This window comes from Anarhichas minor, unplaced genomic scaffold, assembly GCF_050575085.1.
Source record: "Anarhichas minor isolate MPS153535 unplaced genomic scaffold, ASM5057508v1 ptg000020l, whole genome shotgun sequence".
Taxonomy (NCBI): Eukaryota; Metazoa; Chordata; class Actinopteri; order Perciformes; family Anarhichadidae; genus Anarhichas; species Anarhichas minor.
The window spans coordinates 3,067,501-3,200,000 of NW_027466466.1; the positions used below are offsets into that span (position 1 = coordinate 3,067,501).

The window sequence follows — 132,500 nt, forward strand, 5'->3', positions numbered from 1 at the left end:
TCAACAAAAGTGAATGTTTGCCCTCTAGTGAGCTCTAGTGTTGCGGTTGCCCCCAAAGTGCCATTGTTTTTTAAATTTAAATCGTGTAATAATTCAATGTTCTGAAGCACTTATTGCATGGGTGGAATATGGTCTCAAAAGAGAATAACATGCAAGAGTCCTTAGAGAATAGGGTTTGTGCAAAATTAATATGCAAATATTTTTTACGTGGCTATATGTATTTAAAATAACCAGCGTGTTGCGACAGACAGGGGTCTTCATCAGGGCTATGTAATGTTTTATTTTAAAACGTTTTACTTTCCTTAATTCAGCTCCCTGCATGGGCGCCAAGCCTCTAAAATACACATCGAGAGTTCAAATCTTGTGTCTTTAGTCCATGTTGATGTGTCCTTGGGCAAAACTGTTCTGGCGGTGTATGAATGGGTATGAATGATTAGATAGTCCTGATGGGCAGGTGGCACCTTGCACCGCCATCACTGTATGAATGGGTGTGAATGGGTGTATGAACATGTAGTGTTAAGTGCTTTGAGTGGTCGGCAGACAAGAAAAGTGCTATACAAGTATAAGTCCATTTACCATTTACCAATTATGAGTATTTTTTAATAAGGAACAGCATACTTTTGTCTTATAATTGAAAAGCATAGAAATAGAATGGGAGTATAAGGGACATTCTGATTCAGGTCAACGTAACAGGATGGTCAGAGTGGCGGCCATTTTTACGTGTACCGTTGCCAGTTGTAATTGCGTTACGTTGTAGCAGTCTAACTTTCGTATGAACTAAAGAGACTTACCGCAAGTTGCACTGAGGTGTGGTTTTGCAATAATGACTCAGACGAGTAGTGCGGTAGTAACGTACATGAGTACATGAGTAAAATTTAAAAAACCTAATGCTTAATTCATACACTCTTGTCACAGCGTAGGAAAGCACAATGCTATCGTCAGATGAGTGACAACTTTATTCAGCTCATTTTCTCTAACCGGTGTGGCATTAAAGCATGGTGGAATTAGCAAGCTAGCTAGCTAGCTAGCTAGACAGTTTACTAGCAGACAGCTGGCTAGTTAGATAGCTTGTTAGCTTTAATGCTACACTGGTTAGAGAAAAATGCTGTAAACAGCGAGCTGGTGGCCGGCAGCAGCGCTGGATCTAACGGCCCCTCCATCTCAGTGCCTGCTGCTACCTAGCTAACTAGCCAGCCATCCGTCACCGGAAGCTTCATCGGCTCTCTTTCTGACAAGCTGCACAACACTTTACGGCCCCACTGACATCATAACAACTAACAACAATGACCCATTTCTTTTGTACTAGTCTAAAGACCACGGGAAAAAAATGTCAAGTCCTATTCTATTTCTATATTGAAACACGTGGGTGTGCAAGGCCTTAAAAGGGAGATGCCAATCAAGCACAGCCTGTACAGGTCCACCTTGCAGAGGTCTAATCAACACTGTGTGGGTCTTTGATTCAAGGACAACCACAGAAGTTGGCATGCAAACTTTGAAAAATCCATCCTTTTAATTTTCCATAATCTGTTTATGAATTTGATATGCAGCAGTTTTATTTAAAGGCAATACTGGACTCAGCTGATTCTCACATGGTGTTTTCCAGACCGGAATTACTGATGGAAACTGAACTTGTTTAATGTAGTCTGGCTCTGCAAGCCTATTACAGAACAAGGAAGGGGCACAACCCCTCTTTTATCTATCTATTCTCCTCACTTCACACTTAGAAACAACATTCCTTCCGTCCACTTGGTGACCTGCACACATGCGTGCATAGAGTTCAGTTGTTGAGGGATTGCAACGAGGGCATGTGAGCATACAGAGACAACACATTGTGGGGGACAAGTGACGCCATGCGGTGTCATGACTGGTTAGCCACGGGCCACTGCAGCTCCAAGCGCATCAGTATGGCAACATTATAGAGACATGAACATGCCAAATCAGAACTTTGGAAGGGTACATTTGGAAGTTAGAGACAAAGACATAGAGGGAGACACACAAAGGGGTTATATACATTTGAAAATTAAAAAGTGATATCACAAAGATTTTTTTTTTATCTTTGTGTACCAAATTGCATCACAATAATTGTCAACCTCATGGTGCTGCTAGTGGGCATAACAAGTCATGAGGTTTCATTTTCTACAGTCAATGGATATCTTTTTATATTAAAAAAAGGATCCCATAAGGTACAATAATGATCCTTCCCTTCACAGGCATGTATTCACTGCAGGTAAAGACTAAACTTACTGGCCCATCATTGGTCACTCCTGCGTCACTTGGTCGGTCAAATTGGAGTTTCCCCATTGAACGTTGCTTTGGCCCGGAAGGCAACTCAAAGCCTCCACTGTGCATCCCGACCAGGTCTGGAAGCTGAAGCAGGAACTTTGTCTTCCGTTGTTTTCTGTACAGATCATGTTAACTACGGTTAGTAAAGTCATGTAGCTCCAGGTATCCAGCAAAAGACATCACAATGAAAAAAAAAATGCTCATGGCGTCAGGCGCTTTTCTGCTCTTAGTTGACGTTTTTACAAATGGTGGCGTTTGGGGCGCTCCTGCAAAAAGAGGGGGAAAACGCGAAGCACTCAGCAACGCATAAGCAGTGCCCTAAACGCTTGACTGTCATTGAAAACAATTACCAAAAGCTGCACCAGGCTGCTGAAAAGCACTCTGTCTGCTCAGGGCCTAAGAGCAAGATATTTCCGGTGGTGACCAAAACGGAGCTAAAATGAGAGCGAATACTGGACATGATTCCAAATAACTTGTAATGCTGCCCCATGTCTGCACATGTGTCAATGGTCACCGTTTGCTAACAGGTTTGCTATATAAGCTTTTATGAAGGGATAGTCAATATTGTGTTCACAGCTTGTTGCACTGCCTCCATCAGGCAAAAAAAGATGAATCTAATATTTTTCATGTATACGGTCTTCTACAGTAGACAGATGCAGTGAAATACTGCACTGGGCCTCTCAGGGAATCATTCGTTCTGAAAAACCTCCTCATTGTCTCTTATCTGGTAGCATGCGGAGATATTTTGGATTTATCCCTGTAACCTTATCTATCGTCATATTTTTTTCCTCATATGGGTTGGAATGTATCATTCAAATCTATCATTTTGAGTTCAAACCAAAAAAACAACAGGCTTATATATATATGACTCAAAAGTAGATTTCAATGTAAAAGTTTCGAATGTAAAAATGATGTATAGCAGGGTCAATCGGAGGCTAGGATAGCAAAATTGCTTTGGTGGGATGCAATATGTTGAAAATTGACTTACACAACTAAATAAACTTCTTCTTTTTGGGATCCTGTCAGCTCCATAGGTGATGAATGTGCCGTTTACTTCAACAGGATGCACATAGCATAAAACAAAAGCTCTTAGTCACTAGCACAGTAGCATAGCACTGTACATTTAGCAGTCGCCATCTTTACTCTCATACTGTCTATACTCAAGAGTCTCAAGGAGTACCTCCTTTACAACAGTGACACCTGGTGGTAGAAAGCAGCAGACATAAAGATGATAAAACAGTCTTACTCTTAAAATAATATCATGGCCCTTCTTTTGGAATTTGTAACCAAGCAACATGGATGTAATTAAGAGACAGCTTTGAGTTTATTTGGCCTTGGCAACAAGCTTTTTGTTTTAAAAAAATGGCAATGTACATCACACAAGTGTGTCTGATAATTATTAGACAGCGTGGACTTACCATGTTCAGCAATCTGTCAATAATGAAGGCAGTGAACTTTCATGTCCCTCGTTGATCATAATGACTAATGGGGAGACAGAGAGGGTGGAAAGGTAACAAACAGCAAGCAAAGCGATCCATGTTGTATCCATGGTAGTGACGTTGTCCGTCTGTCTCTCTACCCTAAAGTCCACCACGACCCCTGCTCCCTCCTCTTCCTACATTTCTCCCCATACACCTTTTCTCTGCACCAATACTATGCATGCATGCATGTACGTTATGTGTGTTTTACTTGCGTCACGGTGAGAGTTGTTGTGGGACCAGAAGGTCTGCAGTTATGAGATGAGAAAATGTTAAAGATGACACATTACGTCTCAGAGGTTTTTATTCAATGCAGTACAACTTTTGCGGATATGAACACAAATGAAGTCAGACTCTTTCTAGTCTCCTTCAAAAAACTTTGCAAAAAACATTAAAATGGCTCTCCACTTATTTTATTTTACTATTATTATTATATTGTTATAAGCATTCCATGAAAATCTTTGTTGTTTAATTTGACCAAATGTGTATGTTGATTTTCCATACTGCAGTCAGGGTACTAGTGAGAGGCAGATTCAAATAGAAGCAGCAGAGGTTATGTTTTCCGGACTTTCAGTCCCTAGGATAGGACAACCTCCAAAATATTGAATCTTACATTTCCCATGATGCAACTCAAAAGCATCTTTTCATTAGACCCTCCAACACGTATTTCCACAGGCTGAGCACTTCTCTTCATGACGAGTGAAATGACTTCTCATATAAAGCCTACTGTAGTATTAGGTGGTTTAACAAGACAAGGAGTGTACCATTGTGGACATCACCCTATTAGTTCCCACATTTGTATTCTAAATGATGCGACACACGCCCTCATGAATAAGCATGGTGTGTCATTTTTATTTAATAATCTGGGATTTTAGAATTGTAGAACAAATTTGTATTAATCAACCTTGTATATTGCATGCCAGTCAAGTCACGTCCTTATTTTTGTATATTAGGGCTTGCTCTAATCAGTGTCTTGGTTGACGCTTGAATGTAAAATATCTTTCCCTTGTGGGATCTTAGTCGCCTTGGAACCAGATGAATCTCCTAGCTCTTTTGGGATTTGGTCTGGCAATGTCAGGCTAAGCCTATCATGCTCCCCAAGAGGGATTTGCTGCTTCTCTTAGAAATAACAGGAAGCCAGCAGCTCTACCCAGCCCGCTGTGTTTGGTGGGTTTCTTCCCTTAAAAGAGTACTCCATCCATTTTAGCATTGCACTCTGACTCACAGTGACACTTTAGAAAAAGTGTTTAAACCGCAGCAAAAGCAGAGATATGGTCCTTTTCATTGCACACGTTCTTCTTCCTTGTCAAAACCTGGTGCCTACATTACCCACAATACCACTGGGCCTCCAACAATTCGCAGCCTCAAGTGTAGATAAGGAGCAGACTACAAAGGTCTAGTAAGTTAACAACTGGCGCTGACTGGCTTTATACAACTTTTTTCACTTATGCAGTTGCCAACACCTTTAAACTTTGACATGTAAAATCAGTGGAGTTCCCCTTTAACGTTACATATTACATTTAGACATATACATACACACACACACACACACACACACACACTATATGAGCTTCTGCTCAATATTAATAAAAATAGGGGCACTCAGCCAATTTTAAATTTAAATAAAATAACGATGCAGGTCATTTCCTAATTTCAGTAGCCAAACATGCAGAATAGGCGTGTTTGAGGTGCCAGTGAGATTTCTGGCTGACTTGATCTTGACATGCTGTCGACTCATCCTGTTTAGAAAGGTGGAAGAGCATCTTTTGTGCCAAAAGTCGATAAAAACAGCCGCGGTGAGGGAGTACATGAGTTTAGAAATAATACATAAAAAGAAACAATGAGAACAACCACAAAAAATAAAACAATATTACATTTAGACATTAATAATAACAAAATGTTGCAGCACGATTCAGAGTTTCTACTTGATGCCTGCCACCATGTGGATCCACCAGTTGGCCTGCACCGTCCAGCCCAGCTGCTCACACAGAGAGATTTGCTGGAGGAAATGCTCCTTGGCCTCTGCCTCACCCTGTTCCTCCTGGAGCGCCTCCCGCAGGTAGTGCATGTCCTCTGCAGCACTCAGCTCAGGGATGCCCGTCAGCAGCATGAGGGAGAAAAGGGTGACCAGCAGACGGGAGTGCGAGCGCAGGGAGAGGTATGCCTGGGTGCAAGTGTCCTAATGTGAGTAGGTGAGAAAGACAAGAGAAGGAATGGAGGACAAGAAGAAAAGATAAGGAAATAAGGACAAAAGATAATAGGATACAGAACACAATATCTGACAAATATCTACTGTACATTTACACATAGGCACATAAATAGGCTTGAGGCTGCAAGTCAAAGATAAGGTGTGAAACCTCGGACGCATTGACAGAAATACTAATGCATTTTGAATGTTTTGCAGTTTGTTTTAGTCTTTTAGGATTTGCTGAAAATATGACAAATATAGAACAACCGCAGCCTTATCATGATATGAAAGTATCAGTATAATTACACACAAACAAACACAACCACACCCACACACATGCACACAAGCAGGGCTTCTCACCCTGAAGCGCTGAAAGTAGAGGCTGTTGCGCCCTTTGCCCCTGCCCATGACATGTAGGAAGTCAGGCGTGAGGACGAATGGTACACGCTCCCTGCTCACGCCAAGGAAGTACTTCCTGTTGCCCAGGATGTGACCGAAGTCGATGTGAAACAGGTTCCCTGAGAGGCGCGGGAAATACAAAAAGCATTTAAATCAGCCTGTCAATCAACTCAGTGTGTTGTTAATTTCTTCCTCTTTTCCACCATTCAGTCACTCTCTCAGTGAGATTTACACTTGCACAAATGTACTTGTAGTCTGCTCCTTAACTACACTTGAGGCTGCAAACTGTTGGTGGCCCAGTTGCATTGTGGGTAATGTAGGCACCAGGTTTTGACAAGGAAGAAGAATGTGTGTAATGAAAAGGCAATTTGTTTACATTTGCACAAATGCAGACAGGTTTAACAGCGTGTGGGAATGTGAACCAAACATGTGGCGCATACCTTGGTCCGTGATCATGATGTTGTCATTGTGTCGATCTCCTATGCCCAACACATACGTGGCCACACAGTAACCAGCACAGGAGTGCACAAATCTCTCCACGGCCTTGTAGTGCTGTAGTCAAATGAGATCACAGCAGTGCAGTAACACAATTGGTAACGTGGCAGATCTAAAACTGACGCTATATAATTAATATATTTGAAATAAAAGGAACAAAAGTCAACTGGTCTACACTCTTAATTTAGGCACGCTGTAAAAAGGTTCCATTGGAAGGTAAAAGTGAAAGTGTGTTAAAGACAAGACATCTAGTGACAAGATGTGTCCACTGAAAGAAAAAGTAACTGTGTGTGAGCACAGACAAAAATAGAAATGACTATTTTTCAGTGTTTTAAAGTGGGCAGCTGCACAGACCGATGACATTTAGCCAGACCATCTTGACTGGAGCGGGCTTTTTTCATTTGGGTCCACATCTTGTCGAAAACCCTGCCTTTGAACTACGTGCAAATTACTTACTATTTCCTGGAGTGGACATTTGGACTTGAGCCACTCAAAGAGAGCATCGTTCTTGAAGGCTGCTGACGTTCCTCCCTGGCTCCAGTGGATGGCAGCGATGGTCGCTGCATTCCTCACAATCTCAATCATACCTGTGGAGGAGAAACCTGATTTCACTTTTTGTTGTTGTTGTTGTTTTGTTCATATCACTTTCCAAAGGACTTCCTGTTTGTATCCTGGGTGCTGGAAAATATACGTTTAAAGGACAGTGTTGAAAAGTGTTTTACAGCGCTTGTACATTATTTTTTCTGGCCCACTTAGTTCCTCTTCATCTCTTAATTATGTTCCAACATCCAACTAACAAAAGAAGCTCCACCGATCAGGGGAGGAGTGGGAAAACAAACCCGCAAAAATCCACCTGGAGACACACCACACATCACACTAAACCAGAATAGAGCTGGAGAAATGAGTCAGCATTTTTGCCCTTTGCACACTCATTTCAAAATCATGGGTTTTTTGAATGGGTTTTTGGCAAGACCTCTGAAATAAGGTCTTTGGTTAAGAGATGTTAACGTTTTTTTGTTCTCCGACATAAAATACGTCTTAGAAAAGGCGCTTGCTAACAAGTGTGTAAATGAGACACTAGTCCGCTTTTAGCTTAGCAGTGGTGACATAACCGCAACATCCTGGGTTCGATTCCAGCCTTAGGACTTTCAGAATAACATTTATTGTAGACCTTCATGTTGGTAAATAAAACGGTAATGCTTTATTTACGGGTCTATCATTTCTCAGAGGTTGCCCAAAGAAAACTATGTAATATAGTAAAAAGAAGATGGAAAATGGAGACAACACTCCAAGTTATTATAAGTAGGGTTTAATTAAGTAAGCGCTTCATAAATACATTTTACTTACTTACTTAATTAGGTCGAATGACTTAATAAGCATTTGCTGATTTGCAGAACAAACTTTCAGACAGCATAGTTAAACAGCTAGCTGAATAAATCGATAATAAAAGTGAAAATGACCTATGTTGTGTCCTGTGGAGATGCAGCCGTACGGAACGAGGTTAAGGTCCAGAGCTTTTTCCTGCCAGATAGAGTCCATCAGCACCAGCGTCTGAGCAGGAAGATGCACATAGTCAGGTGTCACTTTATCCAAAAGGTAGGAATATATTCACCGACATAAAACACCAACATTCTTTATTTTTCAGCGAGATGAATAATTAAATATCAAATTTATTCTCTTTGACCTGAATGACCAGCATGTCCTGTCTGAGGTCGTCCCCCTCTTTGAAGATTATTCCCACGGGTGTAGCAGAGGTGGGTGACGGCATGGGGGAGAACTCCAGCCACAGTGGCTTCTTCCTGGAGGCCATCACCTTGCTTTTGTCCAGCTGGACGAGAGGGATACAGAGAGAACCGATTTGTTGATGGTGAGCTTGACAGTTAATAGGGAATGGGTTTTATTGAAGGTCCGATGTGGACCTTCGATGTAAAGCCTTACAACTGTTAAAGTTTGATTATTTTTCATAGATATATTTAAAAGTGTCGTCCTTCTAACATCCGTCCATCCATCTGAGCACATGAGCCTGCACACAAACTCTGCATCATTCACTGCCAGACTGGGAATATTTTAGTCATAATTAGATTGGGTAGTTTGATATCACTAGGTGTCAAATGTTTATTGACATCTATGTATGATTGTAATGTAGTAACAATCATTACAGTGGAAACGTTTAACCGAGCGTTCAGTTCACATTCCGACTACTGTAGGTCAGAGTAGCTGGATTGGACTGGAGAACATGAAAAATATATTTGAACTTAAAGAGGAATAAATGGATGGAAAAGGAGAGACAGGGCACGGACAGAGAGAGGAGAGAAAGAGAGGAGGGAAATAGACAAAAAAGTGAAAAGTGTTCTTGTACATTAGCAGCTTAGCAACTAAAAGGCCTGATTGTGAATACCTGTATGTAATCACTGTGTGTGTGGGCTGTTGGGGCATTACCACTCACACAAGACTAAACATGGCCGACAAAGACCATCAAAAAACACGAGTAACATTTTGTATTCCAACACCAACACACTCAATTTGCACAGACACGAGCAGCATTAGCGAGGCTTACCAGGATCCTTCCAGCTCTGATCCGGGGGTCATAGGGCACCACGAATTCATTCGGTAGATTACTGTTTCTAAGAAGCTCTTGAAGCTTGAGGGGAGCTTAAAGCAAAAGAAACACAAAGACACACTTATACAAATTGGTAAGGGGGATTGGGGGATCGGATTTCAGCAACTGAACATTGAGGGAGCTACACACAATCAACCAATCACTGATGACTGGAAGAGTAGCTGTTTGTCATCATGTCCTGCTGCCACAAACACTCACTCACTAGAGCACGTTATACAACATGCAATCTGATATAGACATTTAGAATGTGCTCAAATCAGCAGGACAGCACAAGTAGCCGCTGCTCCTCACTAAAGACATCACCTCCGCCATTTACATGGCAACATTGTACCATGTAACTGCCAGAGCTGCAGCACAAGCCTACAGTGCTGATGGAAAATGGTTTCATTTTGTTTGTTTTGTTTTGGATGGATGTTTGGAAGAGGAAGGAGGAGAACACAACATCAAAAAATGAGACGCATGTAGAAATTTCAAATTAATCAATTAGAGAAATCGAGGAATTAAGTCAGTCCGTCCCAGTCAACTTCTTGGACTGTATGCAGGCAATCGGCTCCAAGTTGCTGTTATAGAGACTCCCATACAATCTTGACAAAAAACGAAATTAAACTCACTAAACTGTCTGCCCTTCAGCCAGTGAAGAGTAGTGAGTGAGGAGGAAGGAGGAAGTCAATGGCAGTGTGTAAAACAGACAATAAAAAGTGTTTGGAATACGTTTGCGTCAACATAACCACAAGATTGTTGAGGTTGTTGAGCATGCAGCCATAACTGGGCATCCAAAATATGACGCAGTTTGCTGCAACAGAATATGAGATAAGCATGTGAGATTAGAAACATGTTCTAACACATGGTCTAACCTGCCTAAAATTCATGTTTAATTTCTACCTTAAGGTACTAAAAAACACTCTTCGCGCTTCAACGAGGAGACAAAGAACCACAAAAGCAAACTCAATGAACGGGATCATCAAAGCAGAACAGGGACTGTGTTTGAAGACCCGCGAGTGAGTTGTGCCCAGTTTGAACATTTGAAACATACCTATCTCATTTCTCTTTCTCTGTCAAGCCAGGTACGCGGAGCCAATAGAAGAGTACCTTTAATTACTGCCTGTAGAAAGTTTAAATTTGACTGATTTTGACTTTAGTATATTTATGGTATATTAATCCATTGGAATGTCTTTCTTGGATGTGTCTCACCTGTAGGAGGAAGGTCGGACTTGTCGGGGTACAGTTTTTTAATCGCTAATGCAACCCCCTGCAGGGCCTCCACAGCCTGGACCTGCTGGGTGAAGCTGTCGAGCATGGCCTGACCACAGCCCAGCAGGTAGGCCTCCAGAATCACAGCCATGCGCTGGTGGAAGTACAGACACCCTGCCACCTCACTGCGGACATACCAGAAGAAGAAGTGGCCGATTCTCTTGCTCTGCGGTGAAGGAGGAGACAGTGGAGGTGAGGTGAGTGAAGGATACAGACACAGATGTAGCTGCAGTGTGACAGGGCTGAAAAGATTCACAGTTTAAATGTGCTTCTATCTGTCACAGAGATGTCCATGGTGTCCATCAGGACATATCGATGCATCCAGTGTTGATCTGTTGTATGTGACTAAAGTAGGAGTGCAGGAAGTGGCGCACACTCAATACAACTTTTTCCCTATTTGCCAGCTTGTAATAAAAAATAAGCGTGGTACTGTGGAGTGTTTTAAACCATGGTTTGACAAACCCTTGGAAAGAAAAGTGTTTAAGTCCAAATCACTCTTTATATTCTGTGTGTGTGTGTGTGAGTGAGTCTTCCTGTCCTACACACCTACACGCCTGCCATCAACCAACTCGCCACCTCTCCCTGCTCTGCAGACACTTGTTGAAAAATCCACTCATCATCTCCTCAGCCCTGGCTTTCCTCCCAGTCCTAGCTAGATTATTGTCTCAGCTACCGTGGTAATTAATGCTTCAGGCCTCAGCAGTTTTTGTGTTTTCCTTGTGTTGCTATGGACACAACATTAACTGCTCTTGTCTCCTGTGCCTCAAGACCATCTGCTCGTCTGCAAGCCTCCACTGTGCACCTTTACCACCTTTAATGTAGGGGGGGGGGGGGAGCGAGAGAAAAATAAAAATGGCGGCCGTGGTCTCGAATGTGATTACGCTGCGCAAAAATACAAAAATGGCGGCGAGGTAATTAATGGAGCAATGAGGCACAAGATAGAGGCCATACTTACACGCCATGTGCGTCTGAGATAAGCATAACAGCACAGCCTATATGTGTGTATGAGTATGTGTATGTGTGTGTATGGTGTGTATGGTTAGTTTAAACAATAAGGAGAAGAAAAACACAAGTTATCCTCTTCTCCTATCCAAAACAGTCTATTGTTCAACCAGTTAATGTAGAACTATTCTTAGAGTTTTCTTAACAGCAACAACGTTGTTCAGCGCCCCCTTTCATAAAAATCGAACCGCGTGGGATGGGTTAGAGCTGAGGCTAGCGCTGATGTTTATAGTCTCAGTGACGTCATGGCCGAATAACAGGGATCCCCTGTGGTGCATATGACCCTCATCCAATGAGATGCCAGTGATGTGGTTTAAAGCAAATCTCACACATAGATGAGATTTTGACACCTGGTGGGGGATGGCGTAGTTTAACCCAAATCAGGCTGTTTCAACCACATGGTGAAGTCGCGACATCTGTCTGTCGGTCGATCGAGAGCTGTTCCTCCGATCTACTTCACAGTGGGTGTGCTGCTCATTGACTTTAGTTCACCTCTGCAGCTGGATGTTGGATATGCTAACGTTACAGCCACACTTTTCTTCACGTACGGCCACGCACTCTGAACCGGCACTGCACTAGTATGATTACGGATGTTCTTTAAATGGGGGGGGGGAAATGGCAACAAAAAAGACAAAAAGGATGTACTACTAACATTCTTCTATATTAATCTAAATAAAATATGACATGTTGTGTGTTGCTCCAAATATTCGGATGCTGCATGACTCACCCGCAGAGCTCTTTGGATGAGGTACCGAGCGAGGAAACTGTCATGGTAAGGTTCCACTTTGAGGGTCTGAATGAGTAAACAGGATAGAGAAAGAATAATGTCACCAATCTGTAGTCAAGTATGATACGGGCCTCTTCATAATAACAGTACTTGAGTTTACTGGCTAATGCTAAAAGGTTTCACGTCCTCTTGGATGTATCCAAACTGAAAAAAAACCATAATGGGAGAAGATTGTTTTTTTAATGATGATTCACAAGCAATGTGTTTACTTAATTCTTTTATTTTTATTCCAGTCTTAAATGAGAGCATCAAACAGGTGACACATCAACACCTGCACAATACAATGCAGTGCAACACAACCTCCTCCTTCGTCCCATTCTCTGACTGTGGATCAGTGTGCACAAGCATCCATAAAGTGCAGAGCACACATATGGCATCTTAATATTTTGCTAACTTAGCTAACTTAGCAATAATTAGCTAGCTAAAAGCAGTTGTCTATTTAGCCGTTAATGGACGCTAGCTAGAAAAGAGAAACCTGCTTTTGCCTACCTCTGTCCGAAATTAACAACGCATTGTTTTGACTAAGAATTTCATTTGTAAACTGTATGTGTGCTGTGCAGAAACTCAACACGTCTAGCGACCGTAACTAAGGCTGGAGCTTAGAAAGCGGTCAATTATCCAAATCCAGTTGGGGCCCCTGGGGGTCTGGAGCTATTTGTTTAGTTTTGGAATAATATGTTTGGATATAAATCTATATTAATCATGCGTGGTGTTTTTGCATTGAATTACATAATATTGCTACTGGCTTCCAATAGAAAAGTATGTTCAAATATTTTGTTATTGTCACAGTTCCTCCACACACACACACACACACGTTTTTCAGATCAACAACACACACTTTTGCCGTATCTCTACAAACACATACCTGCACCAGCTGAAGCAAATACATCAATACATCGTCATTGGACAGGCTCTCCAATCTCTGGACTGCTAGTTTCCTGACCGTCCTGTCAGCAAAGTCCATGCTTAGCAGCTCCAGGGCCACCGTCACATCCAACTCTCCAGGATCCCAGTTTCCCAGCAGCCAGTGGACATCCTCGACCACTCTGCGGTTCATCCAATCAACATTGCGCAGATATTGGGGTAGATTCGAGGCGTAGCGGATGCTCTCCTCCCGGAACCTTTTGAGGCAAGCCCTGTTGGTGTTGGTGACTGAAGATGGGGATCTGAGAACTCCAGTGTCTGTCGATGAGTCCTGGCAATGTTTCACATGCAGAGAGGAAGAACCTGTGCTGGGTAAGGTGGAAGGGGGTGAGGGGGTGGTGGATTTGGTCGGGGGGAGGCTGGAGGAACGACTGCCGGAGCTTTCAGAGTTGCTGAAGCTATTTGGCAGAACCACAGGGAAGCTATAGCGGTCTAGAAGGAAGCTGATAGCCATGGAGTCTGCTATGTCTGGGTTAGTGGCAGAGGACAGCTTGTCTGCCTGGTAGGTGACGGCCCCTTCCTCCACATCAGGGTAGGACCACATGTGCATGGTGTAGGGGCCCTGGCTGAGCACGGACCTAGAGGAACAAACGAGTGGACAATTTGAAAATTCATTTGAAATAAACAAACCCTTCAATTAGAGTTTTGCGGAACAAGTGTAGCGGCTGGAGGTCAGAGACGCACTCAGCCACCCAAAATAGGATTCAGTTTGCTGCAGCAGAATGTAAGATTAGCGGTGGACAGACACAGAGGAGCACACTCACTCACAGACGCGTGGACCCAAGCGCAAGCAATTACATGACTCTCCTGGCGGAGATGATTATTTCTGCATCATTGCCATCACAGTGATTATAGGGATGTTCCTAAAATATCACCTCTCTGCTTTATTATTATTATTATCAATATCAATATTAATGTAAATAAAACTCTTACGAACGCCTGCTGTTTCTTCTGAATTTCTGCCTGTATGTCTTGTTAAACATATAAAATCATGTCTTACATTTTAGAAGCATAATTTCCATAAAATCTGTCGTAAGAAAATACAGTAGGACATACAACCAAATCGCTTTTTAATCAGCTACAGTGCAGAGACATTTCATGTTAGCGTGTTGTCCCTTTCTGACATTTAACACTGGAAGTTGTAATTAACATTAAAAACCTTACCTGTGGTCAATGAGGAGAAGATTGACAAAGTAGAGCACCTTTCCCTTCCCTTTCTGCAGGTCCTGTGCTTTATTGACTGAAGACGACTTTGAGTCTTTGGTTACTGAAGGTTTTGGGTCTTTGGTTACTGGGGGGATGTCACCACCACTAGCATTAATAGTGAAAGCCAGCTTGGCTCCACGTGGCAGATCCCTGAGGAGAACATCAAAGTCCAGCCACTCATTCCACAGCACTTCATCTGCGAAGGCCTTGGGAAGGGAGGACACCGAGGAGAGAACCTTGTTACCGTAGAGTATGGAGGCTTTTACGTAAACAGACTGAGGGCATTTGCTCGGAAGGTTTGGGATGTCGAAGCCAAGCAATTTCACTCGGAGCCTCCTGTTGCAGTCCCACAAGGATATCATGAAGATGTCGTCCAAATCCTTCCCTTCGAGGCGGAGATCGTCGTGGGAGCTGAACTGGCCACTGGAACCGTCAACAAGAGGCCAGTCCACGAACTTGACAGCCTCGTCGGCGAGCTCCGACACGGGGACCACAGAAAGGTGGAGGTCTTGGTTGGTTTTCAAGCACTGTCGAACCCAGAGGAAATCGCTGAGGGGGTGGTCTCCTGATAAAAACTCCTCCCTCCCGGAGACTTTCAACACCAAACTGTCCGAAGTGTCATAATCAAGCCTCTGGTCTGCCGCCACTCTTCTAAAAAATGTGAGAAGAACACTTGGTGTTGCACTAAAGTCCACCTGTATGCTGAAGCTGATCTTGCTCATGTAATGGAAGGTGACAGGGAGCTTTCTGTTCAGCTGGTCCTGAAGGTCATTCGGAATGGGAGCACACGTTACCCAAGGCTCTGTGGCATACAACTCATCATCCCGATCCCAGAGCTCTTGTCTTCTCGGAGATGCCAGTTTCCTGCGGGTGAACGTGAGCTCGCCGAGTCTGTCAGACGCTTCTCTCTCCAGGTCGTGTCCGATCAGGTTCGCCAAACACCGCTGTTGTTTCTTCTTCTCCTCCGAATCGACTGCCATCAGCGGTTTTACCACTATGTGCGCCGACAGACGGCCGGTGTCGTCACATGACCATGGGATGTCCAACGTCCTGATGACCTGACAGTCATCGTAGGCCTCGTACCAGTCATCCCCCCTGGCATATAGCAGAGTGTATCTCTCCGGGTCCAATACTGCAAATGGGTCTGGGTGGCAATTTTGTTCCTGTGCCTGAAGGCATAGAGACAAAGATTTTGGAAAATTGTTGATGGTTGCAGCTTGATTATATATTTTTAAACCAAAAGTCTGCAGCCACACCAGCAGCTCTGTGAGGTAATGTCATGAACTGTAGACAGCATACAGCGCAGTGGTGGTTTAAGCTAAACGATATTGTCAGCATGCTAACATGCTTATAATAACAATGCTGACATGTTGATGTGTAGTGTTAAAAGTAGTGCTGGGCAAGTTAACGCGTTATTATCGCGTTAACGCATTCATTAATTAACGCCGACAATTATTTTATCGCACGTTAACGCAGTTTCTTTTATTTATTATTAAGCGGACATTTTTAACACAAGAACCATGAACAGCTGTGTTTGTGTGGCGTCACTTCCTGCTGCTGCTGCCGACCCCCCAGGGTGATGACACGCCCGGACCAGAACCCCCTTCACTTCGTCACTATCAGTCCCTCCTGTCTCACACACACACACACGCGATCGTCTCGTTACAGGATCAAACGTGACAATATCAAAATACATATTGTCGTGTTTTTAAATAAACATATAAGCACGTGAGAACAAACTGCTCTTAACTGCAACTTTTTATTAGCATAACTTCCTCATGCAGGTTACTGCCATGGTACAGACCCCCTCCAGGTTCCCTTGCTTCACCTACATTCCCCTGGGTCCTAAGTTCCTCCATGTACAGCTTCTTATCACCCTCTATGTACCAACGTACATTTATAACAAATACCACACATATTTCAGTAATTAGCGTTGCATATGTGTCTGACCAAAATACCAAAAAAAGCAAAAATTATTCATTTAAATGACTTTTTTAGAGTTTTTAAAGTGTTTTGTTTGTAATATGTATAATAAGCATCATTTAGTTATCGCTACTGAGAATTTAACAAACATAAAAAAGAAGAAAACAACATGACGTAGATAGGTTTGCAGTTTTTAAGGTGTATATTTCAAATTGCATCTCTTACACACATGAAGATAAAGTTGTGAACACCGGCTGAATATCTATGATCAGAATCATTATAACTGTGTTATAACTGCTACTGTGTAAAGGGAATACTGCTGTTAAAAATAACCTTTTTTGTTAAAAGTGTTTGCAAACCAAATGTTATTGCACTTTTGTTCATATAGCAGTACTTTTAAAATAAAAGTGCGCAATACACTACTTTTGAATTCATTATTGAACTTTGCGCATAACAAAAAAAATCATGCGATTAATCGCAATTAAAAATTGTAATCATTGCCCATCACTAAAAGTTAATAATAGATACATACTTTAGCTTAATTAATGTTTTGTATGCAGGACTTTTACCTGTAGTGGGGTATTTTCAAAGTGTAGTATTACTACTTAAAGTAAGTAAAGGATCTGAATACTTCTTCCACCACTGCCTTTTGAGACATTTTAGGACTTTTCCTGCTCTCCATTCCCAACACTCAGTCACCACCAGTAGCACCACCTGATCAAAAGGTCAACATGTGTAAAACACTCAGAAAGATCTTCTTTTTTTTTAACAATAGACCATCTGATAGGGTTTTACCTACCTCCATGCAGATGCGTAGCCGCAGCTGGTGGACACTGCACTGGGCAGGAAGGATAACCGACACTGACCCGCACGCCATATTGACATCGTAATCATCATCGCCAGACGCCTGCGGTGGACCGAGCCCGTGCTTGAACTCACAGATGAATTTCAGGTTGTTCTCAGAGCCGCCCTGAGTTGGCATCCCAAATAAAGAGTCCACAGCATGTGGACTGACAGACGGGTTCAGGAGCAGTGAGAGATCCATCGATACTTAGGAGAGAAAATCACAAACTTAAATACCTTTTTTTAAGAACTCTGAATTTGACTGATTATCGGATCCATCTCTGCAGTGTGATTAACGGGTTGTTGATAGAGCGTTGCAGATGCAGCACGCTAACAAAGGAAATACAGGTGCTGCTTTCTTAAGATCCTCAGGTGGAGTCCGTGTGAATCTGTAACCTGTTTGACTGTGTGAGACTGTGTTCCCTTTTTTTTTTGGTGCCTTCCTCATTCTTTTACACCACAGTTCTCAAACACGTAGAGATGAATACCAACAAAACACTTACGGACATTGTATCGGTTGACTTCCTTGTTCCCTTTTTGCACTTAGATAACAAATTGTAGTTACCTTTTCTCACATTTTCACTGTTAACAGGCCTGGGTACTTTTTTTAAGGTGCTCCACTTTAAAACAAATGCAATAAACAATGAAAAATGTTTCTCTTGGTCAACATTTGTTATGTACTCAGAAATGCAATCGAACAGGTCAAAAGGGACATGTCTTGCAGGAATGCACCAAACCTGTTTGGGTGGTTTAACTTGCTATCCTGAGAAGGCCCTTCAGAATGGATAATGGATGCACTTTCAATTCACAGTTGGAATATTATTAGGTCTTTAGACACAGTTGCCACCATGTATCAGAGGGGATTTTCAAGCGGTGCTTATGACAACCAGTCACTTTAATGTTTCCTGCTGTGAGGTCTCTGCACTTAAAGTACACTATTAACAATAATCAGTACAGCACTTTCCTGTGACAGGGATTGAAAAATAACTTGCAGATAACAAAGAGGCATGTTAAGCAATAATCTATACCAAAGGGCAAAAACAGCAGATTAAAACTGACAAACAAAAGCTATTCAAACATACAGAGTTGAATTAGATTGAGTGGTTTACCCAGGATTTACAACCCGCCTCTGTTAGTACAACCAGAAAACCAATAAATGGATTCTGTATAAAAGAATAAAAGGCTGCCGAAATCTCAATGGTGCAATAGTGTTTCCATTTTAAATGAAAAAGATCATTGTTTCCAGCATAATTCATTACTACTGGTGGCCTCTGGCCAATGGATCCCAGGCACAAGTGAAAAGGAAGGGATACAGCGGGCTCCTTGCCTTATCCATACTCGGAGTAGTTGTGCAAACAAAAGAATTTGTCTACATCATGGTCAGCCCTCTTTCCAACGTCACCCCATTACCCTCTTTAAGTGGTTTATGGCACAGGCATCCCTGTCTCCTGAAAATTACAATTTTATACTATTAATATATTTAACAAGTCAGTTGTTGCCAGAATTTTGGGAACGTTGGGAATGTTTTTCCCCCAGGGAATGAAGTGCTACATTCTTGTACTGCGCAGAAGTCGTAGGGAGGTGGTCAAAGTGGATGTAGGCATACAAAGCATGGGAGTCCCATCTGTGGTTGGGTTTAGGTAACAAACGCACTTTGGTTAAGGTTTGGGAAAAGATCATGGTATTGGTTAAATGTTGATAAAGTAAAAACATTGTGTCTTGGGGGTCAAGTATTGATGACTTTTGACATTTTTAACCAAGAACATGACTCTCTCCTAATATTAACCAAATAGAGTGCTGCAGGGATGACGGTTTTTTTGTCGGCCGACCCCAGAAGTTAGCGTCGCACTGGCTCCTTCGATAAAAAGCCGATGGGATTTTTCCATTTAATTTTTCACAAAGGAACACCACTTTTATGATTGTTGAACACAATGGAAGTAAAAAGCTGACATAAGGCTATAAACAAAGAACACCGCGGTCACATGGGTGAGAATATGGGCGGACTAGAAGTGCAATAATGCTGACTCATTCCTGTAGCATTCTATGCTGTAAGTGCTCAAACGTAGCCATAAGGAAGTTGAATCATGCTTTAGTTCTATGAGTGGATACTGTGGAGAAAACAAGTGAAGTCATTAAACACTGGCGGGAATCATTCAGGATCATTTGCAATAGGCCAATACTACATTCACAATAATCTTTTCCTTTTTGTACAAGTGTAATCAAAGGGAAGTGTTGCTGGAGGGTTTGTGCCGTATCATATATCATAAAGAAGTATAACTTAGAAGAGGAAGTACTGCAGTTCTCCTTTGAATTCTTCAGCTGCAATATCATCCAAAGACAGGCACAGGACATTCAATCCTGTGTTTCTATACACCTGAACTCTAGTGTAATGGTATATCGAGATAGCCGAGCATGAACTGGGTTGTGTTTGAATCATTGAGGCGTTGTACCGTGGAATATACAGTAAGTGTATTCAAAAAGACAACAATGCCGGCTTAAATCAAGTGCTGCCTGTAACTCACATAGCTTATTTGTGAGATGTATGCTGGCTGACCAGGATTTAAATGTTTAAATTGCCTGTTCAGACACTAAGGCAACCCTTTTCATCACAGTATATGTTGTGAGACTGGCATTTTCAGAATTAACGGCAGCATTGACTGTGGGGAAAAAAAGGTTTTGAGGAGACACAAAGATTACCATCACAAAGAAATGAATGAACACCCTAGGAAGCATCATCTGTATTCCCACCTACTTTGTATTGCCATTCTTCTTTCTCTCTCCACCTGTTAAGAAACAAAAACAAAGAAAACTTGGCTTCTACATGAATGTTGTCTTCAACCGATCCCCTGCAATTATGTAATTGATTATGTCAAAATATCTTTGGGAGGACTGTGGAGGTTGATTAATCGAAACGAGATATCACATGTTAATAAGGGAGCATTAGTGGTGCTAGTAAAGAGATAATATACAGTATTTAGCCTACAGATATATTCAACTTTATTTCAAACACATGGATCCATATAAAACAACAACAACAATGAATAAATACTGTACGAGGACACCAAGACACAGGTATTATCATTGCAGTTCAAAAGTCAACAGTGGTTAAAAGACATAGAGACGTTTGTTATACCTTGTTTCACTTTGTTTCGGCTGCAGTTAAGGCCATTTTGATTACATTTTTCGATTCAATCAATAGACATTTAAATGTGTACATGAAATTCCTCAACACAGCATGAACGGTGGGAACATTTGCAATATTGGCTTTCAAATGAGAAATGTGGATGTGGTTTCTTATTAAGTCTCTAAAACAGGGGTCACTTATAGGCGGCCCGCGGTCCTAGTCCGGACCCGGACGCTGTTGTATCCGGACCCTGGGCCTAAAACCGACAGATAATTGAAAATTATTACATTTTGACGGAGCGCTTATATTTTAGCGCTTTACCTATAAATGCTGCTGTCGCAAAAATAAAAAATGAATAGATTACCTAATCTAATCTTAACCGCCTTTATGGCACTGGTTCAGTGGTCCAGGAAACACACCGACCAATTACATGCGTTGTAAATCACATCACATGATGCTGGTCAGCCAATCAAATATGTGTTTTTCGATAAGCTTCCCGACTCCAGTGAGATTCACACACAGGGGAGACATGAGACAGACCAAGTAGTCGGAGAATAATACAGAGAAGTTATTTCACATGGTGTTCTCCAAGAAGAGAAATGTGTTCAATGAGACCAGAGAGACCAGAGTCTTTAATCAAGAATGGACAGAGTCTTGAATGTTAATTCTGCCCACAGACCTTTTAAAACCATGTATGTCTCATATTTTCAGAGACTGTGACGATTATTAAAAGCAGCAAAGTGAAGCACCACTACGAGACAAAAGTATCCACTCACATCTGAAATGAAGGGACAGAAACATAAACCTTAGAGCCCAATATGATCAGAATCCTAACACATGAATTCACTGTCCAACAATGACGTTAACAGAGAGGAATAGAGCTGAAAGAAGTGGTTTAAATAACCACAGATATAACGTAAATCCCTGCACATAAATTTATCTTATTAGAAGATGAGAAGAATATAATATCGTGGATTTGTTAGTTGACAATTACTTCACCCTGAATAAACTGAATTTGAAGCAGCAAGGCAAAGACAATTCAGTTAAAGTCCCTTTTCTTAAATGAAGTACTTTATTTTAAGATAAACATTTTCAAAAGCTTTCTGTTATAATTTATTCTTTAATCCTTATTTTACTTGAAACGAGAGAAGAACATGTATTTATTATTAGATTATGTCATTCATCCAGTTACATTTGAAATCTGACAATAAATATTGTTGAGATATTATTCAATTGAACTTTCTTTATTTGATTTGACAGTTGTTGACTACATACATTTATTGATACAACTGTTGGGCTACTTCAATATGTATGGCACTAAATCATAAACATTACTGATGATTGATGTTAGACCTTTGCTTGAGGAAATTATCTCTAACTGGACCTGTTGAATTTTAATTGACTACCCCTGATATAAAATAACGATATACTTTATGATTTGCACAAAGTTGAGGATGAAAGAATCCTCTACTGTAAATCCGGTGAAATATGTTCTAAATGTGAACGTTTAATCCTCAAATAGTCGGTGAAACAACTTTCACTTTTGAACCACTTTTAAACATCTTTTCATCGGTGACTAAATTAGTTTATTTAACGTCTTTTCAACGGGAAAATGCTCGCTGGGTAGTGTCTGAGTCACAATGGGTTCGTTCCAGCCTGCTTGCATCAATATAAACATCATAATGGTCACTGAGCTCAGTCTACCCCACCTGAGCTCAGTTGTGAGGCACAATGTATCCAAGTCTCATCTCCGCCTCCAAGCGCGCATCCACGCCCCTCCTCGCCATCCTCCACCGGAACAGGCTGTGCATCGCCCGCCTCATCTCCGCGTTTCTCAGCCCGTAGACCACCGGGTTGATGAGCGGTGGCACTAAAAGCATTACCAACAACGACATGTGGAGCACGACCGCCGTGTCCGAGGGGATAGGTTCCGGCAGCGCCACCATGGCCGCGGTGCCCTCCACCTCCCACAGCGCGTCCGAGGCGACTTTGAGCAGCAGCGGTAGCAGCTGCAGGAGAAGCATCCCGCAGTAGAACAACACGGTCCTGCGCGCTTTGGTGTTGACAGTGTTGAACGGCATCCTCGCGTTGCGAGCGTCCTGGTACATCCTCAGGTAGGAGAACGCGTAGACCAGCAGGCAGACCAGCAGCGTGATGGAGCCCACACATTTGCGAAAGACGGCAGAGGCACGGGGGAAGCCCATGTGTTGCTCCACTATGTCCGGCTCGCACAGTAGCCTACGGGTGACCTGCTCATTATTTTGCCCTCTCATGTGCAACAACATCACGTTGATGGTGCCGATGGAGATGGAGTAGATCCAGATGAGGGCCAAGGCCAGCCGCCGGCGCATTTGAGTGAGGATGACCAAGTAGTGGATGGCGTGACACACGTACACGTAGCGCTCCAGTGCCATGCTCGTGATGGTGAGAAGGCTGGAGAAGATGCTGATGGTCCCCACAAAGTACTGGACGTTACACCAGGCGCTGAACGCCATCGTCCGGCGTTGGACGAGTGAGTGGATGACCGCAGGGCCGAAAGTGACGGTCTGCAAGAGGTCGCTCAGAATCAGGTTCTTAAAGAAAGCAACGCGCGGCTCCCAGGAGAGGTCCTCTGACCGCCCGAGTCCAAACAGGGTGAGTCCGTTAACCAGAAACGAGAAGAGAGTCAGCAACACGAAAATCCACACCAGCGCCGGAACTGCCTGGCCATGGGGCAGTATGGATAGAAAGAGGCAGCCGGCTGGGTCCAGCCGCTCGGTTACGCGCGGCTCGGTTAGGTTCTCCTCGCTGAACCAGTCGCACTGTCCAGTGAGGTTGTGCGCCCCCACGGCTGTCAACATAGGTGCTGTTTGCATTTTGAGCTGAGTGACATGTGTTGTTCAAATCATCCTCTTCCTCGACCCCTTTATATACAGTAATCTCTACGTACAGAAAGTCCACACTTCTCCGTTACCTGTATGTGCATCATCTAAATTGCCATAGGTGTTTAATAGAGTGCGCTGCAGATGTGGAACCATGGAGCGTCTCAACGCGCTCTTACGCACCTGTATGATTGCTGATGAATCACATTCTCCATGTGATGGATTAGTTCATTAGATACCAAGAGGAACGTGTTCTGTGTCCATGCAAGAAAGAGCACATTTAAAAAAAAAAATCATTATATTTCTCAAACAATATTACACATTTCCTGTCAGAGTGATATCCGACCAATCCAAAGACGAGAATTGTAACCACTGACATTTAAGTGCGGCAGTTTGAGTTGCACGTGCAGGACCTTTAAACACGGGCGCACATTTGTGCTTGCGGATTTTGCCATTGATTTGCCTTCATAGTTATGTCGTTAATGAACACTGGAAACTGGAAACTGGCTTTTTTGGTATTAAATCTAATAATTTAACGGGCAGTGACAAATCCCAATTGCACCAGGACACCTATTGAGTATGTCGATTTTTTAAATGTATATAACAGTAAAAACAGTATACTAAGACAGTTATTCTGGAATTTGGGACATACTCGTACAGTATGGTTGTCGTGCTTAAACTTTCCATTTCATATAGACCCAACATGTATTTGTACATCTTTAATCTGACGAGGACAAAACACAGAGGCCAACTGAAAATGAAAAATACAATTGAAGATATAAAAACACATCAAAGACAGACACATGACTATGATCTTAATTAGAATAGACATCTATTTGGATCTTGGCTCAACATCATTCGGTGGCTTTATTTCAGCTACTTTAACAAATGTGGCAAATCAAAACACAGTCACTGAAATTATGTTGAAACACCTTCAGAATATGTTTTTAAAAATCCCTTTCAAACTACATTCTGCAGCTGCTCCACGATCCTGCTCCCTCAGAAATATAAATCTCCAACATTATAGGAGTTATATTCCATCGGTTACAGTTGACATCTACTGCATGCACAAAGGCACAGCGTTACAAATTATAATAAAATGAGGAAGGAGGACATATTTATTATTTTTCCGAGTGTGAAAAGCTGTTCAAAGAAATGAGTAACATATTATTATCTAACCTTGATTTGGATTCTGACATACAGTAAACCTTCAATACAGACTGAATGATGAGGAAATAAAACAGTGTCTCTGGCTCTGTAGAGTGGCAGCTTTTCTTAAAGAAAACCTGCCAGCAGGTTAGGTTCACAGAGTCAGTTACCATGGCAATTGACCCAGAGTTTAAGTTACAGCTCCTTCTGTTTCCCTCAACTCAGGGTTATCTAACTCAGAGCTGTCACTGAACCTGCTTTGTGAAACAGGGCCCTGGGGTACTTCTCAAGTCTCTTAATTGCATCCCCGTTTCCCTCACTTGGGTCCTTTCCTTGCGTCTTAGTCCCTCCCAGGGATGCATGGAGGAAACCATGCGAGGAGCGAGGAAACGACGAGAAGTACCCCCGGAGTGTTTTTTTTCTTCTGACTCATGAAAACATCATCTTCTGAGTAAGTGAAGGGTCAGACTGACCCCCGGTGTTGAAGACTAGTAAATGCAGTGCAGAGGTTAGCGCTTCTTCTCTGCCCCCAAGACAGCAGGAATTAGGCCTGATCCACACTGCTGCATAGTCATGTTTTAAACAATACCACAACAAGTCTAAAAACAAAACCCAATTTAAACCTTTGTGCCTGTCCCACAGATGACATAAAGAGGCTAAGCAGCTACAAGTATACCTCTGGAACACCATCAACAGTGTTGCTGACTTTCAACGAAACACAGAACCTGAATGTAGCCCCTTCCATCCTACACAGCTTTCACATCTATAGCGAGCCTCTTGGCCTTCTCGTTTCTGGCTTGGTATGGGGGGGCTCTCACAGACCAACAAGGCCAAACTGCGGAGGGCGATCCCCCAATAGGGCTCCAACCTTTGTGGGGAGCAGTGCTCAACCCTCCAGCCAGCAACCCGGTCTCACTCCGAACTCGGCTGGTCAATGCCCCTCGCGGTCTGATACCGATAAGGTTGTCGCGATTTTCCAAATCCACATTTGGATGTGACTTTTGATTTTAAGGTCACGATTCAATTAGATTTTTGATTCCTTTAAAACGGGATGCTACATGGTACCATGATGGATATCTTTTGGTTGGGATGTACCACACTAAGTCCATATGGTCAAATTACAATAATTTCATTTAATGAGTAATAACAACAACAAAAAGAAGATCCCCTGGCGGTCTGTAAGGTACTTTACAACAACAGATGAGTTTCTCAGAGTTCACGAGGTACGTCTGAGTGCACCAAGAAGTCCCTGTCATAGTGTCCACACAGCACAATCGCCTCACTCTCTCTAACCCAATACACAGTCGAACTGGAAACACACACTTGTGTGTCACTGCACAACTTTGCACCTAATGCACAGCCGATCTATCACAAGTCAGTCGTTAAGGGTGTGAAAAGACCCCCCACTGCTTTTCAGGTTGTACTGGGTACAACCACATGGTATTTAAAGAGGACACACCACAAAAATATTTTTCTGTATCCATATTTGCAAATAAATGTTTTGCAATTTGAATAATGAATACTGCTGGAGATTGTACGCTTTTAAAAGACACCCAGAACCACCCTCTTCAACATTTAACATGGTTTGACTTAGAATGACGTGGTTGTTGGCATAGAGGAGCTGGAAGGGTGAGTGTGAGTGACGGGACAGAAGAAGGGCAGTGAGAGGCACGAGAAGCGAAGGAGGGATCAGGATGAAGGGATAGAGGGCCGGAGGGGGAGGAGCGATGGCATACCCCCAGCCTTATATAGGGTGTGTTTGTCTGCATGGTTCAGCTGCTCCCCCGGAGAATGTCCAGGAATAGAAGGAGGTATAGAGGAGAAGAAGGTGGAAAGAGGAGGAGAACAAAGAAAGAGAACAAAGAATAAAAGGAGGACAAGAGATTTCCCTCTCTGCAAACCAAAGTCACCTCACACTTCAAAACATTTTTCTCTAACCTAACCAGAGAAAAGCCTTGAGCCGGGCAGAGCATCAGCTGGTGCTGTCAGTCAATGAAGGCGGTGACATAAGTTGGACGGCATGGAAGCTGAACTTACACTGTGACCCTAAGGGGGAAGGCAGGGGTGATGACAGAGAGGGGTGAGAGGAGGCTAAGATGGAAAGAGGAGATGGTGAGGATTAAAACGTGGAGAATAGTGGAAGGGTGTTTAAAAAAAAGGAGTGTTGTGTAGAGGGGCGGGAATAAAAGGTGTGGAGTGTGATGGATATAATAGGACAAGGGAGAAAAGAGGAGGGGAGGGGAAAGGAAGTGAACAGGAGAGCATGAGTGCTGGTAGAATCTAAATGCTGAGAGCCCACTGCTGCTTTCATTTGTAATATCTTAATGACTGGTTAACTGGTTTGGGTTTTTCTGTTATAGCAGACTGAAATGTTAGAGACCAGATTAGTCATGCCAGCTCAAATAATTGCTCCACAGTATTTGTTATAAATAAAATAAATAATGCATTTAATGCCTTATACAACACAACACTACTTTGCCCCATGTTACGCACATATTCTGCATGACGGCTATACCACAGCTGCTCTTGTTTCCATGCCAATGAGACAGTTCGCCGAGCATAAATAGATTTCCAGTGAAAGAATTGAGAAACTGCAGAGCCTTACTGCTTAAAATTCCACTGTCGACCAAGAACAGCAGAGACTCTCGGATTGACACGTCTGTCAGCTGACCTGGTTGTCTGAAGTGGAAAAGGAATCCTTGCGAGTGTACATTTGATATTAGAGTGCATCTAACACACGAATAAAACTCCTCATTCTTGGTTCTATTTATAGTGTTCGTTTTGTAACCCACGCAAGGGATGTCTGTTAGTTCCCCACCTTGGTTCTAAGTAAAGTATCTCACCCACTACTCCATGGATTGAAATTTGGCTCAGACATTCACGCTCCTCTCAAGAAGAATAGTAATAACCTATAAGTAATCCTTCAGCTCTCCATCCTGACGCAGCCACTGCGCCACCGTGCCGGCAAACCAAAGTTTGACTTATTTTAATTTACATCCTCAACTGAAATAACATAACAAACATACTTAATTTAAGCCAATTTACCCAAACTAAGTCTTATATGTATTTATTTAAAAAATAGAACAATAATAATTATTATTATTATAAAATATAATTTATAACAATATATGACATCGGACTCTTATTTGCCATAACCATCTTTCAGTCAAACAACATTCATCACAGCAGCTGCTCTGCTACTGAAATTAAGCTAAAAGTTAGTTGCGTGCGTCTAGCTAGCTAGCTAATGCTAACTCACCTGACAAGATAGACACACACACACACACACACACACACACACACACACACACAATGCATGTTGAATGTTGTTCAACTGAACTGACAAACAATGCTTTTAATGGAAAACAGAAATATTGAATCTAATGGAATGATTGATGTTATTTATTCATTATTTTTAACATTTGTCGAAGTATCGTCAATGGGTTTTTAAATACTTCTTGGAAAAGGCCCCCCCCCCCCCCGGCCATAATGCTGTTTCGGGGGCTGTCGCATGAAAAGGTTTGGGAACCCCTGGTCTAGAGGGTTTTGTTTGTTTACTTGTTGACGGGGAGATAAACCAATAGGTAAAATAGGGTACAGTTGTGTGGGATCATAAGTACATTTGACCGCCTCTTAAGTTACAGATGTCATAAGTGCAAGGGCAAGTCCGCAGCAGTGAAGACAGGGAGACGGGCAGATAGATGTGTTAACGGACACTGTGAAAGGGGCAGAGAATCTATGCATGCTGGTAGGTGGTAATGTGTGTGTGTGTGTGTGTGTGCGTGTTAGTGCTAGTGTTGTGTGTGAGCGTGCACTCCTGATCCAGCATGTGAAATCAAGTGTCCGTCTGCACAGAGATGCTCAGTTGATCCTCTGCCAAAATAGCCTCCAGCCTCCAGCTGCCTGCACTGTGATTTCTTTTCTTTTTTTAAAAATAAATCTCACTAAGCTTGTCTGTTATCTAAATATGGGGGATTGGGGAGAGTGCCACACAAGGGGATGTCCGTCAAGAGATTGTACGAGGGCACAAACTAAAGTCGGATTTGATTGGCTGTCTCTTGTCTGAGGAGGGGGGCCCCTTGCCCAATCCTGATCATTTTCAGAAAAAGTGTAGCGGGATGAGAGGGTACTTATGGGGGGAGTAAAGCCGCCTGAACTGTGTTGCAGGAAAACCTTCCCCGACGTCTGCCGTTTCTTACTGTTGTCTGTTGTTCAGCACAGCCAGCTGCCATGGTAAGAAACCGAAAACTGAGAAGGAGGTAAACAAGACGGAAATTTAATTTTGAGGATTTGCTTTTGTTGTCAACCGATGAGGATAAAAACCAGATGGCAGAAGATGGATATTCTTCAAACCACACGGTCACCCAGCAAGTCCTCATGTGCAGCACAGCTGGGTTATCAGATGGATTTCTTTACAAGTGCTGTTTCTTCTTTTACGTCCTCTTCGCTGTTTGTTTAAAGACTGATGTGATTTTGTTTGATATTTAGATCTGAGTTACTAAAGATAGGAAGCGAGCAGCTGAGTAAAGTGAGAAGACCTGCTGCCTTCTCTGAGTGTCCTAATTTAGGACATTCACCTTGAGAAAATCCCTCTCTAATCCTCTCCCAAATAGTTTTACAGTGAACTAATGGGTGGGCTTGTGTGGCCTTCTATATATTGCGGTTATTGATGAGGTTCTGTCAAGCAAACTGGGAGAGAGGGGAAATAATTGACTGTCCTCCTGGACTACCGTGGACCAGGATACAGCATTTACTGGGGAATACAACTCAATTTAAGTCAGCAACATATTCTCCTACAACAGATCATATGATTTCTCACAAAAGGTTATGTTCGTTTTCTGTTTTCTTATGAAATGTCCAGCAACATGAGCGATCAGTGCACCTGCACAATTCCCTGCAGTGTAGAACCTGTTTAGGCAAGAAAAGTACTTGGTTAGGTTTAGGAAGAGATTGTGGTTAAAATGACTTCGGAAGTGGCGGTTACTAAAGTATTGAAGTTATGTGACAAATAAGTCTACGCTGACTTTTCCGGACTCGGACAGCGGTCTCATGGGTGAAAGTACGGTGTTTTTCGACCCTCCCATCCACCCTGACCTCCTCCCTATGCAGATGTTGTTGCTTATTACACTACGTGCACTTCCTGGGTCCTCAGCGATACACCTGCCATGACATAGTTGCGTCGAAACATCGGTGAAATACACTCTGTTTCAGGGAAAAACACCAGAGTCAGACTTTATCCTTAGGCAAACTAAAAGAGCCCTGAACAGCTATAGACTTATTATGATGTTTAGAAATAAATTACATTGAATCATGTTACTATTCTAACTCATTGTGTCCCCAAATAACTAATCCAAATGCCCAGAAAGCACTTGTATAGCCTGCTACTTACTGTGTACTTCTACTTCAGAGGAAAACATTGTACTTTCACACGACAGAGAAATATCACTATGTTACGTCTCAGATTCAAATTTAATTTATAAGTATAAGTATTGCAATGCTTTGATCAACTCCACACAATGCTCCTCTTAGAAAATTGCAATGTAAAGTTGTGATGTCATCAGGCATCATGTCTGGATGTGAGAGCAAGATGGTAGGAGTGGGAGAACAACTACCAGTGGGAATGTTGTTGGATCTGACGGCAGCAGCAGAGAAAAACAATACAGTTTCAGTGAAAAACCTCAACAGTCTGCAACGTCTCCCCAATCAAACAAAAGCCCTAAATGTGTGAAGGGAGTGGCGTTCCCCTTTAAGAACCATCATTCAACAAGTGCAGACAGCTGGCAGAGGATTAAACATGAGTTCTTACCTGACATGAGGCTATTTCCAGTCCTTGGCTGTCACTTTGTCTATGACAGCACCTGAAGCAGCAGAATCCAAATGTGGGTGATTGTGTGAGTGGCTGAGTCCTGATGAAGACGCTGTTATCCTCTTTGACTCTGCCACAATCATGTTTTATTAATGACATGTCATTATGCAGCTGCTGGTGAATACAACTAATAACGTCTCCCTTTCTAATCACCTCTCCTGTTAACCTCCCACCTTTTTCCATTCGTCTCTCTGAAGCCCACTGACGCCCAAAGTGATGCCCGCTCCTTCCTGACCGAGGAGATGATTGCAGGTCAGTCCTTCATTATTTATTAATTACTTCAATTAATTGGTGTATTACACTTGATGTCTTCCCCTATACTAAAGCTGGTTCCAAGAGGAGCGGCAGATCAATGAATAAGCAGCTATAAAAAAGGGGTTTATGGAAGTTTTTCTTGGTAATTCCATCGATTGATTTTTACAACCTGCCTACCTAAGTTTTGCCAGTTTAGAGTTTTACGAATTTTTATCTATTTCCTTCTCTCGTCCAGAGTTCAAGGCCGCCTTCGACATGTTCGACACCGACGGTGGCGGTGACATCAGCACCAAGGAGTTGGGCCAGGTGATGAGGATGCTGGGACAGAACCCGTCGAGGGAGGAGTTGGATGCCATCATTGAGGAGGTGGATGAGGACGGTGAGGTCATTGTGTGATCAACAAATAGAAAAGGCATCTCATAGACATTCACGGATGATTGAAGGGCAGCTCGCTTGAATATTCCCTATTTCTTAAGGGGGGTTATGTGATTTTTCCAATCCAGAAGAGGCATAATTACTTAGCCATGAGAAAAAGCTGTGTTTTGTAAGACTCTTGCACGTTAAAGAGTTACTGTACTTTCATAATGTTGGGTGACTTTTAAGAGAGAACGGTAAGAATCAAAGCAGCAGAGGCTGAGATATCCTGACTTTTAATCCCCAGAATGAGTCAAAAACATTGGATATCACCATTCCCACAATGCATTTCAACAGCATTCTGATTAGGTTCTACCTGCCTGTTAAATGCCCTCGTTTTTCAACTTGACGGCCGGCAGTTTTTGACGCTGATCTTTTGTCAAATGTCAGAAGTCTCAATCTTTAACCCTAACCCGGAGATACAAAAGACAGCAGCGGTTGTCATAGGCAGAGTACGATTCCTTGTGAAGTAAATGGACATTTCTGTGTAATATTGGTGTCCTTTAAGCAAGGCTTATCAGAGGCAGAATAGGAGATATAGTAAAAGTAAATAAAACATCTCAAGAGAAGACAGGGAAATGGCTAGAAATACGTGATGTTGTACATCTTAAACGTCTTGTGATAAGTTTGATAAATTGATGCTATAGTATGCCATGACTTTTTTTAATGACGTTTTCAACACACTTTTTTCGACATATTCAATTCAATTCAATTCAATTCAATTCAATTTATTTTTGTATAGTCCAAAATCACAAATTACAAATTTTCCTCAGAGGGCTTTACAATCAGTACACATACGACATCCTCTGTCCCGGGACCCTCGCATCTAAACAGGAAAAACTCCCCCAAAAAAAACCCTTTAACGGGGAGAAAAGAGGGAGAGACCTGTGGGAGAGCAACAGAGGAGGGATCCCTCTCCCAGGATGGACAGAAGTGCAATAGATGTCATGTGTACAGAATGAACAACATTACAGAGTTACAACACATTCAATGCATATGACAGAACCACGGCAGGAGGCCAGACCAGGGTCCAGGTATCACCAGGATCCACGGAAACCTGCGAGGTGAGAAAGCACAGAGACTCCGGTGAAGAAGCAAAGTCAGTAATAATGATAACATGACATACTATACTATGACCGTTTATCACTTTTTTCGACATACTATACTACGACTTTTTTATGACTGTTTTGGACATACTGTACTATGTCTTATTTATTACTTTGATTGACATGCTAAACTATGACTTTTTTTTTATTGGTGAGAGCCAGAGAGAGTGAGTGAATGAGAGCAAACAAAGACTGTCCTAATGTAGGAAGTTAGAGTAAATCCCAACATTTTACAGTTAGTTAATTATTTTACAGCAGTTTGGTGTGAGTATCTTACCACAGCATCCTACATCGGACGCACCGGAAGCCTGAAGTGAGCTCTGAGGCAGACCGGCACGCAGACTTCCTGCCCCCAGGTAGCATTGAAGACTGGTCGACCATCTTTGCACAACGCTGACGGCAGCCTGTGGCTTGCCCCACACGCATGCAGGACTTAAGAGCGCGACTGAGTCTTCCCCACAGTTCGAACGCTCACCGTCAGCTTGGCTCCGAGAAGCCAGGGCAACTACCAGGGAGCCCCTCAGGAAGCCTGACCACAGTCATATATAGATGATGGCATGTGGAGTAGGACTGAGCTCAGTGGAAGAAACCTTGAGCACCGGATGTGATGATGAATGGGGAGGAGGGTCACATCGATTCTGAAATGACAACTGACTGCAGAGGAGACAACAGGTCTTTAAAGTTTGACGGGAAATATATGATTGACTGAGGGAGGCCGTGGCGAAATCGCCCACTGTCAGCTGATAGAGTAGGAGCCAGAGAGCGAGAGCCAGAGAGACGTGTGAGTGAATGAGAGCATAACAACACTGTCCTAATGTAGGAGGTTAGAGTAAATCCCAACATTTTACATCGTTAATTATTTTACAACTGTATGAGTATAAATACTATATTTCAAAATATCACTCCTATGAGCAAAGCTCTCTAAGTTTTACTGTACTTTACTCTCAGTAAATAATCAATGTTAACAACTTGATATTAAAGGAGGGATTTGGTAATCCTAAAATCACTATGGTGGCACCAAACATCCTGAGCCAAATTAGTAGCGTCAAAGTGGTAGCAGTCAAAGTCTATTCTAAATCCAAAGTTACAGGTCAGATATGCTACTGGTTTACACGACATGAGTTTGGTTTCTTACCTGCTCCCAGGTAGCATTGAAGACTGGTCAACCATCTTTACACAATGCTGACGGCAGCCTGCGGCTTGCCCCACATGCCGACTCCTGTCACCATGCAGGACTCAAGAGCGCGACTGTGTCAGTTCCACAGTTCAAACACTCACCGTCAGCATTGGCTCAGAGAAGCCAGGGGTACTACCTGGGTGTTGAGTTGTTGAAGATACTGAGGTTACTGAGGTTGGCACAAGCCATCTGGCTTTATACATAAGATGACAAGTCAACATTCTAACTTGTCATGGAACACACATGTTCCATCCAGCATTCTATTCTGTTCTGGGCATAGAATTCTATGAGAATTCTATGTCTCCTGTTTAATGTTTATGAATTCACTACTTGCTAGTCCAGCGTTCACTATGTTTTCCATGGCACAGTTTACACAAAACTCCACACATTATGACCCATTAGCAGTCATGAAATAACACTGCATATTACAAAAGAACATTTTGTCTATTGCTTTGCAGATTGCAGATATTTTAAATCATACATGCAACAAGTCACATCAAAAGTTTAAGCTGTTGCAAGTAACTCCACAATTGATCCTTTTAACATTGTTAAGCTGTCTATGTTTGCAAATTCATATTCAAACGCTAATATATTGCATCCCGTGTACTGTGTGGTAACTATAGCCACACCCAAATAAATCTCACCTGCACCTGAGTTTGGGAATGAGTCAGTTGATGGATTTAAGACCTTAAAACTGTTTTGAACTGAATTATTTGGTGGATAATAGTTATTAAGACAAATAATAAGTCTTTCTATTCATTATTCTTTGTTTGGGTGGCACGTTCACTGCTCTGATTGAAAGAAAAGATTACCCAATTTGCATTTTACTACTATGAATACGATGTACTATACTATAACGTTTTTATGACTTTTTTATGACATGCTATACTATGACTTTATTATATAGACTTGTTTATGACTTAGAGCAGCGGTTCCCAAACTTGTTAGGCCGCGCACCCCCTTCTACATCCCGACCGGGTTCACACACCCCCAATCCCCCACACCTTAAAAAAAAAAAAAGCAACAGAGCCTATTTATAGCCGCATACAAATCGGACCAATGAGAGAACAGTTTGCTCGCACGTGGCGTTTGTTTACAAGATAAAAAAGACAAAAAATCTTCCTGCACCGTGCCTTGGAAAAGGTAACGGACGTACACCAGAAGATTGGCCAGATTGGCCACATATGTGGCTCGTCAGTGTTGTTGGACACCGGGATCATGTCCAACTTTTTTGCTTTTCTCTCTCCAATCATACATTCCACCATCTCTTTGGCGATTGTGTGAGGTAGCCCCTTTCTTGCTATTCTGTAACTGACCAGATATGAAGCCCGCAGTGCGTGTTTTGTAGACCCAACACATGAATGAGACTGCAGTTCTTTTTGGCTGTTTTGTAACTCCTCCAATTTCGATATAAACAATGTAAGGGTCTTTTAACTTGCACTGGCATGCTTGGTGTTCAGGTGGCAACGTAAATAAGAGGGCTTCAGACAGCTGTTAGCCAGAACCTCACTACACACCACGCACTGTGGCTTTGGACAATTTGCATTGCCAATCCAAGTGAAGCCCAGACCCAGATACTTTTCATCATATTTCCTCTTTTTTTCCCCAGTCTGATGCTCACTCTCCTTTCCTCTTTTTTTCACCTTGACTCCGCGATGGGCCTATGTGCTCCCCATTTGTCTGTGCTATCCCTTCCTCCTTTTCGGTCTCCTCCGTCTCATCTTTCTCGGACTCCTGCTCGATTTCTTCTCCCGGTCTCTCCCCAACTCACCTCTCCGTTTCTCTCGCCTCCAATTCCTCTCTCTCTCTCTCTCTCAATTCAATTCAATTCAAATTTTGCTTTATTGGCATGAAAGTTTAAAAAACAGTATTGCCAAAGCATCAAAAAAATTTAACATACAATAACATCAATACACAACAATGTCAATATAACAATAATATTAATACAACATCTCAAAAGTGGTCTGAGACAGAGCCCCCATTGCTCCCACGTTACCTGTAGGCCACCGCAGCTCTCCGACATCGAAGCAAAGGGAGGAGCGAAGTGAGAGAGAGAGATCCATGGATAGATAGATCTCTCTCTCTTTCCGTTTCTCTCCCAATTCAACCCAAACTCAGATCTGCTCCATTGGCATGAACGCCCAGGAACGGCATCGCCAAAGCGTCAACTACTGTCCCTCAGGTTGTGGCATGTTAGTACATACTGGGCAGCAAGGTACGCCCTATCTCCTTCTCCTAGGAGGACTTTTAATTTTGAGATATCACTAGATTTTTTAAAATCTGAAATCACAGAGTCAAATTTGTTTAGGTAGATGTTCCTAATTTTATGGAATGTTTTGCATTTTAGGAGGAAGTGCCTCTCCCTCTCAACCTCACCGGTCCCACAGTGACCACATGTTCTATTCTCTCTTGGTTGCCATGACTTTTTGTGTCGTCCTGTTTCAATCTCCAGTTTGTGGTCACTGAGCCTGTACTTGGTGAGGTTCTGTCTCTGTTTTATATCTCTGACAGTAGAGAGATACCCTGCCAATTCATAGTCTCTCTCTAGGGCCAGATAACATTCTAGTCTGCTTTGGCCCCCAGTTTCCTCTCTCCAGTGCTCCAGTGCTTCTTTACATCTCGCCATGATGTGTTTTACTCTGGTTGGTGTTTGGAGAGCAGTGTTGTTGAGAGACTGGTCCCCGTGTGTCTGAGAGGAGGCAGTTAGTCTCAGCACCAGCTGACATAGGGGACTCTTCTCTGGGCTCAGCTCTTGGCTTTGGAGGGCTTTGGAGTGGAGGGTGTCTGGGGGGCTGGATTTAAGGTGACTGAAGAATGTGAGTGCTCTCTTTTGAATGTTAATGATCAGTGGGTATCGGCCTAGTTCTGCTCTACATGCATTTGTTGGTGTGTTTCTGTGTACGTGTAAAATGTGTCTGCAGAATTCTGCGTGTAGAGACTGTTGGATGTTTGTCCCAGCGGGTATAACTGTGATGACTGAGTGGACCCCATACTTCACTACCATACAGCACAATGGGCTGGATGACACTGTTAAAGATTTTAAGCCAGATTTTAATTGGGATTTGAGAATTATAAAATTTTCTCTTAATTGCGTGTAGAGCTCTTCGAGCTTTTTCTTTTAGTGCATTTACTGCCATGTTGAAACTCCCTGATGCAGTTATGGTTATACCAAGGTAGGTATAACTCATACTATGTTCAATCATGTTGGTGTTTATGGTAAACTGGTATTTGTTCTCCTGACATCTGGGGCGTTTTTGGAAAATCATGACATTGGTTTTCTTCATGTTTACTGCCAGGGCCCAGTTATGACAGAACTTTTCCACTATGTCCAGCTGTTGCTGTAGTCCTTGTTCAGTAGGGGACAGTAGAACCAGGTCATCGGCATAAAGCAGACACTTCACCTCTCTATCTAGGAGGGGGAGCCCAGGAGCAGCACATTGATCCAACTCAACAGCAAGTTCATTTATATATATATATTAAATAAGGTCGGACTTAAGTTGCAACCCTGACGAACACCTCTTTTCTGGGTGAAGGATTCAGTTTGTTTGTCTCCAATTTTAACAGCACATCTATTTTCCAAATACATTGATTTAACCAGATCATACACTTTGCCCCCTATTCCACACTGTAGAAGTCTGTAGTAGAGCCCTTCATGCCAAATAGAATCGAAGGCTTTCTTGAAATCAATAAACCAAGCAAATATTTTACCATTTTTTGTTTGGTGGACATGTTTGTTAATTAAAGTATGAAGGGTATATACATGGTCGGTGGTCCGGTGTTTTGGGAGGAAGCCAATTTGATTTTTACTCAAGATGGAGTGTTCGTCAAGGAAATGTAGTATTCTTTTATTGAGAATACTACAGAATAATTTACCGAGACAGCTGCTGACACAGATGCCGCAGTAGTTACTATGGTCTGACTTGTCACCACTCTTATGAATGGGTGAAATGAGCCCTTTGCTCCAGGAGTCAGGAAAACATCCTGACTGTAATATGATGTAATCTCTCTCTCTCTCTCTGTCCCTCTCCTCTTTTATGACTGATAGCTTCAGATGTCCCACCTGACAGTTTCCCCGATTTCAGCCAGTTTAGCATATTTGCATGAATGTTGCTGAATGAATGAAGTTAGCTGTTAGCTGACGTTAGCTGCACAAGCTAGGCTAGCTAGTGTGTACGTGGCGGCAGGAGCTGAAGTGCATTTATTTATTAAATTGTAAGTTTTTAATTTTTAATTTAAATCTTTCAAAGGGAATTTTTATAATTCATGTTTTTATTTTGTGAAAAATCCCTCTTAAATTTTTTTAAATTATATTTTATATTAATTATTACACCATTAGACCACCATTACATTTTTCCTCTCGCGCACCCCCTAGAGGCAGCTCGGGGGTGCGCGCACCACACTTTGGGAATCCCTGCGTATAGAGGATGCTACAACGAGTGGAGATGGTGCTCAGGTTGCACTGCACATGTAGCTTCCTTCCCTTTAAGTCCCCCCTCCCCCCTCTCTCCTCAGGCAGCGGTACCATCGACTTCGAGGAGTTCTTGGTCATGATGGTGCAACAGCTCAAGGAGGACCAGGCTGGAAAGAGTGAAGAAGAGCTTTCAGAATGCTTCCGTATTTTTGACAAGTATGACTCGTAATACTGATGCAAAGACAAATACAAACTACCACGTGTTACCGCATTCAAGACGTTCATCTTGTGCTGTGGCTGAATTGAAAAGCCCATCAATTAGAATATTTGAGAAATAGGCAACATTTTAATGGCCTGCAGAACCTTTTTTGAACACTTTGAAAAAAGTGCATCAAAAAACTTTATTTATAAATCTTATGCGATACTATTGACAAAGCATCGGATAACTTCCCTTCCAAAATAGCTACATTGTGAAAATATTTTGGGCACCTTTAAGCATTATCTTTTAGCACTGTATATATACTCACCATTGTTGGATAATTGTTATAATTACATATGTATATATATATATATATATATTCACTGTGTTTGATCTCTAACTCCTGAGGGATATATCTGTCTCTTTAGCTGCTAAATGCTCCACTATTTATTTCAAGTGGCTGACTTTGTCTGTCTGCTGTTTGGTTCTGAGCAGGGAGTGTACAGTGGGATTTTTAAGAGCTTTTTCACTGAGAACAGCTGACCTGCTGTAGCCAAAGACAACACTATGAGAACAGAGAGTGAACCACAACAGTAAAGCTGAGGGCCGGACAGCTAAACATTGAGCTGAAACTACTGTATAAAAAGCTCCGTAAAAGACAAATACACAGCTATAATTTGAAGGAGTACATTGATTGTAAGGGGACTGACATTCCCAAAGTGGCCACAAACACAACTCAAAATGAATCTATGCTCCGTATGTGCTGGATGTGTAAATAAGCAACTGTCTGCTACCATGTTCAACATGGCAACATGTCCAAAATGACACTGTATGTGAGCCAGGACTGATTCCTCAGTATTATAACAGATTGGACGAGAGCCTGATCAATACAGCATCTGGACCAATACATCGGGTATCGATATTATCTCATCACAGATATGTTGTATCAGCGTACACGTTGGCTGATTACATGAACATTGCAGCACAGAAAGAGGCCCTTTAGAAATTGTGCCACCGTTACAGATTTTGTCCGGCACTGACATTCTTCAACTGCAAAATATCCCACTTAGTATATTGGTCAAAGTTCTTTAACAACCAAATTTAAGGGATCCTTGTGCTATGCATTTATTTAAAAAAAGTTATATCCAGCAAAACTATTGACTTAGTTAAGCCACAGGCCACAGTTAAGGCTGCGGAATGATAGAAGTATTGATGAAAACTGGCCTGAACTTTAAAAATAAACTAAACCTGTTTTTAATGAATACGTCCAGTGTGTGTGTGTGTGTGTGTGTGTGTGTTTGCGTGGTGATGTAGGAGAGCAGCAGGTAGGCGGGAGATTCGTTTTTCCACGTTTTCATTTGATGTTGCTTCTTATCCTCAGGAACGGAGATGGTTTCGTCGACCGGGAGGAGTTTGGAGAAATCCTCCATCTCACTGGAGAGCCAGTGGTAGAAGAGGATATTGACGAGATGTTCGGTGAAGGCGACACAAACAAAGACGGAAAGATTGATTTTGATGGTAAGATTAAGCTTTGTATCGAGCCAGAAGCGTTTCTTCTTCTCCTGTGGACTGCGCAGCGTCTTCCATAATGTCTGCAGTATCATCAGAGGGAGAGACTAGACTTCCACATCCGCTCACAACATTTTCAGTTATACTGTCACAGTATACAGTGACACTTATTCGCTCTCTTTTTCAGAGTTAGATGAGAAGGTAAATACAGCTCTCAAATGTTTCCGTCTTTATGTTACTCTCAGATAACCAGCTGCTTCATAATCAGTCCGATTTAGGAGTGGTATCAAGCTCTCTCTCTCTGTTTGAAGCACATAACCTTGGAAAAGTTACAAAGTAACATACAACATCAACTTAACAGTCAGAAGAAAAAGACAATGTATATACATATAAAAGTGTATCTCTGCGTTGATGTCAATCTCATCTTTACATCTCACTCTTGGTAAGAAAGCAAATACGCATATTTCCCAGAATGCAGAAGTAGGCCTATTCCTTTATATAAGTCCCTGTAAATGAAATACTTTTTGGTTGAATCACTATTTATTATAAATGCCTCATATCAGAGGAATGTTTAGAGACTGTAACCATCAAATCTCACTTTTCACACCTATTTAGAGGAACCTAAACCTTGATGTATCACAATTATCTGTGCTGTTACAAAGCACAATGATTGTGTTTACTTCCCCTTTCATTAATGTAAATCTTAATCTAAATAGCAGCTTACTCACAATATATGGACTACAGTCACACGTTGACTTGTTCCTTGTGTGTGTGTGTGTGTGTGTGAATGTGTGTATATATATATATATATATATAGAGAGAGAGAGAGAGAGAGAGAGAGAGAGAGAGAGAGAGAGAGAGAGAGAGAGTGGGAGAGATATATGAGCCATTTCAACATGTGAATGAAAATGAAATGATGAATAGAGCATATAGAGATATTAGTCCTTACTTTAAAACTATCCCGTTGAAACAAGCAGACATGAGGAGGGACAGGAACATATAATTGCTCATCACATACAGCGTTTATGCATCACAATCACATGTTCTCCATGATTTCACTTCAACCCAAGAGTTCACACAGAGGTTTCGTCCACACCCAAACACACACTTTGCAGCCCACACAGTGTTCAGTGGTTTCGATCATGTGATGGATCGGTGGGTGGGGGTTGGCTTGATTGACCATTGACCTCCCTTTTGTCCCCCCAGAGTTTCTGAAGATGATGGAGAACGTCCAGTAGCGAGGGCCAGCTCTACATTCCTTGGTCACCCTTTCTCAGAGAGAATACAAAGCACGCTGTCTGATGAGGAATCTGCTCAGAGCAAACTTTACACGCAACATTGTGCAATTATGATATGATGTTGTTCCTGAGACGCCCCCCCCCCCATCCCCTTCCCACTTGAAACCCAGGAGCTCGGTGACGAATCCTATAAATATCCGTCCGTTCAAACCTTTTAAGACGAAGGCTAGCAGCCTCCGTTGAGCCAGCTGTCCCCTTTTGCAGCTGCCGCTTCTCCAGAAATGCTACACCACTTAGCTTAGACCCCCCCCCCCCCCTCCTCCTCCTCCTCCTCCTTCAAACTAAATACCTGCTCCAGCCTGTTCTGTGCTTTCTAAATAAATCCACCTTTCTCCTTGTTCATCTCTGCAAGTTATTCTGCCGTGCATGTTTTCATGCTTGTGTTAATCTCGTCTGTCTGGCCTTAGGACTCTCTGACACACAACCACACAGAAAGGTGATCATACACACCAACACACAAGCACATGCAATTTCTACACCACCAACAATCTACCTTTCCACACACACATTCTTGGTCTTATCTCTCTATTCCAGTCCTGAACTTCAAACTAGCCTCCACGCTGCTCTCTGAGCTGCCTATATTTGCATAAACAGTGCTGTGTACCATCTCCCTGTCATATCTGAGGACATTTTCAATTATGTAGTTTAAATTGATCCCTCCCAACTCGTTTTCTGTCATAACTATCTGCCATCGATCTTCTCGTAGTGGTCTCCCAGCACAGAAATCAATGCCGCCAGTGGCTCATCCCCCAGCGCGAGAGGTGAGGCCGAGCAGCCGGCCAGCATTGGAGGCTCGAGACGGTCGCGGAACCAATTCTTCCTTTGGAACATGCAGGTCTCCCTCTGGGTATATAGCCTGCAGGGCCCCACCACTTCTCAAAAAGCCAGCATCCCTCCCCTTCCTTCATGGCTGCTCCCCTCCTCAGCATCCTATCCACCTCTGCCGTGTCTCGCCTCGGGCCCCTCCCTCCAGGAAGCGCCCACCGTATAAGGAGAATCGGGTTGAGTTCATCTGGCAGTGTGGCACCGGGATGAGCGGGTGTCTCTCAGCCTAAAAATCATCCTGCTATTCACGGCGAAAGGGGGTGGAGGCTGAGAGAGAGAGATGGGGTCCCGGTTTTGGGTTTCACACCCAGATTGAAACTCCATCATCACAAAACCCATAGCATACTTTAAAATCTTAGGCTCCCCCACCACTGTCTTACATTTACAAGGCCTAAGATCTTTAGTAGTATTATTTCTTTTTAAATGCTATTTTAGGAGATATAGAGGCCATATAGGGAGGAACCTAGTGAATTCATTGGATTTGTGTGAATGTATTCTGCTTTTCTGTGTGGCTTCTGTCACAAAATGTCACTCTTCTTCCTCACATCCCACCTCCTGATCACCTCAATCTTAACAAAACCAGAAGACAGGCAGTGAAATATTCTCTTCGCAGTCTCCCCCAAAAGCTACATTTTTTCCTGTAGATTCTTGCACCTTGACCCGGATCACACACACACACACAAAAACTCAGAATTTACCTCTTTTACTTTCTCAACCCCGCAACTCAAAGAAACGAGGTGCTTTTCCTCTCCAAAGTGTGATTGGCTTGCCGTGGCCTCAGAACCCTAAAAGTTCAGGATACTAAATCTGGAGGCCTGTGAGAGAAAGGGGGCGGGACCTGGCCATCCCGTTTAAAGTGTGTCTGAATCTTCACTTGACGTTTAGTCTCTCTGTTGGGGTGCACACGGATTGACCACTCCTTTTGGGCTTTTTATTTCCTTGGATATCTGGGGAGGGAAAAGCTAATCCACAAACATGGTAAGACCAAGAAATTGTGCAAACAATGACCCGTTGAACTTTTTCAAAGTTGGTCTCTTAACCAGCAAACAACTATTTATTTGCTAAGCAAATAATGATGATAGCAAGAGGATTTATCAATAAAGATATATGGAAGTCTTAAAAAAACAAGTTGTTGAGAAGCATGTTTCCTTCTTTTGATAAGGACTAGATCTGAATATGTTGGCTTCCCCTTCAAATTGCTTCACTTTTCTTTTTTTACATTTTTTGAGTTTATATATCCATACTTAGTTTTAGTATATTTAAATATAATTCATAATTAATCAATGAGTAATCTGTTGCAAATATTACTGCTGGTGGCAGAAAGTGGAGACGGGGAGCTGGGTGGGTGTCAGCTGGGAAGGTGCGGATTGTGCTTCGGCGACAGATTCCCCAGGATTAGATGTCTGCGGGCCATATACAGCGAGCTTAATGTGTTGAGCCTGAAATAGCTCGAAACGCGCACCACGAAATCCTGCAACACACGGCCCGTGAAAGCATGTCGTCATCACCAACACTAATCATACAGTAAATGATAACTCGATGTAATATTCCTGTCATCTGTAACTCTACTGTTCCTTTGAGCTTTGGTGATGTTATAAACGAGTACAATGCTGTTAGTAATATTCCCTTAAAAAAGGAGTATGGCACGGGCTATGGGCCTCGCGGCTATATTGGCCCAATTAGTGTGGTTTTAACTGGAATCATCAATGAAGCCCGTGTAGTGAGTGAATGATCTGTTTTCTTCCAGACTGACGCTCAACAAGAGGCCCGCTCCTACCTGAGCGAGGAAATGCTGGCTGGTGAGTACAGGCTACAGTAACGCGTTACTTTAGCAATCTCGTTACCGGGGCCGGTAACCAGTAATGTATTAATCAAATGACAGGAGGCCTATGGTTGTTTTCAGTGGTCTCACCTTGACGGTCTTACATCTCCTCTTCCTCCAGAGTTCAAGGCCGCCTTCGACATGTTTGACACCGACGGTGGCGGTGATATCAGCACCAAGGAGTTGGGCCAGGTGATGAGGATGTTGGGCCAGAACCCGACGAGAGAGGAGTTGGATGAGATCATCGAGGAGGTCGATGAGGATGGTGAGCGACGGATAACGCGGCGTGACGGCGACGCAGCGTGCCACGTTGTGCGCAATCACTTTTTATATGTATTCCACATCTGTGATTAGGCGTTGGTTAAGCGCACAGAGAGAATATTGCCCCCCCCCCCCCCCCCCCCCCCCCCATCAGCAGACAATTCTTGGTTTTGCATTCAATAATACAAATCATTATATTATAACGACCGGGAATAATTTATCTCCATGTGTTTCCTTTTACTGTTCATGCGTAAAACTGTGCGCAGAGACTATAGCGCACATGCGCAAAGACAATATTGACACCTATCAGCAGGCAATTCGTTTTGGTTTTGTTTTCAATTATACAAATCATTATATTATAATCATTAAATATCGGGAATAACTTATCTATGTGTTTCCTTTTACTGTAGTTCGTGCGTAAAACTGTGCGCAAAGAATATAGCGAACATGTCGTGTCCCACAAAGGAGCGCACGGCCGTTGGGCCTTTGTTAATTGGTCACATGGCTCCTTTGTACCCCCTCAGGTAGCGGTACCATCGACTTCGAGGAGTTCTTGGTCATGATGGTGAGGCTGCTAAAGGAGGACCAGGCTGGCAAGAGCGAGGAAGAGTTGGCGGAGTGCTTCCGTGTGTTCGACAAGTACGTCACGCCGTCACTGTGTACAGAGCGTTGTTTCACTCTGTAATGCTGTACTCATTGTTCTGATATCGGTATTTTTGTATATTTGCTCATGTTTGCAATCCTGTACATTTGTGCGCAGGAACGGCGACGGTTACATCGACAGAGAGGAGTTCGCCCAGATCATCCGCAGCACCGGCGAGCCCGTCTCAGAGGACGAGATTGATGAGCTGATGAAGGATGGAGACAAGAACTCAGACGGCATGCTGGACTTTGACGGTAGGTGCATGATGATGATGATGATGATGATGATGATGGACGTTGGTGAAACGTTTCCAGTTATGTATTATCCTATTTAGGACTTAGGAAGAGTTTGTGGAACTCTAAAGAATGTACAGTCATTTAAGATTTCATTAAAAAATGTAGCAGCCAGAGTCCTATATTTCTTTGTTGTATAGTGTGTAGCCTATCTGGTACTAGTATGGTGAGGTTTTAGGTTATTTAGGCTTTAATGTTGTAAATGATAAAAATAGATATCTAAACCTCCCTCTGTAAAAGCATTTTACTCTAATATATCAACAAAATGAAACAAGAATGTCAAAGCTGGCTTTATACGATATTTCGATTTCTGTTGTGGAAATGAATGAAAATCAGCAAAAATTTGTAACGATAACTTGCAGTTTGTAACCTGAACTTCCCGTCTCAATAACACCGTCCCATCTCTCTTCTCTTTCCCAGAATTCCTCAAGATGATGGAGAATGTGCAGTAAAACCAGAAAGACTCGTGGACATTCCTCCTCCTCCTCCCTGTGAACCCCCATTCTGAATGCATCCGACTCCCCACTGACTCACTCAAACTCTCACACACACACACTCCCTCCTGTCCACTGCCTCTCTCAATCCTCAACAGACAGCTTGGGCACCCGGCAGGGGTCACTGGGGGGGTGCTACACTCACTTGCTCTCTTGTGAATGCAGACAGCCTGTGGCTGAGCTGACACCGTACCCCGTCATCAGCAAGCCCCCCCCCCCCCCTCCTGGTAAAGATCGGATCTAGATGTAGATCTCAATAAAACGGCAGCCTGTTATCTACTGCTTAGACCAATTCAGTCAACCACTACTGTACAGAGAAGTAACTTGCTTGAACAGAATAAATTAATTAACACATGCTCACTTGTAGTTGGTCTGTCATATTTATGGTCTGTGTAAAAAAAAATGTTTTGAGGAATATCAATAAAATCTGTTTGTTTCTTCTTTTTTCCATTTAGTTTGAAAAGATTACTTCTTCTTTTTTAAATACAAAGATACAAACTTGTTTTTCAGGCCTGGAATTGCTGTCCACCCCCCAGACTGTGGTTAAGTAATGTCATCATGCAATTCAATACGTGATAAAGCATGCAATATTCTCAGCATGAACAATTTTCATATGTGCAACACATTTACTAATAATTGCTATTTTCAGTAGCGAATGATGGGCCGATTATTTTCTAGATCAATCAATTAATTGTGTTATCTATTAAATGTCAGAAAACAGTCAAATCTTTTCAAAGGGGACGTCTTTAACTGTCAAACTAACACTCCGTATTACGTTAGCAATCATAGAAGAACAGAAGAAAAGCTAACATTGGCATTAAATAAAGCTGGAACCAGAGAATGTAGCTATTCTGTCTCTCATAACACTGTTGAGGTAAGACACTCCTGTGGCTGCACACTGTCTGGAGCTCATGGGATATTTTAAAAGCTATGGTTTGACCATGGAACTCTGAGAATGTAAATATCACTGTCTAGATCAGGGGTAACGTTAACCTACTCTGGTACTAAAATGAACATTAAAGACTGGGCATGTTAAACCAATATGTGAGTTTCTTTATTGAGACAGTCCCAGACACCATAACCCCCAGGCATCTGTGCAACACTTTGACATTGTTCGTCACCGCCATAGGATGATTCAAATAATAAACATCACACAAAAAACTGCCTTTGGACAACAAGTCGTGTCTAATCAAACCCCTCAACAACACAGGTCAGGTCAGTTTAGGAGTGAAAAAGGAAATAAGCCACCAAATTAGTTGTAAAAAAAAAAATGGGGTTATGAGCCATAATTTGCTTCGTCGAAAGCTTTCCGGGCTCTCTTCAGCTCCTCGTTCATGGTCAGCAGGTCCTTGACTCTGGCGAACTTCCTGGGGTCCTTGCGGATTAGGAAAACGATGTCCTCCACCTGGACGCGGCCCTGGCGTCCGATAGACATGGCTTTGTGGGTCATCTCCGTGACGAACTCGATCACCAGGTCCTCCAGGATATCAACAGACTCCGTGTACGGGTTCTGGTCGTCCCCGAAGCCGTACATCATGCACCGGAGCTCCTTGGAGAAGAGCCTCTTTCTCTTCCCGTGGCCGCCGACATCCATTCCGCTGGATCCGTCATCCAACTCCTCGTCGTATCCAGTCTCGTCCTCCTCCTCCGCCATTCTGCTGAAATAAATAAAAACACACGGGTGGGTTGATTTTACTAGCAGTAGCTAACATGACATTAAACGTGTGTGACAGTGTTAAGTTAGACGGACTACTTCATTTGGAGTCAAATGTGTTACCTCGTATCTCAGCGCAGGAACACAACAGGCTGTGGTCTTTGTTGACTTCCGCCTGTTTCCTCGACTGCGGAAGTAATTGGAAGAGAACAATAGTTTGCTGTAGAAGACACTGCCCCCTTACGGTTAATTCCCTTTAACTCTGTTATCCGCCGAGTCATTTCTGCATAACGTTACTCAGCCATATTAAGCAACACGACTGACGGTAGGTGTATCTAACAGCACATTCTCTCTTCCGCTTTTTCTCCGCTGCTTGCACGCGCTATAATGTTTGGAGGCACAGAAATGCCAAACTCAGTTTAAAAAGGTGACAATTTAACATAATGCGTGTGTGTCGCTCACCGTCTAGCACATTGTAAATCCACTAACTAGTCTGCGTGTGTGTACACTTGATTGAACCACATCTTCACAGATTGTTGGCGCTTGGGTGCGGATTGTTTTAGTGTAAAACTCCATAAATACCGTAGGAAGCGGGCAATTGCAACTAAAACGGAAAAGTCCAAATATATTAAATGATACTACTTCTGTGCGGGCTCAGTTGGATGCCGACTTAAAGAATGGTTCACACTGATTCGAGCAAGGTCGTAGCTTAAAATACACGTGACTTGTAGATGAGAAATAAACAAGGCCACGACGAGTGGGGAGTTTGATCAATGGAGTTCAGTGTGTGGGCGTCACCAAAACTGACACGTAACGGAACGCACTGTCACCAGTTGCAGAGCGCGAGCGTATACTTTCAACGTCAATAACTAATTACGTATTTATTCATTTTAGAGTAAGCCAGCGTTAATTAACGTTTCGTCAACAATGCAATATTGTTTTACACAACAGGCTAGCTAATGCTAACTAATGGTGGTAAACAGCTGACGTTAGTTCGTAAACAATTGGACCTGTCAAACTTAGCGAAGCAACCATCTGGTGAGTGACACTGATACCTTTGCTGCTGGCCTCTGAGCTCATTACCTACTGCTGTCTAATTAATACTATACATTAAGTCACTCATGTTTCAAACTAATTTGTTGGCTAACGGTGGTTAACATCGTGCTTTTAACGGCTATAACTTTACTGATGGTGGTTGTCAAACCGGAGCTAACATGTTGCAATTCAGCTGACATTGCAGCTGGCTGGTCTGTAACTCAGCTATTCTGCTGAGTAGGTTAATTACTATACACCAATGAAACCAAACCCTAACCTCGTTTCTCTCTCTCTCCACTTCCTCCTCTCTTCTCCTCCACACTGTGTCCCTCCCACTCTTAAAGCAGTCTGCTATGGGTGTTAGGAAGGGGTGCAGATGCAGTTCGGAGATGACCTCTCTAAGGTAGCGGTCTTTTCTGGACCGCTGATCCCGGCTGGCAGCCCTGGATGGCGTGCCCTGTCCAGTTCATCTGCCGGGGGCTTCGCACTGTTGGATTAGTTCTTTTTTACTATGTCTTCTCTATAGGCATCACCTTCTATAACAAATGGCTGATGACGGTAAGTGAACGGGTTCTTAAAGCACTTATGATTTTCCCAGCAGTAAGACTGTTCCTCTGCACAGGCCAGGCATGGATTTCCATGGGATGATTAATGCAAACATGATACATATAGTGTTTGTGTCTGGGGGGGGGACGTATTAACTCGGTCATCTCCCAGTGTCTCAGGGTGTCTCAGGGTGCAGGACCTTGAGAGAGAACCCTGACACACTGAGACCATCTACCTCCGCCAGGCCATCCTAGGTGACCCTGTCCGTTTGTCTCTTTTTAGGGCTTCCACTATCCCCTCTTCATGACCTTAGTTCACCTCACCATCAACTTCTGCCTGTCGGCCCTGACGCGACAGGCCATGATGTGCTGGACAGGGAAACCCCGCATCATTATGAGCTGGAAGGACTACCTCCGTAAGGTGGCTCCCACAGGTGAGATCGCACGGGAGAGTTTCACCCAACTGAAGAAAACACAAAGTCTTCAGAGAACAAACATGAGAAAAGGGAACAGATAGTCAGCTCGTATCGCCTTCACTCACTGACCAAGCTTTCAGTGAAGAGTACCTTGACTGAAGTCCACTTTGATAGAAACATTATATCACAGCTGAGGGGATAGTTGAAGAGTCCAGACACTTTGGACTGGATGACCCATTTTCTGTTTTGCCTTTAATCTGCAAATAGCCCATCATGTTCTCCAGTTTAAAGCCTAAATTAGTAGGTTTCACTGTTATTCAGTTAAATGTGTCATTTTGAACTATTACAAAGCATCTCTTTTCATCTTTGATCACTATCTTGTTATTCACAATCCATAGTTGCAACATAGTGATACAAGAACATAATTTATTACAAGGTCTGTTGTCTGCTAAAAGTCCTAAATTCTGTCCCCAGCCTTGGCAACAGCATTGGATATTGGACTTTCCAACTGGAGCTTCCTCTTCATCACCATTAGCTTGTAAGTTAGTCGCTCAGCCTTTATTTTAATAGAAGTTCACTTCAATATGAACTGACAAACTTAAGGTTATCAGTATTGTATTTACCCAGTTATTGGATTGTTCCATTCTTTTGTGTGGCTCTCATTTTGTATCATTCCAGGTACACCATGACCAAGTCTTCAGCAGTGCTCTTTATCCTATTTTTCTCTCTGGTTTTTAAACTAGAGGAGCCGGTGAGTGACCTAAAACTTCAGCTACATTGTGTCCAAATAATGTGTTGACAAGACAAAGCCCAAACTAAACCAATCTTTCTAGTGACGTGAAATAGTTCCGTCATTGCACTCACATTTAACTGAGCACAGCTCGCTCATTACCTAAAAGTGTATCAGGTCATTTAATCTCTATAATCCGTGAGCAAACTTACATGAGAGGGTTTCAAGTAGTGGTATTAAGCTCATTCAGCAATGATGACCTGAACCGTAACAGCTTGTCGCCGCACACCCTGACATAGGAAACAAAAAGGGCCACAAGAAATTATAAATATATCCTGTTGCTGCCCTGATTATAATGATTACAGTACCACAGAGAAAATAGGACCGTTAGGATAATTTTCTGCTGTGTGGACCTAATGGTTCTACGAGGAACCTCGTGATTTTCTTTTGTCTGTGATATCTGTGTCATTCTTATTCTAAAATATAGTTGGATAACTAAAATAAGCGCAAGTTGTTTGTTCGGTGAGGAGAGAATTGGGGCTCCTTCATCGCTAGTAGCGCACTTTTTGAACGTAAAATGTTTTATTTTAGACTTTTATGAGAAGACGCAACACACAGCTCAAATACAGGTTCCTTCTGCCGTCTGTAATGTGAGTAATGTTTAAAGGGACGCATTCATTTAACATAAAAGGGTCATTAGCAGGACTTGCAAACTTGTTTGGGATGTCTGGCTAATTGGTTAATAGAAGCTAAACTGATCACATTATTAGTGGGAAATTCAGTAACAGAAGAGAGCTAAGGAACGCCAACATGGCAGCCAAAGGACGTGTTGCATCACTGAAAAGCCTGCTCAAAATCTTTTATACAAATATAAAACGTAATGCATGTACTATAATAAAAGGTCTACATGATAGTCACAAATATGGTCACATTTAATATATCTTTAACTTTGTTATTTCTATCCATCTGTGTCTTTTCAACCTTTTTATCTTCTTTTTTTTTTTTTTACATTTCTCCTGTTACTTTCTATTCCCTGTGCTTTTTCCTGGACTTCACATCATTTTGTCATCGTCCATTCTTTTCTCCTGCCGTGTCTCACCGTCTCTCTCTCTCTCTCTCTCTGTTCCGTCCCTTTTGACCAGAACCCATTCCTGATCCTAGTGGTCCTGCTGATCTCCAGTGGTCTGTTTATGTTTACATTTGAGTCGACCCAGTTCAACCTCGAGGGCTTCACCTTGGTGCTGCTGGCGTCCTTCATAGGCGGGATCCGCTGGACCCTCACGCAGGTCCTCATGCAGAAAGCAGAGCTGGGTCAGTGTTCAGCCGCTGCCTTATTGAAAATGATGAATATATGTGGAGCAGTCCTGTTATGGTTGCTTTGCTTGTGGACATTTTAGCCACACAAACAGCTAACTTCAAATACGACAATCAATTCATAATAAAGTGAAAAAATTAACAAACCACTTCCTTTTGAAACATTTGAAAGTGGCAATTCTGATTAAAACTGAAAAAAATCATGACTGTGTACAGTATGACGACATTTTAGCTGTTGAGTAAACACTTTAATCCCACCACTACTCTATTTCCAGTCACTTTGAGATATGCATGGCTCACCTTGAATGAATGAATGAATGAATGAATTGATGGCTTCCTGGGAAACCTTTGAAAGATGCTCCACAGTATCCAAATCAAAAATGATGAATAGGTTGCTAAATATCGCCCCGATTGAAACAGCGTATTCAACACACAGCAAAGAGAAGACATCAATGTTTTGCCGTGACTTCTTCAAAAGTTTATAACCACATGTTCCTCCTCTTCCATCTTCTTTTTCATGCTGTGCTCCCCACCAGGCCTTCAGAACCCAATAGACACTTTGTACCACCTGCAACCTCTCATGTTCATCGGCCTCTTTCCCCTCTTCCTGTATAACGAAGGTGAGTTTAGTCTTAATCTGTGGCTGGTGGTCTCTCATCTCTTGTCACTGCAGTAAGCTAAAACTCATGATCGAGATCACTCAAGATGTCGTAGACCCCCCTGTACGGACTAGTGGTCATTTTATCCTCATAATAACGGTCTGTCCCAATACCCACACCTACATTATATGCAAATAGTCAAGTGCCTTCCTGTGTGATGTGCTGCCAGTAATAGTCAACAGCTCCCAAGTGTTTATCAGGGCTTACTAGGACATGTTTGACCAGTGAGGCTTTCCCGTGACTCAGTCGAGCTCACTGTGCATAAGAGAATATTATTTTGAATGGCCTCTGTTGGAGAACATTTATCAACATTGCTGATAAATGTTGTTGGTGATTTGATATTTAATATTTGTCCGCTCATTAAGTCCATTAAAATGTGTGTGACGGCGATGTAAGAAGCCCCCCATCATTACTGTACAAGACGCCACCTTTTCGTCCTATCGGCCATTATTAATAACATTTGCAGTCTAATAATATAATGCTTATATTCAGCGATGCCTTCGTGGGCTCTTTGTTACACCAACGAACATAAATACGTTGCTGCATGAACTTCTATTACCGCTCAATTACCTGTCAGTGTGTGTTTACTCCTCTCTGCCCCTTTGTAAAAAGTCAGTGTGGACAGGTCCCATTTTGTTTCATTTGGTCCGGAACAAATAAAGCGAACTACAGGTGCCAGAGCACCCTTGAAGTACTCCATGCACCACTCCTTGCTGCTTGTTTGTGCTGGCTTATCGGGATTCTGGAGCAGAATAGAGCCATGGCTGATGGTATCAGTAAGACTAGTGCTTTTCCTGCTGTGACAAGTCAAAATGTCCTCTGTGAAAAAGGACGCAGAAGCACGCAGTGCAATCAGAGGGTGCATCACCTGTGGGTTTAGTCTAATGCATGTTGGCATTTTTGTTCAGAGGTGGCACACAACTACCTACTACTCTTAAAGTGTGGGTATTAAGACGGAGCCTTGAACATCAGATATTCTTACATTTCTTTACTCTTGCTTTCCACGCTGGATAGCCAATGTAACAAGGAGCTGCACATCATTTCTCAGCTACATTTCTTTGCGCTCCAATAATCGTAATGTGCATAATGTGATTTCGCGGCAGTTACCAGAGTGAGGCGGAGCCTGAGTAAACATCATACCCTGAGTGTGTAAATGCGATTATGTTCATAGGATGACTGAACCACAAAGATATGTAGGGTAGTGTCATATTAGTCACACTACCACAGGGGAGTCTTATGAACACCTTAATCCAACGATGACTCTATATCAGACTATTTGTGACACAAACTGCGTTCCATCAGCTTGACATTGCATGCTGAAGATGCTTCTCTCAGCCGCTTGTCTTTTCCAATGTATCGTCACAAGTTTATATGTAAACCATGATTGTTTCAAGCAGTGCTAGCAGTGTCTGTCTTACTGTATATAAGCTCTTAAATTAAGTTGATCCTGGAATATGAGAGGACATAAATAAACATGTAACCAACTCATGGAACCATCATTGTAGATTTCTGCCTTGTTTCCAGGGCTGAGCCTCAGTACCTCAGAGAAGTTATTCCGGGTGACGGAGCTCCAGCCTGTCCTGTATACGGTCGTCACACTGAGCATCGGCGGCTTGCTGGCCTTCGGTTTGGGCTTCTCAGAGTTCCTGCTCGTCTCTCGGACCTCCAGCCTCACGTTATCCATATCAGGGATCTTTAAGGTACTTTGTTATTGTGCGTAGGATGACTTTCTTTTTGAATCAGTCGGTCAAACGAAGCCAACACAGCTAGAGAACATGACACACCTTAGTTTGATAAGTGAGTTTTTGATGCTTATGGAAGGCTATACACACATTTAAGTTCGAAGTTTCAGGGTCAGCTTTAATCGAATTAGACATGCTTTGAAATGTTAGCAGCTCTGCTTTAGCTGAGGCCATTTTTTAAATCTTTCCAACCACCTTTGTTTTCGGCTGCATGAAGAGCTCTACATCTTTGCAAAGCCTCATGTGACTTCTACTTGTTGAGACTTATCTAATGGACCCTTTCTTTCATTCCGTGTATTGTCTTGTCTTCCTGTAGGAGGTGTGTACTCTGCTTTTGGCAGCAGCTCTGATGGGAGACAAAATGAGCATGCTTAATTGGCTGGGATTCACCATGTGTCTGTGTGGCATTTCACTGCACGTAGGAATCAAGACATACTATTCCAAAAGTAAGTGTTATTGTTGTTGATCGTAATACTGTTGTATTACGATCAACCCTAATCTTGAAAGGCCAATTCTGAGATGAAGTCGAGTGTGTGGATGAAGCATTGAGTTATTTCATTTTTCTCATTTAGCAGCTGGCTAGTTAGCTAGCTAACATTTGCTTGCTAGTTCCAGCGTGTCATCATGCTAACGTTACACAAAATGAACAGAATCGGACTCAGACTGGCTGGTGATGTTGTTCTGTTCGTCAAACTCGGCACCTACATCATTCTGCACAGTGATGCTTGAAAGAAGAGATGCTATTGATGTCTATTTTGTGATATTTTCCATCAGATAAGGGACCGTCTTTAAGGCAGCTCAACAGTAAGAGTCCAGAGCTTGAGTTTCCATTACTGCGGCAGAACGGAGACGACAGAGGCGATTTGGCTGCAGAATACAACGACGAAGACGAGGAACAGGAAATCTTTCTGCACTGAGGATATGGGCCACTGAAGTCTAGCCCGTCTTCATACTACTCCCTCCTTTACAGCTGTCCCATCAGATGGTTTGAACCGTGGCGTCAAAGCTTTGGAGCGTCTAAAGAACTGTTGGGACACACTGCCACCAGAAGAGGGAACAGTCTCCTCAGCTGTTTCTCTTTTCTTCCACCGATCATGTCTTCGGGCCAGGACTGGGCCTCGTAATGTAGCTGTACATTATCTCTGGACTTGACACAAGTTATGCTCTTTTGCCTTAAGGGAGCTTTGAAAATGTAGCTAATACATCCGAGTGTCAGCAAAGTATGATGTATGTTGGGAGAGAGAGGGCGTTAAAGGGACACTTTGACACCTTGAATTGTAGTAAGTCATTTTTCTTTGCTAGGTCCTTGTCACACGGTGGGACTATCTTCACACTTTGTTCTATATGCCTCTATACATACATATGTGTGTTTATAGCATTCTTGTTAAGCAGCACAGGCCCCTACAGAATAGGCTGTTAGGAAACTGACGGACAAATGTAGAAACTGTTTAATAAGGTGTCTGGTCAGTTTCTTGATTTAAATAAAAAAGCAATTGTCTCAAACAAATCCCAGAATAAAAACACAAAAAAGAAATTGCCCATCACAATTTTCTAAACCCTAAGTTCAGGTCCTCGAGTTACATGTTATGTTCAACCAACAGTCTAAAACCCAAAGATCATCAGGTACCATCACACAAGACAAAGAAAAGAGGAAAACATTTTTTAGAAGCAAATAAATAAGAGAATGTTTGGCCTTTTTGCTTGAAAAATTACATTTAAAAGATAATTGTATTATTAAATAAATTGCTGATTCATTTTAAAGTCCAATTAATTAACAGCGGGTTTGGCGGCAGAAACGCCCTTAGAATGTGATTTTATGGTGTGTGTCTTGGTGTTGGGGCTAGCCGGCTGCTGTTGGCACCCACAGCTGTGAAGCTAGCAGCGTGAGGAGGAATCAGGTGACTCGCAATGAGTTCAAGGCAGGAAGGTAGTTATTACAGTCCTATGACAGCCAAAGATACAGGATTTGTTTTTTGTCAGAGTATTTGTTTCATTGTTTGTTGTCTGGATGTAAAGAGAATTTTAACAATTGTAGCAAAAAAATGTTTTGAAGAAGATTGCTAGCCCTAGCTTTAATTCAAGTAATGCGCTGCAGGGTTGGAGACTATTCACAGAATCGAATTTAAATGGACTCCAGCCGTTCTGCTCATCAATTGAAAAGCTGTGATGTATAATTATCATTACTATAAATACCTTAATGTGCCTTGTTTACATCACAGCAATCAAGAGGACTACGTTAAAGAGCTATTTTCAAAATCCATCATAATTTAATCTGTGACTATGTAGCTGAAGTGCTTGAAGCCATCTAATGAGTCACATTTGTTGACTGTTTTTCTGTAAAAATGCAGCATTGTTGCAATACATTGAGAAATAAAGTGAAGAGTTAAAAAAAGAAAAGTCATGTTTCATTTCAGAATACATCTGATAGTAATAAATGTCTTCGACCTAGAGGTGGTATCTATGCTGTGATTAGACAGCCATGCTTCTGCTCACTGTAAGAAAGTTACACAAATAACTTCTTTATTACAAGCCTTGCACCTGGTTGACCTGCCAGCCTATTCCTGTAGTTTAGCCTGGGAGCATGGTCACGTTCCAGCACAGCTGTTTGGAAATTATTTGAGCATATTAGTCTTCATGGAAAAAATAAGTGTCTGAGATACTAGTGTTCTCTGCAACCTTTTCACTGATGGAGTGCATTTTGTTCACGTGACAACCTCATTACACGTACTGTAGCGTAAGTTCTATGCGAGGGATCACGTCCTGTAAATGGCACGGGACTCAGGCAACAAGCGTGGCCGTGCTTCTAAACCAGTACGCTTCACACTGGCCTTGTCTGCTCTGTAGAGGCTTTTATAGCCTTCTCCGGAGAGCCACGCCCACGCCGGAGCAGCGGGAGCGCCTTGCTTCTCGGATTTCACCCGCAGGAGTTCAGATACAACCTGATGTAGCAGGGAAGCTGGCCTCACAGTTTAGCGGAACTGGTGCGTGTTGACATCCCACCTCTGGTATGCCGTGTGGAGTCTCTCTGAAGGAATAACGTGGACTCGCCTAACCGCCAGGTAAGACCTCACCTGGCTCCTCGGAGAAGGCGAGAAAAAGGTTGTTGTACCATTGTGTGTTTTTGTCGTCCTGTGGTTCTCAGGTAAACGACTGCTGGCGTTGAAAGTTTAGTTGCCGTCTATTGTTCAAAACTGTTGTAAAATAGCCTACCTGAGTAAGGGGGCTCGGTTTATATGTTAATATAAAAAAAAAAAAGATGTGACTGTATTATATCAAAAGTTACAATTGATTCGCTTTTGTGCATTGCAGTTAACTACAAGCTAATGTAACGTTACGCGGATATGAAATGACAACAATGCATTGCGTCAATCATTAATTACTGCCTCCAGCGACTAATTGCTTAATCACATAGCAGTAGGTGACGTCACTGTCATACGTCCTTTACATGTATGTGTGTGTACTATATCTGGTCTTATTTAAGTCAGCGCAAGCCTCTTTATGTAAGTGTGACGAGGACTGCTGTTATCAACTGTAATGAATACCCACTACATCCCTGGCCAGCAGCGTTACGACATTAATGAGCTCAAAATAAACTAAGACACAAGAAAATATTTGTTAAGTCCATTGAATGTTGCACATGTTTTACTCTATTGGTTCGTCAGTAGGCCACCTGGGTACTGGCAAGGTTTATTGGAGTTCAGGGTATGTTACGTGCTGTCATTTTTTCCTGGTGAGGTCACTCGAAGGGCACTCAAGTGGCCTAAAGGCTTCAATAAGCGAATGATGGCGCTGACTTGATACCACTTTAATTCACAGTATAAGATAACATAACTACATCAGTGTTTAATAATGAATACACCTTTCACCCCCCAATGCGCAGAGGAAAAAAAGACATTGTATAACAATGCCCATCTTCTCCTCTCAGTCTGACAGGCAGGGAGAAAGACACGCGCGGCACGCGGCTCAAGCACAGTATAAACTCAGACTTGGCAACATTCGGGCAAGCAGGTACATGTGAAACATGAGAAAACATACAAAAAAGAGCTCTGCGGTTATGTCACATACTAAATATGACGGCTGGATATTGGGAAGTCTGAAAAGCCTTTAGGCAGGATGGAAGCTTCTCTCAAACTCACGTCAGTGAGTCGAGTCACGAGGTCTAAAATATTAGTAGTAAGTCTTAAATACAATCTGAAATAAAGCAAATAAATAAAGCAAAAATGTGGAATGACATATTTAACATACAAAAACAGAATTTGATGGATAGGTCAGATTTAATCTGTGACAAACATTCAAACTTGACTTCCAGCAGAAGTTACTCCATATTGTGACATGATAGAGTTTTACTGAGCAGACAGCACGTTTCACATTCAGCAAATGTTACACACTTGTTTATGTTTGTCCTCATCTGTCATTGCTTCCCCCTTTCCCAATTTCATACTGAGTCCCTTACTTAACCAAACCTTGGATCGTTTTTATAATCACTTGTCTGGACATCACAAGTCTGTGAACTGTAGTATGATAGCTGTGCTACCAGACCGTTACTTGTGTAGTATAACTTGCATTTTGTTGACCAATGTTCTTATCCACAAAGAACAAATATCAGAGATTTTGCCCTTGTTTCCTAAAGGCCATCTGCCTACACAGCTTGAAAAAATCTTCTCTCGGCATTTAAACCTTCTTTTTTTTTTTTTTTTTTCAAAACGTTTAGAGTACATTTAGCTTTGTCTTGTTGGAGTCAGGTCTTTGAAATAGAAAATGGTCATGGCTGTGGTCATTTAACCTTTTGGTACCGCACCAAATTCAAATAATACCTAATCATGAGGTCGAGGACTAAACAACTGTAAAGATAGTATTCAAAAACCCAAGATTGCAAATAATCTGTCTGTATGATAGAATAAGCATCAAACGTTCTCATGATGTGCTACATGCAGTCGAATGATACAGAATTGGAGGCATTTAGTGCACATTTAGTGCAGATGTTTGAGCTCAGAGTGAGGTGTGTTGGTTTTATGGCCTCCTAAAGTGCTGCGTGTCTGTTAACGTTACAGCCTTGTGTGTGCCATTAGCTGTGTGAAGCTTAAGGTCTCTAGTGGGGACCAGCCCTGAAGCACCTGGGGTCTGAGTCAGCCATAAAACAGTTCCCATGGGAAAGAAAACTGGCATGAAACCTATTCTGTTACACTGAGTAAATTGACTACTATATATATATATATATATATATATATATATATATATATATATATATATGAGTAAATTAATAAATGTATATAAATTAATAAGTATGTGGAATATTTCATGTTTCTAGGTTCCACTCATGTCTCCTCACCTCCTTGCTTCATCATCATCTTTCTGGCTCATGCTGTGTTTCCTGCTCAGTGTCTTGCTGCTGCTGTCCTCAGGGGTCCATGGCCAAGGTAGACTAATTTAAATAACCAAATGTATAACCTTTTGATTACTACTAATAGGAGAGTATGTCTCGTACACAGCTAAAGATGATGGTGGGGTCTAGATAAACATCTGTGTTGTGTTGTTGTAGTTAATGCTAGCCTTGGGGTGGTCGATATCTTTTAGTTAACAGCTACATTTGGCAAATCGTTATCTTTGCTAAAACAGTAGTACCATAAAGCGCCTCTTTAATGCTATTTTGGTCATCTATGGTGTAGACCTACTATATACCACTATTATTATTATTACAGAAAGTAGCCATAGCCTTCTTTTTTTGTAAGTTAAGGAGACTGACTTCTGGGGATGCTAGCTAGTTAACGTTAGCTTACGTTAGCGGTGCCACAAAAAATATAAATTATTTTACCATAACCAGTAACATTAGCAAACGTAACGTCATACAATCTCGCAAAAATGTATGGTAATGTAGCATTACAATTAGCTTCATTTAGTACCTTACTTTATTCTGTTTGGAAGGAGACACAATGCTGGCAATGCTAGCTTGTTAGCTGCCTGTATCTTATAAGACAATGTAAATTACTATAACCAGTATCGTTAGCATAGATAATGTCGTCTCACACAAGTCAATCATTTAATGTATTGTAATACAAGCATCCACAGTTGCTATGGTGTATCTTCCCCTCAATAGTTTATACATGTTCACATGTCTACAGTAGGTCATCATGCTAGAGTTACTTGTAGTTTGCCTTAAAGCAGATCAGCATGTTTCAGTAGCTGCTAGGACAATATATTATCTCTGTGACTGTCACATCCTCTAGAGCGCCATTACTCATGGGCCGCTTCGCTTTAGAAAGACGGTTTTTGGCCTCTAAGTTCATGTCAAACTGTTCCTCTTTGTCACAGTACAGCTCTGCTCCAACGACGCGTTGTTGGCAGCTGTGCTGTTCATATTTTTAATTGTTTCTGTATGACCATACTGACACAGTTTTTGTCTGCTGGTAGAGTTGTACTTTTTACTCGCTCATGACTTCTTTGTGAAAGACACTCCCCCACATAAAAAGCAAAACAGGCGATTTGAAGTCAATTATGCTTATGATCAGACGAGCAGTTATCGACAAGTTTGTGCAGCACTTGAGCAAACCTCACAGACGACAGTACGAGAAATTTAATGAAAGATTACAAAAATGGAGGCCCAATGTTCAAAGCCTTACTGTAAAGAGCTCATTCAGATATTCACAAACTACTGAAACAATCACTGATACACAAGCTATACACTTGGAAACTGAAACGTATTTCATTATTGTGAAGATGTGATATTTGTAATGTAATCAATGAATTGATTAGTTAATATGCTTAATACCTAATGTGCTAATTTCCATACATCACAGTGCTTTGCAATCATTTTGACTGGCTTTTTAGAATTTGCGTTTTCTATATGCTATTTCTATTTATTTACTGGTTACTTTATACTACATTTTGTAAAAAGAAACACTTGGCGAGACTCAAAGAGCTCATTATTTTAGTACTGAACTAAAGAACGATGGCCACAACCAGCTGCTCTCGTCCTACTCACCAGTGAGTACAAAACAGCCACTCTATTCGTCTGCATATCTGCCCGCCTGTGTGGAAAGGTTGTTGTTGTTGTTAGTGGGTCTGTAAGACCTTGACCTCAGTCTCTCTAAATCCCCGTCAGACCCTATCTGATCTGCTGCCAGGCCCCCAAGAAGATGAGGACCCTCCAGAGGCCCCTGGCCCCAATACACAGTCACACACACACACACACACACACACATACATGCTAGTCAGAAAATAATCTGTTGAGTGCTGAGGGTCATACGTCCACAGAAGCGATGAAGACAAAGTTCTATGATTCATGCTGTTCTTCTTTGCTTCCGCACCCCCATCTTCCTCCCCATCTATTACCCTGCCACATAGTACATACTAAACCCTGACACACTGTAACTCTGTGCTGTTCCTCTGACATGACCTTTGACCCTCCAGTCCCCAACCAGCGTCCTGTTCCTGTTTCTATACCAGACGGGAGGACAGGGCATGCTTTGATGGATGAAGGGGCAGCTGGAGAGAGGGATGGATGGACAGAGACATGAAAGACTCTGCTTGTTGGGAAGCCCCTGCTGGAAATTATGTAGATGAAGTCGAAACAAGAGACGGATTTGATTTGGGGAGAAGGAAGCGAGACGGGCTCGGCCGTCTTGGAGAGGAGTGAAGAAAGCTTCACAGCTTGTTTCTTTGATCTTTGAAAGGCCTGCAACTGTCATGCTGTCACGCTGTCCTCTCTCTCTTGACCCAAATCCTCGACGAGACAACACGCACACACATTATGAAACCTCAATTTTACTTTCTGTTTTCTTCCTTTTGTGTCTGTGGATGTAAAGGTCGTCTTAAGCTGACGGTCCTGTCTGAGGACAGACTGCAGATGAAATGGAAGGAGGCTGACGGACCCGTTCAGGGCTACAAGGTCCGAGTGAGACCCATCTCAGGTGAGACTTTCCTCTCTGTGGTGAAGTTAGCAATACTTGGCCCAGGCCCCTTTAATTCCAATTAAGTGAAATGTTCATGCTACAGCATTGCAGTCATGTTTTAGACAACAGCGCGCTTCCATCTTTGTGACAACTCTTCTCTAGTTGGAAACGGCATTTAACCGTGGTGAGAAAGAGCCTTTCCTCTCACTGTCATCCCGGCTGCCTTGAATGTGTCAGCCCTCTTGCTTCTCAGGTGATGGTTTGGATAAGAGCGCAGCTCCCTCTCTCCGCACCTCCTCCTGGCAGGAAGGAAGAATCTGTGATCAACCTCTTCCTCAACATTGTTTTCCCTCTGTCACCCTATCTCCCATTCCACACTGGGCAGCTAAGCCCAGGCACGTCTAAAAGAGAGGGAGGGGGGGGGCTTAGAAGAAGAATTCAATCCAACACGAGACTTGAGGTGTAGGGTCTGCAAGGGCGGGGGGGGGGGGGGGGCAGTGAGAGGATGAAAAGGTTGTGTAGATGAGATAAAAGAGGGAAGGCAGTACAATCCTGGAAAATGCATTAAGAGTATTTCAGTGGCTGTTGGAGCAGGTTTATTGTCTCTTACAGTGTAAAATATTACTCCAATAACTCCAGTTAGACCTACAGCATGATGCGGGAACATTTTGACCTTTTTGTTCACTTATTTATTGTTTACATGCCGACTTTTGCAACTTAATCTCTTTGGGAAAGGAGAAGCGGATCTGACCCAGAGACACGAGGCCAGTAGACTGTGAAGTGGAGAGGGATGGAGATCAGTACTTTATTACTCACCATGTGGTAGTGTTTTATCAGAAAATATTCTATTACAATAAAATGATGTTTACTTTTACAATAGAAAGAATGAAGTGGAGACACCATTTGAATATGTATATAGCTGTACTGTATTTTTTACTTGCTATGTTATCTTGGTGTGATCATAATTGATTATAAGTGTATGCGAGTGACATTTTTTTCTATAACCCAATGTGCTTATATGGCCATTATGCAAGTGCTTCAATTCGGCTGCCGGAGGAGAGTACCAATGTTAACGGGTGATATTGCTGCTGAATAAAGGGGGCTTCTGTCATTTAAAAAATACCACCAAAAACATATCTGTAGGTATATAGGAAAGGTTGAGGCAGGAGGGAAACATATCGTACACTGTGTTTGCTATGTTAACATGGACACCAGCTGGCCTCTCTCCACTGCTTTATCTGACTCGGATGAAATCTTAAAATTTGCTGACGATAGCACAGTGGTTGGGTTAGTCACAAAATCTGATGAATCGGCATTTAGGAGGGAGGTGTCTGATCTTGTAAGACGGTGCAGCGGTGATAGCCTTCAGCTCAATAATGAGACACTAAAGAGATGATCACAGGAGAGGGAAATTACCTCTGAAATCGCTGGCAAACCAGTAGAAAATATGAAAGCATTACAGTTTCCTATGTAGTAGGGATGCACCAACAACGGGGATTGGTGAATGATATCTGGCGGATCTATTCAATCCAATTCTATGTTTATAAACTATACACATTACATTTTATTTCCTCTTAAAGTTTTGACCAATTTGTTGCTCCATTAAAAAGGCTTACACTTGAATTGTAATTCCTGTTCTTTTTTTTAACCCTTTTAGATCACATCCCCGGTCATATGGTGTACCTATTTAACAATATATATATAAAATCAATCTCTTCCTATTGTCTTTTCTTCCTGTAAAACTAAATATAAAGTATGCTTAGGTAAGCTGGTACCAACCAATTATATCAACTTTGAGCAAAAAGGGAGGTGTATGTGGAGCCCCAGTTGTGCTACATTCTGAGCCCGCCCACTTTTTAGCGGATGATGATTTACATCCCTCTTGTAACTGTACAGCGCTCAAATATTCCGTTTCACTGAGGATTACCTACAGTATAGAAGCTAAAGACGCTCTCTTTTTGTGTATCTTTTAAATTCATGATATTCTGTTTTATGCATGAGATGGTTTTATTAGCATGCTGTGTTGTCTTGTATCTTCTGCATTATGAGTTATGTAGTAATGGAAATAAAGTTAAATCAGCTCAACTCTCTCCTGCTTATTCTGAATACTTTAGCGACGGAAAAAAGACTTTAGGTGATGTCAGGAAGCCTGCCTTTCCCTTCAGACTTAACCAAAATGCTCGTCTGTTCCAGAGGTGCCACAGCCCGAGCTGATGCTGACCACCACGCGGGGCCGGGCGACGGTGGCAGGACTGGACTCCAGTCAGGAATACGCCCTCCAAGTCCTCGTGCTCAATGGGACGACAGAGAAACTTCTCGCAAAGCGACGATTCACCAGTAAGAAACTAGCAAGGTTGGCTGAGAGGAGAGACGATAGAGGTGACCTCAAAGAGCTTATCGAGGCCAGTGTATCATCAACATAAAGCATCGTGGGTGAACAGCAACAGACTGTTGACATATAGAAGTTCAACAGTCCTTTATGGAGTTGCGGGTTATTTCCCAACATAAAGATTTTTCCAACATCATATTTGGAACAATAGTAATAATAGTAAAGCATCTTAAGATATGCAAGAAAGACTATGCAGTTAAAAAGTAAGAGGCTGGTTTGTGCAGTGAGCAAGCAGAGATGTAGACAGACAGAGAAACATGAAGTATTGTAAAAAGAAAAAGACGACGTAGGGTATGGAGTGATGTAGAGATATGAGGTAGGCCGTTTGTGTGTGTGTGTGTGTGTGTGTGTTTATGAGCGAGCTTAAACATGACTGCATATCTATAAAGGCCATTTTATGTGATATGGTGTAAGATTTTAATTTGAATCTGCAATCCTTAAATTTTTTCTTCTGATAAACGGGACCGCACAAAAACAAGCTGCAGTTCTTTGTGGGATTGAACGAGGGACGTCATCCACAGGCTGGGTGGGAGTCACAACGTCGACCAGAGATGAAAACACATGCTGTTGACTCAGTTGGTAACTGTGAGATAACTTTGGCAACACAGCAAAGTCCCTATTGTAGCAAGGGGTGCATTTTTGACATTCTTAATCTTTCTTGGAGTGTGCAGTGGTTCTCCCAAGTCCCCACCCCATCAAGTACACACACACACACACGCACACAGCGAGTGGGTATAAATACTACTCTAGCTGGATTACAGGCTGAAAGTGGGCTTTGTTTGAAGTCGTTGTGTATACTTACTTGAGTTCAGCGCGTTCCTGGGTTCTGCCCACCAACACATCTCACAAAGGCAACCTCACCAGCAATAATAACACGGTCAGTGATGGCTTTCTGCCCACACTGTGTTTGTAGGACGAGCAGTTCACAGAGAGGAGAGATTACCGGTCATTTCTGAGGAAACGGGGATGTTTTGATGAAGCGTCACCTGTGTCTGGAGGATTAGGGTCTGTGTGGGAATTGGCATCAGCCCTATTGTCCCTCAGGTTGTTTCAGACATCTCCCTTTCCTACGGCGCTGGCGGTGAATCCCATCACTGCTCTGTGGCTGTCGATTCCCCCTGATTTGTGAGCCCCCCTCACGTTTGGCATTTGATTGTCTTACGTGGATGTAAGCCCGTGGTTGCCTGCGAGCGGGCTGCAAAGTGATAGTAGGTTACTGTGTCGAGTCGAGCGTGTCCAGGCAGGTCTGAAAAACATGTTAATTTGGAAATTTGCAACACCGGCTGTCTGTCTCTCTGGAATGATGGCAGCATGGGAATTCCTTCCTGATGCGTCGCATTTCCCATTTGCTTCAACGCCCTCTGGGCCCAGTACTTATTTCCTCCCTCTGCTGTTGTTGACCTTGTCTGTTAACTCCAGGCAAGGATTTAGCAACAGGATCTGGTGAAGCAGTTAAGCCAGAGGGGTAATGTAACATAACCATGTTCAATGTTACCTCGCTGATCTCAAATGTAACAGGGGGGGCAACAGAAATGACAGTAAGTACGGCAATTCTTAGTCGACTAACACTCGTACCATTTTGTCAACTAATCGATTAGTGGATTTATTCAACATATCTGCAAAGTTTGGAGAGTTTCTCCACAAAGATTCACACAAAAGCACCACTTTAAATCTTGTGTTTATTGTGCTCATACGTTTCTTAGAAGTAAGTAATTTCGTATGGAAAAGGCATAAAAAAATCAACAAAAGAAATCTTAGTTGACAAAGACCAAAACAACCAATTAGTCAATTAATCAACTAAAAGAGGGCTGCCCCAGAATAGTAGATCTTTTATTAGGCGATCGACGGAAAAATAATCGCCAACTATTTTGATAATCGATGAATCGTTAAAGTGTTTATGCAAAAATGAGACTCCCTGCTTTTTTTTTAATCAAAACTCAATATGTTTGTTTTTTGGACTGACAAAACAAGACATTTAAATATATAAAAATAAATAAAATATCAAGACATCACCTAGAAGTCTGAGAAACTGGGAAGGACATTTTTTACTATTTTCTGAAAATGAATAGACCAAACGATTAATCTAAACAATAATCGTCAGTTTAATGGATAATGAGAATGCTTTGCTAGTTGTAGCCATCGACTGTATGTAAGAAGTGGACGAAGTCATCGTGACGTCACCCACTGGTTTGTGGGTTGGCATTTTGAAGCCTCGATTTCGGTGATTTGGATTATGGCCGTCGCCATCTTGGCTTTTTGCAACCGATGAACGGAAGTTACCGTATTTGGAATGCGGAGGAGTGACGTAGAGACACCGTATACGTCTCTGGTAGTGGCATCGACCTGTTAATCACAGTAAGCCCGCCCTAAAGCATACTCTGCTTTATGGTCTATTTGACTCTAAATGGACCATCATTTACTAAAAGAACATCATGTTGTATTGAAGAAGACTTTAAACTGGAGATTGAGACCATAAACTCATGTTTACAATGTTCAATAAGCCTGTTAGCATGTTGATGTTACCATTTAGCTAGCATGGCTGAAGACTCAGTAGTAAACATTTTATTTGACCCTGGTATCTGTGAGAAAATGTGTGCACTCACTTCAGGCATCCTCGTGTGATGCTAGTGAGAACGGTGTCATTTAAAATGTCTGTGAGGTTGGTTACAGTTAGCAAATATATGAGCTATATCTATAAAATTGTTGATGTTTTGTCATAGCTTCAGTTCAAGTCCTGGCCTGTGCAGTAGCCCACCTTTAAACCTATAGCCCTTGTTGTAAACCTAGGCTTAGAGTTCTAACAGATGCAGAGGGATAGTTATTTTTCTGTATATTGGATAGTGATTATTAGATGGTAACAGTGTTTCATATTTGCAGTATATTGGTATATCTACAGTTGATTTGGAAACATGCATAGACATTTTGATGGAGCTTCTTTTTATTAAATTTGAGCCTCACATTTCCTGCACCACTGTGCATTCGTCATTGACTCTTGATATTGATAACTCGTATGTGATTCCCTCCTCCAGTGGAGGGTCTGCGGGAGGAGGAAACGATCCGCAGCGGTAGTCGAGAGCAGAAGAAGAAGACGTTGCCAGGCGGGTCAGGGTCAGGAGACCTGGACGATGTGACGGAGGCTCTGTTGGGCGTGCCGACGATTCTGTATCTGGACCCCACCACCACCACCGCCGCTGCTGCTACTACAGGTAGTGCCTGCTAGTAATAACAACACTATTATTTCCGTGTGATGACTGGGGTCAAGTCAAAAACGTATATTCAAAATGTTTTTGAAGCCTCGACCAATCATGTGGGTCTATGAGATTTGTCCACAAGGTGCCTCTGAAGATGATGCTCGGTGGCACTTCTCAGGAACGTTCACACGAGGCACGAAAGCACATGTGTGCGGTCCTGTGAGCGCTGCAGGTTGGGTCACTCTGCCCCGGCCGAAGCCTTGAATATTTAGTCATAGAGGATGTAAAATCATAATGATAACGTTTTGTTTTTACAATTAACACTTGAAATGGTGAAGGTACTTGCAAATGACGAGGCAGAACAAAATGTAAACCATACTTTGGTGTAAGATTTTATTTTATTTATTTTTTTATTTTTTCAAAATGAAACAAAACACTGTGACAGTGAGGAAGATCTCAGGGAGATAATGAGAATCAATATGAAACCAATTTAACTCCTACCCTCTAAACTAAAAATACATTATTACTAAGCTTGTTTACAAGATATTAAGTCAATATTCACTGTTGATTACTACCGAAGCTCCGGAGCCCAAAAATGTATCTCTCCAGTTGAAGATGTGACTGAATCAATTACAAGAAAAGTTTTCCTGTTTGACAAATAGGACGGGCTGTTCCAAAAATGAATCTCCCACTGTTTATGTCTGTTTGGTATAGAACATAAAAACCTACAACAGAGCTTGATCTCTCTGATCTGATCTTCCTCGGCCTCTGTCATTATAACGCTATTTGGCTGGAAACGTTGACAAGCCACACATATAAGCAAGCTAGTACAGGAAGTACAGTATACTGCATTTACACACGCCTACACCAAAGAGCTTTGAGACAAATACACACACAATAATGACAGCCCGGCAACAGTGGGTGTAGCACAGGAAACAACAGCTGGAACAAGATGGAAGGAGGATAAGGAAGGTGGGCCTGGGGGATTGTGAGCAGTGTTTGATGTTTTATCTATCAGGCAAAGAAAAAGATGTAACTACTTACGATGTAACACGTACAGCCTCAACTGGGCCCCTAAGCAGTCTCCGCTTTATCTAACCCCACCGATGTGCTCTTTCCTTCAGAGCCCCCAGCAGTAGAAACCCCCTCTCAGCCCCCCGATGAGGCCCAAGAGAAAACCACCAAAGAGAAGAGGAAGAGGAAGAAGGACAAAGAGCGGGATCGTTCGAGAGTGGAGAATAAGGAGGAGCAGGGGACCACACAGGCCAAAGCAGCCGAGGAGAAACCCCGGAAGACACCCTTCCCTACCCAACCGGTGACAGGTAACCTCTGCTCCCCAGTGTCAGGAAACATGACATAACACTGACATTTGTTATTTTAATGAACCAAAACATGATGGAAGCAAACTCCCTTTTAAGCAGGAAGGTAAGCAGGGTATCTTCAAGAACGTCTGGCCACCATCACCTTTGGCTCTTCTTATGAGTGAATGAACAAGAGGCATGAGAGCAGTGTTTGAAATGTGATGACAGTGTTTTCACAGGGGAGGGACGTGTAAAGGAAAGGATAATGACAGGCCGTCTCGTTTCGGCTGCAGGGCATATGTATCCTCCTCTCTCTCCCTCACAATCCAAGGGAGCAAGCACACGTTCACATGCATGGGAACTCACTCATTTTCATGGCTGCACCCTGTCGACACATGTACACATGGTATTTACGCTCACATTTTAACACCTACGCCTACCTTTTGCCTGCCTATAAGCATGAAGCCATCTGTTTCTGAAATGAAAACTATACTTTTACCTTTTAATAAACAGATGGGTGACAAATGAAAGGAAGAAACACTACAAAGTGATGTAAGTACGGTACAAGGCGGTGCAGCTGTGTTTTGAATAGACGCAGTAACGTTGCAGAGACGAGCATTATAAAGGGTTACGTTGAATCTGCAACTTGTTTACGATTTGGCATATATGCCAAGGAATAATAAATACGTTACAAGAACATTAGCACCGGACAAAATTAGCTCCTCGCCCGCCATGTTCCTGAAAATAATAAGAGACGACTTCCACCGCGTACACGTACCTCCAGCCTTGCCTCCTCTTCTTCTGTTGACTTTTATGACGGTTGGCATCCATAAGTGTTGCTTTACAGCCATCTGCTGGACTGTCCCATGTCCCATCTATTCATTGCCATGGCATGAGTGAAAGGGCGCAAGACGGAAATGTTCCTGAATGTGTGAATAGTGAAAATCACCAGCGGTGCCTGAAAGGTATCCCAGTAATCTATTGGGAACTATGTGTGAGAACCGCTTCAGTGCTCTTCAGCTAAAGTCTCCTGACCTCTGATCAGTTCAAGACTATTTGCTTCATGCTTCCTTTTTTTATTAAGGTATATCTCCAAGGAAACGATTTGAGTGTGACAGCGCTGCGGCGGCGGACATCATGTTGTTGGTGGACGGCTCCTGGAGCATCGGACGCACCAACTTCAGACGGGTCAGAGACTTCTTGGAGGGCCTGATGACCCCCTTCCTCATCGGGCCGGACCACGTTCAGATCGGTGAGGGTCAGAGTGTGTATTCATGGAAGTCCATGTTTCAGAGGTGCAGATTGTTTAAGGGGTATGCTGTAAGTGATGATGTAAAGTATTTGTTGTTTTTTATGACTTTTATATTGCTTAGCTACAGGTGAATTTATTGAAAAATCATTTGATTTCTGCTGATTGGTCCTCCTGTGGGGAGTTATTAGTGCTCACATGCACTCAGACACTTTCGTTCAAAGCTTTTACAGCAATACTGTTCAGCTATTACGCCACATTTTCTAAAACAGAACATTCTCTTGTCTCACTACATTTCTGGTTGTGGTTGATTAGATTGTATTGGAGCATTGTTAACCTTTTTAAAGAAATAATATGCATTGTTTGCTAGTAAATAAATGCTCATTTTGCTACACTGAGAAGCTGATTTACTAGAACCAAGTCACAGCCTGCCAAAGCTTTTACAAATATTGTCTGCTAGCTTTTGGTTTTTAAACAGATCTGTTGTAGAAACAAAATAATGAAGACAAAAGCCTTTCCTAATGACCTGTCCCACAAAAAGTCAAAAAATAAATCCTGTTAAATGCTGTGTTTTTGTCCCAGGTCTGACCCAGTACAGCGGAGACCCCCGCACGGAGTGGCAGCTCAACAACTTCACCACAAAAGACCAGCTGTTGGAGGCAGTGAGGAATTTCAGATACAAGGGAGGAAACACATTTACAGGTAAACGCACATCACCATCGATACTGTTCGTGTGTTCGAGCCCCAACATCTGTCTTTAGATTATATGCACATGATGCATAACGATACGCACACAGTAGAGCACATGCACCGCATGTCTGTCAGTGCGTCACCATGCATCCGTCTCCCAGGCCAGGCGCTGCTCCATGTCATGGATGAGAACATGAGGGCCGAGGCAGGCGCGAGGCCGGGCGTTCCACTCTTCCTGGTCTTGTTGACCGACGGGAAATCTCAGGATGACGCCATTGCCGCGGCAAACCGGCTGAAGAGCGCCGGCGTGGAGATCATCGCTGTAGGTGAGACTGAAAAGAAGAGAAGGAGAGGCGGCATAGAGGCTAAACACTTCTAGCAGTTTGTCATTCATCCTCTGCATTTGTGTGCACCATGGGACTGTACTGTAATCACAGTCTGATGTGGTCTAATGACCATTAAGCAAAAAAGTTTCTGTTATGTTCATGTTGTTAGGCACTCAGAGGCCTTTTGTTCTAATCACTAAATGTGTTTCCTGTTATTCAGGTGTAAAGAATGCCGATGAGGCCGAATTGAGACAAGTGGCGTCGGAGCCGGTGGATCTGAACGTCTACAATGTCAACGACTTCCCTCTGCTCAGCAAACTGGTGACACGACTGGTCCACATCCTGTGCGGGAGGATAAAGGACCGTGGCATCTCAAAACGTAACCCATCTATCTGTCTACATATCTGCCTGTCTGTCTTCTCTTCACACACAAGCTTAGGCTGTGTCTGAAATCACTCACTACTCACTATGTAGTGAATTCGCCGTTTTGTAGTGCTGTCCGAATGTATTGTGAGATTTATTATACTATAGTGAAAAGTAGTCTACAACCGAAGGTCACTAACAGAGCAAAATGTACCATCATGCATTGTGCTGAGGGAAAAATGGCAGACGCACAAATGAAGAGAGCAGCACTATTGACACAATTTCATGAGTTGTGGTGCGAAAAATGATATATTTAATGTGAGCAGAGCATCACAACACAAACAGCCACAAAGTACTTTGTATTTAATAGTTTGGGAAAATACTTACCTTTCACAATAAAAGCCCTAAACATGCATTATACCCTGATTTACTGCTTTCCAGCGGGAACTTAAATTCACTTAGAGGATTTTGCTATGAAGCAACTCAATACAATAGCTTAAAATATGTATTTATCACAGGAAAGCATGTCGGTATTTATTATGGATGGTCCTTGATCTGGAATGCTATAATTGTGCCACAGCAGTTACGGAATAAACGGCTCAGAGAAAATGTCCCGAGTAGTGTCCGAAAGTGTTTTTTAATTTTACTGATGAGCTCTCTATATAGCCTCCTCCTGGGACAGTGTGTAGGGAATGAGTGAATGGTTTCGGACAGAGCTGTAAATTTTTTTTTTTTTATGGCGGGCATCAAGTTTTTCAAATTGTAAACATCTTGTTGAGTTTGAGTGTGCCGTTTCCTCGATGCTTTGTCTCCAGGAATGGAGCCTGGGCCCACAGCGGACCCGGCCCTCTCCTACCCCAGTCCCACCGATCTCCGCTTCTCTGAACTGGGCTCCAGAGAAGTCCAGCTTCACTGGACCAATCCCACGAAGCCAGTCCAACAGCACAGAGTTGTCTACCACAGCGCCGAGGGTCAGAATCCACAGGAGGTCAGAACGCAACCTCCCCTTTCGTGTTATTATTGTAAAAAAGATGTGGTCCTGTGTGGGAAGGGAATAAAACACTTAAAAGTAATCCATATTTTTACAGAATATTATAATGTCAAAATACAAGTGTTTTGTGCATGTTTAGCGTCTGATTACAAGTGATGCTTTGTCACCAGGTGGTACTGGCCGGCTCAGAGTCCACTGTGCTGCTGGAGGACCTCTCCTCTCAGACCATGTACCACGTGTCCATCTTCCCTGTGTATGAAGACAATGTGGGCCTGGCACTCAGAGGAACTGTCACCACATGTAAGACTGACATCACTGCTAAATATTATATTTCAAGAGATTCATTTGTCTTTTCATCGCTCACACATGTCCCTGTCACTGTGACCTCATGTCTCAGTAAAGCCTGGAGAGTGTTTCTTCTAATTTGGCACAAACGTCCACCTGGACTCAAGGGTGAACTGATTAGAATTTGGAGGTCAAAGGTCACTGTCAGAATTATTAATGCATGAGTTCTTGAGTAACGGCCAAAAATGTCTTTTGGGACGTCACAATATGTCCAAAAGGATAAAATGATGAAGTGGAGGCAAACACCCACGAGGCAGTAATCAACAAATCCTATGAAAAGACCAAAATCAACCAATACTTTATCCTACAAACAAGTCATTGTCTATGTATCCAAATGTGTCATCTAGAGCTCCATTGTTGTCCACAAACTATTAAAAACACATCAATGTCATTACCATGAACACACAGGCTGTAGATTACATTGACTCAGTCCCACACACACCGTCCTGCTGCCTTAAATACTCACTATTCCATCAAAATCTGCAGCTGAAAATAGTACCCAACAAATGCACTATTTCCTTCAAGGCCAGGAAATGTAGCCCCTTCTCTAAATGACAGGGTTTATCACAACCTGTTTTAGAGATTTACATCTTCACTTGGGATCTGCTGGGGAATACATCGTTGGCTTTGGTCTTTTCATGGGATTATTTATATATATCAGAAATATAGAAAATTGCCAGCCTCATCCTCTAAAAATGGGCTGGTTACAGTTTCACAGATGCTAATAGTAGGTTGCATGCTTTTTGGTTTTTAGACTATATCACTGTAGTGTTTTTTGGCTCTTGGTCACCCTGGTCACTATTTACTAATGTTGTGTGTTCATCATCATTTTTTGACATTTTAGCTTGAAAGGTTAATGCATGACCCAAATGTTCAGTTGCAGAACTGCTACAATTCTCTTTGAACAAAACAGCATCACGTTTTTATTTCCAACTCCCTTTTCACTACAATGTTGTTCCATTTTCGTTTTGCATAGTTGTTACTATATTTATTTTAAAAAAGCATTGCTAAGAGGAATGTGTGTTAGACAATAGATGATCAGGGGAGGGGAGCGAAGGGAAAGTGGGCTCATGATTAGAGAGCTTGTCTGTGACTCAGCAGGGCTGATGTGTTCAGTCCTTATGAGCCCTGCTTCAATCAAGCCATAACTCACTGTGGCACTAAAACCAGTCAGATATTAAAGGGGACATCTGATGCTCATTTTTATTTATTTATTGTATTTGGGGTTTCTACTAGAACATGCTTTTTTTTCCTCATTTTTCTCATCCTGTCAGACTGATAAAAAATATTACCTTTGCAAAGGAAGTTCTCAAGCCGTAGGTGAAGATTCTCAGATGGTGAGGCTGTATATTCTAATGAGCCTGCATGTGACAGAAGATGGGTAGCCACATCTGAACGGCTTGTTGAATCACATGTTTTCTGATCCAGGCAGCCCACAAAAAACTGACTGGTTAGTCTTTTTTTTTAACAATGTGTAGGCACTCCAGATACCCAAATGTATGTGCACAACCACTGAAAAAGTCACTTTTTTTATATGTCTTCTCCAACACCATTTACTTCAAGAGAAATGGTTTAATTGAGTTTTTAGCATTTCCAAAACTACACATAAGAACGCCCAAGGAGGACTCAACAAGTACAAGCTCAAAATAAGGAGGAATATTTGCTGAAATAGAGTGCAATCAGTGCTGACTTGTTACCATTCTGTTGGTGACTAAACTACCAGCATATTGACTACACAAGGTGTCTAAAGACACATCAGTAAATCACAGAGATGTACTCAAAGTGCCTATCACAAGTTTACAGGCTTGTTTTTAAGACCATGCTCGTGTACCACAAACCACCTCTGACATGTCTCTGCTCTCGTCATCACTCAGTGCCCCTGGCCATGCCCGCCAACCTGGAGGTGACTCCTTCCTCATACAGCACGCTGAGGGTGAGTTGGGGCGCAGCGCCCGGTGCAACACAGTACATGATCCTGTACTCAGCACTCAACCACGGGGAGCCAGATGACGCCAAGGAGGTGAGAAGTGGATCTCTCTCTTTCTCTCTGTGCAGTGTGTGTGTGTGTGTGTGTGAGAGTGTAAAGGCACATGGTTTATAAGTGTATTACACAAATAACCAGCAGACAGAAACAGGGCATGTCTTAGATGCAAACAGAGAGCCAACCTTATCTGAAATGTGCTGCTTATTCTTACTTCTTTGATAGTGTTTAATGTGCGCGCGGCTCTCCCGTTCCTCATCGTGACGTACATCTACAGTAAGAACTGCTACCAGACATTTGCATTTTGTTTTTCTGTGTTGCTGCAGGAGAAATTCAGTGCAGACCAGGCGGCGGTGGAGCTGGCAGGGTTGCTGCCGGCGACAGACTACTCCGTCACTCTTTACGCTCTGTATGACGAGGATCCCAGCGACCCCGTCACTGCTGTTGCCACCACATGTAAGACATTCCCCAAAACATTCTCACCCCTTAGTTGTAAGTTTCCCCTTCTCTGTCCCCCTTTACTCTTCATCTCTTTCATCTCACTCCACCTTTTTCTGAGAGTCACTTTTCTCCTATTGTTCCTTCTCTTCATTTCCTACAGATCTTCCTTCCTCACTGTTCCCTCCTCCGTCTCTATTATAGAAGCACTTCTCGAACAGTGACTTCTGAATGGGGATGATAATAATAAATCACTTCGTTACGCTGAATAATCATTTGTCTTTTACAACCTTTATCTTCTTCTTCTTCTTCTTCTTCCCTCCCTTTATATTTTACCATCCCCCCCCCCCCCCCCCCCCACCCACCAGTGCATCTCCCACCGCCTGCGAGCGTTCAGTTCCCGATGGTCACCCACAGTATGCTGAGGGTGAGCTGGGTGCCCGGAGCCGTGGACGTCCCCGGCCACAGAATCACCTACAGCACCAACCTCGGCAGTGTCGTCAAGCAGGTAAACACACCGGTGTCAAACTTTCTGTTTCCAAAACCATGTCCGGAGCTGAGAACGCATCTTTATTTTAAAAGAGAGACGTAGACGCAAAATTCTTTTGAGCCACTCTCATGTGACGCTGAATAACAGAGATGATTACAGTTATGCTTCGGCAGTCAACTTCATCTGTTGCTAATCTGTAAGCAATGAGCAGCAAACAACAGAGGAAGTCTTGACCCGAATCCACTGACTACACTGGAACTCCAGGATTATTGTCCGTCGCCTCCAGAGGTTTATCCGCCGTCACACCGATAGCCGATGGGTTCGGAGGGCCCTGCAGCCACAGTGAGAGTCAGTCATTCATGTTAAATCTCTTTCCAGGTGGAGGTGGCAGGACTGAACTCAGTGGTGGTGCAGAACCTCTCTTCACTCTCCAGATATCTGGTTTCAGTCCAGTCTCACTACCCACTAGGCCTGTCTGCAGCACTCACCAGTAACGTCACCACACGTAAGACACACACACACACACACACACACGTGTCTTTAGTGCTTTAAGGCCTCATCTGATGTTACAGAAGGAGATGTCTTGTGTAAAAGCACAGCAGAGAGAAGAAACATTGAATTAAATGTGAATGAAAACATATCCAATCAATCTAAAGTCTCTTTATTTCCTCTCCTGACACACTTTCCTTCTCTCCTAGTGAAGGTGCCTTCCCCATCAGACCTCAGGGTGACTAATTTCTCAGGCAGTGACATCACCGTGCGCTGGGAGGCTGCAGCCGATGACGTCGTCTCGTACCTCATCAAGTGGATCTCCCTCAGTGGAGGAGACCTGAGACAGGTGGGGATGGATAGAGGACGGGTGGAGTGTATATTGTGTTATAATGATTAACGTACAAGTCTTTTTTTTCCTCTCTTGTTTTAGCTGAGGGCTGGAGGTGAGAGTGAAGGGGCGATCCTGGAGGAGGTGGAGGACGATAAGGAATACCAAATCTCTTTGTCTGCACTTTATGGAGATGGAGCTCAGAGTGAAGCTGTGGCCACACGCTATAGCACCTGTGAGTCGCACACACCCACGCACTGAAAATACCATCAGCAGCACTGGAGAGTCATTTCTGGCACTGAATATGAACTTAAAATATGAAGGAAAAAAATCCTCCAGTGAACCACGAAAATTAATTTTTACACTTCAAGAAGAACTGGGAGGCACGCACAGTATGATCATTGATATTCTCCACATCTGAACAGACAAGCATAGAACATCATCGAAAAGTTTAAGTCCAGTCCTGTGTTGAATATTGCAGCAATATTACTGTCACATATTAACCACTTTGAATCCTGAATCAGTATCTTGCAAATAGTCTGGGGTGTGTTCTGAGACAAAAACAAGCAAGACTTTGTATTTATTGATTCTTCTGTTAATATTGTCAGGTGGGTTGTGGACTTTCCCACGGTGTTGTTGTGTATATTGGTGTTGTGTGTATTGTATTTTCTACCACAATGACAGGAAAGCAGCAGATACTTGAAGTCCCAAAAAGAATAACTGAGTAGAATTACTTATTATTTAAAATTGCGATATTGGTTATGCGTTATTTATGATGACGAGTTGAGCTAAAGTTTACATGCTGTCTGGTGGTTTTAACGATCATGCATCTTATTTCGATAGTTGGTTTTACATGTGAGATCCTAATCTTGAAATAGATAGTAACTTAAGCTGTGAAATACATGTAGTGAAGTAAAAACATTTTCCTCCAAAATGTGGTAAAGTAGAACTATAAAGTAGCATGAAATGGAAATACTCAAGTAAAGTACCTCAAAGCTATCAGATATGTACAAATGATACCTGCACATATCTTTCCATTCAGTATTTTTGTTGTAAACCCAGATGATTTAACGGTATCTTTTCAATCAATGCTTTTAAATTGTTAATAAAAGTAGTGATACTTTATTCATTACTTGGTATCAAAAGTTAAAAGGTACGTTACTCGTTGTGTTACTTTATTACTTTTGCTTGTTGCCTGCAATTTTCAAACTGCCACAGACTCTTGATGGTATTGACACCTGGACTCTGACTCGTTCACCTTTCGGTTGTATAAGCACTCCTGTGTTGCGTTGGCCTTGTGCTCTTTCTCCCACGCTCCCAGTTTTTTTTCTTCTGCAGACTGAAGCCAGTTCTTTCACAGTATTTTGCTCCATCCTTCCTTCAGTTCTGACAAGATGCCCAGTCCCTGCTGAGGAGAAACATCCCCACAGCATGATGTGTGTCTGTTGAGGAAGAGGCAGGTTTAGGTTTGCACCACACGTGCTGTAGCCCTTTGTGTTTTGGGCAAAAGAAGCTCTCTCTTTTGGGTCTTATCTGACCACAAAACCATGTCCCACATCTTAGCTGGGTCACTCTCATGCTTTCTCCAGACATGCTTGGGTGTGTTTTTTTCTTGACGCATGGCTTCTTTCCAGCCACCTTTTTAATACAGGCCAGTTTTATGCAAAGTTGGCTGGTGCACCTTCCCGCCACTCTCAGTCACTCAACTCTGTAGCTCCTTCAAAGTGATTGTTGGTTGGATTGTTGGTGGCTCACGAGTCTCCTTGCTTTTTTTCGTATTTCGTCCCTGCAGTGTCTGGCGGAGGCCCATCCAGCATATCGGTCAGCGAGGAGACGGCCGTCAGCTTGGTGGTCAGCTGGGTACCTCCGAACGCTCACGTGCTCCAGTATCGCGTGACCTACACTGCGCTGACTGCAGCTGAAACCCAGGACAGCACCGTGAGTGGGCTGTAACCATCACTTTCTCAACCGCTTTGTCTTTCATCCTGCCGGACAGTAACTTGTAGTGCTTCTCAGAGGGTCTCGGAGAATCCAGAAAAAACGCAAAGTAGTCCCGTCACCGTGAGGACACACGGACGTTTAACTTGAAAGCTCGACCCTGAAAGGTGGGTTTTGTTTGTCGACAGGTGTTGGTCCCGGGTGGTGAGAAGCGGGTGATGCTGGAGTCGTTACAGACAGATACTCGGTACAGCATCCTGGTCACCGCCGAGTACCGCAACAGAGAAGGAGGCAGCGGTTCTGCTCAGGGCAAAACCAGTGAGTCATACACACCGTACTAAGTTTTGCTCAGATTTATTTTTCTTATAAGTTAAAGTTTCGGACCATTTCTTAGAGGTTTCTGGTGAAAATCCTAAAATCAAATTGTAAAATGAGGTTGTCCACCTTTCTATTTATCGGCCCTCCATTTCACCTCTCTCTCTCTCTCTCTCTCTCTCTCTCTCTCTCTCTCTCTCTCTCTCTCTCTCTCTCTCTCTCTCTCTCTCTCTCTCTCTCTCTCTCCAGCAAGTCTGCGGGTGAGCAGTGTGAGTGTGGTCAGGTCAGACCACTCCAGTATCTGTGTGTCTTGGAGGCCCGTGTCTGCTGTTGATGGATATCGTATAGTCATCCAGTCTGTCAAAGGTAATCTATCGTGAAAACCGATAGTAACTGAGTGTGGTTACATGGACATGAGTGTTCAGGAGAGACAAAGAGGAGACAAAACTCTTCCAGAAGTGAGATGCTTTCACTGCCGCCATTGTGTTTCTGCCCTGTCACTTGGCTGAAGCAGCGCCAGCGCAGATAGTCTGGTGTAAACATGCGACAGCAGCCCGGGTTCTTTCCACATTGTTAATACTATTCATACTGCTCATATCGGTGTACCCCCTCGCTGTTTATTCCACATTCTATTTATTCTTTATTTTTTTTAACTGAATTGTATTGGTTTGCAACAGAAACAAGCGTTTTACATTTCATCATATCTATAGCTCACAAAAATAACCACAAAAATAATAATAAAATAGTGCCATCTCCCTCACCTTAGTGTTGCACACATGTCGTCCTGCATACAGACAGCCATGTATGATGGTGACACCAACTTTAACATTTCACAATAGCACACAGTGATACATGAGGGAGAAAATGAAGTTGAGTTAAAACACTACCACATAGCAGTATAGAAGCAATGAGTTGAAGAGCAACTTATGAGTTCATTGCAGGGATTCTTTAATAAAGCGGCAGTAGGCTTATCCTTGTTCCAGTTAATCAGAATACATTTTCTGGCCAATAATAGTAATTTGTCACAGTTTGAACTGTAAGTAACTGTAACCTCCTTTGAGAGAAAGCTAGGACATGAAAAGGACATTCTCTTTATTCCATATATTATTCTGTATATACTCTCTACATCACTCTGCACTGCTTTTTGCACTTCTGGTTTGATGCCAGACTGCATTTCGTTGTCTCAGTACCTGTACTCTGTGCAATGACAATGACGTTGGTGTGTATATGTCCTGTCTCTGTGTGCATTGTGTATAGACAAGCAAGCAAAGGAAGAAACTGTGGATGAGTCCAGCAGCAGTCACTGCTTCACTGATCTGGAACCAGAGACTCTGTATCGTATCAGCGTGCACTCGCTTCTCGGCTCAGCAGAGGGCGCCGCCGTCTCCATTCTCCACCCAACAGGTCTGACCCGATCGCAGTAACACCGACAATATGTTGAAGCTGGCCAACACCTGCTTATTATACAAATATAACATTTGGGAGTAAATTATTTCTATGTTGTTCACCCAGTGGTAATTTGTATGTATAGATTGATACTGAACCTCAATAAAAAATATCTGTAAACTTCTTAACATTCTTCTTGTTTGCTAAATGTGTCACAGCCCCTGCCAGAATTCCCATCCATCCCCGGATGTACCCCGTCCACAACGAAGGTGAGGGCAGTTATGTTCCTCCGTAGAGATGAGTCTGATGAGCACAGGAATTAGTTTTATCTCTTGGGGACTTGTTGTTGTCCTGCAGTCCTGAGGACTATATTGTTTTTTTTATTTATTTTATCCTCTAGACCAGGGGTGTCCAAACTGTTTTGATTGTGGGCCATATACAGAAAGATATAAAGAGTCGCGGGCCACACGATACTAAATGTGTAGTTTTCAACCAGTTACACTGTAAGAAAATCACATTTTCTGTCAAAATAACTACAGAACACTACTAAACAGTTGAACAATTGACATTACAGTCAGTTATTGGTGTTCCACATACAACAAAAGGTATTTACAAATTAAATTAAAACAGTAGCAGTTCTTTCCTTGAGACATAATCAACATTAAATTCCTTGTAGTGTACCTGGAGCCCATAGTGAGACTAGAATATTGTTTGTGGACTGAAAAGGCTGTTTCTCTGACTTGTTCATAACGATTCAACGCTGGCCTGTTGTGTTACAGTCTGCCCTGAAGTCACCATCAGAAACAGCATTGTCAAAGGTGAGACAAGCTGTCCTCGCACAGATAAAGCGCCAAGCTTTATACATCAGATTTAGAACAATGAGAATCTCTCCCTGTGTCCTAAAAGTTACACCTCATTGTTTTTTCTGTCATCGTCTCAGGATTTGACATGATGGAAGCCTTCGGTCTGACAAAGAGAGCCCACTCGTCTGTGGAGGGCGTGGCAGCCGAGCCCTTTGTCTTCAACACCCTCCCCACCTACACCTTGTACAGAGACGTGCAGCTGACACAGAGCACCAAGTGAGATCATACTGCTTTTCTTTTGTGTGTGTTTCTACACCAATATCCATGAAGGCAGCCCCACATTCAAGTGACTGTGAGGAACTTTGAACTGGTTATGAAACAGTCTCACTTTAATACTGATACCTCTATATGACCTATATAATTAAACGAGACAGTCAGCAAGATAATTGGCTTTATCTAAGATTCATTTTTATGCTCTTTGCTTTATTTGATAGTCAGGAAATCAGCAGAGAGAGAGAGAGAGGGAACTACATGCAGCACCAGCAATTGCAAACATGTTTACTGCGTCTTTAAAGCAGGTCCTCTTTGCCTTTTTATTTCCCTCCCCCCTTCCAGGTTCATCCACCCTGCAGGTTTCTCTCCAGAACACACCATCAGCATGGCCTTCCGCGTGTTGCAGGATACTCCCCGGGAGCCCTTCGCCCTCTGGCAGCTCACTGACAACGACTTCCAGCCCAAGATGGGAGTGGTGCTCGACCGTGAGTGACATCTCTGCATCCCTCCATCTCCCAAACTGCAAGGAACTCCATAGTCCCTGTAGTCTCATAATTGGTCACGAGGTCTTAATTTGCCATCGGGACCTCTAGAAACTGGACCAGCTCTCATAACATGGCTGAAGTCACTTCTTAACATCTTCTCAGAGACCTGCCTTTCTGTTATGTTTTGAGTACGGTTTATGGTTTTATATAGAGCGGGAGCAATTAAACAATGATTTTTAGTAAACAACATAATCTACATTGTATTTTCAGAGTAGTTGTTTTCATTTTTTTACAATCAACATTACCGAACGTTCCCAGCTTCTCAATTTTATGGATTTGCTGCTTTTCTTTGTGGAACGTGATAATAAGATGAATATATTTTGGACGCTTCCTTCTGCGCAGTGATACGGTTGGTGGGTGTAGTTTGGTAGAAAGAAAGTAGTTCCTACATGAAACTGCTCACAACAAGGGTCTGTGGGTTATCTTGAGTAACCGGGTCATGATTTCTGGTCAGAGACATGACAGTTGAGTTTTTGCAAATGCTTTGAGCACTTCAAACCGAGCGACATCTAGATCCAGTATTATGGAGAGAAGTTAGACATCTCTCAGGCCGATATCTCCAACACTCGGCAGCTCAGTACCAGAACCCATTTCCTTACTGTCTGTGCCACTAAAGATGTAAAAATAAATATAAATATACTCTTTTTTTTTTTTTTAATGTTCAGTACTTTCCTTGAACAGCTGAGCACTGTAGTTCTTAACAGACGTTAAAACAGGAGGAAATACTGCATTTGTTGGGGACTATTTAAACACATTTGTTGCAGTCAGTCAGTTTTTCCATCAGCAGGACGCTGTATGTGGGATTGTGTCATAATGATCTATGTCTCTTCCTCACACACAGCCAGATCACAACACCTTGCTGCAGACTTTTACCTTCTTCGGAGTCCCTGTGGTTTATGCAGGACATCGTGTGAGTTTGAGGTTGATCTTCCTGTCTTGTTGTGCTCCCCACAGCTACCACCAAGCATCTGGTGTACTTCAGCCTGGACTACAGGGGAGAAGTGCAGGAGCTGACCTTTGACCAGCGGCAGGTCCACCAGCTGTTCTATGGCAGTTTTCACAAGGTGAGATAATAAATACTGAGCAAGTCTTGGATGTCAATAAGATGTTCACTGTCATTCAGCCAAAACATGTCTTATATATACGTATATACTTATTTCCACCAGCTACCTTGTCATCTTTATGTGCTCTCCAATAAGACATGTAATAAAAGGGAAGAGCATGTTTGAAAGAGGTGGTTTGAGATGATTGCTCACGTAGCTGTGCCTACGGTGTAGAAATGTGATAGAATCTGAATTGTAAGTCGCTTTGGATAAAAGCGTCTGCTAAATGACTGTAATGTAATGTAATGAGATAGACTCCGCATACAGTATAATCTCAGCAGCTGTCCCTAGAGGGGCTGAGGAAAATACATGTAATAACAACTAAAAGCAAAGAAGGAAATAGAGAGAGATATGAGGCAGTGTGCGAGGGGAAAAGTTTTAAAAACAGCTTATTTTTAGTAGTTCGTTCAGCTGATTTGTTCCCTCTCGTTAACAGTCGGAGCTGCCGCGGTGATAATGACACACACAAGGAGGCCATTAAGGTACTTCAAAAACATTAGCGCCTGATTGCTGCAATTGGAGACAAAACTTTCTCTGAGTCTGAACACGCAGACACGATACACGCGTTTCTACATTCAGTACGACTTCCAGAAGATATAGTTTCTGATCCCAAACACGAATCAAAGTAAGACAGAGAGTTATGGTAGGAGGAACTAGGTGCTCTGGGGCAGAGGGGGAACCCCTGACTACCTGGTTCTAATATCATAATTGTGATTGGCAGGTTCACCTGTCGGTCAGCCAGGTGAGTGTGTCCCTGTCTGTGGACTGCCAGCATGTGGGTGAGAGGCCTGCCCGCCCTCTAGGCAACCTACCGACCGACGGCTTTGAGATGCTGGGAAAACTGGTGAAGACCAGAGGACCCAATAGTGGATCCGCACCGGTACGTTTTATTCTGTTCTATTTGATTAGACATATATATATATATATATATACACGTTTATAAAAAAAAAAAGACTGGTAATCTTTCTTCTGTCCTGTGCCCTTACTGTCCCCTGTGTTCTTCATCGTTTCCAGTTCCAGCTGCAGTCCTTTGAGATCGTGTGCAACACCTCGTGGGCTTCAGAGGACACCTGCTGTGACCTGCCCGGGGTGGTCAGTCTGTTACCATTCATATTAACATTTACTCAGCTCCATCGTGGTATAGGCATATTGAGAACTGAAGCTGTGTTTGAACCAATTTCTATTTATTCAATGCAAAACACAAACTCAACAATGAATATGTACACAACTGAGAACTCAACAAGAAAATGTAAAAGCAGAAACACCAGATCATTCATGGCTACATGACTGAAACCTCTTCAAAAACTGTTTCAGTTTTACATGATTTCAGTCAGGAGCCAGTTGGAGTCCTGAAGGTAAGGAATTCCTTGTGTTGGTTCCCTGAATAGAGAAAGGCTGTTTGTCCAAATGAGGATTTACGTAGGAGCCCCTTACTCTTCCCGTTGGATGCTTCATGTTTCACTGAGCCTGACGCTCTGGAGGAACCACAGGGTCACCGGGCAGTTTGCTTTGCTCCCCATTGTAGCGTGCTTCTCAAATGTGAGGTTTGAATCAAAATTTAGCCATTGTGGAAAAAAAACAACCGATTATATACCTGAACACTGTGACTCATACCTAAAACATTAGCCTGTACCCTAACTTCCTTCCTACACTATCATATTGCTTTCATCCCTTTTCTTTCCCAGTGGTTATACAATAGTGAGAAATACTTCAGGAGAGCGTAGTAAACGTACTTGTGACTGCAACAGCTGGCTTAATGTCTTTGTCGTGAATGTCTGTCTGTGTGTCAGAGAGATGAGGAGAGCTGTCCCGCCCCGGCCTACACCTGCACCTGCTCCTCCGACATCCCCGGAGCCTCTGGTTCCCCTGGACCCACTGTATGTCACCACGAGATCTCCTTTCTGTGTGTGATCCAGCTGTTTGGTAACCTGTCGACCTAATTATTTTGCACCCCCCCCCCAGGGAAAGCCAGGTCCTCGTGGTGAGAAAGGTGAGAAGGGAGAGCAAGGCCTAAAGGTGAGATGAAAATATTTCTTCAGGCTTAGTAACATTTAGAAACTCGAGTGTTGCTCCTTCAGCTGGAAAGCCCGCACTACAGCAAACACAGGTTTAGTTTAGATTGGTTTAGTTCAGAATTGTTACATACATGTATGCACAAGGACCAGATGCACTCTGGTTAGTGTTTGTAGGGAACGCTATAAAATAGAAAAAGAAAAGAAATACATCCACAAAAACATCCACAAGATACAAAATACAGGTGTGTCTTTAGGAGTATCAGGGGTGAGAACGTTGTGGCTTAAGTTGGCAGAGGTGAACAAAATCTCTTTCCAAAACTCCTTTCCATGTCAGTTTCTCCTCTTTCCATTGGCTACGCATTCTTCTTTCATCTGCTGCAGATCGATCCGAGCATCACAATACAATCACCAGTGTGATCCACATGAGTGTGATCTGGTGATTTAACAGTAAAATCATGTTTTAGTTAGAGGCACGCCTTGGAGCTCCAAATCGATGACTTCAAGTTAGTTTCTCTGTGTTTCAGGGGGAGGTGGGTCCTCCAGGAAAGTCTGGATTAGAGGGAGGTCTTGGACCCCTGGGCAGCACGGGGCCTCGAGGCATGGCCATGCAGGGTAAAGCGGTGAGTAACCTGCTTAGCTTTAAATATGTAGTGTTATTAACCATGGACTCATGAATCTAGTGTTTTTGTATACAATGTTTGTGTTTTCTTATTTTCCTTTTTAGGGTCCACCTGGTGCAAGGGGGGGAAAAGGAGAACCTGGGCGACCAGGGGTCCAGGTGAGTCTAAAATGAGTCACCAAAACACAGAAATAGAAGAGAGAACACTTTAAATCTTCCTCGTACTGTTGTGTTTGAACCCATTCCTCTGCCTCTCCTCGCCCTCTCTCCAACCTCGCTGTTGTGTTTCTCTGCAGGGTTCACCAGGACCTCCAGGTCCAAAAGGAGAGGTGGGGATTCCAGGCCCTCAGGTGAGCTGCTTGATCCCAGAACGCCACATGTCAGCGGTGACCCTCTGTCCCTTTTCGTTTGTCCTCATCTCTCTGCTATGTGTGTTGTACACAGGGCATTAGGGGGCTCGAAGGAAACATCGGTGGACCAGGCATCACTGGACCCCGGGTAAGACTGGATTTCATTTTAGAGCCACTGTGTGTAGAATTTTGACTTTGGTGTCACTGTGGGGTCAGAATTTGACCGTGACCAACATTTTGGTCCGTGACACGGAAGTTTGAAAAAGTAATATCTTAATGGCCATGAAACCTACTGTGGATATGTGGACACATACAATTTACTGAGAACGAATGAGCCGTTTCCATTTTGGTCACGTTCTGAGCTTTCCTCTAGCACCCCCCTCAGCCCAAAACCCGGCATTACTGGGCCCAGGATGTGTTTAAAAGATTTGTAGAACGACGTCCAGCCTGGCATGTAATAAACACAATGTTATTGCAGTTCCACTCAACAATAAACTTTGCCTTTTGCACTACTGCTGGCAAGGAGCTTATGTTGTTCACTGTTGTATTGTCTGCTGTGACGACCTACTGGTGGGGCTTTTTAAGGTAGTCAATGTGTTCTGACCTGGGAAGTCTGTATTGTGGCCCCCAGCTGGAACAGTGTCAACAGCAGAGATTCCCCTGTCTGGAATGGATAATTCCTCTACCACTATTGGCTCGGGAGCTCAGGAAACGGCTTTGACTGTATGTCATGTTTTTTCGTTTGTCTTTCTGCTCCACACATCCGTCTATTTGTATCTTACAGGGTTTCCAGGGAATGCCCGGACACCCGGGGCCTATAGGGGACAGGGGCTTCTCAGGACATGTGGGAGCTACGGTAAGACCAGAGGGACAAATCACGTCTGTCTTCACATTTGGTTATGTAGTGAACATGTAATTCACAGTGAACATGGGTCAGAAATATACGTGCTATATTTACTATATTTACAGACACTTAAGCCGCTCTAGTAGTTCTTGGGACCTTCAAAGAAAAATGTTACACCCACAAGAGTCCCGACAGCCTTTACACACATAATGAACACAAAGGGAAGACAAAGTGTGATGCATAGCTGATGTGTAAATGGCACATGGCCAGTTTGTGTGGGTGGGGGGGGGCACCTTTGTTAATCCCCTGGTTACGCTCACCTGTGGCACACTTGGATACAGGATGGCTTTTAGAAAGAATACATTATCATACCTTAAATGTTGGCCAGTGAGAGTCTGTGTCCAACCACACTCGCTTCTTTCACGCCCTCCAACAGCAGAGCTCTCCCCATTGTTACAACCCGGCTCCAAGGCTGCAACATAAGAGAGACAAGACGAGTGGAAAAGTAATAAATAGACATTTATTTAATCAATCCAACGAAGCAGCAGCCGTGCCAGCCCAGGAGAGTAGAGCAGCCAAAGAGGAGGACCACAGCCATGGTCAGATGGTGCCTCTTTATAGCTGGTACTTCCAGCAGGCTCCGGTGTGGCTCATCAGCAGAGGATTAACGTCCTGCAACACAGAATAGACAGCAACCAGGACACAGACCCCTAGTGGAAGGGAGGGGTCGTCACACCATCGTGACGCACTGACAGCTTGTGATCCAGTGGAGAGTCTTCCTCAGAGGAAACTTCTTGTTGTCTCGGACCTACAGAGCTTCAAACAGATGTACAGATGGACATGAATCATACTACGTTTAAATGAAAGTTTCTGGGCATGAAGAAGAGCTGACGGTCACCTTGTTTCCTCTGCGTAGTAGTGCACAATTTAGTTTGTCATCACAATCCATGCAATAATCTCCTGCAGTTAAATTCCACTGTACTGCTACGACGAAAACGACAATGGAGTTTAAAATGCAATCTAGCTTTTTGCAGGAGTGGGAAAGGTGAGGAGGTGAGAGATCAGGGAGAAGCTCTGGTAATCCTCTTCATACTCGTGTATCTGTTACTTCACAGGGTCTTCCGGGGGGTAAAGGGGAGCGAGGAGAGAAGGTGCGTTACAGCTATAATTGTATAATAAGTCTTTTCACTGCAGTGGATATGCATATAAGTTACATTTCATAATAAAACTTGGTTCTCGTTTAAATCTGCTGATGTGTAACAGGGGGAACCTCAGTCTATGGCCATGATCTACCAACTGGTCACACAGGCCTGTGAGCAGCTAGTGCATAGTAAGTGGTCAGTTTAGCGAGCACTGATATCTGCATATTTAACTCGCTCATTGTAACTTTCAAACATATTTCATTCCGAGTTGTGTGTGTTTTTCAGACGAGGTGTTGAAGCTCGACATGTTCATTAACGAGATGAGTCGTAAGCCTGCTCCTATTGAGGAGCCGGTGGGGCCCCCCGGGGAACCTGGCATACCGGGACCCAAGGGCCCACCGGGCGCCAGGGGCACCCAGGGGCGTGTCGGCGCAAGGGGGACCTCTGGCAGAGCTGGATATCCAGGAGAACAGGGTAAGACTCCAAAACAATCCAACCAAATTCTCATTGTTTGTCAAGCAACTGTAAATAAAAGTCTGGGCATTTATAAACTATGAATTTGTCCGATTTTTAGGCTCCAGTGTAATATTATTGTAAGCTTTTTCTATGCCGATTTGTCTCTGCTTTCTCTACAGGAAGAAGAGGTTTGCCAGGGGGGAAAGGTGATGCAGGGACCAATATCCAGGGGCCCACAGGGGTCAAAGGATTTGCAGGTACCTCTCTAGGAGTCATTTGTATATACCACTGTAATATAATGCATCCACCGTGACTCACCAGCACACAACCCTGTACTGATGTGTGCCTTCTGTGTGTCCGCAGGTCCTCCAGGTGAGTCCAAGCTGGGGAGCCTGGGTTCCAACGGAGACGATGGTAAACCAGGACCCGCAGGGATCGCCGGACCTCCCGGACAACAAGGCGAGGGTGGACCATCGGGTGTGTGTGACAGCAGTGGAGGCTGCCAACGGGTTCCCCAGGAAACAGGTTAGCTACCAGCAAAGGTCCACGAACTCGAATGACACACAGCCTGATAATATTAAGATACGATGATCCCGGTCCAGCAGCCTTTCACTGGTGTGTAGCAGTGGGTGGTTAAAGAGGGTTTCTATGAGGAAACTGGAATTATTCTGGAATGAAAACTGTAAAGAATTTCACGTGTTGGGTAAACTGCTCAACATCTACCTCAGACGTCTAAGAGCCCTTGCTTTCCATTTTCCAGAACAAACCATTACTTTTAGATTTACTGTCTTTTTTGCTAACTAACAGGAAGACAGTAGATTTTTTTTAACCACTTTTGGGCAGCGCAACAAGCTGTAAATGCACCATTGACATTGAACTTATACAGTGTTGTAATGGTAAAAGTGTGAGCAAACGGTTGCCTAATTACAAATCCAGCAGACACTGTAGAAAATGTTGCACATAAAGCCAAAACAATGAGATGCTTAAAAAGCTCTGTATTGCTGAGGGTAACTGCAAACTCAGGGGATAAATCTCTGTGGGTTCGTCACTACTCCTATATAATATGAAATCATTTATCAAAGCAGCTTTAACGTTATGGTTAAGTTAATTAGAGTGGTTAAACGCTTATTGGCATAAACCATGTGTGTTATGTGCCATTCATTTATTGCCACAACAATTTGCCAACACTACCGAGTACAGTAGTGGTCTTATACGTTGACTCTCTTTGTGTGTGCTCTCTTCACACAGAAGAAGACCCTTATTATGGCTACCAGCCCTAAAGGATATTAACAAGCAGCTAGCAACGCTACGGTGCCTGACGTCGGGTTGAAATGACTGTGGTTCCTTTGGAGCTGAATGCCAGATAAGGAATGGAGCTAAAAGAAAAGAAGAAGCACTAAAGAGGTTTGCTGCGATGAACTTGCCACTGACTTATGCGGAAGCCTCACAAGCTTCATCGTGGAAAAGGAAGCACTAGAGGAAGGATCTCTCTCGGATCCTCATGTTACCATTTTCTTTGACTTTAAAAAACAAATGACTGAGAAATGAACCAAGAATAAGTAGGAAGCTCTCTAATATAGAATAGTGTTTTAAAGAGCAGTCAGCATCATAAAGGAAAGTATTTTCTCATTCAGTCAAGTGCTGTCTTATACACCCTATTCGCACTGAAACTTTTTATTACTATGTATATGTATTCATGCACTGTATCAATGCCAAGTAGTTTAGCCATCTGTGTTACATTTCTACATATTTCATTCGCCATTTTAACCTTAACTGCCTCGATGATACTGTGAGAATGTCCTTTGTCTTGTGTATGATCATTTGTATGTTTATTATATTCACTGAATGCAGTTATTCATTTATGATATTTTATACTGTAGCTTTTTGCATTGAAAATTCATGTTTACATTTTCTGGTTTCAATGGGGTTTAGGTGATAAACAATACTGTGTGTGTGTGTGTGTGTGTGTGTGTGTGTGTGTGTGTGTGTGTGTGTGTGTGTGTGTGTGTGTGTGTGTGTGTGTGTGTGTGTGTGTGTGTGTGTGTGTGTGTGTGTGTGTGTGTGTGTGTGTGTGTGTGTGTGTGTGCGCGCGTTTGTTTTTTTTATCCTGTTAATAAAATTTCATTAATATGTGTCTAATGAAGTGTGTTTTTTTTTTTTTCTTGCAAAACTTGTCTATGCTAAGCGACAGGATACTTTAGTGTAGTGAAATTCTATTCCTGCATGACAGCAAGATTGTCTTGCTAAAGTGTCCTTAAGCAAGACACTGGTCCAATCCCAACGTCCCCCCTAAAGCTTCAAACCCTGAACCCTCAGGGACTTACTGACGTCACCTGGTAAGTGGTTGAGTGTGAGAGACTGACGGCTTGAAATGGTGTGAATAGGAATGGGACAGCACTTTGCTGCAACATATCACGTTAACATGAAAACGACAAAAAATATGATGTATAATTGTAGGTATTTATTTTATACTTTATACTCCCTGATTTGAACTTCTTCCAGGCTCTTTCCTCACAAGATGAGAGGTAACTTCATATAATCTATTTACTCGTTTTTGTCAAAACTGCTTCAATGACAAAGTCAAATATTTGATGAATAAATAAATAAATATCCTCTCATGTCATGTTTATTTTTTGTTCCATCTTTAACCCTTAATGTTTCTGTGTACATTTAATAAGACAGGCTGAACACACGTGAGCCGTCCTCTTTGTTTACTGCTCCATGCGTCCACTGGTAACCCCGTGTTTAACGTCACATTGCAATGATTTGTGGGTAATTCCCTTAGGCAAAGTCAGCATCCCATCACTTCAATAAACATGAAATCAGAGGATATTTATTTATCAAATATTTTATTTTGTCAATAGATTATCTGAAATTACCTCTCATTTTGTGAGGAAAGAGCCTGGAAGACGTTCAAATTAGAGAGTAAAAAATATTAAATAAATATTTCAAGCCCTCAGTCTCTCCCACTCAACCACTTACCAGGTAACGTAAATCCTTGAGGGTTTAAGGTTTAAGGCTTTAGGGGGGACATTTGGATTGTGCCACTGAATCTGTCCAAGGGTTGCTGTTCTGAGGCTCAACCTTACCTCCAACCTCCCTGTGGAGGCCAAGAGAAAATAAAATAGCTGGCAGGAATTAATAAAGATAATAATGTCAAAGTCCTTTGTAGGAACGGCGGCGAAGAGATAGTTGTTGCCAGTGGGGTCTATTTTGAAGAGCACAATGGAAGTTCCGGTTCCATCCCCAGCGGCTTCATTAAGTTAGCCTCAGTGGTACAGTTTCCGGTTTTTAGAAATGTTTGTTTATTTTTCAAAATAAAGATAACCATGTTTAATCACTGCCCTAAAGGGTAGTTGTAATAAGCCGGTGAAAGTATCACTAAGCAATATTTTCTATAATCATTGTTGCGAGGTCAGGCCGTGTCAGAATCAGTGTGAAATTTACATTGGAACGTAATGCTATTACTTGAGATGAACACACTAACGTTAGCTAATTATGCTATATGTTCTCTATGATTAGTGTCTGTGATGTTTCACTATTGCTGACGTAAACAGGCTGGCTATGGCTCTTTAGTCAGAAAAACATGTAATTCAGTAAAACATCCATTTTATTTACCAAACTAGTTACACTGATACCTTAATTTATTTTGAAAAACATAAACAGGATGTTGTAGAACACTTTAAATGTTACGCAGTGTGGTTATCTTGCCGTAGATACACGTCGCTATGGCAAGCCGAAAAACTTCGCACCCAAACCGGGATAGTGAGGACAAATACTCAATATTATTACCGACCTACAACGAAAGGGAAAACCTACCCTTGATAGTGTGGCTTCTGGTGAAATATTTCGGTGAAAGGTGAGTTCCGGGGAGCCAGCAAGCTAGCTAACGTTGCTGTAGTGGTAAGTTAGCTAATGCCTGTCAGTGATGAGCTGTCACCAAACCAGAGGGAGAAAATAACGAGGTTTATTGTCAAGTGAACTAGCTTGCTCCAGCCCACTTTTGTAGTTTTGGATTTACTTTGTGTGTGTCTGTGTGTGTGTGTTAAAGGTTTAAACATTATATAACTCAGTTGAATGTGTTGTATTTACAGCGGCTATAACTACGAGATAATTGTCATTGACGACGGAAGCCCGGATGGGACACTGGAGGTGGCAGAGCAGTTGCAGAAAATCTATGGAGAGGATAAAATAGTGAGTTAAGAAACCCCCGCCCTACAGTGATGACGCTGGGGTTCACGTTTCAGACACCTCCTTTGTGAGGAACCAAACAATGCATTTCTTGCAATGTTGTAAAGTATTAGAATTGATTAACATCTTCATAGAGACAACCACTATCGTATGATTTACATTGTTTTCCCATATAGCTTGTCTGTAACATTAACTGTTGGTTCTAGTAAGATAATGGTGTATGGGATCTTTATGCAGACTCCTAATCTCTCTTTTCTGTGGTTCAGCTTCTACGGCCAAGAGCGAAGAAACTAGGCCTCGGTAAGTTCAAAACTGTGTTTAAAAACTGTGTATTCTATGTTCTAGTAACCTTTGCCAACGACTGATGAGCTCTTCTGCTTCCTTCCAAAGGCACTGCGTACATACACGGCATGAAGCATGCTACTGGGAACTTCATCTTTATCATGGACGCAGATCTTTCCCATCATGTGAGTCGAGCTGGTTCCATTGTGTGTCTACAATAGGCCCACATGAACACATGAAGCTGATTCGAGGGTCAACAAATATTGTCATTATTGATTAGTCTGCCAGTTGTTGTTTTACAACAATTGGTTCATTGTTTGGTCTATAAAATGTTAGAAAAATATAGAAAGAAATCTACAATTTCCTAAAGCCCAACACGCAGTCTTCAAATTACTTGGTTTGTCCGAACAACAGTCTAAACCCTAAAAATATATCGTCACACGAGACAAAGATGTAAATCCTCACGTTGAAGCAGTTTAAAGATTGATGATTAATGACTAATCGATGGACAAAGTAGTTACCGACTAGTTTTAACGACAAATCCATTAATCAGCTTATCATTTTAGCCCCAGCTGATCCTATGACTGATTCACTGAATCGCAATTTTGTTAGTATTTGAATCGGAGATGTGAGTTTACCTGCTCCATTTTCTTTATCAACACTCTCCTCTCTATCATGCCTAGAATTTCAAATACTCTTTCATGTAATTTCAATATTATGTGAATCATTTTGGACGGAATATTATTTGATTGTTCTTTGACTTTTTTTCTTTTCAGCCGAAATTCATCCCAGAATTTATTGAGTAAGTGTTTTAATTTCCATTCCTTTATCGTGTGATTTTGTTATTTATTTATTTTGTACCTTATTTTGATTTGTATACACAAAATGAATTTCTGAATATATAAACAACAGCATTTAGCTACAGTGCCACAAATGACAGAGAAATTGTGCAGAAATCTTCTATTTAAAACCGTTTTGTGTTGTTTGTCAGAAAGCAGAAGGAAGGTAACTACGACCTGGTGTCTGGTACTCGTTACCAGGGGAGCGGGGGAGTATACGGCTGGGACCTGCGCAGGAAACTCATCAGGTAGCTGCACGTCACCATCAGCGCTCACCCATCTTACGAGAGACAAGAGGCTGAGCTTTGATTTTCCTTTCCGTCTTCTGTCTCCTCCTCTCGTTCACAGTCGGGGAGCCAACTTTTTGTCTCAAGTGTTGTTGAGACCCGGTGCTTCAGACCTCACGGGCAGCTTCAGGTAAGTGTTGCTCGTGCCACTGACTTTTTCCACATGCACGGGGATGTGTTTTCTCACACACACCTGCTGTGTTGTTTTCCCCTCACTGACGTCAGGCTGTATAAGAGGGCGGTGTTGGACAGTCTGGTTGAGCGGTGCGTGTCCAAAGGGTACGTCTTTCAAATGGAGATGATCGTCCGCGCCAGACAGCTCAACTACACAGTTGGAGAAGTGAGGCCCGAATTCATTCATTCGTGTTTTTATGTATTTACCTTGTACACATTAAGGTATGTAGCGATGATATTTCTTTAGATTCTCCGTTTTTCATCGGATGTGAAAAAGCATTAGAAATCAGTTTTTAAACCCACTTTCAGGTTTGTGAAACAAAAAAGGTTAATTTCACTGCTGTTTCTACATCCAGACGACATTGGTCTTGGTCTATCTTTAAAAACACTACACTCAGACATATTAATTCATTATGACAATAATGAATGGACTCGAGAGACTACAATACATTTCCATGACTTGGAGGCAGATTTTTATGTCCAGACACTATGGCTGTTGGGTAATATGACCTGAAAAAGCTGTCTTGTGTCATCACATGACTTGTAGGCAGGGTTTAACATTAATTTCATGGCTCACCAGCCATGATTTTGTTGTTGAGATTTGGGGAAACTGTGTTTTACCCAGACACCTTTGCTCAGCACTGTAAACGACCATAAAGCAAGCTAAGAAAAAAAACAAAGTCCCAAAACCTGACTTGAATGAACCTAACATATCAGGTGGGGCTAAGTGGTTCCATCACGCCATCCTAGAAAAGTTATGTTCATTGGAACGGTCGGTATCTGAGCAACTATTTTTACTAAGGTTAGTCGGACTAACTGAAATATGCCTGATGCTTAATGGAACGGCCCCAGGTCTTCTTTAAGCCATGTCTTATGAATCACTATTCCAAGTGAAGACCTGACGTCGCCCCACTCACAGAACAACACATACTTTACTCACAGAACAACACATACTTTATGATACATCTGTGAAGCAAGGGTCCATGACTTTTCCAAAACATAAAGAACTGACCTAATGATAGTGGGGTTTAAACTGTGATGGGCTTTCAATACGATTTTTAAATATGTTTTCACAACAATAAGCGGTGTAAAAACAGAGAATCTGCCCAGAAATATCATTAAGTTTTAGCTTCGCTTAACCCCTCAAGATCTAAATCGGAAGCCAGAGTTGTGATTTTTACAATGCACATTGAAGAAAACAAAACAATCCTCTCTTCTTCTTCTTCTTCTTCTTCTTCCAAACAGGTACCCATTTCCTTTGTGGATCGAGTTTATGGAGAGTCCAAACTCGGAGGGAACGAGATCGTGTCATTCGTGAAAGGACTGATCACACTCTTCGCCACGACATGATCAGTACTCAGTTTGGACGTCCCACAGTCATATAGTGCTCCTTCCAGTCTTAAAGTCGCTGTCTTTAATACAGTAGCATCAGAATTTAAATAGAAGGGAAAAGGCTCCACATGCCCGTGGTCAGACTGTGACATGACGGCAAACGACAAGGGAGGCTTAAATATAAAGTAATTTGCTGTCAGTAGTCGTCCCCGAATACTGAAGGAACATAGTGCTTTACATTCCCATCAGCCCCTGAACAGAGCGCATAGTGTCTCATCATTCCCAGTCCAGACAGCTGAACTCTACAGAAACACGGCTGTCAGATGGGTGTATGTACACGTTATACTGCTACACCTGTGGTTGTTTGTATCAAATTAAACCGTTTGTATTGTTGGCTCAGTTTTTTTTTTTATTTTTTTTTTTTATATAAATACAATGAGTCAAAACCCTAAATGTGTTATGGAGATCAACCGGCTGCCAAGATCAGAGCTGATTTCTCTGAACACGAGTAGGTTCAACTAACTCAATGCCCTCCAAAGTTTTTAACCTTCATGAGCATCCAGTCCAAACCTGTCCTGGATCATTCTGATAATGTCGAAAAGAGTTGAACGCTTAAGTTCATTCCCGACCGTTGAAACAGTAGTTTGACTAAAAAAAAAAAACCCTCAAAAGGTCCACTTACTAGCTTCTTCTTAGTCTTTCCACCACATCGCCTCCCCTGCACATGGTGTGTGACACTCTTTGCTGAGGCAGCAGCTTTCAACAGGTACCAGCTTGTACATCGCCTCAAATACACTAATGGAAATGTCATCCAGGGGGTCGCAGCAGGATGAATATGAATTAATGGATTAAAAAAAAAAAAATTGTATGGACAATTAACATCCTACTTTACTCCATTCACCAATGAAATGTCATGTGCAAGGCTGGATTATCAAGGCCTGTTGTGTTTTGTGTCTATGTTAAAGTTCATCATGGACTATGCACCTTGAGGGCATCAACTGAGGCCTGAAATTGGGTCTTCCACTTAAATGATCCTGAAGCCCTGTCTTTAAGAGGGGTCCTGTGTCAAAAGCAAGTTAAATGTTGCATATTCCTATGTTAACATGTTCAGTCAAATAACCATACAGCAAGCCTAGTGTCAGTCAGGTACTATAATAGCATTAATAAGAACCCCCAATGCACACGAAGTGGCAGACATGGAGGGGGGTCGGCACTATGTGATGAGTGAGGATGAAGGGTGTAATGGGGCAAGAATGAACCTCAGCTGATGGAAAAATGTAACCATGGGTTTAACCATTTAAATGCACTGTCGCACTAGATGAAGGGCCGATTCACAGTACTGGTCTTGGAGCTGCCCTTCAACAGGCAACGGGCAGGAAAGTAGTCCCGGTCAGTTTGGCAGAATTGGCATTTACTACCAGTAGTGTAGTACAGCGCCACCTACCGTTGGCCCAACCCGTTGATACCAACACAGCTGAGTGCTGAGGCACTGTGTACATCCGAGGCTCCGCAGGGGAGGGAGGGAGGAAGGAAGGGAGGGGGGGGACGCCAGATGTAGCCAAATCGCGCATGCGCTCAAACCGGAGAAACCCACTCCAGAAGGACGCCCGCTGTCGGCCGGTTCCCGCCACTACTGTGTGGGGTTGTTTACCTCACAGACTCGAACACAGAAACCAGAGGCTCGCCGCAGTTTTTGAGGGACGAGGTTGTTTTTTTTTCAACTGACGTTCGCTTAATTGGCCAAATTGATTGATGGACCAATCAAGAGTTTTAATGAGCCGACCAAGTTCGCGAGGATCTCACAATGAGATTATTTATGCTAATCAAGTAGATGTCACTTCCGCCCCTTTTATTTGCGCCATTTTGGATAGGGCAGTTTCTAGGCTGGATGTGTATTGTCTGTCAGAGAGAAGAATGGGCATAACGCTGTCGGCTGCCAGGCTATCGTAGGCAGACCCAAGGCTATCTATTTGAAAGAGTGGGTCCGCCGGTAGCTGTTCCCAACAATAGGACATGCGGCCGCCCTCACCACTCAAGGGAATGGAGGTTTTAATGTTCTAATGAGGCTCAGAGGCTTTCTGTTCCCATTTGCCGACCAGAGGGAAGAGGATAGCCCTTTTCGGCGAGGGAGAGTCCGGTCTGGAGGGTCGACCGAGGGAAGATAGTTGTCACCTGAAAGGATATTACCGAGATAGCTGGGAAGACCGTGGAAGTGTCCACACATCGTCTCTCAGCCATTCCGAGGTGACACACTTCACTCAGACGGGAGCACTGGATGTGAAAGCAGGTAAACTTGTCACAACGCAGAGTTTCTCCGTTAGCCGTGGCTACCTGCGGTGATGCGATAGGTGGCCGTGGATTCACGTTACAGCGAAGGTAACTTGGCTGTCAATATAGCTAACGTTTAGGTCAGGGGGGCTTCAACGTAGCCTCTAGTTGAATCACTTCTCCGGTTACGTTATGCTTACGACCAGCCAGGTTAAAATGCGAGCGATTGTCCTTTGTGGTAAATTGAGGACGGACATGGCAGCATTAACATTAGTTTACGAACAGCCCGTGTTGTTGATGCGAGTTGGGCTAGCTTAGCATGCTAACTCAGCGCGGAGTGTCCCCATTCTTTGTCAGCGGCAGCAGCTCCCTGCCAAAACCTATCGATCTGGATACTGCCAGATGTTGATCGGAGCTTAGATCCACTAACACCAACGTCACCTCGCCGCGCGATTTGGTTCGTGTCCACGGCCAATAGCTCCCACGGCAGATCGTGGAAGTTGACGGTTTTTTCAATGCGAGAAATGCTACGAATATTGAAAGTGTAGCCACACTATTACTGTACAGCAGAGTTTAGTCCTGGGCGACACGTGATGTAATATCCACAACCACGCACAGATTGTGGCGTAGCAGTCATACGATGTTTTTGATAAATTGTAAGTCTTAAACCCAAACCATCAGGTGATCAGAGTTCAGACAGGTGACACCGGGGTTGTGATGCACGCGCGCCTCGTGTTTGAGGGAGGGCTGTCACTTTGGTCAGGACAGGTGTCAGATTATGTTATTATAATAATATTATTATCACGATTACTAGCATCAACCCCACACACTGGTACACAGACAGCCTCCGCACGTGTATTGCTCAAGGCTACAGTCAGGTGTTGAACGTGCTGTCACAACTAACCCCGGTGCATTTCAAGCATCCCAAACTTTTTTCTGGTATCTGTGTGAATGGATGTCACCAGGAGCTTCATTCCTCACTGAATTGTAAACGGCAGTAGTCGACCAGAACACAGGTCATCATGTCCCAGTGGAGGACTGAGTGAGATCTGTGGTTGAAGGTTTGTTGGCCTTTTTTATTTTCTTTGACAACACAGGCGAAGGGGAAACCTGTTTTCTGCCAGCAGCCCTCAGCAGAGCAGAGCAGCCTCCTAACGCCTCTCCTCCCTCGCCGCTTCCTTCTTTCCCTCCCTTCCCTCCTACTCAGCCTGTCCTTTGCTTTTTTTTTTTTTTTCTTCTCTCTCCCTGTTCTTCCTCCCACCGCCCTCCCCTCCCCTCCCCTGGCTATCCATCGCCCCCTCTTCCTCTCGCCCTCTTCCATTTTCTCCCCCACCCCCACCTCCACCTCCACCTCCTTCCTTCCCTCACCCTCCCATCCCTCTCCTCTGAGCCTGTCTGTCCCACCTCCCCTGCCTCCCCATCCCGCCCCCCCCCCTCTACTTCCGTCGCTCACTCTCTGGCCTCTCTCCTTTCCTCATCTCTTCCCTCGCTCACTCGCTCCCCTCCCCCTCTCTCTCCCTCCCCTCTCTCCCTCCCCTCTCTCCCCCCTCTCTCTCTCTCTCCCTCCCCTCTCTCCCTCCCTCCCTCCCTCCCCTCTCTCTCTCCCTCCCTCCTCTCTCTCGCTCTCTCCCTCCTCTCTCTCGCTCTCTCCCTCCCTCCTCTCTCTCCCTCCCCTCCTCTCTCTCTCTCCCTCCCCTCCTCTCTCTCTCCCTCCCCTCCTCTCTCTCTCCCTCCTCTCTCTCTCTCTCCTCTCTCTCTCTCCCTCCTCTCTACTCTCTCTCCCTCCTCTCTCTCTCCCTCCTCTCTCTCTCCCTCCTCTCTCTCTCTCTCCCTCCCCTCTCTCTCTCTCCCTCCTCTCTCTCTCTCTCTCCCCTCTCTCTCTCTCTCTCTCTCTCTCTCCCTCCTCTCTCTCTCTCCCCCCTCTCTCTCTCCCTCCCTCCTCTCTCTCTCTCCCTCCCCCCTCTCTCACTCCCCTCTCCCTCCCCTTCCTCCCAGCTCCCTCACTCCACCTCATCCTATCTCGCACTCCCCTCCCCCTTCACTGATCTCTCTCGCTCCTTCTGTCCCTCCCCTTCCTCCCTTCCAACATCTCTCCCTCCATCCCTCCCCCTCCACTGCAGACATATTGTAGAGGCTGCTGCTGACTCAATAGGAGGCGCCATTCTGTGATGGTATTGCGAGGCAGGGAGAGAGAAAAGGGGGCAGGCAGAGAGTGTAGGGAGGCTTACATAATGGAGCTCCTCTCTAGCGCCATCTGCAAGTAATGGGAGGAAGCAGGAAAGGGAGACAGGGAGGGGAAGTGGTCATGGGTATGTGTCTCTTTCACTCACTCTAGCACTTGCACACTTCTGAATGACAGACAGACAGCAGGCAGGCAAGACAGTGAGACGAACAGGCAGTGATGTCTCCGGTTCTCTGGGCTCCTCACTAGGCCAACAGTTGGTGGAACCACACACGCTCAGTTCCCCGTCTCCGTTTGGTGTTGTCTAGAAGGGAAATAAGCTGAGTTGTTAGCAGGAATTGTTTGGGACTGTGCTGTTTGTTGTCCCTGAGCTGCCTTTCATGTCATCACGCATCGGTGACCTTTGACCCCCACTACATGAAGCTCTGATTTGAATGGAAACTTAAAGAGACAGCCACTTTGGACAGTGAGTCAAACAGCCTGTGTTATTTCCTCTGGCAAAAGGTGCCTTTACTCCTGCTGAACTAAATGGTGGTGATAATAACTCTATGAATAGGTGGAGGGTGGTTTGTATGCGACCAAGTGGGTCCGTCTGTCAATGAGCAACCTTTATTTCTACTACACACAGCTAAGTGAGGTTTGGCCAGGTCAAACTCTGAATAGGCTGTCACAAAAAAAGTATTAGCTTAAGTACGGACAATGCAACATCTAAACTGTAGTTATCGCAAATAAACCATTGAGCACTGGCTTTTTTTCTTTGAAACAAACGGAAGTTGTTTAATGTTTGAATGTTAAGTTTCAGTATTTCTCACCGAAACAGATTGTGTATCCTTGGGTTTCAACAAACGTATTGAGTGCATTTCCGTTCTTAAACATTTGTAAAGCCGTTTTTGTTTCTTCTTTTTTCATAATTTAAATCCTGCATTGTTTTCATCCATGTTTACAGGTAGCGGTCTCCTTCTGCCCTGCATTTGCTGGTGCATTGCTGTGTTTTGGTAGGAATGTGTTGCGGCCAGATGGATACCTCTGGTTCCATGTGGAAGTGTCTTAAACTTGCATTCTCTCTCCTGACCATCAGGGGGCGACTCCTCTGATTGTATAGAAGTCTATGAGAAAATGACTCTACTTCTCTCTTGATTTATTACCTCAGTAAACATTGTAAACAAGATTTTATGGTCTCAATCTCTAGTTTCAAGTCTTCTTCAATACAGCATGATGTTCATTTAGTGAATGATGGTCCATTTAGAGTCAAATAGACCATAAAGCAGAATATGGTTTATGGTCTTATATACAGTTACATGGAAAGCAATCTCTGAACCCTCCGGCTATGATGATGATGATTTAGCTTTTTATTGGTTTAAAGTTATTGTAAACTGTCTACTTGTGAAACAATCCGGTCAAACGCGTCGCCTCTCAACTCCAACTCCAGTCTGGCATCTGAAGTTGCTAATCGGACTGTAAACAACGAGCAGCGCACGAGATAGGAAGTCTTGACCCGGATATCTGCTGGATACACCGGAACCCCAGAAATATAGCCCCCGGCCCCCAGAGGCTTACCGTCGTTTGACCGATAGCCGACTGGTTCCAAGGTTGCCCGCATGCATCCCTTGTGCCGCTGTGGATTAAATGTTTGCCACTGTGATAACTTTACAGAGTTGTTAAATCCTGTCTGAGTATCACAAACCAAACTGGACCTCCTGGAACGTTTTCATAGTCTCATCGATACCTTAGGCAACACGCCCCCACCCAGGCTGCGCTGCGCTAAAACAGCTCTGAATACCCCTTTGAGAGGGTGCACTTTGCATTGATAATCTTTTGGGGAGCGACTTCATCTCTTTTAGTCACATGGCTCCAGATGTGACGAGTCGCCACATCTGAACAGGGCTCAACAGTAACTTTTAAAAGTGGTTTCCCCGCTGGCAACCAGGCATCAGCTTTGGGTCAGCGAAACTGAAAATATGCTTTCCATTTTTGCGTCGCCTCATATTTTGAGTAATTTAGATACTAAGCAGCTTAATAATAGAAAAGTAACAAAAGAAAAAATGTGTTATTACAGTAACGAACCAAAATTCTTTGTAATTTGTGTTTTATCTGATACTTGTGTTATCAGTTAACGTGTTCACCCTCAACTCCTGGTATAGCTGTAGAGCGGTGTATCTGTGTTTCTCACAGATGAATCCAGCCAGTCACTGGTTGCTTGTTCATCCACTCTCTCCATTTCAAATTGAGTTTTTTTTTTTTTTTTTGTGCTGATTCCCACCACAGATCCATTGGCCCTTCAGTCTTGGATTGTGGGTTGAAACGGACAACTATGTCTAAATGCCAAAAAGCCATTACGTCAACCGACAGTTGAAGCCATCAGTGTTGTGTATTTCATATCTGAAAGCTGGTGTTATCAAGTTAAAGGTCCTTTTCAGCAAAACTGTCCATTCCCTGACTTGCAGTTCAGCTGACAGGCATCCGTTGTAATTGTACCCTCCACCTGTTGATAACATGCTGCTGCATGTGTCTTTTCTATCCAGGTGGGCAGAATGTTCCAGCTCCCCGTCAATAACCTGAGCAGTCTGCGGAAAGCGAGGAAAAATGTCAAGAGGGTCCTGGGAGACATCGGCTTGGAGTTCTGTAGAGACCACCTAGAGGTGAGCGTGTTTTCATGATGACAGTCGCGACGGCCCATTATTCCTTTGTGGTCACGGCTTTGCCTTAAGAACGATACACTGTACGCATTCCTCTGCCTTTGATTATCATCAAATTCATATTCCCCACCATCGTCACCTTCATCTCCAGCTGAGGGTTGAGAATGGTTCTTGTTTGGATATTTGTAGCATTGGTGTACCTGTAGGAAATTTGTTTTGGTTTAATAATAAGGTCAGTTTTGGATTGAGATTGCTCTTCCATTTGGCTCAGTGCGGGACGCGTAAATCGTGTGCCTGACAGCGCTGCGTAAATGTAGAGAATGTACGGTGATAGGAATCTATGACCTGGACTCATGTAATAAAACGAATAGGCCTTCACATTAATCTTACTACACACTCATCGACATCCTGTCCTCATTCGATCTCACTTAATGTAGGAGAAATAAACTCTTCAGGCTTAAAAGCAGAAACCAAAGACTTTACATAAATCAGCATCCGGGCCAAGGCACTGACATGAAGCATTCTACAGACAGGGTGGGGTTAGATGAGGTCTCCGTCACAGTTCCCAGTGTTTGACAGGTTTGGTTAGGAATGTCATTCTTTTACACATGAGGACTATGAGCCAGAACCTGTATCCGCGCAGTAAGATTATAGAAACTATAAGTAAAAAATAATGACTTATTTTCCAGCCTTAACATAAAGTAAATGTGTGTCCCAAAGGACAAAAGAAAGCTGGGAACAGAGCACAATTTAGAATTTTTTTTAAAATACATTTTGAAACACATACGTTTCCTTTCTGATTGTGCCTTTTTTAAATTTAAATTATTTAAATATTCCCTTTTTATTGAGAGGGATAAGCAAATATTTTATCATCTCATAATTCGTCTTGTGTAAACATGGGAAATAACTCGATGATTAAAGCTGAAAAATATAAAGATGAGGTTTCACAATACTATTCACGTCCATCTATATGTCAATATTCCTCCATTTTTTCCCCTTTTTACATGTATAATCACCGATACATGTACAGTATACACCCACGTGTGTACCTACACGCATACATATACATACACAGCTGTACATACATACCCATATCCTGCCACACATTTTCAGACAGGTTTTTAAATGATCTAAAGAAACATAAACAAGAATATAGTATACCTGTTATACAAAATATTGTAATATCTTACCATCCATTTTCATTCCGGGACAAGGAGCTTGTTGTGATTGTGTCTCCGTTTCATCAAGTACTAATCTTAATTTCTTTTTTGTTTAGGACTATAAGGACTATATTCCTCCAGAGGTGTACATAAAGCACACTACCTGGGACGATGTGTGCATGTGGGAACCATCACATACCAAAGTCCAGGTGTGTGACGCACTCAAACTAAGTGTCCTCTGTTTATTGCAACGCTGATATCTGAATCGACTGTGTTTTCAAACAGAAAATGTATAAAGGTAGTAATTTCTAATTCTCTCAGACAAAGAACTTGTTAAGTTAAGCTTTTTGTCTTCTCACCTCTGTGTCTCCAGGACTACAGATCGAAGCCCTTCTGCTGCACTGGCTGCCTCTTTTCCTCCAAGTACTTCTCTGCGTACAAGAGCCATTTCCGCAACGTCCACAGCGAGGACTTTGAGAACAACATTCTGCTCAACTGCCCCTACTGCACTTACAATGGCAACAAAAAGACTCTGGAAACGCACATCAAACTGTTCCACATGCCCAACAGCACCGTGCGGCAGGGCCCCGGCGGAATGGTGGCGGGAGCCGGCGGGCTCATGATGAAGGACGGGCTGCTGAAAAGGACCGGGGACAGCGTGGAACAGGCGGTGTACTACTGCAAGAAGTGCACCTACAGGGACCCTTTGTACAATGTGGTGCGAAAGCACATCTACCGGGAACACTTCCAGCAAGTGGCCCAGCCCTATATTGTGAAACCGGGGGAGAAGACTCAGAATGGTGGCTCAGCAGGAGCCACAGAGAGCAATAACACAAACAATGTTAACAGTAACCAGATTCACTGCAAGAAGTGTCTGTTTGTCCCAAGGACCTACGAGGCACTGGTCCAACACGTCATAGAGGACCACGAGAGGATTGGCTACCAGGTGACCGCCATGATCGGGCACACCAGCGTAATAGTCCCCCGTCCCAAACCCATCATCATGATCCCCCCCAAAACCCAGGGGGACAAGACCATCATCGGAATGGGCCCAAAAGGCGCGGTAATGGCCACGACGAGGTCTCCCGGCTCACAGCAGCTGGGTCGGGTCATTGTCTCCTCAAAGACGGGCTTCAACGCTCAAAGTTTCCTCTCCGGGATGAAACACGACGGAATACGATTAAAGGCCGGCACCACCCAGTCCTTCTCCATTGGCGGCCAGCAGGTGAGGGTTACTTTACCAGGAAACGCGCAGGTTTCTGTACCCCAGCAGTCACACGCAGCAAAGCAGCTTCTTTCGGGCGGCGGCCTGCGGAGTCAAGTCGTGGTCAACGCCGCCTCTTCACTCAAATCTAACTCTCTGGGCTCGCGCGTCCAGGCGGCCGCGACCACCGTCACGGCCAAGAAAGGTGGCTCCTCAGTCCTCGGCTCATCCTACACCCAGAAGTGGAAGATCTGCACCATCTGCAACGAGCTCTTCCCAGAGAACGTGTACAGCGCCCACTTTGAGAAGGAGCACAAAGCGGAGAAGGTGCCCGCAGTCGCCAACTACATCATGAAGATCCACAACTTCACCAGCAAGTGTCTCTACTGCAACCGCTATCTCCCCAGCGACACGCTGCTAAACCACATGCTGATCCACGGCCTCTCTTGCCCACACTGCCGTGCCACCTTCAACGACGTCGAGAAGATGGTGGCCCACATGCGGCAGTCTCACCCGGATGAGAGCGTCGGCCCGCGCATGGATTCCCCCTTGACCTTCGACCTCACGCTGCAGCAGGGCAATCCCAAGAATGTTCAGTTGATCGTCACAACGTACAACATGAGAGATGCGCCGGAGGAGTCGGTGGCATTTCACGCTCAGAACAACAACGCGTCCCTGTCAGCAGCCTTGACTGCCTCCCTAATATCAGGCAAGAGGCTGGTGCCGCAGCATCCGCCTAAAACGCCCTCGGGGTCTGCTGATGGTGCACCAGCCAAGAGCGCTCCACAGATGACGTTGCCCTACAAGAAGGACGTGGGCAAGACACTGTGTCCTCTTTGCTTTTCTATCCTCAAGGGCCCAATCTCGGACTCACTGGCCCACCACCTGAGAGAGAGGCACCAGGTGATCCAGACAGTCCACCCTGTAGAAAAGAAACTGACCTACAAGTGTATTCACTGCTTGGGGGTTTACACGAGTAACATGACGGCCTCCACCATCACCCTACACTTGGTGCACTGTCGAGGTGTGGGGAAATCCCAAAACGGGCAGGACAGCCGGGTGGCCAATTCTTCTCGGGTCGGCCAAGCCCAGAGCAGCACTCTGAAACGGGCCAGCTTTGATAGCTCTGACACTAGTGCGCCGAAACGAAGGAGGCCGCCCGGGGAAAGGGCCCACCCGCGTGACATCAACGGTCCAACGGCGTTTGTAGAAAATCCCGACGAGCCCGTAGTTCTGGCTCTCGACCCCAAAGGACACGAGAACGAGTCGTACGAGTCCAGGAAGGCATTTCTAACGCAGTATTTCAATCAGGCACCGTACCCCACTCGACGGGAGGTGGAGAAGCTGGCTGCCAGTCTGTGGCTGTGGAAGTCGGACATCTCCAGCCACTTTGGCAACAAAAGGAGGAAATGCGTGCAGGACTGCGAAACCCAGAACGCCAGCGTGTTGCTTGGGTTCAGTATGCACGAGCTCAGCAAAGTGAGTCACGAGCTGGCGTTCGTCCAGGATGGCTCGTACGAGGCCGGACACAACAAGAGGCGGACGTCCAGCACGCACATAGGGGTGTCGGAGCAGGCGCTCCGGAAACACAGGGAACTCGTGGCCGCCAATGGTGGCGTGGCGCCGCCACACAGGGGAAAGCCAACGGGGACTGTAGTCGGTACAAAAGCACCGCCATCCGTCCCCAAACCCAACGGTGCCAGCAGAGACCAAACCAAGACAATCAACAGCACCCTACCACAAAAAATGCCTCTAGACCTTTCAGAGCCCATCGCCATTGACTCTGACAGTGATGAGGAAGAGCAGCAGAAGGATAACGAGGAGGGAGAGGTACAGCTCCATGGCAACCAACTGCTTACTGGAGCTAAGGAGAGAATGGAGGTGGGGACAGAGACTAAGAGCGCTTCAAATCTAGAGGATACGTCGGACGAAGATGAAGACGACGATGATGATGATGACGACGACGACGACGACGACGACGACGACGATGACGAAGAGGCACATGTGGAGAATGGCTTTGGGCCCGCAGAGGGCGCAGGAAGGCCGGCTGCTAAAGAAAGAGACGCTCATCCCATCATTATTCCCAAGTTTGTACCGTCATCTGCAAGAAGCAGGAGAGACGGGGCCCAGCTGGGCAAACAGCAGGTCTGACTGATTAAAAAAAACCAAAAGACTCAAACAGTCAGCGAGACACTTTAGATTTGATCCATCCCAACAAATCTGCCTCGCCTGAACCAACGGACACGGCCCAGTTACATTGGGTATCTGCGAAGGACGGAGCGACGAGGAGAGAACTCAAAACAAGCCATCCAGTGACTTTTAAAGGCAGGACTCAACGAGCAGCTAGGATCCATGTAAAGATTTGTGATCAAAGTTTTAACGTTTCCTCCCCCGTGTGGGAGGGGAGGTGCAAAGACAACAGAGAAGTCACACCAAGCAAATGGAATTTAGTTATTTTTCTTTCTTTCTTTTGCCTTCTCTATACTTTATTACATGAGATAAGGAGTTATTAATGTTGATTTAGCCACTGAACTTGTAAATGTGGCTTAAAATATTGAGTTGTCGTGAGGTAAAGCTTTTAAGCTGACCAGATAATGCACCATTTTTTTTCCATGTAGTTATATCCGAGATGGGTAGTGTAAATTTGTACAGTCTTTTAGACATGTTTGGACAGACGTTGCCGTACATGTACCCTTAAATATTTGCTATTACCTGTATGTAAGGTAGCCTCATATGTTCTACATCGGTATGCTTAACCATAGTTGTCGCTTTGGTGGCTGGTATTTTCTCGTACGTTTAAGTTTATTTTTTAACGAAAACCTAGTTTTTTTGCAAAATAATATATCTATATATAAATGAAATAACATAATTGATTTGTTTTTGCTTTGAACTAGATTTTATTTTTTTAGTTTCCTTTTGTTTATGTGATTTCTGTTCTGAGAGTCGTGGTGCCGAGCTGTTCTTCTTCTCTTACAGTTTAAAAGCAGCCTCTCATGAACCCTTTGCAGCCTTGTGCTCTTTAGCCTTTACTCTACTTGCTTTCTGTTGCCCACAAGACCGAACAGTAACCACCACACTGACATCCACAAAAGTGAAAGCTAATTTGTTTTTCTTTTTTTCCAAAAAAAGAGTTCAATTTGTGTTCTTTGAATTGTGTGTATTTGTTTTATGTTTTCATTTTCCACCTAAGCATTTATGAACAATAAAGTGCTGTAATTGTGCTTCTCACGGAACTAATGGCCACGCCAGTTTCTTCGTTCAAAGTAAGGAACAGCAGTGAAAATGTGTCCCGATGCACTAGTTAGAAAAAGGATGTCTTTTATTTCTTTTAGATAATGAGTATTGTAAATCTGCAGTTGTCTAAACCTGCTGTTGCAAAGTGTTCGTACTAGTTAACTAGTCAACTAGTCGTGGTTGAAAAGAGGCTGTACTTGTCAGCGGAGGCTGAAGGTTGTATGACTGATGGACAAATATTCTCTGTGGTGCTTTGGTGGCTGGGTTTCTTCAGCGCTTCAGGCCTCTGAATGTCCTGCCCACACTAAGGCCACAACCCGTGACGAAGGATCACAAGGAGGTATTGCTTCATTTTTAAGGGACAAAGCCAAGAAGGTTTTAGAGGTTTTGCTGTCCTAAAGACCAACCAAATGTTGCTCAATGTCGAAACTATTGCTCAACTAGAAAAACTCTGCAAACCTTGTGGGGTTGTTTTGCTTCTTTTTTTGTTTTTGCATTGAATAGGCAGTGATGTACGGAGGGAGGGATCATTCAACAGTGTAAACCAATGGGACATCAGGGATACACTGACGGTTCTGCTCAATACTACTGTCAGCAGGTCAAGACTGGCAACAAAGCCTATTAGTACACAATGACAATGATCAGCTTCACCAAAGCAACACAAAATCCTTTTTTTTTAAAAACAATTTTAAAGTATGTGTATACACTGAGCAAACAGGGTGAATAAACAAGTTCCAGTGTGATTTTTAAAGAGCCATATTGTGTTTTTCTCAAATCATTTTTTGTCTCCAGGCTTGATAATGAGCTCAAGGACAATAGATATTAAATGTTTACGTTGCCACAAGAGATGCTTTGAATTTAAGGTTTTTGTAGGTTAGGGCCCTTTGATGACGGTCTACAAGTGACACAGTGGGATGAGATTCTCATTTGTTGTGCTAAAAAGAAGAGCAATCTCCAGCTATGAAAATGAACTTTTCCCCCAATTTAATTGAATGTAACGGTGACAATTAGCCAATTGTGAATTTAATTTACCACTCGGGTCTGATGCATCTTTACACATCAATATCAATCGGCACAGCTTAATGACATTTTACATTGCTTTGTCATTGTTGGAACACAGTGGTGGGGGGGTAACAACTAGAGTGGGTTTTTATCTCCAGTCCTGAGCATTTCTAAAACACATTGTCCTTCCATCCCAACAGAAAGGATGCTGATGTTGATCTATCACAGTAAAGGTATAAAGACGTGTTAGGCAGGAGTCTTTGGGTAGCCAAAAATACTTCCAGTAATATCCAGCATTGATTGGTATCCAGGATTAAGTTGCCCACCAGTTTAGCCTCGCAAGATCAGAGCGGTGTTCAGGTGTAACGGAGAAAACAGGAGTTTACCGGCATTGACTGCAGGTGATTGAAAAAGATTCTACACTGATGGTGAGGTTTTGAACTGTGCCGTCCTCAAAGTGGAACCCCATTCACGGTATATACCACTGGTGCCCAGTGTCCATAACCAGTTGGTTCCTGCAACGAGCTACACATTTGAAGTAAAGCTCGTTTGAACGTCCCTTACTTCTGGGTGCGCATAGAGGCGTTTCAAGTAAACATGAAATAGAATGGATGATGTGTTTGTCAGAGAGCTACAATATGTGTTCTGGTTTCACAGCTACAGCAAAAATGGAGCCTCTGTGCATGTTACCAAAGATACCATGTTGAAAAGCCTTGGTTGGAGATGGAACACTACATTATTAACCCTTTGCCGAGGTTCACCGATGAATGGCACCTTCCCAGAGTAGGGATCAATCAGGCCGGACTGAGTTACATCTTGTGAGTCACACGGTCCTCCCAACGCAGGTGAACTGAGCGAGGTCAGATGCGTACTTTGGCTTTATATATTTTAACCTCTTGAGTGTTTAATTAAATTGCCATCCTGTGCCGCCCTGGGATGAGGAATCTAAAATGGAGGGAAATTACCCCAGTGCAAGAGGGAGAGAGAGGCAAGACTCTCCTTGGCTGGCTAGTCAGTGTTGCTATGCTGTTGTAAGGAGCGAGAGTGGGAGGGAGGGAAGGAGTGGTGGGGGAGGCTGAAGGAGAGGGAGGGAGAGAGAGAGGCCTGGCAGACTGTGGGGGAGGCGGAGGCCTCATCTGCAGTGCTGTGTGCAGAAGGAGCGCTTAACAGCCTTTCAAAGGGGGAAGGGGAGGTGAAAAGGAAGGGGGGAGGGAAGGCGAGGAAAAGGGGAGTCAGAGAGGGATGGGAGAGCGAGAGACAGGAGGGTAAGCAAAGAGGAGAAGAGAGAAGAAAGGGGGAGGAGGTGGCAGGGGCAGACCAAGGTGGGGGGGGGGGAGAGATGGAGAGAAGTGAGAGGAAGGGGTAGGGAGAGGAGAGGAGAGGAGTGGGGGGAGGGGAGGTGATGGTGGTGTAGAGACGGGCGCCCCCTGTAGCCGGAGGAGAGACAGAGAGGCCCTGATGTGTGTGTGTGTGTGTGTGTGTGTGTGTGTGTGTGTGTGTGCGCTGTCAGACACAAAGGCTGCAGAGACAGAACAGGCCTACTTGTTCTTAACAGTGGGCTGATTGGTTGAATTGGGCACAGGTCAGTTTAGCATTCTCCCCCACCTGACCTGCAGCCCGCATCCACCTGAGCTGCGATCGCATGATGATCAGGACGTGAGAGAGGAGGGGAGAGGGAAGAGCAGGTGGAGAGAGAGCGAGAGAGAGAGAGAGAGAGAGAGAGGGTGAGGGTGAGGAAGGAGGAGAGGGGACACATAGAGCGGGTCGTGCGCAGGTTGCAATGGAATAACGGCTGCGGTGGAGTCTCTGGTGGCGCCCCCCGTTGGAAACTGGCAGGAACCGCCATGAGATTCCCTTCAGCTAAAGAGGGTGGGGGGGGGGGGCGGGTAAATAATAATGAAAACAAATCTGTCCAAGTGTGTGCGAGTGGAAGTGGCGCTCGTGATGTCGTGGCTACAAAATTTCATCGTGTCCTCCTCATCCTCTGAATATTGCATGTCGCTGGAGGTCATCTAGATCAGGGTGCCACACAAACTGGGACAATGACACCAGAACAGAGACAGAGGAGGAGAGAGGATGGGGCGGTGGGGGAGGCTAAAGAAAGGCCTTGCAGACTGCGGGGGAGACAAGAGGTCTCTTCTGCAGTGCTGGGTGATGGGGAAGGGGTGTGCAGCAGAGAAGGAGGGTGGAAAAGGGTGGACTGGAGAGAGTGAGCGATAGAGAAGGGGGGGCAACAGAGAGAGAGAGATGGTTGCACACCTATCCCACTGCTAGCGCCTCCTGCAGCTCAAATGGCCTCGCTACACGCACACGCTTTGCACAGCGCAAAAATGATTCATGGAGAAAAGAAATATGATGAGATTGAAGGATTCAGCAGGCAGAGGAGAGCGAGGTAATGAAAGGACCAGAGCGGAAAAGAGAAAAGAGGGGCGAGACCTGTGGCTAAGTGTTAAAAGAGGGAAGCGACGGCGGTGAGACCGAAAAGATGAGAATATGTGTGAGGGGAGATGGCACAGGAATAAGGAGGAGACCTAGAGGAGATCACAAGGAGGGGGGGAGGGAGGGGGGTGAAGAGAAATCAGTCTTCTGACCGCCATTTTGGGGGACATATATTGTGGCACTATCCAATCTTGATAGTACACGGACAAGGTCAGGGTCGAGGGTCAGTACAGAGAAGAACTGTGTAACATGTAACTTTGACTAAAGTCATGAAAAATGTCAATATTTTATCAAGCTCTGGTCACTCGGTTCAAACCTAGAACGCCTCCCACCGTTCCGCCGCCCTTCCACTCTACTTTTGGCCTTTGACCCCTGACAATGAGGCTGTGGCTAATTGTGGCCAACCTGACCCTCCAGATGGTTCGTTACGCAGAGAAGCCGTCATTGAAAGCTGTTTGGAAAAGGGCAGGTACTTTAAAAATAAAAATACTTGGCAGGTGATTGGATGAACTATCTGTCAATCAGATAAGAGAAAAGGCGCCATTGTTGATCGGAACGAACAGACGCCTCTCTGCGTCCTCTCTTACACACCTAAGCCACGCCCCTAGCTGCCAGCAGCTCTTAACAGGACGGCGATTGGTCCGCGCACCGGCTCACCGGACACAAATGCAATTATTTGAAGGCCGACGGGATGGATTTTGGTGCGATAAGCGATTTTGCAGTTCTTGCGTGGTCTCGTGACATCGCGATAATCCAGCTGCTGTGCCAGATTAAACTTCTCCACGGGTTAGGGGCATAGTGTGGTCAAGGACATTTAGAGGGCAAAAGTATCAGTCAAGGTCAAAGAAATGAGTATATCACTTCTTCTTTTTTTTAAATATATTTTGACATTTGGGGAAATGTGTTTATTCTCTTACTTGACAAACTTACACTGGGAGAAGGTTTTGCTGGCCCTGATGGCCCACCACTGCTCTGCAATAGTTTGTGCACTAAAGGTAGAAGGAGGGAAGGGACCGTGTGTGTGTGTGTGTGTGTGTGTGTGTGTTTGGGTTTGGGAGGCTAATACTTCCATGGAAAGGACGAGGCAGCTCCTGGCACCCCTCGTAGGCGTAAAGAGGACATCTGCTGCATCACACTGACCATGGAGGGAGGTCAGACACGTTATCTATAGAACTATGCACAGAGCAGGGGGGGGGGGGAGACCAAAAGAAAAGGGGAGTGAGGAGGAGTGTGGTAAACGACAACAAGTACTTGTATGTCTGAGGAGTGAGGATGAAAATGTTTTTCAGCTAATTGTAAAGACACCTGTTTCTTGACTTGATGAAAAAATCGATACGGTCTATATGTGTTTAAAAATAATTCAGAACAAAAGAAAAGTAGCATCGGTCAGAGGTCAAGGTTTCATAAGACAGCGGCTCTAGCGCAGAGTCTAGTTTAAGAACACTGCATGTAGACACATGGTCTTGCTGCTATGACAATATATTTTTGTTTCTCTGCCCTTGGAGATGTTTTGGCTCTTTCAGTTTGGTCAGTGGGAGTTCTGCATCACAACCTCAAACTCATGAACAGCCTCTACCTAGTGAGTTTTATACATTCAGTGATTTAGAATCAAAAAGTCTGCAAAGCACAAACTGAATTGCTACAGAATAATGTAAATATGAATAAAATAAATAAACGTGATTGTTTTATGAAAGCACTGGCTGTTTGGGGCAGAAAACAACCAGCCCAAAACAATCTAATTCAGGATTAAAAAACAAAAACAAAACGACACGGATGTCCTCTCGAAAGTGTTTGGTGTATTGCAGCGAGTGAATAGTTCACACATGTTGGTGGTGGATTTAAAATAAATCGCAATAAGAAGTACAAATTAATATCAGTTTGCTCTTCTTTAAAATTATTTTTAAAAGGAAGAACGCATCCTCGTTCACTTCATCACACTGATGGTTGTTGCTGCTGGACACCAGTATGGGAACCACTGGTGCTACACTGGTCACACTAACCAGTCAAGTTCTGGTGGCTAATGTTAGCCAACATTAGACAGACGCTGTGTAACTGACATTTACACTGCTATCATCAATATCAAATACCATCTATGGATCACATGACTTGTATGTAAAAGGGGTCTCTCGTAGTGATGAACCAACAGGTGCATGGCAGTTACTAGTTATGAAGGGCACACACACACACACACACACACACACACACACACACACACACACTTGTGTCAAGACAATCTGTGGAAATTAAGGCAAAATTCAGCGTGTGCCATTATATTGTGTCTTATTAACACATGTAGCCCAAATGTTCAGCAAAGGTGATGTTGTCTTACTGAGGAAGGATTAAGAATTCAGAGAATCATGTGACCCTAAAAACCACGCTCTCTGTGCTCTTCCTACGGGCGAACTCTTAACCCTCTCCAATAATCTCCCTGAGTCCTAAATGGATATTGTTAAATATGTATGATTTGGCTTCCTAATAATATGACATAGATGGCCTTTCATTGTCCCAAACCAAAAAAAGGTCACTATAATAGCCATGCAGCTCTCTTCACGAGGCTGTGCACTCCAGGCGGAATACTTTGAGTTTTTTGTTTTAAAAATGAAAATCTCCTCCACTGATGTTGGACACAAAAGAACAGAGTAGAAGAGAATACCTTCTGATGTTTATTGATGTACGTGGTGCAAATAGGTGCACTGGTTCTATAATAATAATAATAAATATTATTGTTATTATTACGTGGGATTTATTTTCCATCTTATTTTCCCTGTTTTTATGTTCATTGTATTTTATGTATTATTTCTCTTATTTGAATGCACTTTGTGTTGCATTTCTTGTATGAAAGGTTCTATTATGCGTTCAGATGTAGTTTTGCTGTGATATTAGTAAAATACCCTCCTGATTGACCTTCATATGTAAATATCTCCTCCTTACCTGTGTTCATAATATGTGTACAAATCCAGACCAATATGCTTACATCCTCTCAGTGTTATACAGATGTTGGGGACGGCGTTGGGCAAAAAAGCTTTGAAAAGTGCCTCTGGGAAAAAAACATTTTAATCACAACGAGACCTGTACCTCGTTGAATGACTGAAGAAGGAAATGAAAACATGTCTGGTGGGCCAACAGGGTAGAAATAGACCTTTTTCAATTTTCAAAATTAAATTCACCGAGCTGTCTACCGAACAAGATTATAGATTGTTTTATAAGGGAATGAAGAGAAAATAAGTACAGAGACACAACATCGACCATGCGGCCTTTTTTCATTGCAACACACACAAAGCTCTAGTTCTGAAGGCTGAACTCGCGCTCTGCTGCCACACTGGAGACTGGACTTACCAGACTCTCTGAACGTGGGACTTCCCGATCCTGCAAGCGCTCGCTTCAACGGGGAAAACCTTCTGCACCGGCACCATCGGTTACCCGTACTCACAGACACTCCGAGGCCTCCAGTCCTTCAAAATGACGGACGGCCGTCAGATTTTTCCGTCTTCGTTGAGAAAATTCCGTCGATGACGGAAAATATTTGGTTAACACAACCTCTGATTTATATATAATGCAGTTTGCTGGTAAATTAGCCGTGGACAGACTCAGAGGTGCATACTTACTCACACACACAAGACCAGTCGCATGATCCTCCAGGCAGAGAAAATAACAATAACAAAGGCATAAGTAAGGAGATGAACTGTCTCAAGAGGTGTCTGACCAATCCTAATTCTATCTGGAGCTTAATGCCATCACACATTTTCAACTACATTGGTAGTTTAAGCTTTTTGGCAGGTAAATGACCTGCTCACTATGTTCTCAACACGCTCTGTTAGCTTTGAGGATGTGCAATGTTCCCGTTTTCATTCCACTGTGGAACAATGCTAATGTCACAGTTCATAATAAGTGAAACAAATATAAAGGCTCAGGAGGGAGAGAGGGTCGTCCTCTTATCACAAGGTTCCAGCTCCTCCTGTCTGCATGCTGAAGTGTCCTTGAGCAACACATGGAACCCAAAGTTGCTCCAGATGGTCCGGCCAGCGCCTTTCATGTCAGCTCTGCCACCATGTGAGTGTGAATGAGTGAATGAGAGGCAAATAGTAAGGTTGAAAAGTGCTCTATAAATGCAGCAGTTCTTATAGCATCAAAAATGTATCCATCACATATTTTTGTAATGTTATGGTTCAAGTTCTTAATATCCACCTAACATTTGTTTCTGTGCCTGATCATGCCACACAACCAGGTTTGAAATCAGATGCACGACACGGAGACGAGCATGTTACGTAAAAGTTCACGTTGACTCGTGGTCAAAAACAGGCAAAACTCAAAACCAGATAGCAACAGAAGGCTGGAAAGTTATGGCATGAGCACAATAGACAATCTGGCGGAGGAATGAGTGAAAAGGACTGCAGAGCTACGAGGGAGTGGCTGGATGTGAGATGACAGGAGAGTTCATGTGTGGCAGGGAAAACAGAGCCGACAGGAGCATGAATGGGTATGGAGATGGCTGGAGTGTCGTCCCATTAGTCTAATGTTACTGGCCCTGACATTAAGTTTGGGAACAGCTGCCAGTACTAATAGATTATGATAACATTGCCAGCTTAACCATCTATTTATTCACTTACATTTGAGTGGCTTCTATAAATCTGATTCATTTTACAGTATGAGATACATTTTTAAAATGGTATTTAGAGAGAGAGAGAGAGAGAAAACTGAACAGATTTTTATGGATACAGGTGCTTTATGATGACCACTGACGGCGGGGCATAGCTCTAACATCTTTTGGTGTATCACTGTACTGATGGCTTTATTGCTTTATAGCTTTATTGTATACATATATAAGTGTGTGCATTTACACTGCTGGGCAGGTAGCCAGCAGCAGCAGGCCTATATGGCTTTTGGCCAGAAGATGTCACTATGCAATAAGAAACAAGTTGCATCCATAACATTTACTACCACATAAATGTTGTATCTGTATTCGACATAACGATTGTTTTAGAACATGTTTCCCCTACACCATGTGTAAACAATATACAAACAATATCACACATGGTGTAGTCGGTTATAATGATAAATCAATTTTGTTACAATTTTTGTATACTTAACAATTATATTTTGTCGTGAGCTCAAACAAATTTATGGGTGGGATCATATAATAAGTTGTGTAGTGTTTTAGTTAGTTTGGGAGCAAGATTGGGAGTACCTGCCACTGGATAATAAAGGACTCTTATTGTGAAGTCAAGGGTGAGAGAAACACCGAATCTTTTATTTTGAAATCTCGTGGTGTCGCCAGCTCTCGTGGCGCGCGCGCACACACAGGGAGAGAGAGCTCGAGACAGAGACATAGGCAGCTCGATAGACACAGTACATAGTAGTGGTGTAGCTACATTGGCAGCGGCAAGTATGAGATAAGTTTCCTGGGTGAGCTAGGCTGGTTGGCAGCCGTTGTCACATTCTTGGAGAAACACAACGCAACCCGGTGGACGTCGAGAAGTGGCGGAGACAGCCCGTGTTACTGGAATAACTGGTGGATACACGGGTTTTTTTGGGATACAGCGCAGAGCAGCGTCGGCAGCAGCAGCAGCAGCAGCAGGAGCGCGACGAGTGCTTTGGCGGCGGTCCCGCTGCTAGCGAAACATGAACAAAAACCACCGAGTGCCGAGCAACCGTTCTCTGAGTGCCGTGGAGGTGAAGAGCAAGGTAATGTTTCATGTGGAGAGTTTGTCAGTTTACTGTATCTGTAGTCTTAACCCCATGATGATAACTCTGGCTAATTTAGCCGGCTAAGTGGCTTGATAGCGAATTATGATGTCGCACAAATGACATAGATACAAGCTAAAGCTTAACTAGCCAACACGGGTTTCCCTACTCTTGACTAGCCCGCTGGTAGCTCGCCATACTTCAAACTTTACGTTAACCGTGGCGTTTAGTTTGGTTCTAAGTTGCTCTGAGTAACGTTACGTTTGAAGGTGGAGGTTTTTGTCACCTGTCCCAGCCTCCTCCGCCGCTCCTCCCTGTTCGCGTAACATCTATTGACTCAAAGTTCAAGTCAAGTTTCGGGCCACAACAACGCCATGGGCAGTGAACATAATACGTGTATGTGAAACTAGCCCGGCATGACATGTTAAGAGTTGCTTGCTGGGTCGTTTCCCTGTGCGTAGAGGTGTCGTACGGCCTGCGCCAGGCTCGTGTCTCCTTCCGCGACAGTCTGTCCTGTGGCATGATTAGACACACATGCTGAGGAATGGGGCCTCAGTGCTGCTCAAAACTACTTTGTAAGAGCTGAATGAGATGAAACAAACTGCGACCCATTTGTTTGTGTCACTACCTTCATAGTTCTCAATCGCAATGTAAGTTTTCCCCTCCAACCGCTTTACACAAAGTATTAAAATACTCGCTCAGTGTGTTCAGCTTCTTCCCAAACCGGAGCAGTCCAGGGTCATTTGAAATGTTTTGTCTACTCACGTCCCGAATGCGGGTACTTACCAGAAACAGGCCCGGGCCTGCTTTGTTTCCCAACCTATAGTTCATGTAGTTCTGCTTTGTGCTACTGCATAAAATGCCTCAGAGTGACTGTGTGGCCAGGTTGGCAGTGAATTGTAGATCATCTTTTGTCAGCGCCGGGCAACCGTAACCACAACGCTTCTCATCAACACCACTGATGGGACCCAAACAGTTGCCTAAAGATTATGCATCTGCAGCCATTGGTCGGGCCAGACCACAGTGATCACCACGTTCCTCATGAGCCAGCGTTGTGGGAATGTGTGGCTGCTGTAAACACACAGTCTTTCTTACAGCTGAATACCAAACATTCCGTCAGACGGCTCCATTAGACAATGCCGGTCAGTCAGGAACACACTGCATCCACAAACGCAGAAATGTAGAGATACACACGTATCACAAAGTCTGCATTAATAATTCATCACATGTGGTGTGTTAGCTTGTCCACATGGATGACAGGCTCTTGCATATACAGCTCACAGTGGTTTTGAAATTAGCTAGGCTACCAGAACAGTGTGTACGTATCAGACACAGCCTCAAATCTGAGACCCCTTCAGAATTTCTTAATTATGCGTGCATGTATTGGAAGCATAGGCTTTACACGACATCTCGGCTATCTTGCAGTTTCTTTGGCCCAGTATTAATCAGTTTCTGAAGTACCCTTTATATCCATGTGTGTTTGTATTGTGCTCACATGTGTGTGCCCGTCTGCTCCGTCCCAGTTTGGCGCAGAGTTCCGTCGGTTCTCGCTGGATCGGTCGAAGCCGGGCCGCTTCGATGAGTTCTACGGCCTCCTGCAGCACGTGCATCGCATCCCCAACGTGGAGTTGCTGGTGGGCTACGCCGACGTCCACGGCGACCTGCTGCCCATCAACAATGATGATAACTACCACAAAGCCATCTCCACTGCCAGCCCTCTGCTCAGACTGTTCCTGCAGAGGAAAGGTAAGCACGGGGGGGAAGTGTTGGAACAAAGAGTGATTGTTTGTTGGGGCAGATCTGCTTTCTGATGGATACACAAACAAAAGTTTTCTGTTATCTCAGAATAATATAGCTTAGAAATACGAGATGGGCCGTTAAAAGGGAAAATTTGCTGTTACGCTTTGTGTATTTTGTCTAGATAATAAAAAAGGTAAGATTATGAAAGACCACGGTATCACATTACCTTTTAATTTTTTTAGGCTGCTGGTGTATTTTGTCCTCATTGAGCTGTCATCACCCCTGTTCCCTAGCTATGTCTTCTGGTTTCCCTTTCTGACCCACATAGCTAAAGGTCAGCGACCTTGCTGAGAAGCAGTGTTTGTTTCCAAAGGCAATTTCTCTGCAAGGGCTGGACCAAACAAAAAACAAGTCAACTTAAAGAGAATATGAATATTTTCATTCTCCCTCAATTCTCTCTGACTACCAATAGTCAAACTGCCATGGTGGTACTTGTCCGATTAGCATATCTTGTTTCTTTGGCGCGTTACTTGGATATTTGCGGTTGCGCTAATATTTGCTCATGACTGTTAGTTTGCTAGTCATTGTTTGCAGGTGTTTTAGGGATTAGTGTAAACCTGTTTCTATCGACAACATATATAAAAAAAAGAATCTTGATTTGAATAGATTTTTGAAGTGTGCCTAATGAGTTGCAGAGCGTGACCTGTTGAATGCAGGGAGGACCCCCGGGCTGTACGGGCCGGGGCCGGTCGGGCTGCGCGCTCTGTTGTGTTTAAGCTGTCTTCCTGTGCCATATGACCCTATACAAGCTAAGCCACTTTGTCAGGAGGAGATTAGTGGGGTCACCGTGCAGCGCTGCATGGGACCGTGTTTCAATTACACGCCCCAGACGCTAGCCGCATGCTGGGCTCGCTGCTGCTGCTCACACACACATACACAAAAACACACAGAAACACACGGTCAAGCAGGCATCACACATCAGTCCGGCACTCGCACACAGCAAGATTGAACAAAGACAAAACACACACACACTAATTCAGCCACAGCCCCCTGTAGACCCTTTTGCACTCAGACCCCGGTTTCCCCTCCTGATTTGCAGACCCCCCTTCACCCTAATGCTAAGCACCAGTTGGTCCCAGCTTTAAGGGCTCTACAGTGTGCGGATGCAGCAAGTTGGCCGCTTATTTATTATATTTCTGCAGTTATTATCTCTAGCGATGGCTCCGTTTGTGTGTGTGTGTGTGTGTGTGTGTGGAAAGTGTCTCACATCTTTGCAATCCGAGCTCATGGCAACATGTAGTCAAACTGACAGTGGATGACAAGTTATATTGTTTTGGAGAAATTCTTTTAACGTTAATAAGTCCTCCACGATCCTGTTTGTTGTCATCAGCACAAATTACCCTACACCAAAAGAGTTATTTTATTTTATTTGTTTAAAACCCTCATTTAATCAGGCGAGTCAATGAAGAACTATGACGGTCTTAGTGGAGGGGTCACACCTGTGCCACCCTACCACAGTTTTCTGCTCTACACCACTTTGTGTGTAGTGCACCACAGCACTTCAGTCTTATGGTCGCAAACTGGCTTTTAACATCAGACTACAACTGTGTCCTTTGAGAACTGAGCGATTATGTAAATGTCTTAGATAAGTTAGATGTGATCGCTCATCATTGCATAAGAGCAGGACTTCAGACAAGGCAGCGGTGTAGGCCCAAGTTTGTCACAAGTTTGTCACAACTTGGCCTTCATGGAATAGCTCAGTGGAATCTCATTACACAGATGTCTGGGAAATGTGTTTGGAGCTAATAGAAACAACACTGAATCTCCAGTCTCAGGGATTGCAAACAGGTTTCCGACAGACAATTTCCGTTGACATAATTCCCGGCACGGTTCAGTCCATGCGTGTCGTATGAGGTTATTTTGGGCAGTGCATTATATTTGTCCAAGGCTAGGTGCTCTGCGAGTTCTTTTCATTCACTGATGTGCAGATGGTTCGATGGAGGGATGGATGTTAGGCTGTGAGTGTCTGTTGTTGCTTTGTTCTGATGTGTTGAATAATGCCCGCATTGTTGTTTATGCATCAACGCTACATCACCGACCAGCCATTAACGCCGCATTGTTCACTGCTGACCAATGGAGGAAGTTTTTGTGTCTGTGCTGGTCATTTTTAAAATTGCTTCAACACGCACCGGTATAACCCAACAGCACCGGGGGATCCCTTACACCCCACCGCCCCCACCTGTGAGCAATGCGTGGATGAATATTGAGCAGTGAGGCCTCCACTGTTTACTGGTTGACATGGCAGCAGTGAAGAGGCCTGTTCATAGTCGGATTAACATTGCATGAGGCTGATGGGAGCTGCAAAGCATGCTGGGAGCAGTATTGCTAGCATTTGAAAACACAGACTGTCTTAAAGGGACAGTTCACCCTAAAATAAGAAATACATATTTTTCCTCTCTCCTGTAGGGCTTTTTATCACATACATTGTGTTGGTGTGAGTTAGGAGATATCGGCCTTCTCTCCAATATAATTGGACTAAATGACACTTGGCTTGTGGTGCTCAAAACATACAAACTCAACAGTCATGTCTCTTTCTAGAAATCATGACCCAGTTACTCAAGATGACCCGCAGGCCTTGTTGTGAGCAGTTTCATGTAGGAACTACCTCTGCCAACTGCATCAGCGCGCAGAAGGAAGCATGCATCTCCTCATGGACCAGCTTACCTAGCACCACTGAGCTAGCTAACATAGCTCAGCCGAGGAGGGCACCATTAATGTTTACATCTACTGCTGTCACGAGCGTGAGCCTCTCGTCCATGAGTAGTAGATGCTTCCTTCTGCGTGGTGATATGGTTGGCGGGACACACCCAGATCCAAGCTTCACTAGTAGGTGTAGTTTGCTAGAAAGAAAATAGTTCCTTCATTTAAAAAGCTCACAAAAAGGTGTGTAGATTATCTTGAGTAACCGGGTCATGATTTCTGGAAAGAGACATTACTGTTTTTTTCTAATGTATTTTAATTCCATTTTATTGGAGAGAAGGCAGACATCTCTATGGCCGATATCTCCAATACTCTGCAACTCGCACCAAAACAATTTAGATTGATCAGTAGCATTATAAGTAACGGGAAAGAAATATGTGTTTTTGATTTTGGGGTGAACTGTCCCTTTTTAAAGGTCTGTCTTTTTGTAACTTAATCCGTCATTTGGATGTGTCTGATATCCTCATGTAGTTGTAGCTACTTTGAGTAGTGTATGTCTCAGAGACACTACAGAATCAGAATCAATAAAATGTAAATGACACCCAGTCCAGGCAGCACATTAGATGAGAGTTTAGGAGCTACTTCCTGGTCCTCGCTGTTTTTGCTCAGCTCTGTGTAAACAGAGACTGTTGTGGTCAGTAGTCAGCTGTTGAAGAAGTGGTCAACTGAGTAATGTCGATGTCTGTTTCTTTTTAAAGCTACTACGAGGTCCTTTCATTGTTAGGGTTTCCAAACACTAGAGTCCTGTAGGAAACCTCTTATTTTACTGTGGCGGAGTCTGACAGTCGGCCCTGCGCACCCTGGTGTTGGTGTCGGCTCCCAAGATTTCACGCAGAATCCGACCCGGTGGTCGATGACATGCATTACAAAAAACGATGTAGAAAATAGCCAATCTTGTAGTTGATGGTCTTGTTTACTTATGTCGGTCATATAGAAGCATCTGTATTTAACTGAGACTGTTACATAACTAGTTAAAAGTTCCTCACAGTTTCAAGTAATACTTTTGTTTGTCCTTGTTGTCATATCAGCAGTGTGGAAACGCCCAGGTTTGTGTTTGATTGGCTGTAAACATGTTTGCCAGAAGTGATGTCGTGTTTGCTTGCATCTGTCATCGAGAACGTTATCACCCGCACAACATGCACAAAGTTTCTAGGTTGTCACCCGTGTAGCGGTAGCAGCTTTTCAAGCAGTCTCTCTCAGGGCGTGGGTTTGTTTTGTGATGTTGCTCAACGCTCACACAGTTTCAGTCCTGAATGGCCCGTCACTCGTCCCCCGGTATGGTAGAGGGGAAAAACAGGTATGGAGAGGGATAGGAATGCTTGTATTTGCGTATCCCAGCAGGGACTGCCTTTGTAATTAGTAACCTGCCCATGACTCATCCAGCCAGAGAAAAGGAAATGTACAGTGTGAAATTACAACACGGACAAAGTCTACCCACCCTGCAAAACAAGCATTGGAGCAGGATAACAGCAGCAACTCTTGAGTGCGATAAGCAAGGTACCGAGGCTGCTAAGTAATGAAAGGGAGGTAGGTGTACAGTGGAGGAGATGGGGTGACAATGTGACAGTCAAAAAGAGCCAGTCGAAACCAGGAAGACAGTGTGGTGGAGGAAAAAGATTTGGATGAAAGAGACCCGGCATAAAACATTCAGACTAATTGAGGACGCCACAACAAGATTTACTACTGCGAGCTCGAGATGAAAGGATTAAAGCGAGGGAGACGGAGTGCTGGCAGGTGTAATGGAGGAAGACTGGAGAGAAGTTTAGCATGATGTGTGAAAATAATAGAAATCAACCACTGCTGCTTTGGATGTCAAGTTTTCCACATGAGAATCATTCCCTAGGATGCTGTGAGGGAACGACGGATTCAAAGCTATGGAGGAGGAATGTGTGGAGGAGGAACATATCGTAGGCCTAATAAGAGACGTGGAAGGATGAAAGGGAGACAGAGTAAAGTGTATTAAAGAGGGAGTAATGTATAAGGCATTGTTTAGGCAAGGCATGTAATTAGAGATGTGGGGAAAGCAGAGGGAGTAGTGTAAGTGTGAGAGGAATGCAGCAGGAGGGAGAAGGAGAGGGAGAGGAGGATAGTGGGAATAGCATTAGTGAGGGAGGAATGCTGAGTGAGGCCCAAGCTGGGGAGGGTGGGAGAGAGAAATAAAGAGAGGGAAAGAGATGGAGGGAGGGGGCATGTTGGATGGAATGTGGCCAGCCTCTGATCACGTCTGCCGGCAAGATTAGACAGGACAGGAGGCCGGACCGGACCCTCGGCTCCAGAGCCTGGCTCCGTCAACTGGGGGGGGTATAGATGGACAGAGAGACGGTGAGCGGTCGAGAGAGCAAAGGAAAATGAGTGAAAGAAAGAAAGCGGAGAGCATTTCAAAACAAGCGAGAGCACACAGCCTGGGAAGCTAAAAAGCCTTACTCTCTACCCTGTGAAACCTGGCTGGAAGAGACTTTAGGCAGGCCGCAAGGACATGGAGGCAGGGTGGCTTAGATGGAAGAAGAGAAGGGGGGGGGGGCTCTCTGAGCTGGGAAATTCTGACAGTCTCTATAACAGAGTTGTTGAGAGAAGATGAATGGATAGAGGGAGGGAAGGAAACAGGGTGAGCTCTGGAAAGAAAGAAACAGACTGGATGAGAAAGGAGGGATAAACGGCACTTTGGACCGATGCGCGAGGAGAAAGGGGGAGGAAGTGGGCAAACTGGTGGGCTGTTGACCACTGCAAATCATAAGAGAGAAACTGGAAAAACAAGAAAGATGGCAGAGGGAAAGGTAGACGAAAGTGATCTATATAGGCCCTTTTTACAGCAGACATCATAAGATATAGGCAAGCTGTTAGTAAGCTTTAAGAAACAGGTGTGTCAGTTCAACGAGTGACCGTGCACGTCCGTGGTGGCTCGTAGTAACTTGGGTAAATGATCGTAGATAATAAACACGGATACGTATATGGATACGTATGTATTTAAAATTGATGGAAGGCTTTTACGGGGACACCTTACATGTTCAGATCGTGTTCGAGTCACTTGTTAAAACGAAACACCGGCTGCAAGCTATCAAACGTGTTGACTACCACTGGACTTGTGTTTGAAGCTATTGCACTCCGCCGTACTTCCGTTGCTAAACTACGTGCACACACTTTGGCACGTCATCATTGTTTATAAACTGTAAAAGTTTCTATAAATGCAGCTTAGGAACAGGAAGGAGTGTTTACTGACTGTCAGGTGAATGTGTGACATGCTTTTACCGAGAATGTTGAACTTTGTTCACTTGGGACTCAATGACGTGTCATAAATGCTCGCCCACATGTTGCTTCCCAACAGTTGAGCCTTTGTCACTGGTTTTGAAAACGCTGGTTGATTTTTCTGAACAAAGAGAATATAGTTATCCATTTGTATTTAAAATGATGGATGAAGTCTGAAAGGAGTTCAAACAAATGGAAATCACCCAATGACTGGAGTTGGTTTCCACCCAAATGCAAAGTCTCATTAGAATACGTAAGGTGGTATCTTTTATTAAATTTATTTTGGCTTGCGGGCAAACGGATGTATTTCTTACAGATTTTTAATTAAACAACATTCTTTCTGTCCCCTGGGCTTGGTGCTATATACTGTGATATAGATATGAATCATGATGCTTATCTGTGATGTTCTTTCAGCACTCTATTCCAGTATCTCTACTGGATAGCTGTGCACCGTAGTCAGCAGGCTTCAACATGCAGCTCCCTAACACTGTGGCCTAACTGTCACCGTTTGTAGTCTATCTGCTCCTCTTCCTCTCTACGGTCACACTCTTTACACTTTGACAAAGTTGTATAAAATTGATAGAACTTAGACCAGTATGGAGAGTAACCTTTAAAGAAGTACTGCACACTCAAATGTGTTCCTTTAAGCTGTAGCACACTGTCTTTCGTTTATACTTTTTGCGTATCACCGCACAACACCAGCCTCTTCTTTCTGTGGACTGGAAATGTAGCCATCAGCACATTACAACATCCAGTGAATCGGTGTTAATAACTTACCATCTTGTGATAGCAACTTGCTCGTCTACGCTGTGTATAGATGAAGCACCAAGTTGTTAAGGGCCTGGATAGTTGCCTAGCTATCTCATTAGCATGTTAATTCCACCATGCTTTCGTGCTACACCGACAGATGTATAATAAGAATTGGATGCGGCGGTGCCGATCTTTTTTTCTAGTGGACATATGTGGTATTTATGCAGAAAGTTCCCTGTGCAGCCCAAAAAAAAGTCGCTATTGTAAAAGAGACTTCTGTAAAAGTGTTGACGGGACTCCTCAAACTGCAAACAAGTGACTCTTTCTCTTATGATCTATTGATCTATGGAGGCTTTGTATTTGTAAAGTTTACTTAGCTGAAAAAAGGGATTTTAAAAATCCTAAAAGTCCATGGGCTGAGTGGGAAGAACATTGGTGCGCATACTTAGTGGACTTCATACCAATGTACATATGGGCAAGTCAGTATGGTTTTAATTGCACTGGTGAATTCTTATCAAATATGTAATGTTTCATTGCTTTAGCTAACATTGCAGTCGGCCTAAAGTTGATCTTGGCAATGAGACGTTTGTCCCGGTGGTGTGATCTAACTGCAGGTTGACTGTGTTGTCTTCCAGAGCCAGATGCTGACAGCAGGACAGAGCAACAAACACAGAGTCCCCCTCCTCGTCCCTCCCCCGTAATGTCCCTGTTCAGACGCTTGAGCGACAGGCTCGTGAGACTAGACTCACGCGGCTGCTCCTCCCTCCCTTCCTCTCCGCCGTCTCCCCCATCATCTCGTCCTTCCTCTCCCTCGTCCTCCTCCTGGAGGATACACAAAGCGGGGCTGCGCAGAAGGCTCGGTTTATCAGACCCAGGTCTAGTGACCTCGCCCCAGACTCCTTCCTGTGACCCGGTACTGAAACATGCGTCGCCGAGTGACCTGCCCCCGCCCTGTCCCAAGCTCAGATCCAGCCTCAGCCCCAGGCATGTCCCTGCTCCAGACCGCATGTCCCATACTGACTCCTCTCAACGTCTCTCTGTCCCTCAACAAGTCCGTACTTATCCCACTAGTCCTAATACTAGTCACAGTCCCAGTCCCGATCATCCAGCCACTGACCTAGACTAACCCCTGTTTCCAGGCGCTACATCTTTTGTCCCAACGCTGGCCTCTAGTAGTAACAGAATCTGCAAGACCAAGAGGGACAGACAGAGAGTGGAGAGATTAAAAAAAAGGCTCTTGCTTTGAGGTGGGTGGACCAAAGACACTGAGGGACAGATTGAGTGAAGGACACAAGGGAGAAAAATGGGAGGGTGAGGAGGCATAGCAGGAAGGAGAGACGAGCTTATGTCGGCACAAAATAAATTGATGGAATGGCTTCATAATGCAGACGAGATGCAAACACACACGGAAAAGTGCTGTACATGAATGCAGACTGGCAAATAAAGTCTATTCATTATGCTTCAACCCCAATCGTAAGCTGTGTTACTTTGTGCACCGCATACCGCTACATTAAAGCTGGTTTGCCCTACAGTGTAGATAAGTTTCTGGTTATTTATTTATTGATTTATTGGTGATAAATGTCTCCTGCCAGGAGAGAATAATAAAGCAGGACAGACGAGTGTAATAGAGAATTCAGGAAAGAGATTATATGAGGAGGCCTAGAAGCAGGCTAATGTTCGTGTCTTTTGAATTATGGATTTAATAAGCAATTCCTCAAATTGTCATCTCGATCTCTCACACACACACACACAGATGCTTTGTCTTCGCTCCGGCTCTCCTCTCACCTCTGCAGGACTCTCCAGCATCACATCAGCACACCGCTTCTGTTTTTCTTGCTGTCCTTATTGCGTCCTTTCTTCCCAGCACTCTCACTTTTGAGCTCCCTCCTTCCTTCCGTATCTTTTCCTCCCCCGTCTTATCAGCAAGTTTTAAGGCACTTTTTATCTGGGCTGTGCCAGGGAGGTATGCTCACGACACCAGGAATAGTAACCCTCTGGGAATTTCCTCCCTTTTTATCTCCTCCTTCTCTTTGCCTTTCTTCTCTCTCCCTCTCTCCACTGTTTATATTTGCTGTATACCTGTCTCTCCTGTGGTTTTCAAGACTTTTTCTTTTTTTTGGGGGGGTTTCACACCACCCCTGGTTTTTCTCATAGACGCATTGACACACACGTACACTCCTCCCCCTCCCCCCTTCTTCTAGTATCGCTCCGTGTCGGGAACGCCGTGGCACCGGCTATGTGGTGAACGTCCAGGCCTTTCATCAACAAACCCGACTGTTTCCAGAACACCGCAACCTTCAGCGGCTTGCCGTTTTACTTTGTGTTTTTCATACTCGGGTCCTTGAGACGCGTTCTTGTGTTTGGATACTGGAGACGGGGTTTCACTGACAGCAGCTGTTATCCATTATAAACAAACAAAGCCCTTTTTCAGAAAGCTTTTAGCTGGAGCTCGACTTAAGCATGTCTCTGGACGACACAGAGATAAATACACCCGTGTGCTGTGGTCTTGTTTGTAATGCTCCATAGGTCACTAGTTGTAATTGTAGTACGTACAGAAGTGGTGGGTTATTGTGTCATACAAAGAAGGATTCACATTCCGCTGCGTAAGTCCCTGAAATCTAATTGTAGAGTCAGCGGTGCTAGTGACAGTAGCAGATGTAGAAGTGATAGTGGCTGTACTTATCACATGTCATGGAACTCCTTCACCTATACACATGTATCAGGTTTCCGTGACTCGGCACCGGGCAGGACAAGTACCAGGAAGTGATGGCTTGTTGGTGTCATCGCTGTGGTCGGGGATCGTTCTATTACGGGGAGGCCCGGGCCTTGGCGTCGTCGTAACTGTACCGCTATGTAACCATGAGGAGGGGAGCCGTCACTGAAGAAGTGGGTGTAACGGGAGCGCTGCAGCAGGTGCATGTGTGAGGGAGTGGTGCTGAAAAAATGAGCGACACCACAGACCAACATTTGTGTTAAACACTTGAGGGAAAAAAAGATATTTTGAGCATGAAAAAATCTTTTTTGTATTTGTAAAACACATTTTCTGTAATATTCTTTGGTCCAGATAGGTAGGCAGAGTGTTCTGAATGCCCGCTGTACAACTTAATCTGAGCCACTAATGTTGGCTACCAAAGTCCAGAGTGATGTCATCCAAGAGTGTGTGAAGAATAGAGCACCGAGGAAGAGGATGTGTTCAACCGACGCACGCCAGTTGCGCGCAAGTGCTTTCCGCTCCTTAGGCAGCGTTGTCGCGGCCCCTTCAGATAGAGATGCATTAGTTGTGCGTGCGTGTGTGTGTGTTGGGCACATACTACAGAGAGGAATGACTGAGCATCGCCGCGTGTGACGATGTGCGCTGGGTCGTCATTTTCTCCTCCACTGCCTCGCTGACTCCATTCAAAGTGTGGGAAATCAAAGCAGCCTCTGCATAGCTGGAATGCCTGACCTGTGCGGAGCCATGGCAAGCACAGGGCTGGGTTATGTGTTTTTATTCAGGGTTTGTGACTCATGCCTTAAGTGTGGTCCTGATTCACTGCAGGTGCATAGTATCACAGATCTTGTCTGAGGAGATGAGAAGCTTTTGCAAAGGAAGCCAACAGAGCCACGTAGAGTTAGTCTGCGGTAGTTAAAGGGGCACTCTGTGATTTTAGTACTGCACTTCACCAAAGATGGGGGACGCGCAAGAGACGGAGTCAAATTCAAAAGCAGCTGAGACATTAAGACTCTGTAGTACACATCAGACCGTAAATACTTTTCACAGTCTTCAACCGTTTAATAATACAAGACTTTCTCGACTTGAAAAATTCTCTATGGCAGATATTCCTATGCGTAAATTCATGGCTCAATTAAACAGGATCAAAAAGCTCTAATAACAACATGGTGTGCAACAATAACTTAGACTACAAACATGTAGAATACCTGATTACTGTATGTATGTGTATATATATATATATATATAATTTAAAAAATAATATATTTTAATTATGTAGGAAACCACTATCGTATTTCTACCAAATTAAAAGTTGTAATTACTTGACTGCAAACAAGCGGCTGAGAGAATAGATGGAGGCCAGTTACACGACTCGTCGGCGGGCTGTTGATGGATTTTGGGAGGCCTTTTGTTGAAATGTTAAAATCAAAAGTTTGAAATATTTGAAGGTAGATTTTTCCCGTAATGTGCTTGGGAGCTTCTTATGGAATATACCAATCAACAATAAAGTAAATTCCTTCCATCGTCCAAAAAAAGGAACCTTTTCGTTGCTTTGTACAATTTACAACAAATTCAGTTGTCTGTTTACAGACAGAAATATGTCATCCAGCGTTTTATTTTTAGAGTCGCTGGGACAAGTGGGCTCATGTTTTCCTCGAGCCCTTTGTGTCAATAAAATGTGGACACAAAATCAGGTCATTTGCACTGTACCAACTAAGGAAGAGTGTGTTTGTAGTGCGCCTCGCCTATATAGGCCTTTGTAGCCAATTAGACTCTAACGAGCTATAATGTAGCTGTGGCTTCTTTGATTGTCGGGTCTCACAGTGCTGCTGTTCATTAGCTTTCAGGCCTCATCGCTAACCGCAGATCAACGGTGTGCGCGTGTGTGAGAATGAACACCTGCTTTTGTGTGCTCACATATGTTGTTTCCGCGAGTTCGCAGGGTTTCCACATGCTGTGGTCAGAAAGGTGTATGCTTGTGCCATTTGCTGCCAGGACGGCATCTCTCTGCAGTGCGTGTGCGCGCCTGTGAGTGACCCTGAGGGGCCGTCATACTCTTTGCTCAACTATAACTCTATTGTCAGGTCTGGCCTTTCATATGCTGGAGGTGGAGGGCTGGTTTAGATGAAAGAGTGACTAGATGTGGAGCGTCCCCTCATGCCGTGTGTCCATTGCTCTGCAAGAACAACCCCGTGTGCGTGTGCGTGTGTGTGTGTGTCCTTTTTATTTTGCATAATGCTCTTTTTCTGGCAATGTTTACGTGCATGACTGGGGTGAGGCATGCAGAAAGAACAGTTTGAACAGGAACAGAGCATGAGGATGAAACTTGTGTATTAGCATTTTTGACCTCTCTGGTTCTTATGAAGCTATTGTTCCGATATCTTTGTTCTTTTTTTTCACTTGTTGGCCCATAAGGTCAGGTCTGGTATAGGGGAAGCGAGTGTGTGTATACACTAGACCCGTGCCTCATGGGAACCGAAACGCGAGCCCGCTGCTCGTCCTCGGGACAGTTGATCCTTTGTTTTGGTTTTAAAGATGGAGAGGGGAGTGGTGGGGCGTGCACCTGTCAGAACCAGAGAGCCGGGAATCTTTATCAGCCACCCGAATGGCTGTTTTCCCAGATTACTCACACACACATTCGCACTCAGAAGGGAGAGACAAACAGCGAAGAGAAGTGTTCAGTTCAGTGCAAGATTGCCAGAGCTTTATTTATAGAGAGCGTTCATCTAAAAATAGAGTTCACAAAGTGCTGTGAAAACAGCAAAAGGAGTGTGGAGAAGGTGAAAAAGTTGAGGATTCAAAAGAAAAAATGTTGAAAATAACACCAGAAATAGACAAACACTCTGAAAAAGAGAATGAAAGTCACAAAGATGTTAATGTTTAGCTGCTTGTATTATGCTGGTTAACTATTAGGGAACCACGGTCTAGGTTCTCTCTCCGTTACCGGGCCAGCTCTTGGTCTACTGTTAATATCTCTACAGCAGTGTGACAGTGTACACACTTCCTCTGCAAAAACGCACTTTCAGAAAGAAATTTTGACCGTGATATTCTCGGTTTGACCTTTTTGTTATCCGTCTCTCATCTGGGACTGAGGTGCCAAAGTATCTTTTAAAGGAGCAGTTCGACATTTGGGGGAACATGCTGAGAGGATCAACACCACTCTCACATCCGTCCGTTAAATATGAAGCTACAGCCTCGGGTGGGGGTGGTTAGCTTAGCATTAAGACTTAAAATAGGGAAAGGTAACAAATCTACCCACCAGCACCTCTTAAGATCTCCCAACTAACACGTAACCACACGATAGTTATTTGTCAAAGAGCGCCAATGAAGGAATTTGTGTGTGTGTGTGTGTGTGTGTGTGTGTGTGTGTGTGTGTGTGTGTGTGTGTGTGTGTGTGTGTGTGTGTGTGTGTGTGTGTGTGTGTGTGTGTGTGTGTGTGTGTGTGAGAGAGACCCTGCAGGGATGCCTCAGGCTGAGAGCTGCTCCACCACATAACATTATTCATTCTCCTGAAACGACATGATGCAACAGAGTGTCAGCCTTGATGTGTAATTAGCCTGGTGGGATGTTAACGGGGAAATTAACCAGCTTTTGTTCATTTATATCCTCTTTGTTCCTCTCTTCCCTTTTCTTTCTGTCTCTGTGCCACATCTTTGTCCCCCTCTTCCTCCTCCTTCTCTTTCCTCTACTTCCTCTATCGTGTGTTCTGCAGAGGAAGCCGACTACACGTTTGGCACCAACTCGCTGACCAGGAAGAAGAACACTGGGCTTTCGGCGGTTCTCCTGCGGCCCGACACCACCAGGAAGAAGCCGCCGGTGATCATCAGCCTCCCGAGGGACTTCCGCCCCGTGTCCTCCATCATCGACGTAGACATCCTCCCTGAGACGCACCGACGCGTCCGCCTGTACAAGCACGGCCAGGAGAAGCCGCTGGGCTTCTACATCCGGGACGGCTCCAGCGTGCGGGTCACTCCTCAGGGCCTGGAGAAGGTCCCGGGGATATTCATCTCCCGCATGGTGCCCGGCGGGCTGGCGGAGAGCACCGGCCTGCTGGCGGTCAACGACGAGGTGCTGGAGGTGAACGGCATCGAGGTGGCTGGGAAGTCTTTGGACCAGGTGACGGACATGATGATCGCCAACAGTCACAACCTCATCATCACCGTCAAGCCCGCCAACCAGCGGAACAATGTCGTTCGCAGTGGAGGAGGAGGAGGAGGCGGCACGGCGTCCGGTAGCTCGGGGCGCTCGTCGGATAGCGGCGCCAGCTACTACGGCTACTCGTCGCACGGCGGGGTCGGTGCCGCGGCATCCGTGCCGTCGCACATCATCCAGAACTTCCCCGTCGGGGAGCTGGAGAGCGACGAGGATGACGAGGACCTGGTGATCGAGGTGGGAGGCGAGGCCGAGCCCGAGCCCATCAGCCGCACCCCGTCCAACTACAGCATGCCCTCGCTGCCCCGCTACGAGCCGCACCTCAACCTCCGCACCGCCTCCGCCCTCTCCATCAACGCAAACGGCACCCTGCCCGCCAGCGGCAGCAGCGGGTCGCTCAGCTACGTCAACGCCCCCTCGACCACGCCGTCCCCAGACAGAGCAACTGAGAGGCGGAGTCTGGAGGAGGACGGCACCGTCATAACTCTGTAGGAGGGGCATCCGCACGCTACTAAACACTGTAAGCCAGAGAGAGACAAACTTTACTCACACATGGGGGGGAGTCATGGTCATCGTCTGATCAAACACGGGAACATCCTGCACCATCACACAGCGACTGTACCTGAGAAGCACAATGTGTACTTATTAAATCTCATGTCACTGACACCCGACATGTTTATACATCCTTACGATCTCAGTGTCAAACACTCCACACTTTTCTCCTCTACATGCCAATAACCACGCATGTGTGCCATAGTGGTGACCCCCCCCCCCCCAGTT

General features: G+C 43.8%; 10 protein-coding genes across 15 annotated transcripts in view; 7 read left to right on the forward strand and 3 right to left on the reverse strand.

The window, feature by feature from the left end:
• Positions 1 to 5,362: 5,362 nt before the first annotated feature.
• LOC142954460 (phosphatidylinositol 4,5-bisphosphate 3-kinase catalytic subunit gamma isoform) lies at positions 5,363 to 17,601 on the reverse strand. The gene is made up of 12 exons (XM_076095482.1): positions 17,356 to 17,601; positions 14,592 to 15,802; positions 13,369 to 14,005; positions 12,444 to 12,509; positions 10,655 to 10,880; positions 9,401 to 9,495; positions 8,528 to 8,671; positions 8,304 to 8,394; positions 7,300 to 7,430; positions 6,789 to 6,900; positions 6,310 to 6,467; positions 5,363 to 5,940 (listed from the first exon to the last, which is right to left on the reverse strand). The coding sequence occupies exons 1-12, from the start codon at positions 17,599 to 17,601 to the stop codon at positions 5,683 to 5,685; spliced, it is 3,375 nt and encodes a 1,124-aa protein (XP_075951597.1). The 3' UTR covers positions 5,363 to 5,682.
• Positions 17,602 to 22,238: 4,637 nt separating this feature from the next.
• Positions 22,239 to 23,363, reverse strand: LOC142954373 (olfactory receptor 1J2). The gene has a single exon (XM_076095337.1). The coding sequence runs from the start codon at positions 23,361 to 23,363 to the stop codon at positions 22,239 to 22,241; it is 1,125 nt and encodes a 374-aa protein (XP_075951452.1).
• Positions 23,364 to 30,099: 6,736 nt separating this feature from the next.
• tnnc2.1 (troponin C2, fast skeletal type, tandem duplicate 1) lies at positions 30,100 to 40,708 on the forward strand. The gene is made up of 6 exons (XM_076095338.1): positions 30,100 to 30,123; positions 30,597 to 30,651; positions 30,890 to 31,033; positions 37,864 to 37,978; positions 39,343 to 39,479; positions 40,677 to 40,708. Exons 1-6 carry the CDS (start codon positions 30,100 to 30,102, stop codon positions 40,706 to 40,708), a joined length of 507 nt encoding a protein of 168 aa, XP_075951453.1.
• A 1,772-nt stretch (positions 40,709 to 42,480) lies between these two features.
• On the forward strand, positions 42,481 to 45,176 carry tnnc2.2 (troponin C2, fast skeletal type, tandem duplicate 2). The gene is made up of 6 exons (XM_076095392.1): positions 42,481 to 42,571; positions 43,341 to 43,392; positions 43,537 to 43,680; positions 44,201 to 44,315; positions 44,437 to 44,573; positions 45,033 to 45,176. The coding sequence occupies exons 1-6, from the start codon at positions 42,569 to 42,571 to the stop codon at positions 45,062 to 45,064; spliced, it is 483 nt and encodes a 160-aa protein (XP_075951507.1). The 5' UTR covers positions 42,481 to 42,568; the 3' UTR covers positions 45,065 to 45,176.
• A 962-nt stretch (positions 45,177 to 46,138) lies between these two features.
• Positions 46,139 to 46,964, reverse strand: taf13 (TATA-box binding protein associated factor 13). Of its 2 annotated transcripts, none has more exons than XM_076095394.1 (2): positions 46,884 to 46,964; positions 46,139 to 46,764 (listed from the first exon to the last, which is right to left on the reverse strand). In XM_076095394.1, exon 2 carries the CDS (start codon positions 46,758 to 46,760, stop codon positions 46,383 to 46,385), a length of 378 nt encoding a protein of 125 aa, XP_075951509.1. In that variant the 5' UTR covers positions 46,761 to 46,764; positions 46,884 to 46,964; the 3' UTR covers positions 46,139 to 46,382. The 2 variants fall into 2 exon arrangements, with proteins under 2 accessions (XP_075951509.1, XP_075951510.1); XM_076095395.1 differs by having other exon boundaries at positions 46,139 to 46,761; positions 46,884 to 46,958.
• Positions 46,965 to 47,000: 36 nt separating this feature from the next.
• LOC142954408 (solute carrier family 35 member C2-like) lies at positions 47,001 to 55,598 on the forward strand. Of its 4 annotated transcripts, none has more exons than XM_076095388.1 (10): positions 47,001 to 47,085; positions 48,140 to 48,353; positions 48,624 to 48,774; positions 49,231 to 49,294; positions 49,435 to 49,507; positions 50,629 to 50,797; positions 51,337 to 51,420; positions 52,984 to 53,159; positions 53,518 to 53,647; positions 53,976 to 55,598. In XM_076095388.1, exons 2-10 carry the CDS (start codon positions 48,243 to 48,245, stop codon positions 54,116 to 54,118), a joined length of 1,101 nt encoding a protein of 366 aa, XP_075951503.1. In that variant the 5' UTR covers positions 47,001 to 47,085; positions 48,140 to 48,242; the 3' UTR covers positions 54,119 to 55,598. The 4 variants fall into 4 exon arrangements, with proteins under 4 accessions (XP_075951503.1, XP_075951505.1, XP_075951504.1 ...); XM_076095390.1 differs by having other exon boundaries at positions 47,011 to 47,085; positions 48,143 to 48,353; XM_076095389.1 differs by lacking the exon at positions 47,001 to 47,085 and adding an exon at positions 47,143 to 47,798.
• Positions 55,599 to 58,518: 2,920 nt separating this feature from the next.
• Positions 58,519 to 89,376, forward strand: LOC142954407 (collagen alpha-1(XX) chain-like). The gene is made up of 41 exons (XM_076095387.1): positions 58,519 to 58,618; positions 61,004 to 61,108; positions 63,284 to 63,427; positions 66,509 to 66,685; positions 67,795 to 67,992; positions 69,056 to 69,223; positions 69,803 to 69,922; positions 70,072 to 70,236; positions 70,457 to 70,615; positions 71,415 to 71,587; positions 71,761 to 71,890; positions 73,810 to 73,955; positions 74,243 to 74,372; positions 74,723 to 74,862; positions 75,223 to 75,349; positions 75,543 to 75,682; positions 75,767 to 75,899; positions 77,457 to 77,602; positions 77,791 to 77,920; positions 78,167 to 78,283; positions 79,175 to 79,321; positions 79,522 to 79,572; positions 80,083 to 80,121; positions 80,244 to 80,382; positions 80,722 to 80,864; positions 81,879 to 81,988; positions 82,749 to 82,907; positions 83,042 to 83,119; positions 83,818 to 83,904; positions 83,990 to 84,043; positions 84,567 to 84,662; positions 84,767 to 84,820; positions 84,958 to 85,011; positions 85,106 to 85,159; positions 85,796 to 85,867; positions 86,971 to 87,006; positions 87,119 to 87,185; positions 87,283 to 87,471; positions 87,633 to 87,710; positions 87,817 to 87,978; positions 88,705 to 89,376. The coding sequence occupies exons 1-41, from the start codon at positions 58,519 to 58,521 to the stop codon at positions 88,731 to 88,733; spliced, it is 4,746 nt and encodes a 1,581-aa protein (XP_075951502.1). The 3' UTR covers positions 88,734 to 89,376.
• Positions 89,377 to 91,140: 1,764 nt separating this feature from the next.
• Positions 91,141 to 94,951, forward strand: dpm1 (dolichyl-phosphate mannosyltransferase subunit 1, catalytic). The gene is made up of 9 exons (XM_076095400.1): positions 91,141 to 91,312; positions 91,548 to 91,647; positions 91,911 to 91,944; positions 92,035 to 92,111; positions 92,703 to 92,728; positions 92,918 to 93,013; positions 93,114 to 93,182; positions 93,278 to 93,392; positions 94,472 to 94,951. Exons 1-9 carry the CDS (start codon positions 91,182 to 91,184, stop codon positions 94,574 to 94,576), a joined length of 753 nt encoding a protein of 250 aa, XP_075951515.1. The 5' UTR covers positions 91,141 to 91,181; the 3' UTR covers positions 94,577 to 94,951.
• A 1,291-nt stretch (positions 94,952 to 96,242) lies between these two features.
• adnpb (activity-dependent neuroprotector homeobox b) lies at positions 96,243 to 107,999 on the forward strand. 2 transcript variants are annotated; one of them, XM_076095399.1, is made up of 5 exons: positions 96,243 to 96,845; positions 99,955 to 100,003; positions 101,531 to 101,647; positions 102,921 to 103,013; positions 103,178 to 107,999. In XM_076095399.1, exons 3-5 carry the CDS (start codon positions 101,540 to 101,542, stop codon positions 106,157 to 106,159), a joined length of 3,183 nt encoding a protein of 1,060 aa, XP_075951514.1. In that variant the 5' UTR covers positions 96,243 to 96,845; positions 99,955 to 100,003; positions 101,531 to 101,539; the 3' UTR covers positions 106,160 to 107,999. The 2 variants fall into 2 exon arrangements, with proteins under 2 accessions (XP_075951514.1, XP_075951513.1); XM_076095398.1 differs by lacking the exon at positions 99,955 to 100,003 and having other exon boundaries at positions 96,245 to 96,845.
• Positions 108,000 to 115,976: 7,977 nt separating this feature from the next.
• pard6b (par-6 partitioning defective 6 homolog beta (C. elegans)) overlaps positions 115,977 to 132,500 on the forward strand; it is a 17,063-nt gene continuing 539 nt past the window's right edge. The window contains exons 1-3 of the mRNA XM_076095431.1: positions 115,977 to 116,365; positions 117,889 to 118,111; positions 131,281 to 132,500. The exon at positions 131,281 to 132,500 is cut by the window's right edge and continues 539 nt beyond it. Of these exons, the coding sequence (XP_075951546.1) occupies positions 116,303 to 116,365; positions 117,889 to 118,111; positions 131,281 to 132,212 (1,218 nt within the window). The 5' untranslated portion in view covers positions 115,977 to 116,302 and the 3' untranslated portion in view covers positions 132,213 to 132,500. The remainder of the gene's footprint in view (positions 116,366 to 117,888; positions 118,112 to 131,280) is intronic.

What these genes read in the sequence shown, in the direction of transcription:
- LOC142954460 (XM_076095482.1), bottom strand. Translation starts at nt 17,601, where the DNA reads ATGGATCTCTCACTGCTCCTGAACCCGTCTGTCAGTCCACATGCTGTG. An exon ending in CTTCTCCTCATTGACCACAG is followed by an intron (nt 14,006 to 14,591) that starts GTAAGGTTTTTA and finishes TTGTTCCTCTAG; the next exon opens with GTCCGTGCTCAGCCAGGGCC. An exon ending in TCTACTTTCAGCGCTTCAGG is followed by an intron (nt 5,941 to 6,309) that starts GTGAGAAGCCCT and finishes TACTCACATTAG; the next exon opens with GACACTTGCACCCAGGCATA.
- LOC142954373 (XM_076095337.1), bottom strand. Translation starts at nt 23,363, where the DNA reads ATGTTGACAGCCGTGGGGGCGCACAACCTCACTGGACAGTGCGACTGG.
- tnnc2.1 (XM_076095338.1), top strand. Translation starts at nt 30,100, where the DNA reads ATGTCTGGATGTGAGAGCAAGATG. An exon ending in CTGGATGTGAGAGCAAGATG is followed by an intron (nt 30,124 to 30,596) that starts GTAGGAGTGGGA and finishes GTCTCTCTGAAG; the next exon opens with CCCACTGACGCCCAAAGTGA. An exon ending in TGAGGAGGTGGATGAGGACG is followed by an intron (nt 31,034 to 37,863) that starts GTGAGGTCATTG and finishes CTCTCTCCTCAG; the next exon opens with GCAGCGGTACCATCGACTTC.
- tnnc2.2 (XM_076095392.1), top strand. An exon ending in CGAGGAGGTCGATGAGGATG is followed by an intron (nt 43,681 to 44,200) that starts GTGAGCGACGGA and finishes GTACCCCCTCAG; the next exon opens with GTAGCGGTACCATCGACTTC. An exon ending in TGCTTCCGTGTGTTCGACAA is followed by an intron (nt 44,316 to 44,436) that starts GTACGTCACGCC and finishes ATTTGTGCGCAG; the next exon opens with GAACGGCGACGGTTACATCG.
- taf13 (XM_076095394.1), bottom strand. Translation starts at nt 46,760, where the DNA reads ATGGCGGAGGAGGAGGACGAGACTGGATACGACGAGGAGTTGGATGAC.
- LOC142954408 (XM_076095388.1), top strand. Translation starts at nt 48,243, where the DNA reads ATGGCGTGCCCTGTCCAGTTCATCTGCCGGGGGCTTCGCACTGTTGGA. An exon ending in ATAACAAATGGCTGATGACG is followed by an intron (nt 48,354 to 48,623) that starts GTAAGTGAACGG and finishes GTCTCTTTTTAG; the next exon opens with GGCTTCCACTATCCCCTCTT. An exon ending in CATGCAGAAAGCAGAGCTGG is followed by an intron (nt 50,798 to 51,336) that starts GTCAGTGTTCAG and finishes GCTCCCCACCAG; the next exon opens with GCCTTCAGAACCCAATAGAC.
- LOC142954407 (XM_076095387.1), top strand. Translation starts at nt 58,519, where the DNA reads ATGTCTCCTCACCTCCTTGCTTCATCATCATCTTTCTGGCTCATGCTG. An exon ending in CAGAGGAACTGTCACCACAT is followed by an intron (nt 71,891 to 73,809) that starts GTAAGACTGACA and finishes GTCATCACTCAG; the next exon opens with TGCCCCTGGCCATGCCCGCC. An exon ending in CACTGCTGTTGCCACCACAT is followed by an intron (nt 74,373 to 74,722) that starts GTAAGACATTCC and finishes CCCACCCACCAG; the next exon opens with TGCATCTCCCACCGCCTGCG.
- dpm1 (XM_076095400.1), top strand. Translation starts at nt 91,182, where the DNA reads ATGGCAAGCCGAAAAACTTCGCACCCAAACCGGGATAGTGAGGACAAA. An exon ending in ACGCAGATCTTTCCCATCAT is followed by an intron (nt 92,112 to 92,702) that starts GTGAGTCGAGCT and finishes TTTTCTTTTCAG; the next exon opens with CCGAAATTCATCCCAGAATT. An exon ending in CTGCGCAGGAAACTCATCAG is followed by an intron (nt 93,014 to 93,113) that starts GTAGCTGCACGT and finishes TCTCGTTCACAG; the next exon opens with TCGGGGAGCCAACTTTTTGT.
- adnpb (XM_076095399.1), top strand. Translation starts at nt 101,540, where the DNA reads ATGTTCCAGCTCCCCGTCAATAACCTGAGCAGTCTGCGGAAAGCGAGG. An exon ending in TCTGTAGAGACCACCTAGAG is followed by an intron (nt 101,648 to 102,920) that starts GTGAGCGTGTTT and finishes TTTTTTGTTTAG; the next exon opens with GACTATAAGGACTATATTCC. An exon ending in CATCACATACCAAAGTCCAG is followed by an intron (nt 103,014 to 103,177) that starts GTGTGTGACGCA and finishes CTGTGTCTCCAG; the next exon opens with GACTACAGATCGAAGCCCTT.